The sequence below is a fragment of the Vanessa cardui genome, chromosome 3 (assembly GCF_905220365.1).
Source record: "Vanessa cardui chromosome 3, ilVanCard2.1, whole genome shotgun sequence".
In the NCBI taxonomy this organism is placed as follows: Eukaryota; Metazoa; Arthropoda; class Insecta; order Lepidoptera; family Nymphalidae; genus Vanessa; species Vanessa cardui.
Genome location: NC_061125.1, coordinates 15,052,282 through 15,172,171, shown reverse-complemented (window position 1 = coordinate 15,172,171; position 119,890 = coordinate 15,052,282). Strand labels below are relative to the sequence as shown.

At 35.1% G+C, this 119,890-nt stretch overlaps 4 protein-coding genes across 6 annotated transcripts; 1 reads left to right on the top strand and 3 right to left on the bottom strand.

The window, feature by feature from the left end:
- Positions 1-24,062: 24,062 nt before the first annotated feature.
- On the bottom strand, positions 24,063-29,814 carry LOC124543762 (PRADC1-like protein). Of its 2 annotated transcripts, none has more exons than XM_047122061.1 (5): positions 29,656-29,814; positions 29,160-29,296; positions 28,351-28,466; positions 27,270-27,395; positions 24,063-24,599 (listed from the first exon to the last, which is right to left on the bottom strand). In XM_047122061.1, the coding sequence occupies exons 1-5, from the start codon at positions 29,687-29,689 to the stop codon at positions 24,428-24,430; spliced, it is 585 nt and encodes a 194-aa protein (XP_046978017.1). In that variant the 5' UTR covers positions 29,690-29,814; the 3' UTR covers positions 24,063-24,427. The 2 variants fall into 2 exon arrangements, with proteins under 2 accessions (XP_046978017.1, XP_046978016.1); XM_047122060.1 differs by lacking the exon at positions 29,656-29,814 and adding an exon at positions 29,369-29,620.
- A 2,260-nt stretch (positions 29,815-32,074) lies between these two features.
- Positions 32,075-98,857, top strand: LOC124543659 (endoribonuclease Dicer). The gene is made up of 33 exons (XM_047121918.1): positions 32,075-32,385; positions 32,454-32,581; positions 33,997-34,107; positions 34,580-34,757; positions 41,712-41,835; positions 44,847-45,039; positions 48,409-48,587; positions 49,412-49,548; positions 50,648-50,888; positions 51,627-51,745; positions 53,847-53,959; positions 54,657-54,762; positions 55,932-56,113; positions 57,381-57,496; positions 61,359-61,485; positions 62,500-62,783; positions 63,363-63,543; positions 64,339-64,424; positions 64,754-64,892; positions 66,918-67,132; positions 67,667-67,749; positions 68,626-68,722; positions 69,632-69,743; positions 70,311-70,489; positions 70,930-71,160; positions 74,628-74,763; positions 91,005-91,196; positions 91,728-91,832; positions 92,528-92,683; positions 94,215-94,426; positions 95,630-95,783; positions 97,459-97,643; positions 98,678-98,857. Exons 1-33 carry the CDS (start codon positions 32,277-32,279, stop codon positions 98,832-98,834), a joined length of 5,067 nt encoding a protein of 1,688 aa, XP_046977874.1. The 5' UTR covers positions 32,075-32,276; the 3' UTR covers positions 98,835-98,857.
- LOC124543658 (juvenile hormone epoxide hydrolase-like) lies at positions 79,321-88,964 on the bottom strand. Its single transcript, XM_047121917.1, has 7 exons — positions 88,776-88,964; positions 86,467-86,649; positions 85,003-85,392; positions 83,952-84,109; positions 80,960-81,150; positions 80,211-80,439; positions 79,321-79,619 (listed from the first exon to the last, which is right to left on the bottom strand). The coding sequence occupies exons 2-7, from the start codon at positions 86,647-86,649 to the stop codon at positions 79,400-79,402; spliced, it is 1,371 nt and encodes a 456-aa protein (XP_046977873.1). The 5' UTR covers positions 88,776-88,964; the 3' UTR covers positions 79,321-79,399.
- Positions 98,858-105,065: 6,208 nt separating the features above from the next.
- On the bottom strand, positions 105,066-114,995 carry LOC124543548 (juvenile hormone epoxide hydrolase-like). Of its 2 annotated transcripts, none has more exons than XM_047121781.1 (7): positions 114,743-114,995; positions 111,365-111,547; positions 110,792-111,181; positions 109,777-109,934; positions 109,099-109,289; positions 107,555-107,783; positions 105,066-106,188 (listed from the first exon to the last, which is right to left on the bottom strand). In XM_047121781.1, the coding sequence occupies exons 2-7, from the start codon at positions 111,545-111,547 to the stop codon at positions 105,972-105,974; spliced, it is 1,368 nt and encodes a 455-aa protein (XP_046977737.1). In that variant the 5' UTR covers positions 114,743-114,995; the 3' UTR covers positions 105,066-105,971. The 2 variants fall into 2 exon arrangements, with proteins under 2 accessions (XP_046977737.1, XP_046977736.1); XM_047121780.1 differs by lacking the exon at positions 114,743-114,995 and adding an exon at positions 112,067-112,747.
- Between the last annotated feature and the right edge of the window lie 4,895 nt (positions 114,996-119,890).

The following is a 119,890-nucleotide window of genomic DNA, read 5'->3' as shown; positions in this document are numbered from 1 at the left end:
CACCAGGAACTAAGATGTTATGTCCCTTGTGCCTGTAGTTACACTGGCTCACTCACCCTTCAAACCGGAACACAACAATAATGTTGTTTGGCGGTAGAATATCTATTAATTGTTTGTGTGTGTGTGTTCTTTTACTTTACTAGTTACTTGTCACGTCGTTATCTGTATCTGACAAATAATTAGAGTTTTGAGTTCGAGTATTAAATAATGACAGCTCAACAGAACCGAAATGTAAGTTTAATAACGAACATACCATACAACTAAACTCTTTCTTTATCTTCTTGAATAATTAACTATACCTACACGAGTACGAATTAAAAATTAAAAAGGAACTAACGAGTTCAAGATACTTTAATATGCTAATCTAGTTAAACGTGTGATCTCAGCTCGGCGCTGTGTATAAAATGTCCATACATAAATGTCCATACAATGCACGAGTTGTTTTAGGTATAATAATTTGACAATGCGAATAATTAAGTGGCAACTATTGTAATCAGTGTATATTATGAGTTTAAAAATGTTTATTTATTAACGAGAGTTGAAAAAAAAATGAATTTATTCAGAATTCCATAAATAAAAATGCATTTTTTTAAACGTTTGTCATGACACAAAACGCTCCTGATTTGTCTGGTTTATGGTGACGTCACTTGCTTGTTAACCTCGTTTGCCTACAGCTGTATGAGTATTATATGTATATACCACAGATTACAGGCAAGTGACGTCACCTACCCCATTGCAGCGTCATATTGTCCAAGTACCGTTCTCGCGTGCCATTTAAATATGGAATTTTTAGTTTGACGTTTCTCGGCAAATATATATTAAAAAAAATAAAAAAGAAAACAACTTTTACTGGGTTCCTTAACCTCTACTAAATAATATAAAATGGAATTTAAAAACCACTCAAATAGCCTACAACGTACCATTTCAAGTGACGCTTGCTTGTAAATTCACTATTGAGCCAAAAATAAGCATACGTTTAATATTTATGTTTGTAAAAATTTCAAATTACACATAATTCGAATGCATTAAAAATATAATCTTTGTTTCTTTTTTATTAAATCACATTGGTTTCATTAGCAGCAAAGGTCGTACGTGTAAATTGAGTTCCAAACTAAAAATTTAATAATTATGTTGCTTTATTTCTGATTCGAATGCGAAAGAAACTATCTGTCTGTTTATCTGATATTCTTTCAAAGCCAAACCACCAGTCTGATGAAATTGGGTAAGCAAGCTTGAAGTCCAATTAAGGACACAAGCTATTTCTCCCAACACCCGCCGACCAATTCCTGAAATGCGAGTCAAGCTGCTTGCAACAACTAGCAAATAAGCTCTTAGCTTTTAATCTCATCTCCCTTATATACATTACTTGCAAACATCATTTCTTATTCTGATAAGAAAGCTAAAGAAATAAATTATTAAAACTATTACACAGACCATACACACACATAGACAATAAAAATTATGTAAAGATAATATCGAACGAGAGATAATATTACTCTGCTTATGTTTATTTATTTTTTATGACATAGGTGACGAACGAGCAGGAGGCTCACCTGATGGAAAGTAACTACCTCCGCCCATAGACATCTACAACACCAAGGGGCTTGCAAGTGCGTTGCCGGCCTTTAAGAAAGGAGTACGCTCTTTTCTTGAAGGTTCCCATGTCGTATCGGTTCGGAAAAACCGCCGGCGGAAGCTGGTTTCACAAAGTGTGCAAGTGTGTTGTAACAATATATATTTTATAGTAAAATTATAATATGTAATATGTAAAGGAGGTACTCTGCCAGTTATCCATTTTTAAAAATGTTATCACTAGTACAAAGCCCATTATACCTAGGTTATATTGGATATCAATTATATTGATATCATATAATGTTCTTCACTACTATGTATATTGCACCGTGCAAAGTTTCCTGTAATATTACAAAACTGAAGAATTTTTCTATTTAATACGTTGATGCGTTAAATAGTAAATTTATTGACTTATATAAAACAAGAATAAAATATACTTTATTTAAGTAGGCTTTTATAAGAACTTTTCAATTGTCATCTAGCACATTATATTACCTGAAGTTAACACCGGTAGTATCGTAGCATCACCTACGAGTATCAGAGCGTATAGCTCTAGTTACTGAAAACTCTAGTAACTGCGTGGTTCAGTTAGTATATGTTGTTTAGTTGGTATAGTGTCAAATTCAAACTCCTATAAGTGTTCAGATATTCTTACACCAAATGACAATCACTATTGTGGTCAGGCTAAAAGGTGGATAAAGTATAAAGTAGAAGACAGGAACAGATGACATACATTTTCACTTTCAAGGTTTGTGACGGAATCCCAAAGGGATGATGATTATTACTTAAAATGCAAACACCTATGGCCAGTGGTGAAAGATTTGATTTGATTTTTGAAAACATCATGAAGAAACCTATCATGTGTGTAATTTCAATTTCTAATTGAACTTAGACACGTATATCCACCAAGCCACACACTGGAGCAGCGTGGCAAAATATACTTCAAAATCTCTTTAAAGGGAGAGGAGGCTGTATTTACGGTATAGTACCTTATTTGGTAAGCGTGACGTACTAGACGCAGCAGGAGTCAAGTCAGTTTAATTGAGTATCTATTACAACACTGAATAATAAAATTATGTGACATAGTATTTATAGTAGGCACAAGGCCGTAGCCCAGCAATGGGAAATTTACAGGCTGTTACTGTACTGTCTATTTGATCGAGTTTCACAATCGGAATCTTTGAGAAACAATAAATGATACTCATTCAATATCTACACACGCAAATTAAATATTAACAACTTTAGTCGTAGCTGAAAGCAAAACGATGATGTAGACTTGTCAAGCATTCTAACACTGCTGAGATCAATCCTGCCGCGTTAACAATTATTAATCGAAATAGGTACAAATGCGTGCAACACGAATATTAAAACGTTTCATACTGTCACATCGGCCACGCAACGAAAATAACATGCGACTATATTTATGAAGATATTACTTTTCAAAAGAAAACATGTACCGACCATGTATTTATAAGCTTTCCGTGACTTTCTTTCTTTACCTCGCCCTAAAACGAAAATAATAAAAGTGTACAATGTAAAAAAATACAAAAAGTAATGTTTGAACTTTATTGTAGTTACGTTTTTAATCGGATAACGCATGATTTAGTATTATAATAAGTACGTCCAGTAAATAAAAATTATTTATTAATCTGATATTACGAGGTTACATTTTATTGTTATATATAAAAATAGAATGGATCGATTTATGTTTCTGCATTTTTATTTATTCTTTGTTATGATATACTATCGAACCGCCCCGGCTTCGCACGGGTGCAATACCGATACTAAATATACTACAGAATTTGTTTTTTTACGTCACCAACCTTGGGAGTTAAGACGTTATGTGCCTGGAGTTTCACTGGCTTACTCATCCTTTAAGCCGTAGTAGCCGTAGCCGTAGTGTCTGTAGCTCTTTCACAACCAAACCAATTAACCGTATTTGATGAAATTTGTTGTGAAGCATTTCACTAACATATGATAACCATTTTACTAAGATATGATAACCAACCCCTAAAACGCGAACGAAGCACCGGGCAATAACTAGTACTAAGTATTGCTGTATGGCGGTTGAATATATGTATGATGGAATGCACATGTGGCAGAATTTCGATGAAATTAGACACCTCCACATAGGTTTCCTCACGATGTTTTCCTTCACCGCCGAGTACGAGATGAATTATAAACACAAATTAAGCACATATATATAGTGGTGCTTGACTTGATCTCAGCTCTATGGGTGGGTGCCGGGTGGTATCTACACAGTTGGGTTGACACAAAACCGTACCACAAAGTTAATTAAAATAACATATATCTTTACGATCAGTCCCTTGCTAACGGTATGCAACAATCGGTGGCAAAAATCTCTAAACCACCGTCAACGGAAATTGGTCCACGGGTCAGCGCGCGCGCATAGAGGAAATGAAATCGCGTCCGACACACATTGATCTATTGTACTGGGTGCGGACGCGCTGAATTATATTGTGATTGGCAGTTCACATTGGGAGCTCATATTTTTATTTATACCTTAAATTGTGTTTTTTTTTTTTAATACCGTTACATACATTGTGATATCTTCAGTGAATTAAAAACTAAAATTTAATTAAAATAACTTAACAAAAAAAATCAACAACAGTTTTCAAGGACTATGATGAAAAAGAGTAACTACTGAGTTTCATGTCGGTTCTTCTCGGTAGAATCTACTTTCCGACCGGTGGTAGCTTCACTTAATTGTAAAATGACGATTCAAAAGTGCTTGTAAAAGCTTACTTGAATAAAGTTTATTTTGGTTTGATTTAATGACATGAATGCAACATCACTTATAAAATAAAAGTATAACAAAAAAATGTTAATTCAAAATGTCTGCACAAAACAAATGAAATGCTCTTCCAAATTATAAAATGCACAGATGGGTTAAGTATACCATCTTGGAAAGAAGACTCGTAGATTATACCACCAAATTAGAATAACCGATTACGAAATGAATTTGTTTGAAAAATACTTCCATCTGAAAATTTCGGTTAAGTTAATATCTTCAAAGGTTTTATCTTGATTACTAAATCATGTAATAATAGGAAATTACGTAAGTGATCCGATTAATAGCTGTTTCTGTTTGTTTGAAATTTAAACAAAAAACCTAAAAGTATAGCTGTCCGGTCGTTGAGTTCTGTTACGGTATTGCATTTAGCGAATTCGAAATCGCAACCGGTGCATTGGGTCAGCTCACGTTGCGTCGCGGACCGCTGGCCGCGCGTCCGCTCTTAGCACATTTAACTGTTTTGTTGTAAACGAAAACAATAAACAACACCTATAGCTATGGAATAGATTAAGACTTCAATTTTAACCAAAAATACTGCTTGGTAAGCCTTTGTGCAAGCCCGTCTGGGTAGACACCACCCACTCATCAATAGGCTATTTGATTGGTTTTTAAAATAAATTTTATATTATTTAGTAGAGGTTAAGGAACCCAGTTAGAGTTGATTTTTTTATTTCTAGTACATATTTGCCGAAAAATATCAAATTAAAAATTCCATAATTAAATAGTGCACAAAAACGCTACTTGGACAATATGGCGCTGCAATAGGGTCGGTGACGTCACTTTCCTGTATTTTAATCTGTGGTACAAATAGTAGAAAAGCATAGTTTACAAGAAAGTGACTTCATCATAAGCCCGGCCTATCAGGAGCGTTTTGTGTCACGTGTCACGACAAACGTTTGAAAAAATGCATTTTTATTTATGGATTTTTATTTGTGTTCCGGTTAGGAGGACAGAACCTTCGATGGGAATAGTGAACATCCATTTCCCCTACAGCAAGTTAAGCAGTATACCTGACTGTTATACGAAGTTTGCTAGTATACCGTAAGTTTTCCGATCACTGGTTCTTAAACTATATCGTTTAAAAAAAATCGTAACTTTACGTGTAAAATATTAAGCGTGGACTTTGTATTTATTGACTTCTAAACAGGATATATGAAAGAACAAATATTGTTTACGGACCCACTCTGTAATTGGAACATGTTGGAAAAAAGTAACTACTGATTTTCTTGGTGATTCGTCTAGGTAGAATCTACTTTCCGGCGATAGCTTTACATTCAATTCAACACTTTTACATAACGATTCAAATTTGCTTTTATGAGCCAATTTGAATAAAGAACATTTCGATTTTGATTTTAACACTTTATAATTCAAAGAGCCCTTTTTCATTTTAGGTTATATATTTATGTAAGGCTTTGCGTTAATTGTTTTCAAACAGCCTTATTTCAGGAGACGGATTAAAAGATTTGTGGACAAATTTGCTCGGTGGGCTTTGCCGTGTAAAGGTCACAGTACGGATTCATTGTTTGTGTTTACCACAAAGAGATCGGCCATTGTTTTCTTTCTTTGTTTTATATTGTGTACACCAAAGAATTTGAAACAAAATAATTGAAAATTTCCATTCATTAAAAACATGAAAACATATGTATATAAGTATTTGATGCTATAATACTGTACGGTAGTTTACTGTACTGTATTGTACAGTATTGTGTTGTACTGTATGCTATAGTAATGCAAATAAATGCTGTTTTTTTATACCGAATCGCAGTAACAATATGAGCAAAAAAGTGAATTGCTATGAAGCACGCGAACCGCGCCCTATTACTCCATTCCGAGCGAGTTTCATTGGAGACTTAACTGACATTACAGCCAGCCTTGTTTGCTTTCTAAGTGATCGATCAAACATTAAAACGCGGCCTAATATTCGGTACACATTGACTGATAAATAATTTAATTACTTACAATATTCAAGGTAAAATAATATTATTTGATAATGTTTCATTACAAGTAATGTAGTTTCACTAATTTAAATAACAATTATATTAGATAAAGACGAGTTATTTACACTGTTAAGTCAAATATTTAAAATATCAGTTCTATTAAAACTATCGATTGAATCAATGTTTATAATATATTATTATTTATATTTATGGGTATATAATGTATAGTCATGATGACATTATGCTATTTACGTGGCGGAAGTGCGTGATAGGGTGATTGTTTAAAGTCATATACTTATCTACTTTTATACCTACTTAAGCCTGTTTTCAATCGTAGGTAGATGTACCTACAATTAAAAACAGGCAAAATCAGGCAACACAAGTAATAGAAATAATTTTAATGTACACAATTTGATAATAATGACATCGAAAACATCGTGACTAAAACAAGTTTTAATGCATTTTCGGAAGAGTGATTTAATACTGTCACGGAAAAAAGTCGTTTGTGTTGATCCAACAAACGTTTGTTTGGCTTCCTGTCAGTTTGTTCAAGTTATCACTTTGTCATGGAAATGTGTCGGCAAATACGTGCTAATGTATTTCATTATTGGTTACCTAGCCATAAAATTAATGTTACTCATACAATTATTTATTTAGAAATTACTCAGTCAAAATAAATACAGATTCACATCCGAACGTTTGTACATTAATTAATTAACTTTAAAAATAAACTTAACAAATATAAATTAATGTATATTTTAGCTGTATTTACTCTTAATATCACGCACACTAAGACATCTTATAAACACGAGCCACACTCACACATACTAACGCTCGCCGATTATAGGAGGGGCGCGCCTTCGTGTGTTAGATCTAATGAAAAATATAAATGTCTTAATGTTATGAAAGCAAATCGTCATAACAAATTATTTGTATCACGACAAAATAGTGTTGGAAACATTTGTATATCACAAACACAGTATACAATATCTTATAGATAAATATAAGTAAATAATTAAATAACTTACCAATATTTCTGTTCCCCGTTGTACTCGCTTGTATTTATAATAACTTCTATAATACTTTATTTCTCGTATAATAAATGACACTAATATATTTATTATAAAACGTTATCGTATATTCGTAATATTTAAAAGTAAATACGATGTAAAAGGGCTTTAATTCTACAGGCACAGTAATGATATGTATCGTAACTTGATTTTTATTTAAATTCTAAACCATTGTTAGTTTTAAACACGGTTTTGTTGCGCGTAGGTTATACGCAACGCGATGTCATAATAAGGATATTATTTATAATATATTTGTTTACATTTCTAGTTGATATTCTCGTTCATTCAGTCTTGTCAGGTTCAAAATATATATTTCACAACACAACGTCGATATATATCAAAAATCACTTATTATTACGTTTATTTAGTCCAAATTATGGCGGCTGTTTCGGTTCAACGATGAAACAGATTCCGAACACTGCGAAATTATGATGGAAAGCAAGAATATCGGTATTATTTCTGGAACAACACCACGAATAGTTCATCTAAGGACTTTAGCTATGCTTACAGAAAGATTGCTTTTCAGTTTTGGTGTAGGGTTAGACAGTATAAATCCATGTTTCGTTGTTACAGATGTCAAATTTCGCGCACATGCGCACTCCTTGTGTTTTGACAGGCAGGGGAAGGAACGGTCGATAAAACAGTGTTTTGATAACGTTCGATGGAAATTATCTGTTTCGAAAATGATTATAAAATATTTATAACATAAATAAGTATAATTATATGAAGTTTTAACTTACTTTAATATTACTTTCAAATTAATTAAAAAATTAAATTAAATATTACAGTACTACTTATAACACTATTTTATTCCTAGTAGAGAATATAAATGTTTTTAATCAACAGTTAATCAGTTGCAGCAAAACCCAGAATCTAATATTCTGGGTTTTTTACGTGAGGAAATCCTGATAGATATCCTTGATCTCGGAGATCATGAAAGTTATGTTGACCTCGACTTTCAACTGTATTTGTTTACTCCATCAGATCAGTGGGTTGACTATTGAGCAACCCGGTAGCCCGTAGTATGTGAAAGTGATCTCAAGAAATCGCTGGTTTGGAGGTAGTTTTCGCGTATTTGGTGCTGACGAGTCGCACATATTGAATTGATTGGAATAAAGTATAAGTAGAATGAGATTTATTTGAATTTATTGTACTGAAGTTCCTATTGTCTCGTCACGGTAGCATGCGCAAGCGATCCCGTGACGCCCTTCGAAGAGACGGATAGACTACCGTTGGATATTTAGTGGTACTTCCGGTATACTAGGGTGCGGTCAAGGCGTCCTGGGCATTAACGAGCTCCACATAAACCTCTTTTTATACACACACGAAACACGTAATGCGTTATTAATTTAACTATGGTGTCTTCAGTTATTTATCATAAATTGCAAACGCCCGCGCAGCATCACTTTATATTTCATTAATGTACTTGGATAATGATATCTAAACAACTTTTTCATACATTATTAGTAAAAAAAAATGCGCTGTAACTGTTTATGTTTACAAGACTGAATTTTGATGATTAATTCTCGTATATAATCGCGGTTCCGGCGGTCAAGGAAATAATCGTTAGAAACCTGCATAAATTATATCAAAATACTATTTATAGAAGTAGGTTCAAAAAGCATTTATGATGTTACAGTGTTGAACTAAATCGAAAGCTGAAAACCACTGTTTCGGAAAGTATATTCTATCGAGTAGAACCGGGAAGAAAATGATTTTTAGTTACTTTTTTCGCCATTCATTACAGAGTATACCAATGAAGATCAATTATATTCTTTATATTATGCTGAATGAAATTCTGTCACAATTCCATATCGTTATTACCACAATGTGGTGAAAAGTGCTTGCTAAGTCAGATTAAAAAACAATGTTTCAATCATTTGAGGACTCCAACTAAAGCTAGACTGGTTCGAGGTGATCATAAATTCGCTTCGTTGAATTACAGAATCGTCGACGGCTTCAATAGACCGCAGAAATAGAACTTATTCCCCTTGGATCTATATTTGGCTATTATGATACGATGACAATGAGCCCTCTCATACAATTAAGAAAAGTCATTGTTGCAAATTAATCATGGCTTTTACGTGTATTTATTTAACCACTCAGGATATATTACAGTACAAAAATGTACTCACTTATGCATGTATTTTAAGGTATATCTTGTAAGGTCGATTTACAAATAAAATAAAGTATATTATATTTATGGCGTGACGACTTACGCAAGACGGCTGGCAGGAGCTGTATGCGAGTAGCCCAAGAATGACCTCAGTGGCGTGCAATTGAAGAGGCCTATGTCCAGCAGTGGACGGAAATGGGCTGATGGATGGATGGATGATAATATATTTGAAAGTAGGGACCCGCCCCGTCTTAGCACGAGTGCAATGCTGATGCTTGATATACATTGCAATTTAAGCGCACAAATTTGTTTACTTACGACACTTCAGAAACCTCTAAAATAACAATGTTTCTCTACTATACTGTGTATGTATTATACATATGAACCTTCCCCTTAAATCAATCTATCAATTAAAAAACCGCGAACAAAGGGAAAGACACTGGCGAGTTTGCTTTATACTATGTATTGATGATATCGAAGTATGAATAAATACAAACAAACCACGTTTAAGTGTTTCATGCGATTAGCTAATAACTCAGCAATATTGTTGACTAATGAGAGTTTATGATTACAATAACAGCCTGTCAGTTCCCACTGCTGGGCTAAGGCCTCTCCATTTGAGGAGAAAGTTTTGGAAATCTATGAAATTACTATAGGACTTCTATGAAATTAGACACATGCAGATTTCCTCACGATGTTTTCCTTCACCGCCGAGCACGAGATCAATTATAAACACATATTAAGCACATGAAAATTCAGCGGTGCTCGCCTGGGTTTGAACCCGCAATCATCGGTTAACATGCACGCATTCTAACCACTGGACCATCTCGGCTCTCATGATTAATATATCTCTATTTATTATACAAACCTATTCCACTTAATTATTTATTTTCTCTTTAATTTTCCTTCCAAAATTCCGATAACAATTTCGTCGCCTTTCTTAAAGGCATTTTTCACAAATCCATCGTGAATATCATAGATTAATCACGCTCTAGACCAATGGTATCGCGTCAATTTGCTGTCAATTGTTGTTTATTTGGCCTTTCTCCTCTTATGGTAGTATATCGATGTTCCATTTTCCCGCGCTCCGCGATGTCACTCTAAATGACAGATGGATAAATACACAGATAATATATATTCATCAAAATATTAATAAATAAGTTACTATAGATCTGTGAACGAGTAGAAATCCCACTAAACCGAAATCAGGATTCGTGTACCTTCCGAGGCAAGGAACACTACCAGTTTCCTCGTTGCGGTTGGTTCTTTTAATAAAATGTCATGTTTTCTAACCAAACTTGTCAAAAGCATTAATTTTATTCTTGTTTACAATTGTGTTTGTACTCTTTCGGTTAACAATAAAGCATATTCTATTATATTCTATATGTGGATGCATTACGTAACTACGTATCTGATCATATTCATATCATATTCTATTCATCAAATGAATAGGTATCATAATGATGGCGATAAGGCGGCTTATAAAATCTCGTATAACTAATCATAGTTTTCATAAGGCGTCGCACGGTACCGGTACTTATTCATTGTTTGATACACGCAATAAACTGTCTTTAAAGTAATGGTTTATTGTTCTTTGTGAATCTCCAGTGGTTCGGAACGCACTCGGCTTTGTTACGACACCCATGATAACTTGCTACCGAACTAGGTCCTAGTAATACTTTAGTGTATACTGTATACATATTTGTTACAGAGTAACCCTAGCCTCCAATACGGTCTTATTTAATTTGATTCTATATCATTATATGACATTATGATTAAATTTTACGAATATAACAGATTTTTTCGCGGGGAATGTACCGAGGAATTGTTCGGATTAATCCGGGCTGCTGAATTTCACCTTCGGACATCTCGTCACAATTCGAAATTTCACCCGCACCACCTTGATATCCGAAAATCCACAACAGCGCGATTTCTTAGACATTTTCTGCCTCGCACAATCACTTTGTGGAACCAACTTTCGACGGCGGTTTTTCCAAACCGATACGACATGGAAACCTTCAAGAAAAGAGCGTATTTCTTCCTTAAAGGCCGGCAACGCACCCGCAAGCCCCTTGGTGTTGCAGATGTCCATAGGTGGTGGTAGTCACTTTCCAGCAGGTGAGCCTCCTGCTCGTTTGCCACAGAAACTATTAAATTTTCTTTTATACAAGAGTCGTATTGGTATAAGTTCTAAACATTATTCTTAGGACGAGAGTCACTTCCCATCAGTGGGACGTCAACGGGATGTTATATTACTTTAATTTTAATTAATTATCGTTAAGATTTTATTATATATTTGTAATGAATTTTATATACATTATTCAGTGACATAAATTATTGACACAATAATTATACACTATAGTTATTTCCTATATATTTATAACGCCCAAGTTGTGCTCCGATGAGAATGGCCTCCGTAACCGATATCGATCGGGAATAAAACGTCGTCATCTTCATTATTATCCAATAGTCTAATAGTCAAAAGGACAATAAATACTCAATAAAACTTTGCTTAGGAACTAACACCAAAATTATAAACGCTACGATATTAAAATGTTTACTTGCTAGTAAATGTGCGAACTCGTCTGTGTAGGTTACCATTGTATATTCCACCGTGTATCAAAACTATTTAACATTATTGTGTTCCAATTTGAAGGGAGTAAGCCAGTCGCATCAAAAATCAAATCAAATCAAAATAAACTTTATTCAAGTAGGCTTTTACAAGCACTTTTGAATCGTCGTTTTACAATTAAGTGAAGCTACCACCATTTCAGAAAGTAGATTCTACTGAGAAGAACCGGAAAGAAACTCAGTAGTTACTCTTTTTTAACATGTAAAAAATACAAATTAATGTTAGTTAAATACAATTATTTTAATTATATCCTGTTTGGAAGTTTACAGGTATTAACTCCAAGCTTTTTTATCTTTTAAATCTTGTGTCCAATAATATGATTTTTCTACCAATGTATTTTTTACAAACGATTTGAATATACGAAATGGATAAGTTGAAAATGTCCAGTGTAACAGGCACAAGAGATATAGGGTCTCAGTTCCCAAGGTTGCTGACGCTTTGACGATGTAGGAAATGTCTACGAGCAGTGTTGTCTATTCAGGACATCTGCCTATTAATGCTATGAAAAAAAAAAATGAAAAAACTGAAGAGTATTTTTAGCTTCATTTTTTACATTTATAAATACGAACTAAAGTTAAATAAAAAAACTTTATTCTCTCAATTTAAAACTGGCTGAAATTTATTTGCAATTTAATTGAAAATGTTTTTTTTTTTTTTTCGAAACAATACAAAAGAACGTAAACAAAGTTCTATAGAGTTTATACGAGACAAAAGGCCTTCAATGTTCGCAGTCGCTAAATGAAACAATTAGAAATATAGCTCAAATATGGTGACGTACCTAACATGCTACCGAAAACAATTAGACCTTCAATATAGGCTTTATTGAGGCCAGGATCCACTTACTAGGATTATCGCTTTCCGTCTAACAAATAAATACATCTATAAATATTTGTTTGTTACTCCGTATGTATTAGTACGAAATTGTGTAATTTCTGTTTTAAAATTATTATTAAGAAATATGTTCGAATTCAAAGAGTTCTTGTGATTAGCATTTTATCATCTCATCATATCGATTTGACAAATATGAGATGTAAGTATATATCTGTATTAATAATCAAATAAAATCAAAATCAAAATAAACTTTATTCAAGTAGGCTTTTACAAGCATTTTTGAATCGTCATTTTACAATTAAGTGAAGCTACCACCGGTTCGGAAAGTAGATTCTACCGAGAAGAACCGGCAAGAAACTCAGTAGTTACTCTTTTTTAACATTTAAAAAATACAAAGTCATGTTAATTAAATACTATTATTTAAATTAATATATCCTACTTGGAAAACTATAAATACAATGAATATGAAAGTATCTGTCTCTAACTCTCAAGACCAAAAAAAAATGAACCGATTTTGAGAATATTTTGATATAAAGCAGGCTTGAACTTCAAGGAAAAACATAGGATTTTTATGACTAAAATCTGTCAATCACACTATAAGAAATGAGAGACATCTCGGGAGACGACTAGTTAACAATAAATAACAAAGCTACAATTTTCTTAATAAAACAATAAACCAACAATAATTACATTTTTATGTTACATGAAGAACTACATTAATTATATATATATAATGTATATGATGTAATCGTATTATTATGTTCTAATTCGAAGTGTAAGTCAATGAAACTACAAGTGAAAGACATTTGGGTTATGATAAAGGATTAATATTTCTTACATTTCTAATGCCTAGGGGCTGTGGTAACCATCTAGCATTAGTCCAAAATCCATAACACGACATATAGAGAAGAGCCACTTTGTTTTTTTAGAACAAAAGTATTATAGTTAATTTTTGTTAGTAGATTGTTTTTAAATACGTCATTGGTACTAACTCAATCACTAAGAATAAAACTAAGTGATTTGTCAGATCTGTATGACTATTGGAACGCGATAAGCTCAACTAACTTTCCACTAATTAATGGAATAAGACATGAGCAACGTTTTATTTAAATTGGCCAAAATATAACGATAATTAAGTTAAAAATCATGCAAACTGCTTGCGTGTGCGCATTAGCCAATAGTTTTTTTTTATGGTATAGGTTGGCGGACGAGCAGATGGGCCACCTGATGGTAAGTGTTCACCATCACCCATTGACAATGACGCTGTAGGAAATATTAACTATTTCTTACATCGTCAATGTGCCACCAACATTGGGAACAAGATGTTATGTCCCTTGTGCCTGTAGTTACACTGGCTCACTCACCCTTCAAACCGGAACACAACAATACCGAGTACTGTTATTTGGCGGTAGGATAACTGATGAGTGGGTGGTACCCACCCAGACGAGCTTGTACAAAGCCCTACCACCAAGTATATTATAAGATTAATGTAGATCTTTATTTTACATATGCGAAGCAGGTAAGCTAGTTAATTCAATATTGAACATAAAAGTAAAACATTTATATGTCAAATGAAATGCGACGCAAAAAGGATCGATATGTCATAACTTATTAAATATGACTGCAACGGCGGCTTAGGTCACGTGGAAGGTTTGTAAACAGCGAGCTCACTGTCGCATAATTGTCGATGGGCAGGTACATAATACATTTTAAATCACATAAATTTTATTTAGGTTTTTACAAGCATCTTTCTCCTTATTTATTTAAGACCATTCTAACATTGCGCTTTTTAAACATCTATTAAAAGATTTGCTTTACTTAGCACAAGGCTGGGCCGAAGATTTTTAAACTAAATGGTAACTTAATTAGCATTCTCTACCTCTGAAGGAATAAAGGAACACTTTAAAGATCGTCTTCATCATCATCGTTATACTGTTCGATAGTCTGTTCGTCAAGAAACTTTTTCTTAGAAATCTGTGAAGGTTTAAAGTTGAAATTAATACTAATTACTAATATCAAGCGTCCACGACTACAAAATACTAATATATGGTCGTTTACGTTGCGTTAAACGTTCGCTTTTGACAATAAACAATATCTTGTAACCAAAGTATAAGAAGAGTTTCGAAAACCGACAATTTGCGGTTACATAAGTGTCTATCCGTCTGTCCGTCTGGTGGTCAGTACTCGAGGCCGACTCATAATTTTTTGGGATTTCATTTGTTTTATAATTTCATAAAATTAATAAACTAAGATGCTATGTCCCTTTAGTCTGTAGTTACAATGGATCATCCTTCAAATCGAACACACATACTTACAGAGTAGATACTGCTGTTTGGCGGTAGGATATCTGAAGAGTAGGTGGTACCTTCACAGACGAGCTTGCCCAAACCCCTACCACCAAGTATGAATGGAAAAAGTGAATGTAAGCTGTCCATTTTACCGTCATTCAATTTCCAGCAATACCGTATTAAATCATAATCTGAATTCTAACTCTCAATAAGATCACTCACATATATTTACTTTATAATATTCACATTTCCACTTTGAGTTCCATATTTTAGTACCTTTTGTCAGTTTAATTATAATAAAACAATTTATACAGAGTTTAAAAATATAATAATATACATTTGTTGCACAAAAAAATCTTAAAAAAATTACGTAATAAAAGTTTTTATCGACGTAATTTAAATTTTTGCTAACGAATCAAAACGATAGTCATCGGCTTTTATTTTTTAAGTTAAAATGAAGTTCTTTTTCATTCTTTATACTGTTGTTAGTGAAATTCATTCCAAATAGTTTACATTAATTATGTTATTACATTAACAAAAGAAAATGAGCCGTATGGATTAATAAACTCATTATTTTCATTTGTGGACTTCTTTTTAATTAAATATTATAATATATATATGACTGTCCTTAAATTGGTGTGGAAAAAACTATAATAAAGATATGATTTTGTGAAATGCCACTTTCCAAAATTATATCTACTTTTACCTACGTGAATAAAGCTGGTTAAATATGCCCTGGGCTAAGGCCTCTTCACCTTTTGGGGATACTTTACACCGTTGGAGCAACCTCAAATTTCATCCAATTCTGATATCCATTACGATTTATCTGGATTGTATTGTAAAGTTTATTTTATAAAGTATAATTAGTCGACATAGAGGCAAAAGTCGTGGCGCCCGCCGTCAGTGAAAGATTTTGTTTTACAAGACTTTCACCCGTTTCAATTGCTGGAAAATGATTACGAACTCGGTAATCACCAAACCAGGAGTATTATTTTTTTAAACGAAATTTCCCATTGCCAGAGTATTTCGTCAAAAATCATTAAGAGGATTACAAATTTGAAACAAAAAATTTGACGAAATACTATTTCTGTGTGACTCGAAGCTCATAATTGTAATCTTCATCTTCTACATTGAAGTCTTACAACTTAACAATAAACGTTAGAAACGAATAACAAAAACCCGGAACCGTTTTGTTACATTTGACTTGCGATTTAAGTACAAGAGAAATAACTGGGCAACTAAATGTATTCATAAATATACATATAATGTGATCTGAAACAACGCGTGCGCAACCCAATCCGCGCATCCAAGATGGCGTGCATAGAGCACAGCGCACACGCCGTGTCCGTTACGCTTGACCGGCCAAGCGTGAGCCGTTTTTTTCTACATAAACATTGTTCGCAGTAGAGAAATCGACGGCCGTAACTGTGGCTATTGTTGTACGCTTTTAAAACGAGAATATCAGAGCGTGATGAAGTAAAATAATGGTCTTCCATGCTCTTGCATACAGTAAATTTACTTTATAAAATGTTAATCCTAAATTATACAAATGTTTACATACATCAGTATATTGTTATAATATTCGAAAGTTGTATTTATTTCAACAGTTTATCGAATAGAAATGACGTCACGGCATTGGTTTATTTTTTTATTAAACAAAGTCCTTTTTTACGTAAACTATTTACCTATCAACAAAACGTAACACACACTAAACGCACGAATAGTTTTAGTATAACGTAGTTAATTGTTACACATTATGTTTAACTGTAAACTATATGTATCTATACTGTTTCCAGTTCATTACAATTCTTAAATATCCCTTGTTCAAACTTATCCAAGCGTAATATTAAAATGGCGTCATATCTATGCGCATACGCAATGAACCCGCATTTAGTGAACTTCTTTGAGACACGGAGATTATTATCGGTTTTATAGTGTCACCATATATTTCTTACAAGAAGATAAAACGAACGCTTGTATCATATATAGAATAGTACCAAAAAACAAACAAAGTCGCTTCCCACTGTATGTCTGTCTCCATATATGCTTAGAACTTTAAAACTATGCAACGGATTTTGATGCAGTTTTCCGTATTAGATAGATTGATTCACGAGAAAAGTTTATACGTATAATACATACATTGTGAACATTGTGTATAAAGACATTCTGTAGTATATTTAGTATCAGCATTGCACCTGTGCGAAGCCGGGACCGCTAGGACCGGGATTATGCTAGTTATACGAGTATACAAACCATTCCTTACAAAACTCCATCCTCCATACCAGAACACAACATTACAGAGTAATATTATTTGGCGGTAATATAGGTGATGAGTACCTATTACACTGGTTTCCACAAAGCCCTATCACCAAATATTATAAATAAAGAGAGGGTAAAATTACGAAGCGAATTACTTATATACTAAAATCCTCTCTGAATCATCATGTGGTATTCAAATATATAATGTATTGATTTAGTGATATTTTCATGTAGGCGTAAATATACTTAAATTTTATCAGTATAAATTATGAGGCGAAATTACAATGTATATATATATATATATATATATATATATATATATATATATATATATATATATATATATATATATATATATATATATATATTATACTATTTATAGACTCATTGCTAAGCATCAAGGCCGAACTGCGAAATTTAGAGGCATGTAGGCAATGTGATTCACAAGTTAGTATTCGTTTGGTATGACTAGTTTTGCGTAAATAGTATTTAAGTCTATACCTGTAGTAGGTATATATAAAAATAAACCTAATTTGATTTTCGAAAGGAGATAATATAACACTAAACTATTCCAATTTTCACTTTCACAATAGAAGTAGACTTTACTCATACTTTAAATATATTTTCAAAATTCCAGCAAAAACTTCACCGGTATAAAACGCCAGTTTTTCGAATCGATAATGAATTTACCATATTATTCAAAATCTACAGTTATAATGCATCAATCAAATATCAAAGTTGTTTTTTTGTATTTGGGATAGGCTATATAACTAAAACAACATGATTTTTATTACATTGTATACCTGCCCTTATCACCACTTTTGACACACAATTAATAATAACATACCTATTACTTTAAACCATAGTAAAGTTTATAAATCATTCAAGATCTTTCTAACTACGTCGTCAATGTCTGAATTGTGTTTTCATTTTTATTTACTCCACTTATGGTCGGAATGGCCTATAGAATGGATTAAAATAACGTATTCATTTATCATATGTCACGATTCCCATGGCGGCATTAGGTACGGTCAATTTAAATATTTCATTATTCTACCCTACTTTCTTAATAGAGTCTTTGTTGCTACGAGTAAATAAATTATTGGTTCTATACTGCCTACTCCTGTGGTTCACCAATATAATTATTTAATTTTCAATATTCATAATCTTATATACTTACTTAATTATGATAAGTTAGGAATGTGTCAAACTAGTAAAAAGTTGTAAAATTGCTTATGTCTAAATTTCAATGTCTTTGATTAGTAAATAACATTTGATAGTAAATTGACGCGATACCATTGGTCGAGAACTTAATTATGATCTATGATATTCACTATGGATTTCCAAAAAATGACGTTTTGAACATTGACGAAACTGCTGAAAATCAAAATTTAGGAAATAAAAATGAAATAAGTAGTTAAGTGTAATAGTTTTGTATTATAAATAAATATGTATATTAATCATAAAGTAAATAGTGCAATATAGACGAGTTATTAGCGTATCGCATGAAATAGGTAAATCTTTTTTAGGTTTGTTTATCATTTTTCCTACTTATATTAGAAAAGGCTATAATAAGACTATAAGTAGTCATAATATCCACATGAATATAGTGATGTTAGGCCATTCTAGTAGTAATTAAATGTTAAAGAGTATCTACTCTACTAATTTGTAACGGTTACAATATCTTTGCTATACTTTTACGATTCAACTATGACTAAAACGCAACAGGATCTTGCGTTGTTTACGTTTTATTTTAGTAGAATACTTTGTTAGTAGTATTGAGCAACATTTGTAAGTCTATGTTACTTCGAAGTTGAAATATTAACTTAAATGTAACATCAAAAACCAATAAATACAATTATAATTACTTCGAAAAGACTATGGATTTATTTTATATATGTTCAATCGGTTTTAATATTTTAATAGTTTAGGTATTAATGAGATTCAACTGGACAGAAAAGGGGTTTAAATTAAGCGAGTATTCGTTTATTTATTTTTTAAACGGTTGGTAGACTGCTCATAGGTATACATTGCTACGTAAAAATTGTAAGAAACAATTATAATTCCTCATAATACTAATACACCAATAATCTTGAGAAATATGATGTTATATGGCTTTGGTTTTGGTACAAAATAATACCAAGTATTTATTGGAATATGTATGTATATTGAGATAATGTTTAATATTGTATTGATAATTAATTGTTATAAGTGATATTAATTATTATAATGTATTTTAAACAAATATCGCTATCTAATAAACTGAAAAAATATTTATATGTTCAATTAATAATTTTCTTATCGCGCAGTAATAAATGGTTTTTTTGTTAACCTACTTTGACTTCCTTTAAATTATGCGTATATAAAATAATTAACGGGGTTGATGACAGTTGTAATTATTTTACGCTGAACTATCATTTGGTGATAAAAAAATCGTAAATTGTACGTCAACTAAACGTACATACGCCTCATTCTGAGCGCTTCCTTTCAGCCTTTCAGCCGACCAACGTCATAAGTTCATAATCAAATAGTTTATTACAAAAAAAAATTGATACAAACAAAAGATACAAATTGAGCTGAGATGACCCAGTGGTTAGAACGCGAACATCAACATCAATTACCGATGATTGCGGGTTCAAACCCAGGCAAGCACCACTTTATATATATATATATATATGTGCTTAATTTGTGTTTATAATTCATCTTGTGCTCGGCGGTGAAGGAAAACATCGTGAGGAAACCTGCATGTGTTTAATTTCATGGAAATTCTGCCACATGTCATTCCACCAACCCGCATTGGAACACCGTGGTAGAATATGTTCCAAACCCTCTCCTTAATGGAAGAGGAGGCCTTATCCTAGCAGTGGGAAATATACAGGCTGTAACTTTCCTTTTTTACTTTAACTTTATTACAAAAAAAGTCATCAGTGACATTTCAAAAATAGTCTAGAAACATGCATCTAAAGTAAATATTGTTTGAACATAAGAAAACATCATTTAAAAATCTCAAGATTACACGAGGTATCGGTAACACGCAAAACGCTCATTCACTTCGCTTCGAAAACTATTTATCTACGTATAATAAACAATCCTATATTATATTTTTTAATTGTTTTAATATCTTTACGCGGCGAAATGGCTCAGTGGTTAGAACGTGTGCATCTTAACCGATAATGGCGGGTTCAATCGCAGGCAATCACCACTGAATAATCATTTTCTTAATTTGTGTGCATAATTCATCTCGTGCTCGGTGGTGAAGGAAAACGTCGTGAGGAAATTCTAAATTCTGAAAAATTCTGCCATACATGTATTCCACTAGAATACGTTGTAGAATATGTTCCAAGCCTTCCCCTCAAAGGGAGCGGAGGCCTAAGTTCAGCAGTGGGAAATTTACATGCTATTGATGTTGTTGTTTAGTTCACTAGTTCGTTTAGTTATGCTATATGCATGCAGATTATTTCACCGACGGTTTGGTAAGTATTAGTTAGCAATGTAGAACGCTGGGCAAAGAATTTCATTTGTCATTACATATTCAATGTTCCACTGGATTTAATTGATATACACGTATCAAACTTTTCAGCTGATACCTTCCGATGTTTTCTATTGCTGCCAAGCATGAAATGTTTTACAAATAAATCTGTATTTTTTTTCTAACTGTACCAATGTTCATTTGTTGACGCAGTGTCGTCTGTAGATTAAAAACGACAATTCAATTGTTTTATGTAATGGGAAAAAATAAAAGTCATACCATGAATGGTGTCAACTTTAATTCTTTAAAGAGGATCAAATGACAAGAAACCAACAACAACTTAAACAATTATGACAATCCTATATTTAAATACACAAATAAATATATTAATTCACATCAGACATCAGATTGATACACGAACACAAAACCTTACAAATGAATACAATATAGGATTTGACAGTGAAAATCTTTGGTCACTTACAAGATAATTTCAAGGTTGCAAACGTTTCTATATATAACGTTGGAGAAAAACGTTTTAGACCCAAAAAATAATTCACTTTTTGGGTACCATTTTAATTCAATAAGTATGAATAAATGAGGTATGCGTTTTTTTATTTATAAAAATGTGTCTGGTGTATTTATTTGATACATAGTACATTTCGCTATTTTATTTATCTCGTAAGATATTCTTGATAGACATATACATATTAGTACGGATAATTAAGACTGATTTTCCAAATATATATAGTATAAACGAGAAAATCTTAAAAGTAAGATATACATTCATAGTAACGTCGAAAAGATTGACAACTAAATATGAGTATTGTATTAATTATAGACCACTTCGAAATGTACACAAGCGATGTCACGATAACTTAAATTGATTTTTATTTAGGTAATTCTTTTATTGTTATTTGAAAAGGCAATACACATTGGCAATGTATAAATAGTAGGTTTCCTTGCATGGTAAATGTGGTACTTTAATACCAATCTAAGATAAATCCATTTCATCTATATTGATATGCCCTAGTGACCTCCCCCCCCCAAACTCAGCTTCCCCCACAAATGTTTGAAAGTATATAAAATATAATAAATAATATTATAAAATAGCTAATGGATGGGCCGGGCCTACACAGGGTAGCCTATACTTTTAATGTAATAGGGATAATATAAATCTGTAATGAACCGAATATAAAGAAGATTAGATAGACCAAGCATATATAGTCCATTATTAGCAAAAGCTAAAAGTAATGTCAAATGTACTGTAATCATTTTCCAAACAAAAGGGCGTTTAACGAGGTTAAGGAATAATATGAATCTGTATTTAAAATATCAATATGAAACCTTTATTATAATAATAGTATTATAACGTCTTGTACAGAAAATGGCTTTATACAGTTTTTTAATTAACTGATTATATTTGCTTGTTAACTAAATAAAAATATATTAAATGCAAAAAAAAAACATAGACAATGTTGATCACAAAAGTACATAAGATTAATAATATTTATTCAAGTTCACCAAGACAAATTCTGTAAAGACCGTTATTTTAGATTGCCAAATTGCCAGTGGAAAAATCATGAACCGTGCATATTGTTTCTAAAATATCGACCTATCTTTCTTAACGACCTTGTTGAAACCTTTTGAACACGCCATTTTGGCCTACATAGGACTCAAGAAAATCACTACAACGACCGTCTTAGGCTGCATTAGAGAAGCTGAGGGATTGCGTCAAGATAGCGTATTCGTGACCCCTCTCGCGGCGCTCTCAGGGAGACACACTAATCTAACCGATTAGCTATCAATTTTTTTAGATTTAAATTTACACTATAACGCATATTGTACATTAAAAGCTCACAAGGCCGGTCACAGTGTCGGCACCTAAATATTATCAGTCTAGATTCAAACTAACGGTACTCATAATATAGTAACACGAATAAAATTACAGCACATTGTCAAATTTCCCATTTAAATAAATAAAAAGGAAACAATATGACGAGGGAGGTCAGCTGCACTGGTTTAAAATATAATAAAACTAAAATACCATTTGTATTGCTTGTTTAATAAATAAATAAATATGAGACAACATCACATACATTACTCTGATCCCAATGTAAGTAGCTAAAGCACTTGTGTTGTGGAAGATCAGAAGCAACGACGGCACCACAAACACCCAGACCCGAGACAACATAGAAAACTAATGATACATCGACTCAGCCGGGAATCGAACCCAGGACCTCGGAGTGGCATACTTATGAAAACCGGTGACACACCACTCGACCACGGAGGTCGTCAAATGTTTAATTACTCATGATTAATAACGTGCCTACTTCTAGGTCAAGGGCAGTAGTGTGTAGTATTTGGCGACTATTGGAGTTTAGTGATGAACTTTGATAAGCCGGGCTAGAAAAATCGTTTTATCCACTTTGGACGACACTAAATCCAACAATAATGAAAATCATCGTTACAGACTAAATACAATTCTCTCAAACCCATTGACATTTCATTAACAAAAAATAGATATAATTTTATATAATAGGTACGTACCTAATGTCTGCGGCTAAATAATAAATCAAGAAAATATTACGCAATAATCTCAGCTCACTACTCAGTATAATATATTGGAATGTTTTTGAATAGCATGTGTATAGCAACTTGTATGTCAATGATTCTTACTATTTACGACTGGAAGCTAAAGTTAAAGGGATAGACAATATTATGGAATTAAAAAAGGTTTCTTATGAAAATTAAAAAAAAAAATTCATCGCGTTTACCATCATTGTATTGTTTGGTGTTGCCAGTCAGCTGAGACGCGGCTGGCACCTGGATACTTTACAGTGAATAAATAAAAAAAAAATCGTATTCCGCTCTACGGAACTGAACTAATTGTGTAACAAATTTGTTCTCGCTGTCCAACAGCTGAGCTTATAACTACTTTCTATCACGATTTCATTGCTTGCATTTGAAGTTACTTTTACTCCTTTACGATTTACGTGGACTCTTGATTTAAACGCCGGTACAAATTATATAAGAATCAAACAATATGTGTTGTAACTTGTATCATTCGTTTTCAAAACGTGAGAAGGGGATGGAAGATCTCCCCCCAAAAAAAACCGCTAAATAAATTAGTTCTGAATTGATAACCTATTATTTGAAGTCTATTAAAAGTACAGGCACTTATATCATTTGTATACAACATGGTACACCAGTTATAAAGCAAAAGAAACAGTCTATTGATATCCCAGTGCTGGGCAATATCTCCAATAGTAAAGGTCAACAACCTATAACAGTATAAATACTAGCAGCTATTTATCTACCAAATATTACCGGTAACTAATGACTTAATAAAATGCAATTAAAATTTTCAAGGTTATTTGTTAAAGTATCAAGACTTGTTATCATAGTCTCAAAACAAAACAGTCAGGCTATGTCGTTCCTCTACCATGATATCCAGGGCGGCTGATTCATTTTACCTAATGGTACATGGGTCATGTTAATTGGTAAATTTACAAGGGCATATCTTTTATGCAGCCTCTTCAAAGTCCTCAGTATCGTTGCCCCGCTGCGACCCAGGAGGAAAGCTGCCGGTATGTTCACATCCAACTCCATCCTGAAATAGAGTTAAACATCAACAATATCAACAACAACAACAGCCTGTAAATTCTTACTGCTGGGCTAAAGGCCTCCTCTCCCATAGAGGAGAAGGTTTGGAACATATTCCACCACGCTGTTCCTATGCGGGTTGGTGGAATAAAACATCAAGATATAGTAATACAACTAAGTCGCTTAACGCTGTCTGTCCCTATATATGCTTAGATCTTTCAAATCACGCAACGGATTTCTATGCGGTTTTTATTTATATAATACATAGACAAAATATAGTAAGCAAACACTGAAAATTTTAGAAGTTTCTGATGTGATGTCGTAAAAAAACAAATTTTGTAGTACCTATATTTAGTATCAGCATTGCATCCGTGCGAAGCCAGAGCGTGTCATTTGTGTTATGGTATTTGTCAACAACACTGGGAAATATTCTTATCAATTACGGTCTATATCTACCCTTTTTTTTCGTTTACCTGAGCTATAGCTTTGTCCAATAGCCTAATCTATCTATCTATCTATCCAATTTTATTGCAGATATATTTTTTCCAATTAGATCTGAAGCTACAAAGAAGAAATACTTTCAAACAAATATACAAAAACTGCTCAACTTTATTAAATTCTAGATATATATTTATTTGAATGTTTTATAAAAGAAGTGGAGCTTATTTGACCATGCCATTTTGGTAGAAATGCAGTTAGATTTCTTATTGATTACTTGGACAGTCGGAGACTAGCCAGTGGTATTTTCACACAGACGAGCCTTCTGATACTTCTTTAGTTTATTGATTAACTTATAATCCAATTCAAAACTGAGGCCAGGCCCATTAAAAAAATTTTGACTTGATAATCAGAATAGGTCTTTCATACTAATTATCCAATCAATGTCTTTTGAATAGTAATAATCAAAGATTTCAATCGTTAGATGCGCCCCTGCCATAGTATAACCGCTATAAAATGTGTCAATCCTCAAATGAGTGAGCTCACTCATTCGCTATCAGTGTTCATTTATACGCAGTGACAGTCAGACGTCAACCATCGTAATTAATGCGCTAATTATAATCCATAAAGATTCGCAAAATGCCGTCATGTGCCTTTCGTAAGTGCAATCACAACTCAAGAAATACTAATAAAGCCCAGGGTGTAACGGTTCACACGTAAGTATTTATATTTATTTTTTATATTGAATTTTATTCCGATGTCAGACAATACCACGAAATGAAAGAAATTGTGCGACAGAGAAAGTAGTATTGCATAATTTATGTAATTAACAGAGATGAAACTATTGTCTCAGTACCTTTCTATTAACTAGTATAACTAGATACATGGAAGTACTACGGAAGTGGTTTGGAAAGGATCATCTATAAATGGACATTAACAGCGGCAATCCTGTGGTAGCGTCGGCATATTGTTTTTTAAATTTTATTATATTAAAAAAATTGTTTTAAATTGCATTGCTGAGATGGCCCAGTGGTTAGAACGCGTGCATCTTAACCGATGATTGCGGGTTCAAACCCAGGCAAGCACCACTATATATATGTGCTTAATTGTGTTTATAATTCATCTCGTGCTCGGCGGTGAAGGAAAACATCGTGAGGAAACCTGCATGTGTCTAATTTCATCGAAATTCTGCCACATGTGCATTCCACCAACCCGCATTGGAACAGCGTGGTGGAATATGTTCCAAACCCTCTCCTTAATGGAAGAGGAGGCCTTATCTCAGCAGTGGGAAATGTACAGGCTGTTACTTTACTTTACTTTACTTTAAATTGCATTGTAATATTTTTGTAATATTAGTCCGTCAAAATATATTTTTGCTCTTAGAAATATAGTTTTATTAAAAATGGTCCAGAGGTTCAGTCAAGAGTAACTTATTTAGTGTTGAAATAAAATTTAAATAATTAAAAATACCTTTCTTAAATTACGTTTTTATTATTTAGATTTACGCAAGACACACGTTGGAAAGAATAGTGGATAAAGGTAATACAACGAGACCAGGGAGATGAGGGGTTACCTACGAAATTAGGTCGAGTTTGTTCTGCCTAAAACAACTAGCAACTTGGAACCATAAAATACAATTAATTAAGTTCGTTATTAAATGCTACGCTGATGTACGCCTTCATCATATTCATAAAAATGTTAAGAGAACAAACAGGCAAAAGTATAATAAATTGTTTTTATTTCATGGAGGATAAATATTATGTAACAACGTGTATGTAATGACAAAAAATATATAATACAATTTTTTAAGTACAATTATATTTTTTTTTTGTTAAAATTAAAATTGTTTATTAATAACGTGTTTTATTTTTTGCATTTTTTACAAATTATTTCCTTTAAAAATCTAATTTCTTACATTTTACAATTTGATGAATTTCTTGACCGTACTTCGCACGCATTCGTGTGAGTGCGTAAGGCATCGTAAGCGATTTGTCAACTCACGCATTGTAAAAAATATTCCACAGTTTTTCAATGTGAGGGCGCACTAACGTTTTAAATCTTTGGTAATAATATAAGTACAGTACAATTCAAAAAACAATAATGAAAATTTATGTATATTTCCATTAGATTCTTATACCTAGCAAAGAATGCTTTAATACATATTTTATATATTCAATAATAATATTTCATGACATTTTTAGTGAAGAAATAAGTTAATAATAATATAAAAATATCTTACTTATCGTCAACCATTTCAATGAGATGATCCAAAGCGTCATCCCATTTGTCTACAGATTCTGTGATGATAATTGCTTGAGCGCCCGCTTGCTGTGCTTTCATTGTCTTAAACACGAATGAGCACTCCCTGAAAAATCCGCAAGATAAAACAATTACCAAACATTAATGAAGAAATAGTTTATGAGCCGCTAAGTAACATAAAGTGTTACACTATCTTGACTCTTGGGCTAATTATAAAATAAATTAGTTTATATATATTTGGTGGCACCACATGTCACTTGCATTATTGTGCTTTAACTATTCAAGTTACCAATGTTTTAACATTATTTAATATTGGCAAAAACAAAACATCAATAATCATTAGGAACAATATATTGATATTCACAGATATATATTAATGTAGTTCCAGGCGAATTGGTCATTCAAATATGGCGGCGCCATTTTTTATTTCATAAAAAAGTTTTATTTGCAAACATTACAACATAAAAATAAGATGCAACAAGCCAAGCTAACTAAAAGCACAGTAACATATGACATAAAAATATCTTTCTCAATAATTTAAAGTGTTAAACACTAAGATGTTCTTTTCATAAGTCATATCTCAGTCCTCTTGAGAAAATATTAGATCTCTCGAATTTGGTAACACAGATAAAAAAAATACAGTACTATGTATAAAGTTAATTAATGAAAGAAGTATATACATATAAGATAAAATTTATAGATTTTCACATAACATTTTAAATAATCCTCTCTAATATATTCTCGTTATATATTTATATGTAATATAGAGTATTATATACCTCTCTATCTACATTTGAGAGAGAGAGGCTACAGGACTCTCTCAATAGTAGGCTATCTAACACAAAAAAAAAAAAACTTATTTGCTCTACAACATATCAAAAATTCATAACATAATCAAACTAGTATAGACAGAATTTTTAAAATATTTAATTAAATCTGTCTGATATCCCAACCCATGGTATATTTAATTTTATAATTGGCCAGATTAAACTAAGGAGTTATTCCCTCGCTACAATGTGTAAAGCTTTGCAATGTATGAAAAAAAAAATGTATACACTCACCCCCTCTCTGACAAGGCTATATTGCCAAATATTTCATCTGGATTCATAACATCAGCGCAGCTATGCAATGGAACTGTTGGAACTAATTTTGCCTTTTCAAAATGAATGCTGCCATTCTGAAAATTATTACCTATTCATATTACATAAGAAAAAAAAAACAAAACAATTTTAAAAAGTTTAATTATATTAATGTATAGGGTATCTAAGAATTAGTTTAAAACTGTAATTAAAATTGTGTTACGCAAAGCGAGTAGACTATAAATTCCATAAATTAGTAAATATTTATAATAGAAAGTTGAGAGATAAGTGAATGAAAGGATAAATAAATTAGACGTAGAAAAATGTTAAAGTTTCATAAATCCTGACAAGCACAACATTTAAAGATGCTTGATTCTATAGTTCACCTCAACCAGTCAATTAATCAAAATATTCTGCATCAAGTAGGCTTTTACGAGCTCTAACGAATTACCCGCAAGAAATTCAGCAGTTACTCTTTTTATTATTTAAAATACAAAGTTATGTGAATGAATTAAAACTATATATGTATATAATATATCCTGCCTGGAAGTCAACAATTATTAGGTCCAAGCTTCGTAATAAGGAGAATTATCGTAGAGTATCATAGTATTGAATCAAATTCTGACAATTGTGCATTCAACTTGTACTGGACAAGTAGTTTAATGTGAACCAAAAGAGGAGAGGACTATTAGAAGTTTATCCAGAAGTATAACATTATTCTAAGTTTAATTTATTAACTCAATAAAAAACTAAATAAAACATAATTCCAATAATAAAGAAATTATACATACAAAAGGAGTACCAAAATCTTTAGCCGGTCGAATGCGATAAGAATATCTTAGCTCTGGTGGGTCCAAGATTTCGAAAAATATATCTCCTGCAATAATATCAGCTGTAGATGCGCCGTCATAGAAGTGTAAGTCGTTTGCTGTAATATTAAATTTAAATTAATCAATTTTTTTATTATTTTGAATTATTTATATAAATTTAAATTATTTACCTCCCGACGAAACTTTTGGCATTAAAAATGAGAATAATATACAAATAAATAAATGAATACATTTTTTAACATTTAAAAAAATTGTGGAGGGCATAGTAATATATTGAATGTCAAATCTACTATGAAAATAATGTCAATGTCATCACAAAATGCAGATCGAACAATTTAAAGTCTAGCAGTCATATCACATGAATACTGAATAAATTCTTTCGTTTGTTTTTTTCTTTACTAAAAGAAAGTTAAGTTATTCAAAATTTAACTAGAAGGATCGACAAGAAATATCGTACCTAGGTCTTGTTTATCAATAATCGTAATCAACATTTAACAAGCGATTAGTGAAATAAGAATCATATGCTTTCATTTTTTATTTCTATATAATAGGTTTAGGTACTGAAAGTATGCAAACTTGGCTGTATAGTGTTTCACTCGAGCTAACCTATTATGTATTATCTGAAGTAAAAAACTTTTTATGGTGACGTGTTGAATTTTGGTTGACTGAGGAATAAAATATACCGATTTGGTCATATTCTCTTTGGTGGGGAATAACTTAAACATAATTCATAAATGTATATGAGTATAAAGTATAAAGTGTACGATACAGTGATTAAAGAGTAATATATCAAATGTCCCTGAAATAAAAGAAATTAACGTCTGGATATTATAAATTTTATTGTTATAAGTAAAATGAAAAAAATATTTGTTTGACGTAAATCATCACTAAAAACTTACTAATAATTTACTTGGTAGTAGGGTTTTGTGCGAGCCCATCTGGGTAGGTACCACCCACTCATCAGTTATTCTACCGTCAAATAACAGTACTCAGTATTGTTGTGTTCCGGTTTGAAGGGTGAGTGAGCCAGTGCAACTACAGGCACAAGGGACATCACATCTTAGTTCCCAAGGTTGATGGCACATTGACGATTTAAGGAATAGTTAATACAGTAGTTCTTACAGCGTCATTGTCTATGGGCGATGGTGACCACTCACCATCAGGTGGCCTATACGCTCGTCCGCCAAACTATACCATAAAAAAAAACAATAACACTTTCTTTTCTGGATGCGGTATCAAAATCTTTTACCCACGGCTCGCGTTGAATTGTTATTATTTCTTACAGCGTCATTGTCTATGGGCGATGGTGACCACTTACCATCAGGTGCCCCATATGCTCGTCCGCCATACCTTAAAAAAATCATAATAAAAAATTAATAGTAACCAGTGCAAAAGGAAAACTATCCATACAAAAAAAAACAAACGGTATATTACTAGGCTATTTTAATTATTACAATTATTAAATTACGGGAAAAAAATAAAAAAACATGTAAATATATCGTAATTAATAACTGTAATAATAATAAAAAAAATAACCATGCTAATTTAAAATCTTATATTTTAATTATTAAGAGAGAGATTTTTTAAGAGATCGGATGCACCAAAGCAGTCTTCTAGGAGTTTGGGACGACGCCTAATGCCGTAGGATTGCCGGAAAAGACGCGTTAAGACCGGTGCCAACTCAGCACATGTCCGTAGCACGATTGGAGGTATGCCATCGGGTCCACTTGACTTGTGAATGTCCAAGGAAAGAAGTTCTTTCCGAACTCCACTTTGCTGAAATTTAACCTCTGGCATCGTCGTAGCCGCAGAGGTGAGCTCAGTCACGACGTCACAAACGATCTCATGACGCCTCCCGAAAAGACGGAGTGGGAGGATATCGATGATTTTTTAATGGGTATACCCCCCGCCCCCCACCTCATATGGAGGAATGGCGTTATACGTTTGCAGCAAAAAAAAGGTGGCATAATAAGTATTGCACGCGGGCGACAAAACAGCTAGCGGCGGGCCTGTATCAAGTAGATAAATTATTTTTATTTTAAATAAAACAGTGTAAACTCTAAAGCATTTTTAAAGTCAGGAGTTAATCTATTTGCTCGAAGTTATCAAATTCTCTCATTTTCTGTAATTTGAAGAAATAAATTTCACGCGCAGCATTTTATATGCCTAATTTACCATGTGACGCGGTAATATTCTTAGTAATTGCAGCACTAGGCATTATCATAATCGTATAACTTCAACAATAAACGGGGCAATCCCGGCTGACAGACTATAAAGGATATTGACATTTGCTGTCAAAATTTCTGTATAAATTCTGCAAATTAAAATCGAAAAGTACACGACATGCAGAAAGTATCTGTTCTAAGTGCATTTAAATGATTGTTGCATCAGTTTAGTGCTGTGGTAATTGTTTTATTCAGTGTAGTTAGTACATCAAAATTACTTTTGTGTATAACCGGTAAATAGTATATAAAACAAGAACACAATACCGATATTTTTATGAGTAAACAAAAGTATTGAATGCAATATGAAGTTATTAAGAAAGGTGTAAATAATATTTATAAATCTGGTATACTAGTTTAAAGTAAATATAATTTTACCTAGGCTTAAATGGAACAAAAAAAAAAATTCCATCGGTGAATTAATAACTTTCATTATTATTAACGAAAAAATGATTGTATATATATAAAATTTGTTTAATTTCTCGTTACTATTTATTACTTTATGTAAATTGTAAATGTTTTTATCAAATAACGTAAATATTACTTCTTTCGTTTCGGCATAAAAAATAAATACTTAGCTATATTTATACCAATATTTATTTCATCAATCAAGGAGACTTTAATATTCCTATATATAATTTGTTTTTTTAACAGTTTTATTTCTCATGTCATTAAAATTTGCATCCAAATATAAATTTATCAGTTTTAGTCGGAATTTGATATGATAGTATACATGAACTAGATGGAATTGAAAATAAATTGGAATAAGTTCGGAACCGTTTCCTTCAAGAGCAGAAGAGTCTTTGCCCAGCTGTGGGCAATTTAATGGGCTATTACTTTATAAAAGAATTTCAACATGAATACAAGTGACACAAAAGATCAAAAAGAATTTATAGCAAGGTTTTATCAAACCCAATTAGAAGAGATTGCAGTTAGAAAAAATACTATAATATTTTTGCCTACAGGTAACTTGAACGGAATGTTTTGTAATCCTCATTCTTTAATACTTTGTAAAACAATACATTGTTTCCAGGTTCGGGTAAAACTTTTATTGCTATTAGACTGATAAAAAGATTACGAGAAACATTGAAGAAACCATGGGGAGAGGGAGGGAAAAGATGTTTTTTTTTAGTCAACACAGTACCACTGGTGATGCAACAGGTATTCAACGGTTAATGATTTGATTTAACACAAAATTTACAAGCAAAATAATATATAATAAAAGTTAACCCACAAACAATCAATATACAGTGCAACCTTAATATAACGTACCTCAATATAACAAATTCTTTGATTCAACAAAATCTTCATAATCCTCTTGAATTATCCATAAGAGTCAATGTAAAATATTCCTTTACATTGCGAACATTTTTTGCGAAAAACCTCTTTATAACGAAATTTCAACCATCAAGAAAAAGTATAAATGCCTATAATTATCGAATATTGTCAATCCAAAACCTTTATATGAAGTATGTATATGTATGTATGTTTTTAAACAGAAAATACATAAAGTAATATGATAAAAATGTGTAATCATTTTTTAGTAGAAGTTGTTCACTAAAACAACATGAGTACATATTGTTGATGTGTATAAAACTATTTATTTACCTCTTTATAACAAATTTTAGACCAACCCAACCTTAACATAACAAACCTCAGTTCATCGAATTTCTTGATATAACGAATATTTACTTGTTCCGAGGTTGCACTCTATTTATTTTTTCTTTCCAAACTTTCAACACAAAGAAGAACTCATAAATGTCCTTCAAAAATTTTCAATAATAGTTATGGGTGAATGTTACACAAGTGGACATAATACAAAACCAAGCTTGGTCTCTGTTTTTAAATGTCCTAACCTAAAGTTTGAAAGAAATTCCTTATAATCATTTGGGCCTTTTGTGCCCAACATATAATTCTGATTTTTACAAATGAAATTGTGGTGTGCAATAGATAGTTTAAATAGATACCAATGAGTCAGCTTTCACTGCATATGTATAGTATATGAATTACCAAAGTAATACGCAACATTAATATTTCATAGCCTCTTGGAAAAAGCTTTGTATGTCTTATCGATAAGTCAAATCCTAACACTGTGTTATGCTCAAGTTATCTGTTAAATATTACCATCACTTTCCAAAATTACTCTCACAGATTACACGAAAGCAATTATATTCATGTAATTATATACATATCTTGGAGCTGAGATGGCCCAGTGGTTAGAATGTGTGCATCTTAACCAATGATTGCGGGTTCAAACCCAGACAAGCACCACTATATATATATGTGCTTAATTTGTGTTTATAATTCATCTCGTGCTCGGCGATAAAGGAAAACATCGTGAGGAAACCTGCAATTTCATCGAAATTCTGCCACATGTGCATTCCACCAACCTGCATTGGAACAGCGTGGTGGAATATGTTCCTAACCCTCTCCTTAAGGACGAGGCCTTATCCCAGCAGTGGCAAATTTACAGGCTGTTAATTTAATTTAATTTGATCTTAATTTTTATATTATAATCAGCAGTTACTTTTGCAAATATATGTACAAGTATGTTTTTTCATGAATATTTCTTTCAGATGAATATGATTAAGCTATTATGTCCAGTTGATGTTATCGGATACAGCAGCGAGGACAATGTGGATTACTGGGATAAGGGTAAATGGGACCTTGAGTTAACCAAGTATCAGGTAGGAAAAAGTATTATGGTGCCATTTTCAAGTTTTAGTCAACTTTCTGTTAGAACAGTGATGTTCTACAATTTTTTTTGTTTCAAAAAGTTTTATTCAAATAAGGTTTTAGCTGTATAATTTTAATCTTAGTCTATTTTACAAATATTTATCTTATTTTAAAAAGTTTTTCATATAGAGTTGCGATGTGAAAGTTTTAGAAGACAAAATTGTCAGATTTGAACTTACAATTTTCACATCTACATGGCAAATAGAGGCAGGCAGAAAATATGGCAAACTGATGGTAAGTGGTTTACCGCCCATAGATATCAGTGCCATAAGAAATATTAACCGTTTCTTACATTTACAATGAGGGGCTGGTACCTACCCAAACCAGTGGCACAAAATCTTGCCACCAAGTAAATTATTTATCATGTCAACAAATATAAATTTAACTAATTTTCTAGTGCATTAGATTTGCTTTTGTTTTTAGGTAATTGTAATGACAAGTCAGATCCTCAGTGACATGCTCACTCACAAATATATATCAGTGGGTGATATAAGTCTGCTCATATTCGATGAGTGTCATCATGCCGTTGATGATCACCCGATGAGGTCGGTGATGAAACATTTTGAAGTCGTTCCAAAAGATAAACATCCAAGGGTACTCGGTATGATATTATTTATAAATACTTTATTTACACTTTCCTTTTTATGGTATTGGGTTGCGGACGAGCATATAGGCCACCTGATGGTGAGTGGTCACCATCACCCATAGACAATGACGCTGTAAGAAATAATAACTATTTCTTACATCGTCAATGTGCCACCAACCTTGGGAACTAAGATGTTATGTCCCTTGTGCCTGTAGTTACACTGGCTCACTCACCCTTCAAACCGGAACACAACAATACTGAGTACTGTTACTTGGCGTTAAAATAACTGATGAGTGGGTGGTACCTACCTAGACGAGCTAGCACAAAGCCCTATCACCAAGTGACACTAATCCTTTATATAACAGCTATAATTAAACTCATTTATAATTGGAGAAATTATGATGTAACAATCATCAAGTTTTGATTCCTGAAAGTTCTGGAAAGGGCATTGATAAGGTCAGAATTGTAACGTGCAATTTATAATTACTTAGATTATTTATACAGGCTGTTAGTAATTCGACGTATTTCCGTAAGATTGGTGGGGATATTTGCGATAATTTTAACTCTATTACTTTTTTTTAGCATGTTATAAAATATGCAATGTAAGTTCAAATATAAGATTTTAAATTAAGGTGGTTATTTTTATCATTAAAGTTATAAGCAGCACCGAACAAAAATAAAAAATATATAAGTAAATGTCCCGAAATTTATAACTATAACAAAAGTTCAAATATATTTTTACTAGCTGACAACCGCGGCGTCACACGCGTTTTAGGAAGTTGTTTGTTATGTGTTAGCCAAAACAAAGTACCCTATGTTCTTTCTTAGAGTTTAAATTTGCTTCATACCAAATTTCGGTTCATTGGTTTGGTCGTAAAAGACAGACAGACAGAGATACTTTCAAATTTGTGATATTAGTATAAATTCAACATTATAAAAACGATTATATACTGGTTATTTACCAAAAATCAAAATCAATATAAACTCTATTCAAGTAGGCTTTTACAAGCACTTTTGAATCGTCATTTTACAATTAAGCGAAGCTACCGGTTCGGAAAGTAGATTCTACCGAGAAGAACCGGCGAGAAAATCAGTAGTTATTATTTTTTAACATTTAAAAAATACAGTCATGTTAGTTGAATACAATTATTAAAATTAATATATCCTGCTTGGAAGGCAACAGGTATTAACTCCACGCTTTTTTGTAATCTATAAAATCTTGTATCGAATAATAGGCCTTTTCTACCAATTACTAAAGTTATTAATTTCCGGATACCAATGTATTTTTTACAAACGATTTGAATTTACGAAACGGCAAAGTTAAAAATATCAATATCAAAGCAACGATTCTTAGTCGAAAAATACATGACAAATAAAAAATGTATTACTTCTGCATAATCCATGTAGGTTAGGAGTTAAGAGTGCGATTCCAACTGTAATAACATGACATATTATTATCAATGGTTAATATGTAAATTTTCTATTATATATACAATAAATAAATATGAGACAACATCACATACATTACTCTGATCCCAGTGTAAGTAGCTAAAGCACTTGTGTTGTGGAAAATCAGAAGTAACGACGGTACCACAAACATACAGACCCAAGACAACATAGAAAACTAATGATAATCTACATTGACTCGGCCGGGAATCGAACCCAAGGACCTCGGAGTGGCGTACCCATGAAATCCTGTGTACACACCACTCGACCACGGAGATCTTTTGTTAGTTAAAATTTGCTTAATTTAATCAAATTTGGTTCATTGGTTTGGTCGTGAAAGACAGACAGACAGAGTTACTATCACATTTGTAATATTAGTATAGATTCAACATTATAAAGGCGATTATACACTTCTTATGAATATTAAAGCAAACAATTCTTAGTCAGAAAACATTAGATAAATTAAAAATGTTTCACTTCCGCGTAATATATATAGGAGTTTTTTAACATGACATATTATTATTATCAATGGTTTATTACGTATATTTTCTATTATGTATACAAAGTAATAATAATGTTAGGTTTAAAGATAAATAAATAGCGATGACCTTGAATGTACAAACAAACTGAGGTATAAAGTTGTTATCGGACTTTAGTCAACTGTAATAGTGTTGTATTGAAAACAAAGATATATTTATCAAGAACTAACGTGAGCGAAACATTGTTCATTGCTCTTGTCATCGATATATAGTATTTATATATAAGTATTGAAAATTATCTTAGTCACTACTTATAATTATTATCATTATTACATAGTAAAAAAGTCGCTTTCTCTGTCCCTATGTCAATTTGTATGCTTAAATCTTTTTGAGTTTAATAGATACAGTGATTCGAGAGGAAGGTTTTTAATACTAATGATAATAAGTAAAAATATAGTAATTATTATAGTTATAGCAGTATGCAGTCTCCTTAATACACACACTGGCTACCGAGATCAAAAGGCAATGGTAAGTAGGTAACGTAAAAAATCTTGCCCATTGTAATATCTAAGAAGTTTGAAGTGATGTTGTAAATAAACAAATTCTGTAGTATATTTAGTATCAGTATTGCACCCGTGCGATGCCGGTGCGGGTCGGTAGTACAGTATAAAACAAAGTCGCTCACTGCGATCTGTCCCTATGAATGCTTAGATCTTTAAAATTGCGCAACGGATTTTGATGCCGTTTTTATTAATAGAAAGAGTGATTTGAGAGCAAGGTTTTTGTATATAATACATGGGCAATATAGTAAAGAAACTCTGTTAATTTTAGAAGTTTCTAATGTGATGTCAGGTAAACAAATTCTGTAGCATATTTATTATCAGCATTGCACCCGCGTGAAGCCGGGTCGGTTCGTTAGTACATTATATCACTGTGAGAACTCTTGTGCCTTGCTGATAAGAATTATATATTTATGGAATTATTTGTCATAAATTAAAATTGCTATGTTACGGTCAAGTCTGTAAGGTTAACCAGCTAAAAGTAAAAAGTTATAATTCTAATTTTAAAACCTTTGCCAAGAATTCATACACAGATTATTATAGAGAGATAGAGAATAGTATAATTGTTGAATATAAAACCTCCTTGTTTAATATTTTGAGAAGAATGACATTGACGAGATACGTATAGTACGACACAAATTAGATTAGCATCGGAAAATGCAATGGAATGAAAATAAAACCGATTACTGCCGATTTACACAACCAATAGAAATAGCTCCCTATCGCGCCATTCGACGCTATTCGTCGCTATAGATTCACGCGTCAGAGAAAGCAAATCTATGTAAATCCCCGCGTCAAATTGACGAATATATTAGGTCATATGATATTACAAGTTATTACGTTTGTGCAAAGATCATATTCGGATGAGAATTAAATATTGATAAACATTACAAATATTGATAAACATTCACGAACCCACAAGAATAACTAATCACAGTTCTACGTGCTTAGACTTAATATTTACAAACTTTAAAAATCCCAAATTTGAATCATTAGTACATGATTTCGGTTTCTCAGACCATAAGAGTGTGATTTTAAAATTAAATTACATAAATAAAAGCAAAACGAAAAAAATATATGAAGTAAAAAAAAGAATATACAATGACAAAAATATAAATAAATTTAAATTAGAATTAAAAAACGTAGAATGGGAAAACATAATTAAATTAGATGAATCTGTAAACAAAAATTACACATTATTTACTACAATATTAAAAAATAGTATAAATCGTTGTATGCCTCTAAAAACTATAAAATTAAAAACACAAAAACCAAATGTATGGTTAAGCAAAGGATTAAAAATCTCATGTAAAAATAAACGTTTGCTCAAAATCTTAGCCAGTTATTCAAATAATAGCATATTAAAAACACATTATAAACATTACAGTAAAACACTAAAAAAACTTGTGAATAAAGCAATCAAATTACATAATAGTAAAAAAATAAAAAAATCAATAAATATTACTAAATGTATGTGGAGCATTATAAAAGAACGCTCAAATAAAACAAATTATAAAGAAAATAATAATATAGAATTAATGATCCATAATAAACTAACGTCAAATCCAAGCGTAGTAGCAAATACATTCAATAGTTTTTTTGCATCAGTAGGGCGCTCGACCAGCGACAACGATGCACGCGCGGGTCGGCCAGTGATAAACCCTACGACCAACTCAATGTATTTACGCCCAGTCGATCTCAAGGAAATTAGAACCATAATAAAAAATTTAAAGAATAAAACTAGCTGTGGCATCGACGATTTGCCCACAAATATTCTAAAGAAATGCGCCGACGAACTAATAGTACCATTAACACTATTAATAAATCAATCCTTTGAACAAGGAGTTTTCCCGGACTTACTCAAAATTTCTATAGTTAAGCCCATCTTTAAAAAAAATGACAGACATAATCCAAACAATTATCGACCTATAGCACTACTTCCTGCAATATCTAAAGTTTTCGAGAAGGCAATGCATAATCGGTTTTATAGTTTTTGCGAAAAATATAATATTTTTAGTGACAGACAAAATGGGTTTCGTAAAAATAAATCAACGATTTTAGCGACCTATAAATATGTACACGAAATTTTAAACACACTCAACAATAAACAATATGCCATTGGAATACTACTAGACATGTCAAAGGCCTATGACAAAGTACAATACAATATACTATTAAACAAATTATATGATATAGGAGCACGTGGAAATACACATAACTGGTTTGCGTCATATTTAAAGAACAGAAAACAACTAGTAGAAATTGAGTATTGCGACCATAAAACTGGCCAAATAACCAAAGCGAGATCTGAACTTTTACAAATCCAAAATTCAATTCCTCAAGGCAGTGTCCTCGGATGCATTTTATTTCTCATATATATAAACGATTTACCAACAACCTTAAGTGAACCCAGTGAATTATTTGCTGATGACATATCAATCTTAACTTCTTATACACCAAACCAAAATTTAAATATAAAACTACACACAATTATAAATAATGTACTTAAATGGTTAGAAGACCATAATTTAGAAATAAATTTTTCAAAAACAAAAATAATGCAGTTTAGGCCATATCAAAAAACGCCACTAGAAATAAACTTTTCGTACCAGGGACATCATATAGAATGCGTAGAAAATTTTACGTTACTCGGAATCAACATAGACTCTAACATAAATTGGAAATCGCACATAGCCCTAGTCAAATCAAAGCTTTCTAAATTTATATATGCCCTACATGAATTAAAACGTACTACTGACCAGATGGCATCCTTAAGCGCCTACTATGCGTACCCACGCGTGGTTGAGCTACGGGGTCATATTGTGGGGAAACAGTACTGATGCAAAGGATTTATTTGTATTACAGAAAAAATGTATTAGAATTTTAGCTAAAATTACCTCAAAAGAAAGCTGCAAACCGCATTTCAAAACATTAAAAATATTAACCTTACCCTGTATTTACATATTAGAAATTTACAAATTCGTTAAAAACAATAAAAAAATGTTCAACCAAATATCTGAAAACCCGAGGCGCTTTGAATCACGATATAAATATAATTTTGAAATTACAACATCAAAACTGAAACTTCACCAATCGGGCACACATGCTATGTGCATAAAAATTTTCAATAAATTGCCGGACGTATTTAAGCAAAATATAAATGAACCAAGCTACCCAAATAAGTTAAAAGACATTCTTAAAAAAAAATGCTATTACACCCTCGAGGAATATCTGACAGATAAAATTGTGATATAACGTCCGTCTCTCTAACATTTGCTACGCCCTAGCAGGGTTTATTTCATGTAAACTAAAGTTTAATTGTATGTGTGAGCATGAAACCGCAAATAAATAAATAAATAAATAATTTGGGATAGCGTACTCAATTCGGATGTGATCGGTTTTACGAATTTTGCCGATGCGACATCTAAGTTGTGTCGTACTATACACGTAAATAAATTTGTGTGTGTCGGCAAATATCGGAAGCTATCGTATTGTCTTGTAACAAAATAGATTCACAAAAAAAAAAACTTATTTCCTCCAAAAACACGAAATATACTTTATCACAAACTAATAAGTGTATAATTATTATTATATATATTTTGCAAATACTTCTAAATATGGAATTTCATATATATCATCATAATTATTTTTTTAAGTCGGTAAAAAACAACGATATAATATTTCGCTCATGTTCGTATATACGACGTTATCCGATGTCAGAGTAACAAAACCTTCGTCAGGTTTCAAATTAATTCCTTTATCAAGACTTTAACTCTTAGTACCTTTTGAATCTAAACATCGAATCAAACCTACAGTACCTTTTGAATCTAAACATCGAACAGATTATCGCTCATACCGAGCACGCGAAAATAGATCTTAAGGTGACGAACCTTTTCTTAGAGTTTTTTACGCTACCATTGCCAAATTCTGTAACACGAAACATCATCCTCCTCCTCCTCCTCCTCCTCCTCTTCTCCTTCCATACCTCTCTGTCAGACGTCATCTCACAAGTAACATTCTTTCTAACCATATCGTCTTTCACACAGTCCATCCATCATTTCCTTGGTCGTCCTCCACCCCTAAATCCGTCCATATCCATGCTCAATGTAACGTTTGTAACACGAAACGTTATCTATAAATGAATAAATAAATAAATCTTTAATATTACCTATAAATGTGAGAGTAACTCTGTCTGTCTATATGTCTTTCACGAACAAACCGCTGGACCGAATTTGATGAAATTTGTTATGAAGCAAACTTAAACTCCAAGAAAGGACATAGGCTACTTTTTTGCCTAACAAATGACAACCAACACCCTAAAATATATTGCGACTTCTAGTAGGTTATAAAAATCATAAAATTTATAAGATACACGTATCAAAATTGCTTATTGTCGTAAGCCGGATTTCAACATCATCACTCATGAGTGATATTTAAATTCTTATAGATTCCCACTGTGTTAACTAATTGTATAATAATTTTAGGTTTAACAGCAACGCTTCTCAATTCAAACGTGAAATTAAATAAAGTCGAAGAAACACTGCGCAAATTGGAAGCAACGTTCCAAGCCACGATCGCTACAGTCAACGATATGGGAGAAGTCGCTATGTAAGATATATTCATTAATTATTAAGTTATATTTCATCAATATGAGTCGAGATGGCCCAGTGGTTAGAACGCGTGCATCTTAACCGATGATTGCGGGTTCAAATCCAGGGAAGCATCGTTGTATATCTACGTGTTTATATTTCATATCGAGCTCAGTGTTAAAGGAGAATATGGGATAATCTACATGTGTCTAAATTTCATAGAAATTCTGCGAAATAGCGTGGTGGAATATGGGAAATTTACAGGCTTTAATTGTTATATTATGACCATAATATTCACAATGACTTGACTTTTACAAACGCTAACAAAATCTCATTTAAAATTGCTGGAAGTGAGTCACATACCGCTTCTATAACGTCGCAAGTGCCATGTTTACAAATATTGTGTAAGCTTCCGATAACCTTCTGAGTCATGTAACTGTTTTTCGTACAGCATAATTCATTCGGAATATTTGAATTCGCTATATGCCTTCTTGGAAAATCGATTGCTATCAATATTTAAATATGCTTTATTCTGTCATTCTATATGATTATAATAAACGTAAACGTTACGGAATATAGGTATACCGAGAACCGGCAAGTAACTTACTAGTTTGTACCAGTCGATCGTGATAAACTCATACCCACAACAATAACAAAAACAACAGCCTGTAAATTCCCACAGCTGGGCTAAAGGCCTCCTCTCCCTTTGAGGAGAAGGTTTTGGAACAAATTCCACCACGCTGTTCCAATGCGGGTTGTTGGAATACACATGTGGCAGAATTTTTATGAAATTTGTCACATGCAGGTTTCCTCATGATGTTTTCCTTCACCTCTGAGCACGAGATGAATTATAAAGACAAATTAAGCACATGAATCAGCGGTGCTTGACTGGGTTTGAACCCGCAATCATCGGTTAAGATGCACGCGTTCCAACCGCTGGGCCATCTCGACTCGACCCGCACTAGAAGACTTATAAATTAAGTAGGCACGTTTAAACAATTAAAATTACACAAATACTGTACATTAAAAAATATTTCTTCTTCTATATCAACACGCCAGTCGCCACTTCTCGCGGCTGACTTCTTATTATTTTTTTACTTTAACTGTATAAAATATACAATAGGCTATTTGACAATGCGAAAAATAAATTGTGAATTATTGTAATCAGTGTATATTATGAGTTTAAAAATGGTTACTTACTAACGAAACTTGAAAATAATACTTAATTTACTCAAAAATCAATAAATAAAAACTCATTTTTTCAAACGTTTGTCACGTGACACAAAACGCTCCTGATTGGCCGGGCTTATGATGAAGTCACTTTCTTGTAAACCTTGCTTTTCTACTATATGCACCACTGATTAAAATACAGCAAAGTGACGTCACCGACCCCATTGCAGCGCCATATTGTCCAAGTAGCGATTTCGCGCGTTATTTAAATATGGATTTTTTAATATGATATTTTTCGGCAAATATGTACTAGAAATAAAAAAAACAACTTTTACTGGGTTCCTTAACTTCTACTAAATAATATAAAATGGATTTTAAAAACCAGTCAAATAGCTTAATCTTTTGTGCTTTTTTATGATGACTAAAATATCAATGAAGTAAATGTGTAAGCCATTTCATTATCTGAAATAAAGTCTTTGTTATTTATCCTTTGAAGCAAAATATTAATAATAATTATAAAAAAAAAGCTTCATCAAAAGTATAACACCTCGCATCATTGCCTCCACTGGTGACAGGAGGGCTGGTTCGTTTTTTGCCCAGAGGATCGGAATTGCGATTCAACGGGGAAATGCTGCTAGCATTCTTGCCACCATTCCACGCGGTCAAGATTTATACAGTAACTAGTTTTAGTTCATATTTGTATATATATATTTAAGCATTTAATGTTGTTAATTCTTATGTTAATAATAAATAAAAAAAAATAATAATTGGAATATTTAAAAAAACAGCTCGAAGATCACGCGCCTGCTTAACTCTTCTAATCCTAGTCATGTCAGTTGAATACAATTCAATTTATATGGTATACAAGTATCATCTATATAAACCTATGTTCAACAGTACATCTTATTTCAAATTTATAATGTAACTAGCTGTGCCCACTTATACACATTTTAAATTAAACAAAAAAAATATGTTATTGTAGTCTAAGTTACTCCTTATTATATCAGTTACCTGCCAGTGAAAGTCCCGTCAAAATCGGTCCAGCCGTTCCAGAGATTAGCCGGAACAAACAGACAGACAGACAAAAATTGTAAAACATGTTATTTTGGTATATGTATCGTGTATACACACAAATATGTATTGAGTAAAAAAGGGCTATTTTAATATGACAAACAGACACTACAATTTTATTATATGTATAGATTATACAACATATTGGGTTGGCAACTAAGTGATTGCCGATTTTGTGGATAGGTGGACTTTAGGCTTTTTTTCTTTTGTAAAAATGGTCAAAACACCTAACCTATATTTTTTTCTAATTGTTTAGACTTCTCACTTTAATTTAGTAAAAAAATATATATCGATTAGTGCCTTAGTTCTGTTTTTATCCCAAATTATATATTATATATTTATTCAAACATTTTATTGTATTACTTCCGAAGAGGCAAGAACGCCTCGCAAGCACAAAAGAAGTTATATGCCGTATACGGAAATGGAGCCTTGAAAGAAAGGCAGTGTCGAAATTGGTTTGCCAGACTTCGTTCTGGTGATTTTTCATCGGAAAATGCTTAACGATCTGGCTGCCCAGTCGAAGTCGATGGTACCCATATCAGGGCCATTATCGATTCAGATTGCACAACACGTCGTGATATTGCACAGAAACTATGTACAATGTATTGCACACATGCATTAAAAATGTTTGAATATATCAAAAACTCGTTTTATGGAAAAATTTCAAATTTTCCTTCTTGTTTGAAATCGGCAATCACTTAGTTGCCAACCCTATATTTATGAGTGTTTAATTTTAGCCTTAATACGTATTGTAAAAGAAAAGTTAGATGGATGTCGTTATATTTTCAGCTATTCAACAAATCCTCACGAATCCGTACAGTACTACAGAATGCCGAGCCTAACGGATGCCGCCCAGGAAGCTATAATACTCCTCACGGAACTCCAATCGATCGTCATGGCGATAAAACTGCCTTCGAAGGATCTGAAAGCGGATTTGAAATTAAAACCTTGGCAAACGGATATATCTAGTAATCCGACGAAGGTTAGTAGTTCGATTTTGTAAAATTTAAATTTGGAATGCGTTCGATTTTGTAACATTTAAATTTGGAATACGTTCGATTTTGTAACATTTAAATTTGGAATATGTTCGATTTTGTAAAATTTAAATTTAGAATATTATGTAGTTCCAAAAATTGTGATTTCGTTGATTGTTTGATCGATGTTCGCACGTTTTTTAGTATTGCGAACTGACTCGGCTTTATGTCTGTGACACACGTGGTGATTGCTCTCTGCATTGTGATGTCGTAGACCGAAAAACCTTTGTGTTGTTTATGAATTATATCATATTAATTTTTTTAAATTGAAAAAAAAAATACATTAAAAAGTTTGGTAAGGCTCTAGCTAGAAGCTCTTTAATACCGGTTCGTTGATTTCCGTGTTAATGTTAAAGTCTTAGGGTGACTTGCGTCTTACGTCTATTACCCTCTTTAGAAATACTAGAATACAAACACTAGGAATATACCGTTTTAACCACGCTTAACAATAACATTAGACGTTAGCAATGGTGTTCCTATTTGAAATGGAATTATAAATTATTTTTATGTCCTTAAACTGTGTATTTATAAAAGTATCGAATGTATTTTCTTAGTAATAGAATGTCTTCTATTACTAAGAAAATACATACAATAGGCTTCTTGGTGGTAAACGGTAACCTGTGGTGACCTTAAATACGTCAAAGACCCACCTTCGGAATTAAGAAACACATATCCATCCTTGTGCCTTTAGTTGCACATAATTGTATTCATCAGCTGCAATTATATTATATGTAACAAATTAGACAAAAAGTTTAACTTCGTCAGATTACAATATAGTGAAAATAATGCATTAAATTGCAATCATATTTCACGGTACACAATAATTCGACAGATTACAATCTCACTCATATCTCGATAGATTGTAATCTAACGAATTCTGTAATCTTACATATATAATTCCCGACAAATTTCAATGTCATAAATATTCTTGTTGTTTCTTCGTTAATTGCAAATATTTTGATTTTATGTCATAAAATTATATTTATATTCATATAGTAACTAAGTTACATTAGTGTCACAATAAATATATATGAATATATATAAAATGTGTCAATGTCGATCATCATAAAATGTAACAATCATATTCTACAAATATATAAGGGGTAAACGGTTAAATAAATCTGTCTTTTTCTTGCAAAGGTTGACAGAAAGAGAGAGAACAGAGTGTATTTCAAAAGTCTCAACGAAATCAACATTTAAAAGTGTTTATAAGTAAGGCTATAATTTTTTTGAACGCTAGCTTAACTAATTGTTTCCTAAAACACGCTAGACTAAAACACTTGAAGGTTTAAGTGTGAATTTTAATTATTTAACATAAGAAAACAGCTGGCGTTATTTAATATTTTTAACATGCTTCAATTATTATAAACTAAGCGATACGCCCGGCTTCGAACGGGTGCAATGCTGATACTAAATATTCTACAGAATTTTTCTTGTTTCTTTACTATATTGTCCATGCATTATATAAAAAAAAAACCTTCATCTTAAATCACTATCTATTTAAAAAAACTGCATAATTTTAAATATCTAAACATACAATGGGACAGACAGCCATAAGCGACTTTGTTTTATACTATGTAATGATGATAATCCACATTTTCCTATATATGCTTTGAATCATTTACCATGCTGGTATTTTTCTTTACTCTACCAGAGTATTGTGCATTGATCATAATGGTAGATCGTCTTGACCCGTACATTCTACAGCCAACCAACAGTTTCAAATCAATTTTATTCAAATAAACTTCACAATGAAGCGTTTTAGAACCATCGATAAAATAAATACTTCTACGTTTCGAAAAGTACCCTCTAGCGAGAAGAAACGGCAAGAAACTCGCATAGTTGTTCTTTTCAAATAAACAGATTTACAATGCGTATTTTTTTTCTAAAAAGTACTATTTTGATTAATTTATTTATTTATTATTAGCTTTAATGATCTTTTTAATTTTGTAAATGGTAAATTGATTATATTATTGTGTTTGAAGAAATATAACAGTTTAGTTCCCATGACGGGTGGCGAATTGGTGATTAGATTGCTTCCAAAGTTCCGATCTGTTCCGAGGTTTGCCAACATTCAAAACCATAATTTTGTTCTTGAATCCATGATAAATATCATATTCAACATTAATCAACCAATCATATCGCACAATTAAGTGTCAAAATTGTTTATTTTGTCTTACTCCTCCTGTGATTGGACGATTAAGATTTGAACTGAAAAATGAGTCCTCCGATTCGTTAAAGCGTTTGTGTGCTAAATTATAACAACACTAATGACTTTCTAATTCATAGCACATCTGTTGACGACCTCCGTGGTCGAGTGGTGTGTACACTGGTTTTCATGGGTACGTCACTCTGAGGTCCCGGGTTCGATTCCCGGCCGAGTCAATGTAGATTACCATAAGTTTTCTATGTTGTCTTGGGTCTGGGTGTTTGTGGTACCTTCGTTACTTCTGATTTCCATAACACAAGTGCCTCAGCTGTTTACATTGGGATCAGAGTAATGTATGTGATGTTGTCCCATATTTATTATTTATTATCTTATGAATACAACAATTGTAATTTATGACATTAAAAAAATCCGCTCAGCTTATCCGGTTCTTCACAAGTCCGAGGTTTTTATTTCCGAACTGTAAATTTTTAACAATCAATAAGCATGTATCTTTATTTGAATAAAGATTTTTGTCTACGACGAAATTTTTTGTCATACATAAGAATATACGACTGATCAGCTAAATATGAAATAATATGTTTGATACTTTTAACTAATACTCATATTATTCCACTAAATGTACACTGCATACACAAATGGTTAAAATTATTTTTTATTGCTTAGGAAATTGTAGTTTTCGTCGTCATATTAGGTTAGGTTAGGTTATAAAGTTTGTAATGTTATGCTTGCCTATGTTCGTTCTTAGGGTTGATGCTTGCAAAATTCATCAAATTATGTTCTGCAGTATAAACGTGATATACAGACAGATAAACATAATACTTTCGCATATATTATGTATATTATCTATCATGGTATGGGCATGTAATTCGGAGGAATGAGGAACACATTGTGAGGAAGGCCTTGAGCATGGATGTGGATGGATATAGAGGTAGAGGACGACCAAGGAAACGATGGATGGATTGTGTGAAAGACGATATGGCTAGAAAGAATGTTACTTGTGAGATGACGTCTGACAGAGAAGTATGGAAGGAGAAGACATGCTGTGCCGACCGCAAATAAAATTGGGATAAGGGCAGGGGGATGATGAATGATGATATTATGTTTATTTTGTTGTAAGACTTGATCGTTTCTTTGTTGTCATGCACAGATAACGAAGACGATAAAGAACATGATTGAATCAATGATATTGACGATCCAAGAGATGGGCGTGTACGGAGGCGCGTTGGGCATACTCGCGTACATCATTACTCTGGAGCGGAGCAAGCGTCGCGCGATCACTGAGGAAGAAGAACTGCTGTACACCATAGCCGTCACGCACTCCGTTGAGTATGTCATGTTTATTCTTACATGAGTCGTGATGGCCCAGTGGTTAGAACGCGTGCATCTTAACCGATGATTGCGGGTTCGAACCCAGGCAAGCACCGCTGATTCATGTGCTTAATTTGTCTTTATAATTCATCTCGTGCTCAGCGGTGAAGGTAAACATCGTGAGGTTTCGTCATGTGTATAATTTCATAGAAATTCTGCCACATGTGTATTCCGCCAACCCGCATTGGAACAGCGTGGTGGAATATGTTCCAAACCTTCTCCTTAAAGGGAGAGGAGGCCTTTAGCCCAGCAGTGGGAAATGTACAGGCTGTTACTTTACTTTATTCTTACAAGTGAGAAGTACAGCAACAGCCTGTAATCCCACTGCTGGGCTCAAACCTCCTCTCCCATTAAGGAGAGATTTTTGGAACACTTTACACCACGCTGCGCCAATCCGGGTTGATGGAATCCACATGTGCCAGAATTTCTATGAAATTATACACATGGTTTCCTCACCATGTTTTCCTTTACCGTCGAGTAAATTAAGCTCTTATGTATAGTGGTGCTTGCCACCGTTTGATCTCGCATTGGTCAAGATACACGCGTGCTAACCACTGAGCCATCTCAGCTCAAGTGTGGCTCGGGAAAGTTTCTATAGTAAAGTAAAACATTAATTTTCGTCAGTTTCCTCTTAAGTAGATACTAAAGTCTATTAAGAGGTTTAAATAGACTTTAGAGAAAGCATATCTGTACTAGATATTTCAAATTTTTCAGACGACTTTATATATAATTTGATAAAGAATTAAAGATATTTTGTTTTTTTTTTCTTTTGCATTTTTCAGAGCAAGGGCTGTTTTATTACAATCGATGGCAAACGATTCCGGCTTTAGTAAAATTGTTCGTCATTCATCAGAGAAAGTGTTGCAACTTTTGAATATATTAAAAGAATACAACCCGAAAACCTGTTTAACTGATGGTGGTAAGTTTTATTCATTAAACTCAATGAGTTAGGTAAACTGGCAAGTGTCACTTGATGGTAAGTGGTGACGACGATCCGCCATTGACACTGAAAGAAATATAAGTCGTCCTTGCATCCCATCAACTTTGGGCACTGAGATGTTATGTCTCTTATGCTTGTAGTTACAGTGATATTAAAATCTGAAAACAGTAATATAAAGTATTGTTTAACTATTATCCAGTACTGAAACGATAATATATAATTTAAATTAAACATTAATGTATAGTACGACACAACTTAGATGTAGCATTGGAAAATTCAATAAAATTGATTATTGCCGATTCACACAACCACTAGAAATAGCTTCAATAGGGAGCTATAGAGCTAATTAATTTTAATAATTGAAATTTATTTAAATTTAAGTAAGTGAGTAAGTAAGATTTTTGTACATTGGCCATTATTTTTAAGTAATTTTGTGGGAACTTAAAAAGAGCGACCTTTAATGCAAACTCGTTTATGTTCTAATACGAATTCCCGTCAGTGTACTTTCTTTTCATTTTATTTCGGCTGCTTTGAAATAAATTCCTACTTTTTATACATTTTTGTAAAACTAAGAAAACAGTTATGTTTTTAAAATAATCTGCAGAACAAGTTTTATAACGATTTTTTTTACTTTTTAAGGCATTTTTGAGGAAAAATTTTTAAAAAATTTTGAAATAAAATCGTTTTCCGCCTCGCATTTTAAAAATTTGGGCCGATAATTATTGTTTAACTATTGACAAATATCTAGTGTTTATTCGTTTCTATAAATTAGAAGAAAAAAATGGATTTTTCTTGATATTTTTATCTAAATAAATTTTTGAAATTGCATTTTTGACAAACTTTGAATAAAAGCTTAAAAAACGTGATAACTCAAAAATGGTTCACTTTTGGATCATGCATATGGGGGTTAAAATTATTGCAAATAGTCACCCCTATCACATCTTAACGGATATACGTCGAATTACCAATAACCCTGTATAAACTAATGTAACAATAACAAACATATTATGTAATGCTATGTTGAAAAAATTAAACTCATGAACTTGTTATGAATAATAGACAACCTATTTTTTTCCAGTGACGTATAAAGTAAATCTCAAGCGAGGTGCACTTTGCGGAATTATTTTAACCCAAAAAAGATATACGTGCAAAGTACTCTACAATCTTCTAAAGGATGTGAAGGAAACTAATCCTACTGAATTTGGTTTTCTGAAACACGACTACATCGTTGGGTTCAATATAAATCCTCTCACTAATACAAGGGAACAGCATTACACCAAAAAGCTGAGCCAACAAGCGCTTCTGAAATTCAAGAATGGGTAAGATAACAGATATTACTTGACGAATTTAGATTGGAATTTTCTTTCGAACAATTTCTATAATAAATATGAGACAATATTACATACATTACTGTGATCCCAATGTAAGTAACTAAAGCACTTGTGTTATGGAAATCAGAAGTAACGACGGTACCACAAACACCCAGACTTAAGACAACATAGAAAACTAATGGTAATCTACATCGACTCGGCCAGGAATCAAACCCGGGACCTCAGAGTGGCGTGCCCATGAAAACCGGTGCACACACCACACGACCATGGAGGTCGTCGTTAATTGCGTACGAAATATCGCGCTTTAGTGTGTTCACTTCAGTGGTCGGTCGTACAGGCCTCCTTGTGGTAAGAGGATACCACAATATTACCACCACCACAGTCATATATACATTTGTGGTATGATTTACTTGGTGGTAGGTAGGTAGGTACCACCCACTCATCAGAAATTCTACCGCCAAATAACAGTACTCAGTATTGTTGTGTTCCGGTTTGAAGGGTGAGTGAGCCAGTGTAACTACAGGCACAAGGGACATAACATCATAGTTCCCAAGGTTAGTGGCGCAGTGACGATGTAAGGAATAGTTAATATTTCTCACAGCGTCATTGTCTATGGGTGATGGTGACCACTTACCATCAGGTGGCCCATATGCTCGTCCGCCAACCTATACCATAAAAAAAAAGAACCCAACGCTGATTTTCAATGGTACCCTGGTGTCCTTGCAGCGACTTGAACTGCCTGATCTCGACGAGCGTGTTGGAGGAGGGCATGGATGTGCCGCAGTGCTCTTTGGTGCTGAAGTTCGATGTGCCGCTCGAGTACCGCTCCTACATACAGAGCAAGGGTAACTGCCGCTGCTACAAACCATTCGACACGGGTTTCACTCTAATTAAAATTTTATTTATTTATTTATTTATACTTCATTGTACACCACATGTTACACATTATAATATGTTACAATATTATATATAATATTGTAGAGTACAACGGGCGGTCTTATGGCTAAGTAGCCATTTCTTCCAGACAACCCAATAAGGAGAGAGGTTGTATGAAAGTTGGGTAGGTGGTGCTAAGTCGGTAATATACATATATTGCATACAAATATCTACATGTAAATACTCATACAATGTACATATAATATATATATACATACACATACATACACATACACACACACATATACATATGTAAACATATACATATCAATATTATAGACTAATAAATAATTATAACTAAAATAATAAATAAGCACTAATATAAATCGTCTCTAATTTTCCTCTAATTGGGAGGGTTCAATTATGACGTAATGTAATTTTTGAAGATTTTTGACCTCCTATCCTACCCTTGTAACTCACCATAACATTTTCCTGTTCTCACCTCCACCTCTACAACAACAACAACAACAGCCTGTAAATTCCCAATGCTGGGCTAAAAGCCTCCTCTCACTTTGAGGAGAAGGTTTGGAACATATTCCACCGCGCTGTTCCAATTGGTGGAATACACATGTGGCGGAATTTCTATGAAATTTGACACATGCAGGTGACGTCACGATGTTTTCCTTCACCGCTGAGCACGAGATGAATTATAAAGACAAATTAAGCACATGTATCAGCGGTGCTTGCCTGAGTTTGAACCCGCTATCATCGGTTATGATTCACGCGTTCCACTGGGCCATCTCGACTCCATCTCTAAACGTTACGTAAAACTTAAGTCATCATTTTTACCCTAAAGTCGCTAAATTATGTTATAGTTATTATCTTCGGTATAGTTTTAATCAACTTAGCGTTAATAATACTAAATAGAAAAATATATTTAGACTTATACAATCGAGGGATTCCTCGTAATGCGTATAAACGTATAGTTGCCAATTTCGGAGTGTTGCTAGGCTTATTAGCGAGAGGCTATTAACGAGATGGTACAATTATACGGACTGTGACGCACTTGATAGACACTCTGTTTTACATATGCAATGTTTCGGCTTTTATACACGATATATGCCAAAGAATATGAGATATACAAATGTGAAATATTTTAGTCATAGAATATGTAACTTTACTGACTGTTTACTTAATACCTATGTGCATGTACGGCACAGGAGCTTTGATTCCCTATTTTTTTATTAAAAAAAAACAACAAATCACGTCACTAATCGTAACGTTTTACGAGACACCATCTCTTCCTAAATTGCGTGACGTAATACTTCAACGCCTCTTATGCCGTATGTCTTTCGCTTCCAAAATTCGATTCTAATTAGTCGAGTCACGTAAAATTTGATTTGAAAAAAGTTGATTTATCATATATCAATTGACTTGGTGGTAGGGCTTTCTGCGAGCCCGACTTGGTGGGTACCACCCAGTCATCAGACATTTCATTGCCAAACAGCAATTCTTAGCGTGGTTTTGTATCCCTTTCGCCCATCTACTCCATACTAAACTCGAAATTAATTTACACGTTTCCTTGACATATGACATATTTTTCAATACAAGACGATAAAAAACTGTGGAAATAGTACGTGTTAACTTTCAGACAGGATATATTACACACATATTTATTTATACTACTGACTTTTTTGCCGGAAATGACGCTTCAAAAGTACTTCTTAAAACCTAATTGAATAAAGTATATTTTGATTTGATTTGATCGCCGAAATTCCCAATTGCGTTACCCAATCCATCTCTTCGGGAAAGTAAAGTAACCAACAAAATGTGATACAAAAATAATGTTTCCTTTAAATAAAACTAGTTATTACGGATTTTAATCGCGTATATAAATTATTTTGGACATCCCGACGTTTCGAGCACTTTACAGCGTTCGTGGTCAGACTATAGACAGACAGACAGTCTACTAATATACGCGGTTAAATTCCGTAATAACTAATTTTATTTAAATGTGTAATAATCGCGAAAATTTAAGACAACATATAATGTTTCCTTTTTTCATTTTAGGACGCGCTAGAAGCAAGGATTCCAGTTTCGTGCTGTTTGTGGACGAAGCGAACAGAATTAAATTTCAACAACAATATTTAGAGTTTCAAAAGATTGAACAGTATATCGTCGATGTAAGTCGATTTCTGTTTAAGTCTAGCTATATACAGCGTACTGCGTCTAATATTAGCTACGTCGATTTAAAATATGAATCTATACCTCTTTTTGTGTCTACGAGTTACAATATTTATATAAACGAATTACTCTACAAGTCAAGACCTGCGTGCTCTGTTTGTAGAGATTATTAAAAACGAGATATTTATCATGTTTTTATTTTTATTGGTGGAGTTCAATATTTCGACATTATCTCCGAATGTCTCGTTCACGAGACTGAAGTTTGCGGGTAGATGTCGATAATATTAGAAGTGTCCGTATCGGACTACCGTCGTTCTAACAATGTGCCACCAACCTTGGGAACTAAGATGTTATGTCCCTTGTGCCTGTAGTTACACTGGCTCACTCACCCTTCAAACCGGAACACAACAATACTGAGTACTGTTATTTGGCGGTAGAATAACTGATGAGTGGTGGTATCTATCCAGACGGGCTTGCACAAAGCCCTTCCACCAAGTAAAGTAAGCTCAATCAATTAAAATATATATATATGGTAAATATCCCGTTCTTAATAACTGAAATAATAATAATAATAACCATGCTAATTTAAAATCCTATTTGTAGAAGTTGTATAGAGTTGGGACACAGCTAATCTTGAGACTTGGAGCATGGATCAGTTACTGGGTTATTACTTGATGATATGACATACTATTGCAGATGCTTTACGGAAAATCATCAATCAGAAGCGCTCCCACCGAGGACGACATTCAAGAGAATCTCTACGATGTCGACGACGTGCCGCCGTTCATCACTAAACACGGAGGTGAGTCGATTCCACTGGCAACTCACTGGCATCTCACAAAGGCAATCTCATTTCCAATGGGAGTTGTCGGCACAACAATGCCAAAGTAAAGTAGCAGCCTGTAAGTTACCCACTGCTGAGCTAAGGCCACCTTCTATTAAGGAGAGAGTTCGGAATTAATTCCACCACGCTGTTCCAATGCGGGTTGGTGGAATACACATGTGGCAGAACTTCTATGAAATTTGTCACATGCAGGTTTCCTCACGATGTTTTCCTTCATCGCCGAGCACGAGATGAATTATAAACACAAATTAAGCACATATATATAGTGGTTCTTGCTTGGGTTTCAACCCGCAATTATCGGTTAAGATGCAGGCGTTCTGACCACTGGGTCATCTCGGCTCCTCCAGCAATGCCTCACACTGCCAATTCCCAGGCTCAAAACCAACCCAGGGACCCCATACCTAAGCCACGGAAGTATCGGTGTCTAGTATAACGTTTTTTTTCTAAAATACTATGACACATTTTTTATAATAGCACTAGACTACAGTATTGATAACTCTATCGATCTATAGCTTTCGTAACATATTTCCCGTCGACAAGAATACTCGATACACTTTAATTGGTGACTTCACTTCTGGCTCACACGAGCAGTAGGCAGTAGGCTAATTAGTTGACAGGAAAAATGTTCCTTTTTTATTCTGTTTTTTTTTTAAATAAATAGTTTAAGATATAGAACGTTTTATTTGCGCCTCTCGGGCACGCTCATTATAATCACTACATAGTATAAAACAAAGTCGCATTCTCTGTTCCCTTAGTGTGCTTAAATCTTTAAAACTACGCAACGAATTCTTATGCGTTTTTTTTTTTAAATAGATAGTGTGATTGAAGGGGATAGTTTTTATATATAATACTTGGATAATATAGTAAAAAAACAATGATAATTTTAGAAGATTCTAATGTGATGTCAGATAATCAAATTCTGTATATTAGGTATCAGTATTGCACCCGTGCGAAGACGATTCGGGTCGCTAGTTCATTATAAAATAAAAATAAACACAACGGAATATGTTCCAAACCTTCTCCTCAAAGGGAGAGGAGGCCTTTAGCCCGGCAGTGGGAGTTTACAGGCTGTTGTTGTTATTGTTGTTGTTGTTGAAAAACAACGGATATGTTTCGTGATGCTCCAGCGCGCCTGTCGGGGGCGTCGGCGATAAGCCTGCTGGGACGTTACTGCTCCAGCCTGCCCAGCGACCACTTCACGGTTCTCTCGCCGCTGTGGATCCTCGAGAAGGTGCCCGCCGGCGGCTCCGAGCTGCCTCTCGTCACCGTCATCATGCCCATATCGTGCCCGCTCAAGGACCCCATACAGGTGTGACGACTTGACTCGTGTTGGCCTCAGTCGCTCTGTCTCTTTCTAACACGACATGTCAGAGGATAGCGTATCGCTCTGTCTCTTTCTAACACGACACGTCAGAGGATAGCGTATCGCTCTGTCTCTTTCTAACACGACACGTCAGAGGATAGCGTATCGCTCTGTCTCTTTCTAACACGACACGTCAGAGGGTAGCGTATCGCTCTGTCTCTTTCTAACACGACACGTCAGAGGATAGCGTATCGCTCTGTCTCTTTCTAACACGACACGTCAGAGGATAGCGTATCGCTCTGTCTCTTTCTAACACGACACGTCAGAGGATAGCGTATCGCTCTGTCTCTTTCTAACACGACACGTCAGAGGATAGCGTATCGCTCTGTCTCTTTCTAACACGACACGTCAGCGTCTATGAATTTTCTCGTGACTGATGTTTACTATAATAGTCCAAGATTTTTAGATATCCGCTCTGCATAAAATCCTTCTACGTGAGTTTTAGATTGGACTATGTCGGAGGGTGCCCCCCGAGTATAAATCCGAGTTTCTGTCGCCCGAAACCGCGAGCGTTAGTTAATTTTTTGTATAAAATTAGTAAAAAAAGTTTGTGCAAAAAGTTTTATATAAAATGTGTAGAAAATTTCATGCTCTCAACTTTAATTGAAACTTTTTTTTTCGTATCTCCAAAAATGATTGAGTTACTTTACAAAAACAAAAAAAATATTTATTTTTTTTACTTAAATATATCGGAAAGTATCAACAATAGGGGGAAACGTTTGGTATAAAAAGGTGGGAAATTTTGTTCTCTACAAAAAATATTTCTTCGGTTTTTAAGGTAAAACTTACCGTTTCCGAGATGTATGCAAAAAATCGTTTTCCAAGATGGCGGCTAACGCTCGCGGTTTCGGACGACAGAAACTCGGTTTTATACTTGGGGGGCATCCAATCGAAAAATCACGTAGAAGGATTTTATGCAGAGCGGACCGATTTTTGGTGCTAAAATTCCTGGACTATAACTCATATACACGGGCAAGGCTAAATTATCAACCATTCCTCACATTATAAACAAATCACCAACATAAAAAACTAAAATGTAATGTTCTTTGCATATAAATATCATTCGCTCATTCACCGGTCAAACCGGAACACAACAATACTATCATCCATTATCCTGATTATGAATAAATGAATTATACTTTATTGCAGACCACAAACAAAAAAAAAACAAGTAACATACCTAAGTTACGAAATAAAGCGTTTACTGTTATAGGGAAAGCCTTCAGCGAGTCTGCGTTCGGCCAAGCGCTCAGCGGCGCTGGCCGCGTGCGTCAAGCTGTACGAAGCGGGCGAACTGGACGAGTTCACTTTGCTGCCGCGACAGCACGGGTACGTACATACTGTTTTAAACGTATAGTAAGACACAAATTAGATGTAGCATCGGAAAATGCAATGGAATGAAAATAAAACCGATTACTGCCGATTTACACAACCAATAGAAATAGCTTCCTATCGCGCCATTCGACGCTATTCGTCGCTATAGGTTCACGCGTCAGAGAAAGCAAGTGCATGTAAATCGACGCGTCAAATTGACGAGTATATTAGGTCATATGATATTACAAGTTATTACGTTTGTGCAAAGATCATATTCGCATGAGAAATAAATATTGATAATTTGGAATGGCGTACTCAATTCGGATGTGATCGGTTTTACGAATTTTGCCGATGCGACATCTAAGTTGTGTCGTACTATACGTACATACTGTTTTAAACGTACCTTACATTCCACTATAGTCTGTTCGCGTTAAGAATGCAGTGAGTTGTCATTGTTTACCGCCCTGACTCCGCCCCCTTTGACCAATCAAATATTTTCAAATTACAAAGTCAAGTTCACATTTAATAAATTTTTAACTGATATTTTTATAATTTATATTTAATTTATTCAATCTGTACACGTAATAATTAATGTAACCAATAGCTACTAGATGACGTTATGGCAAAATATGTAAATTTCTACATCGCGATGGCAAGATTCAAAAACGATTGTATATAGTGTTAAGAATTTTGTTGATTAAACACACCCATTCGATTTTTTACTTTAAAGTGTATTTTTTAAATTTAATTATACCTAGTCTTTAAAACAAATATAATTTGTTGAAATTTTAACACAAATATGCATACATCTTTACCCTGCTGTTAAAAAACATTTGATTGGTCAGGGGGCGGAGTAAAGCCGGTAAACAATGACAACTCACTGCATTCTTAACGCGAACAGATTATAGTCTAGTTTTACTTGTCATAAAGTAAGTAGAAAAGTAACAGCCTGTACATTTCCCACTGCTGAGATAACGCCTCCTCTTCCATTAAGGAGAGGCTTTGGAACATATTCCACCACGCTGTTCCAATGCGGGTTGGTGGAATGCACATGTGGCAGAATTTCGATGACATTATACACATGCAGGTTTCCTCGCGATGTTTTCCTTCACCGCCGAGCACGAGATGAATTATAAACACAAATTAAGCACATATATATAGTGGTGCTTGCCTGGGTTTGAACCCGCAATCATCGGTTGAGATGCACGCGTTCTAACCACTGGGCCATCTCAGCTCCTTACTTGTCATGTTTTCGACAAACAAAGAAGACTATGTCCTTGTAGTATTTCAGTCGAAATTGTTTTCTATTTTATCCCCTTAAGATTGGAATTTATCAATATCTTAGCGGATGCCTACGTCATAACACCTACCTGCGTGCCAAGTTTCAGCCCCATCCGTCCAGCGGTATGGGCTGTGTTGATAGATCACTATGTCAGTCAGTCAGTCACCTTTAAGTTATTTACATTTTTTTTTTATTTACAACAAGCACACTTACAACATACATATTGAACATTTACAGTTAAAGTGACTATATTAAAACATCAGATATGTACGTCAATGACAAGTGTACATAACATTTACTAACTATAAACAGTGCACAATTAAAAGTTTACATATTAATTTAAAGATAAAATAAAAATATTACGTAAAAATCACAAAATAAAATAAAAAATATTACTATATAAACTTAGGAAAACTTTAACTTAGAAAAAAAATAGTCAATAATTTTTTGTTAAAATACATAAAATGAATCACTAAATAGGTCTAGACTTGGTAATTTTTGGAAGTGTCATTATAAAATTTTGCTAATTGCACTACGGGAGACTGGGATCCAAGATTAGTTTTAACGCGCGGGATGTGAAATGTGTTCGGGATAGAATTCCTTGGGCATTTATAAGGAACATTTAGAAGGAAGCGTTCGACTAGTTCGTCACTGTACTGTAATATCACCATTAAGTATTTTATGTAAGAAGCAGAGACCCTGCACGCATCGTCTGTCACGAAGAGACAGCATTTTGAAATGCAGAAGCCTTCGAACATATGGTTGTCTATGCGAGAACTCATTTGAATGGAATGCAAGATGCCTAGTGAAGTTGCGCTGAATACTCTCAACAATAATAGTATAAATGGGATTCCACACACTACAAGCATATTCCAATTGACTACGCACAAAAGCATTGTACAGCAAGATCTTGGTAGTTACGGAAAACCCTTTTGTGTTACGTTTTATAAAACCTAATGTTTTAGCTGCTTTACCAATAATACTAGTAATATTAGAAACAAACTTTAATTGGCTATCCACCATGACACCAAGATCTCTAATCTCAGTTATTTTTTACAATTTTGCGTCGCCAATAGAATAACCTGACACAAGTGGTTTTTTTTTTCGAGAAAATCTGACATGAAAACATTTATTGATGTTGAGAGTCATAAAATTTGTTTTGCACCATTTATAAATTCTATCTACATCGTCCTAAATTATCTTAACATCTGACTGACTACCAACCCTTCTATATATCTTTAAATCATCAGCAAATAAAGAGATTTTACATGATTTTACGTGGCTTGTGACATCATTAATAAATAATAAAAACAAAAGAGGACCCAAGTGAGAACCTTGTGGTACACCCGATGTGGTAAAATAAGCATCAGAATGAAAACCATTGACCGCTACCACCTGTGATCTATAAGACAGATACGACATGAACCATTTTAGGAGAGAGCCCGAAACACCACACCGACTTAGTTTTTCAAGAAGTAACGGATGACTAACCTTGCTAGGTCTGAGACAAAATTTACAAGATTGGTTTGAACCGAAAAACCGTTTCTAAACCCATGTTGGTCATTTGATATAAATTTATTTAGATGATTATAGATTATGGGGTAAAGAAGACTTTCAAAGAGCTTAGAAAAACAAGACAGAATAGATATTGGTCGATAATTTTTAATATTTGTTAAATCACCCTTTTTATACACCTTACAACTTCGGTCTGCTACTGAAAACTTTTTGACTGGAAACGCAACAATATTGACTTTAGTTGAGCGGGTCCAGAGTCTCGGGTTCTGAAGCCTTATTTTCCACTAGACTTCTAATACTGGAATTATTTCCGGTCGTGTCGAATATCCCATCGATTGATAACCAGACCAGACTAATTAATTGGCTGGTCTCACCTGAGATCGGCTGCCATGATAGAAAACGGTCTATCGAGGCAGTTACGACGAACTAGATTACATCTTAAATTACCAAGTGCTTTAACTATTGCTATTGATTTCAATTAATTATCTGTTGTTCTTGTTCTTCTTCTATATGTTCTCACTTAGCTTCAGTTTGTTTGGGGATATGTGTTATGACAAATAATGGTATGCGTTATTTAAGTTGGTCAATTTGAAGTTAGGCTATCTACTAGGATATATACTAGGATAGTCTTACGCAGTCGTATATCATAGTAGTTACTTGATGGTAGAGCTTTGTGCAAGCCCGTCTGGGTAGGTACCACCCACAAATCAGATATTCTACCGCCAAATAACAGTACTCAGTATTTTTGTGTTCCGATTTGAAAGGGGGGTGAGCCAGTGTAACTACAGGCACAAGGGACATGACATCTTAGTTCCCAAGGTTGGTGGCACATAGGCGATGTAAGGAATTGTTATATTTCTTACAGCGTCATTGTCTATGGGTGATGGTGATCACTTACCATTAGGTGGCCCATATGCTCGTCCGCCAGACTATATCATAATAAAAACGTAAATTCACTTATATACCGGACTTATACACCCAGAGTCCCTCGAGACTATTTTCCAACTGGCCAATTTGTTATATATAAGTTAACTGGAATTGTATATCTTAATATAATTCACCCTGTGTATCATTTGACAGAAAAACCGATTTTAACTCGAATGAAGTTAAAGTATGTTTCCCTAATTGGCGCGATGAGAAGGATGAGGACTCGAATGACATACCGAAGCCAGGAACCAAGAGCAGAGTACGGAAACATAAAAAAATGGTGAGTATCCATACATAAATATATAATTTAACAACTATAATAAATAAAGCTGCCAGCGGTTCGGAAAGTAGATTCTATCGACAAGTACCGGCAAGAAACTCAGTAGTTACTCTTTTTAAACATTTAAAAGTACAAACTTATGTTAGTTATTATTATTTATATTCCACGCTTATTTATCCTCTGTATAATCTTTTATTGAATAATATGGCTTCTTTACCAATGTATTTTTTTACAAATGATTTGAGTTTATGAAATGGAAAAGTTAAATGTCTGTGGAATTTTATTATAGAAACGTATGCTTTGCCCAAAGAAGGATTTATGGGCTTTGTGCAGTTAGAAGCCGTTATAAGCTTGTATACATACAATGAATACAATATGATTTAGGTTTTCGTCGTGATGTTTTTATCAAATTGGGTACACTTGCAGTTTCGTCATAACATGCTTACAACAATAGGCTATTTGACTGTTTTTTAAAATCAATTTTGTACTATTTAGTAGAGGTTAAGGAACCCAGTTAAATTTGTTTTTTTTATTACTAGTACTTATTTGCCGAAAAATTCCATATTTAAATAGCGCGTGAAAACGCTACTTGGACAATATGGCGCTGCAATGGGGTCGGTGACGTCACTTGCCTGTATTTTAATCTGTGACACATACAGTAGGCAAGTAAGGTTAACAAGCAACAAAACAAGTGACTTCATCATAAGCCCGACCAAACAGGAGCGTTTTGTGTCACGTGACAAACCTTTAAAAAATGCACTTTTATTTATGGATTTTTGAAAAAAATAAGTATTATTTTCAACTTTTGTTAATAAATGACCATTTTTAATATATACTGATTACAATAATTGATACTTTATTTTTCGAATTGTCAAATAGCCTATTGATTTACGATGATGGAATTAGCCCAATATCACAGATAGTATTTTAACTCGACCGATTAAAGCCATATCAGCTGTTGGTTTAATCTACCACGTGAGCCGGCTATAGTAATCTAAATCGTTTTTGTTACAGTATCCCAAGTGCCTAAACGGTCCCGTATCGTTGAAGTGTAAGCAGACGTTCTACTTACACGTTATAAATCTGAAAACAGCCTTCGAGGAGCCGAAGGACTCTCGCGACCGCGCTCTGTACAGACTGCTGCAGACTAGGGACGGCTACGGGTTCCTAACGCTGCAGCCGCTGCCGTCCCTGTGCGCCTTCCCGATGTACCTCACCGTTGGCGAGGTCAGCACGAAGCTCGACGTCAATTATGCGAAGATCGTCCTGGATTCCACGCTATTCGCACTCGTCAAACAGTGAGTTTGATATATATATGTATAGTACGACACAACTTAGATGTGGCATCGGCATTTCAATAAAACCGATTACTGACGATTTATGCAACCAACAGAAATAGCTCCCTATCGCGACATTCGACGCTATAGATTCTCGCGTCAGTTCAACCCGAGAAAGTATGTAAATCGACGTGTCAAATTGACGAGTATATTTGGTCATGTGATATTACAAGTTTTTACGTTTGTGTAACGGTAATATTCACATAAGAAATAGATATTGATAAATTAGGAGAGCGTACTTAACTCGGATGTGATCGGTTTTACGAATTTTGCCGATGCTACATCTAAGTTGTGTCGTATATCCTATAAACTTAGTGTTAACACTTGAGTGTTCGCATTCGAGTCGTAACAGGGCGCCTCAGTAAACGTCCAAACGCAAGATAATTTTTTAATGACAGAAATTTCAGTTGATTTCAGTTGTAGTTTAAATGTCATTTTATGAAACGTCTACTAGATGAGTCATAAAATGATGAGGGATGTCATAAAAAAACTGCCCACTTCAGTTTTAATAGTAATCATAATTTTTTTTTATATTTTCAGATTTCATCTGTTCGTTTTCGACCAAGTCCTAGAAGTTGCGAAGAAATTCGTCATATTTGATGGAAAAATTAACAATCTGTATGTTGTACCGATAACAGACAAAGGGGAGGGCTACGACATAGACTGGACGGTGATGCAGACTTACAACGAGATACGCCCGGTCGCGGTGCCGACCGTGAAGGTGAGATACGTTTCGAGAATCTACACGAATACTATATCTGAATTAAATGTTAAAAAAGAGTAACTACTGAGTTTCTTGCCGGTTCTTCTCGGAAGAATCTACTTTCCGAACCGGTGGTAGCTTCACTTAATTGTAAAATGACGATTCAAAAGTGCTTATAAAAGCCTACTTGAATAAAGTTTATTTTGATTTTGATTTTGAATAGAGAGTATTCTTATATAGTTTAGTACACTTCATGATACAAATTTTCGTTATGACAATCTCCCACGACTGCAAAAAATCCTGTGCCAGTATATTTAAACTGCTGACATTATTTAAATCATTATCATGACATGGTATAAGAAAAGTGGCTTGCCGCTATCTCCCTATGTATGCTTAGATCTTTAACATTACGCTACGGATTTTGAAGCGATCTTGTTCAATAGGTATAGCGATTCAAAAGGAAGGTATTATACATACGTATAATACACGCACAGTATATTATTATGAAAAACTGTGAACATTGTAAGACAGTCTAGTATGTATCGCTAGTAAATAATATTGGAACGATACGGGATTTCAAGCCAGTCCTTACGACGTCGACCTTAAATGTATTCATTATACATTGTCTAAGTTTGTCTCTTAAACATAAGTAAGTTAACTACACCAAACACGCAATGCGCGGTTCATCATTAGTGTTTAGATCATGTTAACTATGCGAGATATTTGACAATGCTGATGCTGATATTTGTGGGCAGAGGGAATCTGCTAAGAGGTTTGTACGAGCGCGGCATGAGGGTTGATTTTCATTTACAGGAAAGAATGTCTCTGAATGTCACGAGAGAGACCTACCTCAATTCAGTCGTTACCCCTTGGTACAGAGGAAGCATTCTACCCGACAGGTATGATGTTTATTATTTACTTTGTCGTTTATTCAAAGAGGTATTATTAAAGTTTTAGCCAATCATACTATCTAAATTTTTCTAAAGACACTCTTTGTGTTTCTTTGCTCGTAATAATAGTATTTTATGTAGTGTGATTGCAAGCAAAGCTGCACACTATTCTTTCTGAAAGTCACTCTACTTGTTAATTCCCTACGATGTAATTTAATCGCGCATGAAAAATCGTTGCTCCATCACACTAATACCATTCGGTGTAAATTGGGTGTTCTCTGCTTACATAGCTCCTAATATAATAATGTATAATTAATCATATCCCCGCCGTCTCGCAGGTACATAGTGTCCGACGTACTGGAGTACATGACGCCGCGGTCTCGCTTCGACTGCGACACCTTTGAAACATTCGAAGACTACTACCTGATCAAGTACAACCTGGAACTCTTCGGGAGCAAAGACCAGCCCCTACTCGAGGTAACCGAGAGCCGCTCGCCTTGTGAGGAACATTTTTAATTGGGGCACTCATACGTGCAACACATATGCGAAGTCATGATCTCCTTTACAACGACAAAGTCTCAGGAGCCCCCCTCTTCAATATTTGAGTGTGCGCATGGCGTGCCTGCTGCGCGCTGAGGGTGTGTGTGTGTGTGTGCGCAGGTGCGCAACATCAGCTCGCGCATGGCGTGCCTGCTGCGCGCTGAGGGTGTGTGTGTGTGTGTGTGTGCGCAGGTGCGCAACATCAGCTCGCGCATGGCGTGCCTGCTGCGCGCTGAGGGTGTGTGTGTGTGTGTGTGCGCAGGTGCGCAACATCAGCTCGCGCATGGCGTGCCTGCTGCGCGCTGAGGGTGTGTGTGTGTGTGTGTGTGCGCAGGTGCGCAACATCAGCTCGCGCATGGCGTGCCTGCTGCGCGCTGAGGGTGTGTGTGTGTGTGTGTGTGCGCAGGTGCGCAACATCAGCTCGCGCATGGCGTGCCTGCTGCGCGCTGAGGGTGTGTGTGTGTGTGTGTGCGCAGGTGCGCAACATCAGCTCGCGCATGGCGTGCCTGCTGCGCGCTGAGGGTGTGTGTGTGTGTGTGCGTAGGTGCGCAACATCAGCTCGCGCATGGCGTGCCTGCTGCGCGCTGAGGGTGTGTGTGTGTGTGTGTGTGCGCAGGTGCGCAACATCAGCTCGCGCATGGCGTGCCTGCTGCGCGCTGAGGGTGTGTGTGTGTGTGTGTGCGCAGGTGCGCAACATCAGCTCGCGCATGGCGTGCCTGCTGCGCGCTGAGGGTGTGTGTGTGTGTGTGCGTAGGTGCGCAACATCAGCTCGCGCATGGCGTGCCTGCTGCGCGCTGAGGGTGTGTGTGTGTGTGTGTGTGCGCAGGTGCGCAACATCAGCTCGCGCATGGCGTGCCTGCTGCGCGCTGAGGGTGTGTGTGTGTGTGTGTAGGTGCGCAACATCAGCTCGCGCATGGCGTGCCTGCTGCGCGCTGAGGGTGTGTGTGTGTGTGTGTAGGTGCGCAACATCAGCTCGCGCATGGCGTGCCTGCTGCGCGCTGAGGGTGTGTGTGTGTGTGTGTGTGCGCAGGTGCGCAACATCAGCTCGCGCATGGCGTGCCTGCTGCGCGCTGAGGGTGTGTGTGTGTGTGTGTGCGCAGGTGCGCAACATCAGCTCGCGCATGGCGTGCCTGCTGCGCGCTGAGGGTGTGTGTGTGTGTGTGTGCGCAGGTGCGCAACATCAGCTCGCGCATGGCGTGCCTGCTGCGCGCTGAGGGTGTGTGTGTGTGTGTGTAGGTGCGCAACATCAGCTCGCGCATGGCGTGCCTGCTGCGCGCTGAGGGTGTGTGTGTGTGTGTGTAGGTGCGCAACATCAGCTCGCGCATGGCGTGCCTGCTGCGCGCTGAGGGTGTGTGTGTGTGTGTGTAGGTGCGCAACATCAGCTCGCGCATGGCGTGCCTGCTGCGCGCTGAGGGTGTGTGTGTGTGTGTGTAGGTGCGCAACATCAGCTCGCGCATGGCGTGCCTGCTGCGCGCTGAGGGTGTGTGTGTGTGTGTGTAGGTGCGCAACATCAGCTCGCGCATGGCGTGCCTGCTGCGCGCTGAGGGTGTGTGTGTGTGTGTGTAGGTGCGCAACATCAGCTCGCGCATGGCGTGCCTGCTGCGCGCTGAGGGTGTGTGTGTGTGTGTGTAGGTGCGCAACATCAGCTCGCGCATGGCGTGCCTGCTGCGCGCTGAGGGTGTGTGTGTGTGTGTGTAGGTGCGCAACATCAGCTCGCGCATGGCGTGCCTGCTGCGCGCTGAGGGTGTGTGTGTGTGTGTGTAGGTGCGCAACATCAGCTCGCGCATGGCGTGCCTGCTGCGCGCTGAGGGTGTGTGTGTGTGTGTGTAGGTGCGCAACATCAGCTCGCGCATGGCGTGCCTGCTGCGCGCTGAGGGTGTGTGTGTGTGTGTGTAGGTGCGCAACATCAGCTCGCGCATGGCGTGCCTGCTGCGCGCTGAGGGTGTGTGTGTGTGTGTGTAGGTGCGCAACATCAGCTCGCGCATGGCGTGCCTGCTGCCGCGCGCGGCGTCGCTGGGCGCGCTGTCGGACAAGCAGCGCAAGCTGGCGGCGCAGGCGCAGGGCGACGACCGGCCGCGCGGGTTCGCCGAGGTGTTCGTGCCCGAGCTGTGCGTGCAGTACGACTACCCCGGCCACCTGTGGTACAAGGCCGTGCTACTGCCCAGCCTCGTGCACAGGTACGGGTTGACGCGGACTTCGTAACGAAAATGTTTTGTAGATTTGTGTTTTAAAATGTAAAAATTATATTAAATGTTCGTGATATACATTTGTATGACGAGGCTGGCTTCCGAATTGCACTAGTGTTAGGTATGCCCTAATTTATAAATATTGACACACTAAAATTTTGACAGTTTTTTAAAACTTGTACTTGCAAATGCCACGTGGCATTATTTTCCAAGTTGATATTGAAAACTTTAGGATATCGATAGTATCGGTAGCTTTCTGCAAGCGATACTATCGATGGTTTCAATAGCCTACCATGAGCATTTGAAAACAGCGATAGTATCGATAATTTTTAACTAACGATAACCACAGAGTTTATGATAATATTTCTTTTTTAAATCAGAAAAAAAGAAAACGGAAATAATGTTATTGTTTCACTGTACTCGTAACAGATTGTAACTTCGTTTGCACAGAATTTTTAATTCTTGTAATCTTTAGGGCCTATTATATTTAAATACAGTGACTACTACTACTACATTTTTTTTCAGGGTGACCATGCTCTTGACCGCTGATGAACTTCGGACTGAAATCGCTACCTACATGAAGATTGGACAGAAAACTTTACTGAAAGGTGAGTTAATTTTATTTATTAAGTGTATTATTAGCAGTGTGGGTAGGGGCCCCTACAAGGTGAACCGACGACATGGTGAAAGTCTCGGGAAGCCACTGGTTGCGAGCCCGCGAGCGTGCAGCCGCACAAGACCGGTCGTTGTGGCGATCTCTGGGGGAGGCCTATGTCATATTTGACGACCTCCGTGGTCGAGTGGTGTGTACACCGGTTCTCATGGGTACGCCACTCTGAGGTCCCGGGTTCGATTCCCGGCCGAGTCGATGTAGATTACCAAAAGTTTTCTATGTTGTCGTGCGTCTGGGTGTTTGTGCTACCGTCGTTACTTCTGATTTCCATAACACAAGTGCTTCAGCTACTTACATTGGGATCAGAGTAATGTATGTGATGTTGTCTTATATTTATATTTATTGTAATCTATGGAACACTCCACATACAGTAGGCAAACGAGGGTAACGAGCAAGTGACGTCATCACAAACCCGACCAATCGGGCGTTTTGTGTCACGAGATAAACGTTTAAAAAAATGATTTTTTATTGATGGATTTTTGAATAGATTAATTATTATTATCACCTTTCGTTAATAAATAACCATTATTAAACTCATAATATATAATGTTTACAATAATTGACACTTTATTTTTCGTATTGTCAAATAGCCTATTACGAGAGATGTTCCACTTAGGGGGTCGGGGCCTTATCGACAGGATGTCACATTTTAAAAATTTTGGAACTTGTTAGTCGATTGAAGTAATCGATTTTGTTTAAAACAAAAATAAACACCATTTCAAGAAGTTGTATTTAAAAATAATGGATTATAAGTAGTATTTTCTTAAACAGAACGATGTATGTATTTATAATAGTGATTGTCTATTGACAGGGGAAGAATGGCTGCCGATACAAGTGGATCTCCCAATCGCTATAAAGTCGTTACTGTCGAATATAGACGAGCCCGCAGCTATACCCAGTATTGACAGGTTTGTATCATATTCATCCCCCTGCCCTTATCCCAATTTTATTTGGTGTCAGCGCAGCGTGTCTTCTCCTTCCATACTTCTCTGTCAGACGTCATCTCACAAGTAACATTCTTTCTAGCCATATCGTCTTTCACACAATCCATCCATCGTTTCCTTGATCGTCCTCTACTTATATATCCATCTACATCCATGCTCAAGGCCTTCCTCCCAATATGTTCCTCCGGCGGGCAAAGACTAGTAGTCGTATGTTTTAATTATAATAATATATAGGTCGCAAATGGGTCATTTGATGGTATCATAAATAATAGCGCTGTAAGGAATATCATCAATTACTTATATTGCCAATGCGCCACCAATCTTGATGACTAAGATGTTATGTCCTGTGTGTTTTTGGTTATACTGGCTCACTTACCCTTCAAATCAGAACACAACGATACCGTGCCGTATATGCACATATATAGGTATTAAAGTAAACGGTCAGTAAAGTTACATATTCTATGACTAAAATATTTCACATCTGTGTATCTCATATTCTTTGGCATATATCGTGTATAAAAGTCGAAGCATTGCATATGTAAAACAGAGTGTCTATCAAGTGCGTCACAGTCCGTATAATTGTACCGTCTCGTTAATAAATCGTGAACCATTTAGCGACCTTCATTATCCTCAACATCATCCCAGCAACAATACTAACGTGGTATCTACCCGAACTTGTACTAAGTATTCCCACTGACTACCACCTCTCTTGTAAAGGAAAATTTCATCTACCCGTGACCACGAACGCTGTAAAGTGCTAAACGTCGGGATGTTCGTTTAGTTTATTTCAATGTGTAATCGCGAAAATTTAAGACAACATTATGAAAATTTCATAATTACAGTGATATATAATAAATTTTGTTCTTTTAACAGAATTAATAATCCAATCGATGAAACTGTCCAGAAGCCGGTCAATATAATGTCCGTAAAGGAAAGCGTCTACCAGCTTCAAAAGAAGAAGATCAGTAAAGAGTATCCATGGGATGTAAGTTGTGCCTGATATTTTTTCCAAATTTTTGTCTTAATGTTTTGAGTCAAACAAGCTAGACCGACCTTTGAGTCGAGATGGCCCAGTGGTTAGAACGCGTGCATCTTAACCGATGGTTGCGGGTTCAAACCCAGGCAAGCACCTCTGCTTCATGTGCTTAATTTGTTTTTATAATTCATCTCGTGCTCAGCGGTGAAGGAAAACATCGTGAGGAAACCTGCATGTGATAAATTTCATAGAAATTCTGCCACATGTGTATTTCACCAACCCGCATTGGAACAGCGTGGTGGAAAATGTTCCAAACCTTCTCCTCAAAGGGAGAGGAGGCCTTTAGCCCAGCAGTGGGAATTTACAGGCTGTTGTTGTTGTTGTTTTTTAAGCTAGACCGGTTGGCTTTTATTTGTTTTTAATAGTATAAATCGGTTCGAAATTCTAAGCGTCGTTTGTTAGAAGCTAGTGAACAAACCGACATAACATAGAAAACGAATGTGAAAGAAAGATAGAATCTTGTGCCCAAGCACATAAATGGGGATCAGGGAATATTGAATGTTTATTTTATTCCAGGAAAGCAAGGAGCCGATCGACATTGACCGCAATCTGTCCACGGTCACGGTCATGGACGTCGAATGCTACGACACGTTCGTCACGGCGCCGCTGTTCACGGTGGGCGCGGCCGATCCGGCACCGGCTCCGGCACCGGCCCGGCCGCTACCGGCCGCCGCCATCTTGCCGCCGCCTCACAAGTACGTCGCCTAAGTACCACGAAGATCTAGGAGTTAGATTCAAGGTCCGACCCGCGCTCCCGGTTCGGTCAATCATCGGGTTTGACATAATCCAGAACCTAGAAGTAGTGCCTTGGCATGAGTAGTGTCGTATGAGTAGTCTCTTGGTGGTAGGGCTTTGTGCAAGTCCGTCTGGGTAGGTACCACCCACTCATCAGTTATTCTACCGCCAAATAACAGTACTCAGTACTAACTACAGGCACAAGGGACATAACATCTTAGTTCCCAAGGTTGGTGGCGCATTGACGATGTAAGGAATGGTTAATATTTCTTACATCGTCATTGTCTTTGGGTTATGGTGACCACTTACCATCACGTGGCCCATATGCTCGTCTGCCAACCTATACCATAAAATAAAAAAAAAAAAAATAAAAAAAAATAGTGTGTGTGTGTGTGTGCAGGTTCGAGGAGCGACTAAGGCTTTTGCGCGGGGGGGCGGGGGGCCCGCAGCTGCGCAGCGTGCTGGGCGCTCTGACCACAATCGGCTCGCACGACAGCTTCAACCTGGAGCGAGCCGAGACGCTGGGCGACTCGTTCCTCAAGTTCGGCGCCACGCTCTACCTCTTCCACAAGTTCCCCGCGCTGGACGAGGGGCAGCTCACCAACATCAAGGGCCGCCTCATCGGGAACAGGTACCGCCGTGGCGCTCCATATGTTTGCATACACGACGACCTCCGTGGTCGAGTGGTGTGTACACCGGTTTTCAAGGGTACGCCATTCCGAGGTCCCGGGTTCGATTCCCGGCCGAGTCGATATAGATTATCATTAGTTTTCTATGTTGTCTTGGGTCTGGGTGTTTGTGGTACCTTCGTTACTTTTGATTTTCCATAACACAAGTGCTTTAGCTACTTACATTGGGATCAGAGTAATGTATGTGATGTTGTCTCAAATTTATTTATATTTATTTATTTTAAAAAAATACACTACAGACCCCGACGAGTGACCCGTCGTGAGTGGCTGAATAGGTTTATAGATAGTTATTCTCAAAGAAGACAAAAGTCGCTTACATGAGAATAGACATAAAGAGTAAAGTAAAATTGTGCTCGTCCTAAAATAACCCATTCAACGCATTGGTTTGTTATTGTTTTAATAATCATTTGAAATAACAATAATAATACAATATCAAATTATACTATTATTATTTTTTTTAAATGATTGTGCTTTAATGTAATTAGCCAGTTTGGTCTTTAATGCGTTGAATGATTTTACCTTTTTTTATGTGAGCAGGAATTTTATTATAAAGTTGTGCTCCTTCATATGTAACGGTTTTTTTACTGCGTGCTGTTCTAGTTTTTGGTAATACAAGAAAGCTAGCTCGTCGGGTGCTACGTTTAATATGTTCCTTTACTTTGGTAAATTTTATGTTATAATTTTTTTTATGTGATTGTTGGAAAACGAGTAGAAGGCTCACCTGATGGAAAGTGACTACCACCGCCCATGGACATCCGCAGCACTAGGGGGCTTGCAGGTGCGTTGCCGGCCTTTGAGGAAGGAGTACACTCTTTTCTTGAAGGTTCCCATGTCGTATCCGTTCGGAAAAACCGCCGGCGAAATCTGGCTCCACAAAATGGTTGTTCGAGGAAGAAAATGTCTAAGAAATCGCGCTGTTGTGGATTTTCGGACATCTAGGTGGTGCGGGTGAAACTTACGAGATGTCCGAAGGTGAAATTCAGCAGCTGGGATTAATTCCGACAATTCTTCGGAACATTCCCCGTGAAAAATTCGGTAAAAGATGCAGAGTGATCCAACATCTCTACGCAAAGCCAAAGGATCAAGGAGATCGGAAAGGGCTTAATTGGACGTTGGATGCGGTCAAATGGAAGGAGTTGGTACTGGGGAGCATCTGCCCAGAGGTGAAAGCAGTACTCCATGTGAGGCCGAATTTGCGCCTTGTAAAGTTTTAGTCGATGGGTCGACGTGAAATATTGTCTGACCTTGCTGAGCACAAGGAGCTTTTTTGAAGCCAATTTGACTTTGCCTTCCAATTGACCGCGGAACTGAACCTGTAGTGGCTATCGGAATGTTCTCAAATCGTGGAGATACGACAAATGGTGTTTTTTTAGCGGTTAACGCGCAAACTTGCGTCTTTTTGGGGTTGAAATGGACTAGAATTAGCCGGCCGCAATTCGAGACTTCGTTTAACGAAGACTCAATTTCAGTCATAAGTATGTTCCGGTTTTCTTCGACATTTTCCCGATAAATATTAGCGCGGCCGGTGTATAAGGTGTCAACGGTACTGTCGTCTGCATAGCAGTAAATGTTCCTGTTTTGCAACAAATCATTGATATGCAGAAGAAATAGAGTGGATGATGGAACGTCCACAACGACCTTGATGCTCCGCTCTGCTAAAAAGCTGGTAATCCAATTGCATAATTTCCCGGGAAGCCCATAGGAAGGAAGCTTCGAAAGAAGCGCTTTGTGCCATACGCGATTGAATTCCTTCGGTGTGTCCAAGTTGGCTGCTAATGCCTTACCCTTGCTCTCAACTGCTTTCGCCCATCTATGAGTAAGGTAAACTAGAAGATCACCGGCCGACCGACCCCGACGGAAACCGTACTGGCGGTCGCTAATCAGCTGGTTCTCCTCTAGATATGGCAGGAGCCTGCAGTACATAATGGACTCCATTATCTTGGAGAACAAGTAGATGATGTGATAGGTCTATAATTGGACGGGTCTGAGCGGTTGCCTTTTTTAGGGATCGGATGCACTAAAGCAGTTTTCCAGGAGTTCGGGACGACGTCTAATGCGTAGGATTCAAATTAAATCAAAATAAACTTTAATCAAGTAGGCTTTTACAAGCACCTTCGAATCGTCATTTTACAACCAAGTGAAGCTACCACCGGTTCGGAAAGTAGATTCTACCGAGAAGAACCGGGCAAGAAACTCAGCAGTTACTCTTTTTTAACATTTAAAAAACACAAAGTCATGTTAGTTAAATACAATTATTTAAATGAATATATCCGACGAACCCCTCTGGGCTCGTCGGAATCTCATAGCCATCCGGTGTATGATCCTCCACGTCCGGTATTCGCGTTGGCGAGAATTGATCTATCCGCATGATCAGTGCTGTGTGATCCAAGCCACTCTATGTATGATGGGCATTTAAATCGCCCAGAATAATTATCCCTGTGGATGGAGTCTATGCTATAGTATGGAATCTGTAGCCATTTGGACGTGCTCAACCATTCGGTCGGTTTCGTCATTACCGCTATGGGACCTATAAAGGCACGCATAGATTCACGGATGGTCGTCGCAGTCTACGCGCAGCCAGATAATTGATAGGTCCTGCCCTTCAAGGTTGCCGAGGCGTCGAGAGCAGATATCATCTGTGACGTAAACGCACACCCCAGCTCGTGGTACAAAAGTTTGGTCCAATTTGTTCTCGGGGAAAGAAAGTAAAGACGTATCGGCAGGAGAAGATATCTGAGTCTCGGTAATAAAGAGAAGGGCCGGCTTCGCCGGCATTCAAGTTGGAGTTGAGTCCCCTTATGTGGCAGAAGTCAAAGCCTACCACACTCACTGTGAGTGTGGTAGGGTTTGCCTTATGATGCCTGCTCCGCTTGCCCCGAACAGTGGCGAGCGCAAAATTGCATGACCGACGAGCAAGAACACGGAGGGCAGCCTGGGCATCCCAGCTCGGTTGGTGTACGTCCTGAGCATGGATGCCCAGACAGGGATTCCCCACCGCAGTCGCTGGTGGTACCCTCCTCGTGTAATGTCACCAAATTCTTTACAACCATGTTTTGGGGGGGGGGAGAGGAATCGGGTCTAGGGAACTCTCACTTACCGGACGAAACACGGTAGCATAGCTACCACTTTACGCCGATTTTAAGTGAGATAGTGCCGGCCCATTCGACTGCAACTGAGAGGTATGCAGTGTGGCACTACCACTATAAAACAACTGTTCAACTGTGGCCGGCCTTAGGATGTAAGATGTTACGTTCCTTGAACGTGCTACTGGTTTGACTGCCTTTCCCTTCCAACCAGAACACAATACTCACCCCGGTTAGCCAAAATGAAGTCGTGTGATAAGGCCATAGACACAACCTATAAGGCTATCAGTGATACATTTATACATGTACAATGATGTGATGGGCAGGAACCTGTATTACGCGGGCGAGCGTGTGGGGCTGGCGGGCCGCATGAAAGTGGAGCAACTGAGTCCTCGCAGCGACTTCGTTGTGCCCGGCTTTTCCGCGCCGCAGGAAGTCGCGGACTTCATTGAGGAACACCAAGTGAGTTAAATTCTTTCATTCTTTATATTGCATATTACCTCGCGTTATATAACTTTCCAGGGATTTTAAAATTGTGCCGTCAGTCCTCAATGAAGTAAGGAAAATAACAACAAAAACAATTTTCTTTTATGTTTATTATAATGATTGACTTGTTTAGTTAAGGCCGCTAAATCTATTAAAATTGCGTGCAGTCCGTAACCATGTTATAACGGCTTTTATGCGCGATTAATGTTATTTCAAATAAAATGTCAGTAAGGTAAAATATGTTTGGACCTTAAGTGTGACAAGAAAGTTAGTCCAGTGTTTAATCGTTTTTAAAAGAAAAAAATAGATTTTAATTAAAACATTTTAAGTAAATAAATTTTTAAGTTGCATTTTTGACAAATTTTGAAAAAAACTAAAAAACGTAATAACTAAAAAATGGTTCTTTTTTTGATTATGCATATGGGGGTTAAAATTATTGCATTACATTATTATATTAAATAGTCACCTCCTAACGGATATACGTCGAGTTACCTATAACCCTGTATATATATATTGTTGTATCCTTTCTTCAAGAAGTCTTTTACAAGCACTTTCGAATCGTCATGTAACAACTATATTAAGTGAAGCTACTGTAAAAATGCTGTCAATGTAAATATTAATGTAAGATATAATGACGTTGTGAGTTAGACTCTATTCGTGTTCACTTAAATAGTGTAGAGATATTGACATTAAATAATTTAAGACAGTATCACTTAGTTGCGAATGATTAATTTTTAAAATGGGTTCTAAATACGCTGTAATGAAATAGCTTCCAATTTTATGAAGAGATAATTAAAACTCAATTCCTCTTCCAATTTCAAACCAACCAAAGATTTTATTTACAACTAGCTATACCCGCCCGCTGCGCTGGGCATTAGTCGTAGAAAAATATTTTTTTAAATTTTAATTTTGTAATTAATTACTGATAGAATGTACAAATAATCAAGAAACATGCGAGCTCTAATCAAATACTTAAAAATTATTTCATTTAATATTCGTCAATGATGTTCTCGATAGGCTGCAGATTGGTCATAACACCCATAAACTTATTTATCAAGATCATATCTTCTTTTTTTGAATCCGGAAACAGATATGATTTATGAGAATGTTTTTGTTGGTGTAATCTCGATGTAAAGTTGGTACGATGAAAATTTTAATTAAATTTCTATAGTCTAGAAAAGTTTGTATCACACAAAAACGTCCTCTATTATCCGATTCTATCAAATATCGATGTTTTTACATTTACAACCTTGTCATCTGTATGTATCACGTAAATATATGTACCCTTTGGCTTGAAGTTTTGATTGGTTGCATCAAATGTAATTTAATCGTTCGTTCTCGACCAAAGCGTACATGTCAACAATGAATTGTTAAAACAGTTGACAATACTTCAGAATATGGTTAGATTAATTATCTCTAATAATACGATACGCATAAAAATCAATCTCTTCGATGTCATAGAGCCAGTCGTGAGATTATTTTGATACAGTCCGAGATGATATCCATCTTCTGCTCGCATTATCATAATTGGACAATCGTAATAATTGTCATACGATTGATATTTTTCAGCGACACCTTGATTGTTTTTGTGTCGCTTAGTGATAACAATACGTCGTTATATAATTTCTGTACCGACAATTACAGCTGTGACTTCAGGAGCTTTAATACGCCTTTTATGCTCTGCGTTCTATCTGCATTAATAATTACTTTGAATCATTTGTTTTTTCACTTTCTAGAGCAGTTTTAGGCATAATCCTAAATTTAGCGATTATTTCTCGATTAGTTGTGGTACTGTACATGCATCGAAGACCAATTTTTTTCTACGTTGTCCGTGAAATAAATGTCCAGAGATTGGGGATTTTATTTAGATACTGGAAGAAGTGAACCAATCATATGATACACTTTAAGCGTAGACGCGAAATTATTGAATTGTACAATATTTGTTGCTCCAAAAGATGTCATTTAAAAGCATGCATTGTAATTTCTAATATACCGAAGGGAATATTTAGACTCCTTAATAGTTCCCGTCACGTAGGTAAGAAGAGGTTCTGGTGATTCAACCAGTTTTGGTAAATACATTTTACCAGTGGAGTAGCATATACCATCAGTTTATTTAGCGTGACAATATGGGCATACTATATTCATTGAACCAATGATCACATCGGGATTCATCTTGTTATCATAACCTATATAGTAATTGAAGGCTGATTTATTGATCTGGAACTTGATCATTTCGTTGACTACTGACTGTTTTGGCAGCTCTTAAAGTAGAAATTCGGATTCTATTTGTTTCTAAACGTATTTCTCGTTGGTGTGTTGTTTCCGTAGCTCTTTTGGATGACGCTACGCATATATTGTTGATATTACGATCTTCTATTTCTTCAATGGCATGGTGGTTTCAATTTATATAAATAAGTTGTTTTTTTTTGGTTATGTGTCTTACGTTTACATTTTATACTAAAGATTCATTGTTATTGGAGTTATGAGTATACTTACCAATAACGATTATTGTTTACTTTCTTATAATCAGAACAGCTAATCACTTCTTCCCATATATGTAATTTATAAAAATGATCTCATTTTAAAATGACAATTATTATTGTTGTGATTATTTTATGTTTATTGGCATATGACGGAAATTAAGTTAGTTGTTACGCTTTTTGAATAGATTTTCATTTTTTATTTCATATTTTATAATTATCGGTTGATCGGAATATAAGTGCATCGTGATGACACGTAAGGGCCATCTGTTGGTTATTTTTAATGATACGGATGAAATAATTACTTTCTCCATAACACAATAGATAAACATACCAATTTTCGTAATGATCGATCAAATAGTTTCTGAGTTTATCGAGGACACACATACAAAAACATCCTTTTATCTATCTATATATACTTTTGTATGTATAGATCGCCTATGATTTGCGCAAGTACGTGTTTTTCCTGTATGCCAATTTTTATAAAGATACAGACACACAAAAATTTCAAAAATGGTAAAAATTAAGTCAGTCAAAGAACACAGTTATGACGAATTACGACAAAATAAGTGTACAGACAGACTCTAGAGATTTATATAATAGTATAGATTTAGTACTGACGTGCGATAGCTTTATTATTAGCGTATTTTATGTATAACTTTGGTGTTTCTATACCGATTTCTATGATTTTTTTTTATGAAATAGTTAATACTGTTAACTTTTGTAATTTGGGATGATTGAGAGTGTTATAATCGTAGGAATAGACAAATATAATCAGAAAGCTTCGAACTACTGCGCTATTGGGAGTGACACGTGTTATTGTGAGTCAACCATAAAAGATAGACATAGGCTGTCATGGGATATTTTTTGTATAATTTTAAGGAGAACATTTTCGTAGTACATGATTTCTGTGTAGCTTTAACCATTAAGGCTAAACACGCGACGGAAGCTCAAAATATGGGGTAACTTCTCCCATTTTTCAGACTTTTCCCTTCACTGCTCTGCTCCTATGGACTTTAACGTGATGAAAAGTATACTATAACCAGCTCAGGAGTATGAAAAATAATTGCACCAAGTTTCGTTAAAATCCGTCAAGTAGTTTTTGTTTCTATAACGGTTATATGGACAGACAGACAGACAGACAAAAATTTTACTGATTGCATTTTTGCCATCAGTATCGATCCCTGATCACCCCCTGATAGTTATTTTGTAAAAATATTTCATGTACAGAATTGACATCTCTACAGATTTATTATAAGTATAGATATTTCTCGTTCTTGATAAATCCATTTATAGACTATCTATATAAGTTGCAAAATAATACTTAGTGCTTTGCTATGATATCTTATTTACTTTTCTTTCAAGACATCGACTTATAAGAACACAGTGAAATTTATAAAACTAACAATCTTTTTTTTCATTTTAAGAAAAAAATTATAAATTAGCCTTCGTTTGCCCTGTTTGTCTGTATTTACATCGGATCATTTTAAATTGGGCAACACCAATGTTTTTATATTTAGCGGAGAAATAACTATTGGGTTGAAGTTTTAAACATCTTGGTGTCCTGGGTTCACTTCGAATCGGGTCTAATAAATATTTGTTTTTATTGTTAAGATATTTTCCGTCACCAATATATTCCGTTTGGTTGTCAACACTGACGATGTTAACACGTAATTTGCCCCTCTTTTGAATCCTCTCCTGCCGTCAGATATAGTCAGTGATAGACTAGAAAGTTCACACTCAAATATAATAAAAATAATATATCTTCATAGTTGGTAACTCTCCGTTAAAAATGTCCGCTATGACATAACTGGAATAAGGCATGTACCCATTCAAAGATGTTAAACCCATGAATTTTTTTTTTCTAATATTATGCTACCTAATGACTTTAATATATAGTACTAGTTGTCGCCCGCGGCATCACTTGCGTTTTAGTTGTCAAGTATTAGGCAAAAAAGTAGCCTATGTCCTTGGATTTTAAGTTTGCTTCACACCAATTTTCATCAAATTCAGTTTAGCGGTTTGGTCGTGAAATAACGACATACAGACAGAGTTACTTTCACATTTATAATTTAATATTTAGTATAAATAGTCCGTATTAAATAAATTAACAGTAAATTTTGAATCCAGAGTTATTTGTCGTATTTCTCGTGAAATTTGATGAATTCGACAACAGATTCGAACACGTCGTCGGCTAGTTCCCTGGGCGTATGCATGCCGGCGAAGTGTCCGCCGACGTCCAACGTGGTAGAATGCACGAGGTTCGTGAATTTGTCCCTGAGTATCCAGTCCGGCTGATACACGATCTCGTGTAGGAATTTTATGGCAGCCGTTGGTACTTTTGTTGGGATCCTGTAAAAATGAAATGACAATTAACTCATTGAATAGTGGACATAAGTCTTTTTTTGACCCACCACTTTTGACCCCTTCATAACTCAACTCGTGTCAAATTTGGCTAATATATTAAGACTTGCGAGATACGTATGTGCTCCAAATTTTACCCATTGGTTAGCACTTGCGAAGGAATATAATTCGAATATGAGAACTAGCCAAGTCAGACCTTAGTCAAATACATTATTCTAAGTTATAAGGAGAAATATTATTTTATGTAGTATTACATGAATTTCAGGAAGGGTAATTGAACTTGGCACCTATTTAGATATTTCTCACTTATTTTGTTGTTGAAGTCAACAACCAAGGTATATTTCATAATACTGAACTTGGCCCTCATTTTACGTTTATGTTTTTGATGGAATATAAAATTACAGCAAAGAAAAGTTGTAACAATAAACTGTTATCATTCCATACACCGCTTTCCTCTCACTCATTAGGTGTTGTCGTATCACCAACTTTATAATTTACCGTCTGTGTGTAATGTGGAAATTATTTTTTCTTACTGGCAACCTCATTAATATTCAAGATGATGTATACATATAAACTCACTCATGAACGATAAATATTTCCGAAGGTGCAAAAGCTTCCGCGTATAATCTCATCGAAGTTGTGATTCGTTCGTTCGCCCATAGTATAGTGGCCGTGTCCAGTAAGTCGTCCAAGGCTATGCTCTCTAAGCCGCCGTGTGGAGTGTCTAACTGATTCTTGTTGCTAGCCATAGCGATCTTTTCAAATATATAAGCGGCCATCCCAGCTGGTGTGTCTGTTAATGCGGCTCCTATAACATTAAGTTTCAAAATTACCTGGTTAATTTTATGTTCTTTATTGCGTCTACTTGGATATCTTAGACTTATATACAATAATAATTAGTGCTGTTCTATTTTGATTTTATTGGTGAATGTAATTATGGACGATAGGTATAAAATATCTTGGTTACAACTTGTTCTAACAAGACAATCGTAGATAATGTCGAAATATCGAGCTCCACCGAATAAAAATAAAAACATACTTAATATCCCTATTTCATATCTGCAATAATAAAAATAAACATGTTAATTTAAAATATTATATAAAATTTTTAGATCCCAATTTTGGCGATTCGTTTAGATTATATGTACGCCCATTCGTCTTTCATATGACATACAAAATAAATTGAAAAACAAATGTAAGTTTGTTAAGGTATTACATTATATAGTTAGACTAGGTAGGTATGCTGTGTGGTCTTGAGTTCAAATCCGGAGTCAGATAATTTATCCATTGACACATTAATAAAAGTAGAAGATACACATGTAACCTACCTATTGTATCAGGTTTGGTTGCCTGTAAATGAAAATAGCCTCCTTCTCTCATCAGGTACGAAAATGTATCACTCAGAGGATACATTCGATGCCTGTATTTGTCTTCAACGGCCAAACTAGGAAACAGTGATCCGAATAAGGTTTTCATATTGCTTATTCGTCGAATTGATACTGGCATGTTTGTGTGAAATCTGTGTAAAAAAAGAAACAAACTTATGATGTGTCCAATTTTTTTTTGAACGATTTATAAGTGCCTTTTATTTATTACGTAATACGATGGGGGGGGGGTGTTAGAGTTCGATCATGTCTTATGTTTTTCACGAGGGGATGGGAAGGAGTTTCGATAGTTCTAACGTAAGATCAAAAATATGCACAAATTTAAAATTATTCGAAAAAGTGCGGGAAACCGTGCGAGCTCGGATGTGAACCTTAAGAACCTTTGAAATTACAAATAAACATTTAAAAAAAATTATTAGCTTAAAATAAACCAAACGTGTATTCCTTTTTGTCCTTTACATTCTTATGTGATAAATTTAAAACAGGGGAGGCCTATTCTTATTTTTTCTTATAGTATTAGGGGGTGGAAACTAGCGAAAAATGTCTTACGTAATAATTGAATGGTTTCTACATTAATTTTGCCAGACGTGTGATTTACCCTCAAAAAAAGAATACGTAAAATAACACAGTTACAGGTTTAAACGATTCGCTTCGTATCTCATGAAATGTTGGCAACCAATATACGTTGATGCGTTGATAAGCCATTTTGATACCTACGCGTATCTCATAAGCTATCATATCGCATAACACATTTTGGCCTTCCATGTTCGTGTTCTGTGATGAGTTTCTATTTTGTTCTTACAGAATACCATTGCTGTTAATTTAAATGAAAACATTTCCTTGCATTCTTCTTAAATGCCTGATCTTTTTAAAGGTTCAATTGTGCGACTCGTATTATTGAAATGTACTCTTCGAACCATTATAGCTTTGAAACACAATTGGACACAAGTAAGTAACGCTTTCGTTTTACATTTTTTACTAGCGACCCAACTCGGCTTAGCACGGGTGCAATGCTTTTTCAACCGACTTCCAAAAGGAGGAGGTTATCAATTCGTCTGTATTTTTTTTTTGTTTGTTACCTCATAACTTTTCACTGGGTGGACCGATTTTGATAATTTTTTTTTTGTTTGAAAGGTAGTGCTTCCCGTGGGGTCCCATTTTTTTTTTATTTTTTTCCGAAGATGGTATCCATATGAAAACGACATAAGTCTTAAATTTGCATTATGTATATGCGCGACAAATAGGTGAATAACTGAAAATCACGTTAACCAATTTTGATAATTCTTTTTTTATTATGAAATATATACTTCAAGGGTAATTTGGTGAAAGTTTGGTAAGGTTCTGAGCACAGGATCCATGACAAAGTAATGGAACGGAAGGGAACGGGACAATTCTGAGGAGCACGTTGGCGATACTCGGTAGAATCTTTTATTTGTAGGTTATTTGGATATTTGAGTCACCTTCCGTAATGTGGTTATGTTTATGTAATTATCATAGTCGAATATTATAATCAACTAGCTACCCACCCCGGCTTCGCACGGGTGCAATACTGATACTAAATATACTACAGAATTTGTTTATATACGACATCACATCGCAAACTTCAAAAATTATCAGTGTTTCTTTACTATATTGTTCATTTATTATATACACAAACGTTCCCCTTGAATCACACTATCTTTTAAAAAAAACCGCATCAAAATCCGTTGCGTAGATTTAAAGATATAGGGACAGAGAAAGCGACTTTGTTTTATACTATGTAGTGATGGAACTCCTATACGGCTCGCAGTTAGGGTGCGATATGGGGCAGAATTTCTTACTATCTTTAATCAAATTTTGTGTATGTGATGTTATGTCATATGATGTACGAAATATAGTTGGTCTTTTTCAAAGTTTTTTTTGCTGAGTTCGATTACAGCTCTTTCGAGGGATCCTTGTAGTTTACGCCGCGTGACGTATTAAATCCGCATTTTCGAAAGTCTATTTTTGCTTTATTCGCAAGTTTCCTTTGAAATTGTCCTCGAAGTAGTTTTTGACTCATGTAAACGGAACGCTTAATCTATCCATATTAAAAAAAATTACTTAGTCAACATCAGCTTCACTTAAAATCAAAAAATAAATAAAAATTTTAACAAAAAGAAAAACCGACTTCAAACAAAACACTATTTTAAAACAAATGAATTTGCACGAAAAAGTAATAAAAATAATTGCGTATTCAACATATTTTTTAGAGTCATCCTAAGTTAAGTGAAATGAAAAATATTAGACTACTTAAAAGTCGATTTACGATTATATAATGTAGTTATAGTTATTGGTATATTTGGAGTCGGTGTCGGTTTTCTTTTTGTTAAAATTTTTATTTTTTTATGGTATAGATTGGCGGACGAGCATGTTTAAGAAATATTAACTATTCCTTACTTCGTCAATGTGCCACCAACCTTGGGAACTAAGATGTTATGTCCCTTGTGCCTGTAGTTACACTGGCTCACTCACCCTTCAAACCGGAATACAACAGTACTGTACTGTTATTTGGCGGTAGAATAACTGATGAGTGGGTAGTACCTACCCATACGGGCTTGCAGAAAGCCCTACCACCAAGTAAATGCTGATACTAAGTATACTAAAAAATGTGTTTATTTATAAAATCACTTTTAAACCTCTAAAATCATCAGTGTTTCTACTATATTGTGCATGTGTTATACACATAAACCTTCCTCTTGAATCAAACTATGTTAAAAGAACCGCATCAAAATCCGTTGTGTAATTTTAAAGATCTAAGCGTACATAGGGACAGGTAGCGTAAAGGTAAGCGACTTTGTTTTATACTACGTAACTACATAAATTTTATCAGCCCAAACGAAGGTGAAAATCCGTGACGTCATGATCAAATTAGCTATGATTAGTCCGTAATATTTTTTCACATATTACTACTAACCCGAGTATGTCGTCAGGGAACACGGTACACATATGTGTCGCAGCTTGCGAGCCCCAATCGCCGGCCTGAATGTAGAATTTGTCGAAACCTAGCCTTTTCATAAGGTTTTTCATTAGGATGCCGATTTGGAGAGGATCCAATCCAGGTTTATTTGTACCCTGTAAAAAGATTTTTTAATTATTTAATAATAATCTATTTACTCTTTAAATATCCCATATACGAATCTTATACATGGTGTATATGGTCCAGTGCTTAGAATACCTGAAGGACTGTAAAAGCGGACTTTGTGTCTTGGAGGATGCAAAAATAACTTGGGTTAAAGTTACCACCGCCCAAACTTTAAATATCTTCCTATATCCGATGACTTGCGATGTGCGGTACATAAAACATCGTGTGGAATATGTCTGTCGGATGAATTTCTACACCATTTGTATCCATTAACCCCCATTTCCTTTCCTTAAGTGGAAAGGTAAAGTTTGCCGAACATACGTCATTGTCGTACAGTGTTACCGTCATCAATGAAATTGGCGTAGAAGCGTTAACAGCGCAATAATTTACGTACTGCCAAGCGATGTGAAAAATCGCCATTTGGGCTATTATAGTACAATCCTAACACAAGTAAAAGGAAAAGTAAACATGAATATTAATAATTCTTTACTTAATTTGGGGCATTGCCCCAATTCTTTAAGAAAATATTTGTTTAAAAAACTTGTAATATGCCATATACAAATATAATATTTATGAAAATTTGTCTATTAAAATGTTAAAAAAATATAAAAGAAGGGCCACTGCAAGGTTTATAATTGATATAATTTTGCTTTTTAACAATAATTGCGAATTAAAGTAACGTGAAACGGAACGTACTTCAAAATCACTAATAAGCGTGCAATGACGTCACTCCTGTTAGGACTACTTATTTGAGTTTATAATAATTCTCAATTAATTTGAGGCATTGTCACAATTTTTATGTTGTATGAAGGCATGTTACATAAATTAAGGGATGTCCAAGTAATGTTGGTAGTTATGGGAAAGTTACTTAATTATGAATTACCTCAGAAAAACCGAAGCCAGGTAGATCGACAGCAATCACTTCAAAGATGAAGTCGTATCCATTTCTAGGCGTTGTGAGCATCGGAATTACTTGATCGAACTCCTTAGACGAACTCGGCCAGCCGTGCATGAGCAGTATCGGAAGGACCTGCTTGCCCTTCGCTTCAGGCTTCACTCTCATGTAATGTATGTCGAGACCTTGCACCCTCGTCTTGTAATGAGGATATCTATTCAGCAGATCAGCCCTCCCCTTGAAATCGTACTCGTCCTGCCAATACTTCAAAAGTTTTTCCAAATATATCGTGTTCATTCCATATTCAGACTGCATGCCCTCCAGAGGCCGGGTGTAAGGTCGCCTGTTTCGTAATCTCATCTTTAAATCATCGATCATCTGTAAGAGTTTACACATTAAATTGTAGACATAATATGTTATTAACCTTTTGCCTATCCTCTGTATAATAGATGGTTAATCTATGCATATAATAAAATTGGAGTGTCTGTTTGTAATATTAAGATAGCACTTTTTTTACTTAATGCATATGTGTGTAAACACGGTACACATACCAAAATAACATTTTTTAAAATTTTTGTCTGTATGTTTGTTCCGCCTAATCTCTGGAATGGCTCGACCGATTTTGACGGGACTTTCACTGGCAGATAACTGATATAATAAGGAGTATCTTAGGCTACTTTTTTTTGTTAAATTTAAACGCGTACAAGGTCGCGGGCACGGCTAGTATATCATATAATTGCTTAATTACTCCTTCGGTTAATGGACAGGGAATATTGTAATTAATAAAGTATCTTTATGTCAGTATCATATACGTAATGCCTTTAAAGTTTATAAACTATTTTAGGCAAAACGAAGTACGGGAGATTTGTTCTATCTAGACACGCGGTAGCGTGTTAGCCAAGTTCAGGTAACAGAACTGGCGAGAAGCACCGTGTGTAGCATTACACACGAACCATTGTGCGCCACTTTTCATCCCCTCATAACTCAAAACTATTTGACATAAACGTGTCAAATTTGGCTCACATATTGAGACATATTCATGAAATTTGCACATATGCTCCAAATTTCATGAACACATATCTTTTACCGAGGTTGGTGGTGCATGAGCGAAGTAGGTAATTGTTAAAATTTCTCATGGTGCTAATGTCAAAGGGAATTCGTGACCCCTTACCACTAACTGACCACATTTGCCGTCCGCCTATGTTATAATTAAAATAAATACAAAAAGAACAAAACATTGATGTACTTTTAATTATAGTTATTTTTTATTGTTACGTTTATTTTTATAAGATATTAAAATTATTATCTGATCTGATCAAAAGCAATAATTGAATGGTTTAATTTGCATACAATAATTTATTATTTGTATGAATCTTAATTTTAAACCAACACAAAAGGCATTTCACATAAAAATGTAATTGCACTTAATTTATTTAAAAAAAATGTACATACCGTTTCATTAAATACAATTTTAAACGGTCGTATTGTGACGTCTTCTTGATTTGGTCTGTTGCCGTCTCCCCACCATCGATTTAAATCAAGTTTCGGCATATCAGGAGCCCTTTGGAGGTAGTAATGCGTAAAAACTCCCAAGCCAACAATTACTACTGCGAATATTGAAAACGATGTGAACATCTGAAATAATTAGTAGATTGAGTATGTAATCAAAATGTAGATATAATTATATTTAATTCACATATGGTATAATTACATGTAATTATGTTAAATACGAAATATAGTTGATACCGCTTGTATAATAACATAAAATTAACTTTGTAATAATGTATATGACGTTGGAATATATTGCTCTAATTAGGGCATATAAAAACTGTTTGTAAGTAAAACGGGTTATCTGGTCGTGAAGGGAAAACAATTAAAAAGTTTTGTTGACAGTACTTCTCGATTGATACAAACTATATTATTAACTATATTTTACTTGGTAGTAGGGCTTTGTGTAAGCCCGTCTGGGCAGGTACCACCCACTCATCAGATATTCAACCGCTAATTAACAGTTCGCAGTATTGTTGTGTTCCGGTTTGAAGGGTGAGTGAGCCAGTGTAACTACAGGCACAAGGGACATAACATCTTAGTTCCCAAGGTTGGTGGCACATTGACGATGTAAGGAATAGTTGATATTTCTTACAGCGTCATTGTCTATAGGTGATGGTGGCCATCAGGTGGCCTATATGCTCGTCCACCAAACTATAACATAAAAAAAAACATTAATATTGATTTTCATGTAATGTGTGATATATGTTTCTACGAATGACGAAGATGGATTTTACAATTGAGAAGTCATAAGTTACTTTGGTCGTAAATATGTTTTACTCTCGAAGAGAATGAATAAAGGTAATTACACAAAATCAAACTAAACTTTTTTAAGTGGGCTTTTACAAACACTTTTGAATCATCATTTAACAACTAAAATAGTTGTATTCTACTAAGTTTTGGAAAGTACCCTCTAGCGAGAAGAAACGGCAAGAAACTCGCATAGTTGTTCTTTTCAAATAAAGTTGTTATTTCAAACTGTGCTTGTAAAAGTAGGCTTTAAGCACTTTTGAATCGTCATTTAACAATTAAGTGAAGCTACCACCGGTTCGGAAAGTAGATTGTACCGAGAAGAACCCGCGAGAAACTCAGTAGTTACTCTTTTTCAACATTTAAAAAATACAATCATATTAGTTAAATACAATGTATGTATGCAATATATCCTGCCTGGAAGTCCACAGGTATTAATTGCAGGCTTTTTTATCATCTACAAAATCTTGTATCGAATAATATGCCTTTTTTACCAATGATTTTTTTATAAACAATTTGAATTTACGAAACGGCAACGTTAAAAATGTCTGCACACTGTCACATTAAAAAATAACTGGAGTAAAAACACTGTACTATATTAACAATATCCTCCACTCTTAATTATAATCGTGCATGAGTAAGAGTGACTGACGCTCGTGCGTCAATTCATTTTTAATAAAGTCTTAACTATTAATGTTATAGACATCTCTCAATGTTTTATTATACACCAACGGTTATAAAGAGATACGCATACAAACGCTGCCACGAATGCTAGTGGTTTCACAAACATACACGAACGTTGAAACAGATGTATGAATTTATAAATCCAGCGTTTGCACAGCGGTCGACATTCAAACATAATCTATTGAAGACTTGTGTTAAACATTTTTCGAACGTTTTTTCCACAATTATAGCGATATTCCAATTTTATTTAGATGTCACTGTTTCTCAAAATCGAGAAGTTAATACGAAAACTTAAAGAATAATTAGTTTAGAACATACAACACAAAACATAATTAGTATCGAACCCGGGACCTCGGAGAGGCGTACCCATGAAAACCAGTGTACACACTAGTCGATCGGTCTATTACCTCAGTAGTCGTCTAAATCTAACATCTGGAATTAAGATGTTATCTCCGGTAGTTACACCGGCTTACTCTTGAAACTGGAATACAACAGTACGAAAATATTGCTGGTTGGTGGTACCTTGGCAGTCGGACGGGCACAATACCCTACCATTAATAAAGTAAATTCCAAAAACAATTTTACCGACTCAAAACGGTATTTTTACATCAAAAATTATTCAAGACATCTACTTATATCGCGTCTATTGATAATACATAATGTATATTTTTGTCTATGTCTGTGTTCGAATAGACTACACAAAGTAGGTCTAAAAACTTTCACTAGAAATATCTCCGCATAAATCACGTTTCAACAACATATAAAAAATATAACAGTACCTTTAATTATTGGACCAAAACGATACCACAAAATAATTTTGTGTCACAGAAAATTTAAAATATATCACACAACCGGTCGGCACGTCTGTCTTCTTCGATGTTCGTGAATGAATGAATGAATAAAAAAAAAAAACGTCTCGCGATGCGTTTTTGTTTTGCGAATAAACTCGGCTTTCCACCGTGGAATATAATCTACATACATAGTATGTTTATATTGTTGAACGCACTTATGATAGGTAGGTTGATAGATATATTTGGGTAATTTGTAATTATTTTTAAGAGATAGGATGAACGGTATAGATTTGATTTGAGAATTAATAGTATTACTGGTTTTATTGTTTTTGCGTAAATTAAAAAAGCGAATATAACAGCTGCATATCATCTTATATGGAAACGGTTTATTTATACATAACTAAACGAGCCTGCCTATCGAGCCGTAGTAGTCATCTCGGCGTGATATGAATGTTATGACGTCGACGCGGGCCAATCGAGAGAAAGCCCACTTTCGTTAGGTAAGTTTTAATGTACTTGTTTACTGGTCAAAGCAGGCTTTTTACTAAGTTATTATGTTCCTGAGTCACGGTACAAAGGTTTTTATGGTTATTTTTTATGTAATCGATACACATAATGAAATTGGAGTACCTATCTGTTTTTAGTATTAAAATATCAGCTTTATACTAAATGCATTTGTATACACGGTCATATATCTCTGGAACGACTGGACCGATTTTGATGGGGCTAACACTGGCAGATAGCTGATGAAATGAGGAGTAACTTGGGTCACTTTTATTTTAGAATTAGACATAAAATAATAATAATGTCACGCAGTGCTCGCGCATACCAACACTGCCGTTACCTGGAATAATATTCAAACGCGCACAAGTCGCAAGCACAGCTTTAGTTCGATTGGATTGGTTGATGCCTATAGTTAGATCTATTTAGAATGAAATTAAATAAAAGCAAAATATACTTTATTCAACTAGCTTCATATGGTCGCTATTCGATCAGCATTTTATCCAATTAATTTACACGTAAACCTACTACCGTTTGGTAGTAAGCTGGTCACAGTAAAGTAAATTCGAACGAAAGGAAGCTCGAAATGATTTACTCATCTTTTAATAGCTTTTAGCAAAAATTAAGTTAGTTAAGTGTTAATTAGTTATAATTAATTTGATCATATATGTACATGAGGATAAACGTGAATAGTTATATGTTTTCTTGGGTACGGAAATGAAATTGGTTATTAGATATACTATGTTTGAAAAAGTACTTCATAATATTGCTTTTCTTAATAAAAAAGCGATTTATAAATTTCGGTATAATAAGCAAGCAATTAAATTAAATTATAAACCTTATTTATTCCAAAACATTATCAGACATAGTGATGACGTCACATTGATAAAACAACAGTTGTGTATGTAAATTGTGTATAAATATTTGGTCTTTGTTGGAAAAATGATGAATTATGATCGCTGTTCTTGTTGTGTTATGTACAAACACTACCATTAAAACTCTAAAAAAGTTATCAAGACTATATTGAAATGACACCACGTTTTAGGTCACGCGATACGGATTAATAGTTACGACTGTTAATTTCAATATAATTATTAATTAATAAACTTTTGTTACTCAAAATATATAAGTATATTTCTACATGTATTTTAATTGTTAGGAAATTTCGTAATTTATTTTTCGCTCGTATTATGTCTATATTAAACTATTATCAAGACTGAGGTAAACCGACGATGGAGAGATGAGATCTAAGGCTCTTTTATTAGGAATATTTTTTATTAATTACATTAGATATATAATAAAAAACTAGTTATCAAATAGTTTTTTCCACTTTTTAGGGTAAGGGATAGGTTTGATTTAGATTTGATGAACTTTTATATGAAGCAAGCTTTATCCGCAATAAATAATGTAGTATACTGTTAATACTATTAATAGTTAACTTACCAAATCATCTCGTTCGATTCAATGGTTTATCCGTGAAATCGTAAACACTGACAAAGAATACTTTAATTTTATAATATTATTATAGATAAATTTACTCTATTTTTCTCTTCTTCTTCGAGTTCTTAGCTTATCACGTTGGATTTGGAATGTGTTATTACGTATAAATTGATTGTTTAAAATAAGTATGTCCTCTTCTGTTAGAATAATAACAAAAAAAATAATTCGTAGGTAAGTAAGTATTAAAAAAAAATGCTTCAATGATTTCGTTCGCAGATCCGGCCGACTTTTATGATCGGCATGCAGTTTCCTCAAGCGGACGCTCTGAGCGGGAAACTGTCGCCTGAAAGTAGATCGGTGATGGAGCAGCGCTTCGCAGACTGTGACAGGACATCTGAGCACGAGCCCCTTGGGCGAGCACAGAATGCGATGCAGTGCTATATAAACAAACAGGCCGTTTCGGACAAGGTCAGTTGCCTTCATTGCACAACAATTACCTGTAAATTTCCCTCTGCTAAGTTAAGGCCTCCTCTCCCTTTGAGGAGAAGGTTTGGAACATATTCACATGTGGCAGAGTTTCTATTAAATTAGATACATGGAAGATTCCTCACTATGTTTTCCTTCACCGCCGATAAATTAAGCATATGAATATACATTGGTGCCGGCCTGGGTTTAAACCTGTGATCAGGTTAAGATGCACGCGTTCTACCCACTGGGCCATCTCGGCTCTTCTTCTTCTTTGGCCTTCATTGCTTTGAATATCATTTGTTAATAAATAAATAAATACTTGACAACATCACATACTCACTCATTACTCTGATCCCAATGCAAGTAGCTAAAGCATACCTAACCCAGACCCAAGACAACATAGAAAACTAATGATTTAATTCTGCATCGAATCGGCCGAGAATCGAACCCATGAAAACCGGCGTACACGCAACTCGACCACTGAGTTCGTCAAACGTATTGTTTTTTTTTTTAATGTATGTTTATTTTTAGTCTGTGGCGGACTGCGTGGAGGCTCTGATAGGTACCTACCTATTGAGTGGAGGGATATCAGCGGCGATTGACTTCCTGGAATGGACGAGGGTGTTGCCTCCAGAGGTATTCATTAACTTATTATTTGGCTAATTGAATTCACATAATATATGGTTTATTTGTTTAAATGTGTTTTAGAATGGTTTGATATGCGTTTATATGGCCAAAAAATAAATGACTCTCTGTCTCTCGGTTTTATAGCAAGTTTCACTCAATTGAAGCGTCATGTATAAGGTTTTACAACAGGATCCCAGGAAGCATAGAAAATGCCACTGTTGACGATGAAAAAAGGGTTGCATATTACCTTTTTTATGTGTTCATATAGATATAAAATTAGTGAGTAATATAAAAAATTAGTTAGTTCATATTTCATAGCACAGCTTGAGAATGAAAGTATCATCTCCTGGCTATATATTCTTTGTGATATTGAATCTATGAAAACAATCATAAAGAGCCAAAAAACCCACTACCCGATTCTTTCGCCGGTTCTTCTCCGATTAGGGTATTTTATCGGAACCCGTGATAGTGTTTAATTTTTCAATTATTTAAATAAATCTTGTATAATGATTTAAGAAATTTGATTTCTTTTAAATTTTAACCCAAGTATAATAAACTATAACGGCCTTTGGACGGGTGGACTAAGTTTTTTTTTAAATTATATATATAAATTTTATACATAAACCTTTCTTATAAATCTCTCTGTCCAAAATAGAATGAAGAAAATTAAGAATGAAGGATTAATTATAATATATTATTTCCAGGACAACGTGAAACAGTTTCTCCATAAGAAAGTGAGCACGGTGATAACGGAGAAAAAGGCCACAGAGCAGGAGATCGACTGGCTGCTGAATAACTGCCGGAGTGACATCGAAAGTATTATCGGCTACAAGTTTAAGGACCCGGCATTTTTACTGGAGGTAAATTGTTACTAAAATTATATAAATCATTATATATATGTCGGCGCGAAACCACGAATTTAAACGTGTTCAGAAATGATTATTTTAATAATTTAAAACTGATTGATTGTTACATTAATAATTTTTAGTGAATATTTGAAATGTTAAATTAGTCTGAAATATTTTAGTGTTTGTAAACAGCTGTTATGTTGAATGAATAAGTCTACCCACCTATTTTGATATAAAAGATCAAGCGCCCGCCGGTATCGATAGGCTTGGTAGAACCGTCGGAGCGATCGAACCGCCTCATATTGGAATAAATCAGAGAAGAATATTCCCTGAGTTTAATTTCATACCACCGAGAATGGTTAAAGATCGAAACCCTGACTGAACTATGCTGACGTCATGTTTTTTAAAAACGGGCTCGGACGTGCTGCCGTTATAAACATTATATCAACAGCCTTTAAATCTCCCACTCCTTTCCCTTTGAGGACAAGGATTGGAGCACATTTCACCACGCTGCTCCAATCCGTAGGTTGGTGGATTATATAAATAGGCGAAAGATCGCTCAGTACCTACAGTACAGTACAGTCTCTACAGTATGTTGATTGGGGTATAGTACGACACAACATAGATGTAGCATCGGCAAATTCAATAAAACCGATTGCTGCCGATTTACACAACCAATATAAAAACTTCCTATACTGTTTACCAGGTTTAGTGTTATCAATGTAAGAAATTTGGGCATACGAGTTACAAAAACACGCATTAGTAATATCCCGTTCATTTCTTTAAAAGTCCTAAATCCAAAAGATAATGCTTTTTAACAAAACAATTTCAGTAATAATGCTGTAGGTGTTCAACTTATAATCCAAAATAAACTATACAACAACATTAACAACAGCCTGTAAATTTCCACTGCTGGGCTAAAGGCCTCCTCTCCCTTTGAGGAGAAGGTTGGTGGAATACACATGTGGCAGAATTTCTATGAAATTTGTCACATGCAGGTTTCCTCATCTGTTTTCCTTCATCGCTGAGCACGAGATGAATTATAAAGACAAATTAAGCACATGAAACAGCAGTGCTTGCCTGGGTTTGAACCCGCAATCATCGTTTAAGATTCACGCGTTCTAACCACTGGACCATCTCATCATCATTATAATAAATGAAACTATAAGCAATATGTAAATGATAATAATCGTCCCGGTAGCATGCGTAAGCGATCCCGTAGCACCCGCCGAAAGACGGAGAGGGTACCGCAGATTTTTTAATGGGTAAACCCGGTGTGCTTGGGCGTCCCACACACCGTCGGGTCGTTCCATCACAATATTGTCCATGTAAATATATAGTGTAACTACAGGCACAAGGGACATAGCATCTTAGTTCCCAAGGTTGGTGGTACATTGATGATGTAAGGAATAGTTAATATTTCTTACAGCGTCATTGTCTATGGGTGATGGTGACCAACCCCACTTTCCATCACGTGGGGGAAGCGCGTAATGCGTTTTTCCAGCGAGAAAAAAAAATGATAATAATGTGTAATTGTTTCCAGGCTCTGTCCCACGCGTCGTACATACGCAACCGTCTGACGAATTCCTACGAGCGTCTGGAGTTCCTCGGCGACGCCATACTGGACTTCCTGATCACGGCGCACATCTTCGAGAACTTCGGCGAGCTGACGCCCGGCGAACTGACCGACCTGCGCTCGGCCCTCGTCAACAACGTCACCTTCGCCTCATACGTCGTCAAGCTGGGCTTGCACAAGTAAGAAAACAGTATTTAGGTGTCCTGTAGTATCAAACATCACGACACAACAACAGCCTGTAAATTCCCACTGTTGGGCTGAAACCTCCTCTCCCTTTGAGGAGAAGGTTTGGAACATATTTCACCACGCTGTTCCAATGCGGGTTGGTGGAATGCACATGTGGTAGAATTTCTATGAAATTCGTCACATGCAGGTTTCCTCACGATGTTTTCCTTCACCGCCGAGCACGAGATGAATTATAAACACAATTAAGCACATATATATAGCGGTGCTTGCCTGGGTTTGAACCCGCAATCATCGGTTAATATGCACGCGTTCTAACCTCTAGGCCATCTCGACTCCTACAGTATCAAACAATTATTATTAACTACCGACCCACCCTTCGCATGGCTTTGCACGAGCAATGCTGATACTAAATATAACTACTATAGATTTATTTACAATTTTGTCCATGTAAATACATAGTGTAACTACAGGCACAAGGGACGTAACATCTTAGTTCCCAAGGTTGGTGGCGCATTGACGATGTAAGGAATAGTTATTATTTCTTACAGCGTCATTGTCTATGGGGGATGGTGACCACTTACCATCAGGGGGACCATATGCTCGTCCGCCAACCTACATCATAACATAAAAAAAATGTATATACAAAAACCTTCCTCTCGAATCTCTATCTATTAAAAAAACTGCATCAAAATCCGTTGTGTAATTTTTAAGATCTAAGTATAAATAGAGACAGACAGCACTGAGCGACTTTGGCCATGGTCTCGCATTGGAACAGCGTGGTGAAATATATTCCAAACCTCCTTAAATGGAGACGAACCTCAGCCCAGCTGTGGGAAATTTACAGGCCGTTGTTGTTCGTTAAAAGCTGAGATGGCCCAGTGGTTAGAACGCGTGCATCTTAACCGATGATTGCGGGTTCAAACCCAGGCAAGCACCACTATATATAAGTGCTTAATTCTCTTTATAATTCATCTCGTGCTCAGCGGTGAAGGAAAACATCGTGAGGAAACCTGCATGTGGCGAATTTCATAGAAATTCTGCCACATGTGCATTCCGCCAGCCCTCATTGGAACAGCGTGGTGGAATATGTTCCAAACCCTCTCCTTAATGGAAGAGGAGGCCTTTAGCCCAGCACTGGGAATTTACAGGCTGTTGTTATTGCTGATGACGATGATGTCGTTATCTGGTGTTTTCAGGTTCCTGTGTTTCCAAATGAATCCAGTGCTGGAAACGTCGATCAAGACGTTCGTCGAGCACCAAGCGGAACGCGACCACGAGATCGTTGAGGACGTGCTCTACCTCATCGACGAGGAGGACTCCAACGTCGCGCAGTACATCGACGTGCCCAAGGTACGGTGAGACACACATGTAGCATCTGAAAACGCAATGGAATGAAAATAAAACCGATTACTAACGATTTACACGCAGTACATCGACGTGCCCAAGGTAAGGCACGACACAGATGTAGCATCGGAAAACGCAATGGAATGAAAATAAAACCGATTACTAACGATTTACACGCAGTACATCGACGTGCCCAAGGTAAGGCACGACACAGATGTAGCATCGGAAAACGCAATGGAATGAAAATAAAACCGATTACTAACGATTTACACGCAGTACATCGACGTGTCCAAGGTACGGTGAGACACAGATGTAGCATCGGAAAACGCAATGGAATGAAAATAAAACCGATTACTGAAGATTCTCACAACCAATAGAAATAGCTCGCTATAGATTCACGCGTCAAATTGACGAATATATTAGGTCATGTGATATTTTATTATAGTACGACACAAATTAGATGTAGCATCGGAAAATGCAATGGAATGAAAATAAAACCGATTACTGAAGATTCACACAACCAATAGAAATAGCTCGCTATAGATTCACGCGTCAAATTGACGAATATATTAGATCATATGATATTACAAGTTATTATAGTACGACACAAATTAGATGTAGCATCGGAAAATGCAATGGAATGAAAATAAAACCGATTATTGTCGATTAACACAACCAATAGAAATAGCTCCCTATCGCGCCATTCGACGCCATTCGTTGCTATAATTCTCGCGTCAGAGAAAGCAAGTGCATGTAAATCGACGCGTCAAATTGACGAATATATTAGGTCATATGATATTACAAGTTATTACGTTTGTGTAAAGATCATATTCGCGTGAGAAAAAGTATTAATAATTTGGGATGGCGTACTCAATTCGGATGTGATCGGTTTTACGAATTTTGCCGATGCGACATCTAAGTTGTGTCGTACTATACGCCCGCCTGCCTCGCCACCGTGACATCTGACTCAGAACTGGTTATCCGATACAAATAAAATATCTGGTACAAAGTTTCGTTATTCCAACGTAAATTATATTCATATAATATTAACAAATAAATAACGACCATATGTATTTTTTATCAATTTATAGGTGATAGGAAATTACATTATACGTAATACAGGTATCATTGATGGGGATTAGGAGTAAAAGAAAAAGTATATAAACAACTCACTGTTGGGTTAAAGGATCTTATTTAGACAGTTTTCCAGTTCCAGTTAGTAGATGGGTATAGTAGAATTCCATATAGTATGGGCATGTACCCTTAGAATCAGTGTCGTAAATAGCCTTTTCTGCGCCCTGTGCGAGCTTCTATAACTGCGCCCTATTTAAGCAGACCCTTAAATTAAACTTAAACGCAGGTTCACTACTGCAAATGCGTTGCCCATTTACACACACTAAACACAGATACGCTCGTGGGCTGCCAAAAAATGAGCGCGATGTATGTTTTTAATGATACTAGCATCTAAGTACGTTTGTCCTGCCCAGTCTGCCTATTCTTGCGTCCCCGAGAGTCTACGCCCTGTGCCTGTGCACCGGTGGTACCGCCCTATTAACGCCACTGCTTAGAATTACCTTCGCTCTATAATTCGATAGATATTACAATCAAAAATCAAACACGTTCACATTTGGCTACATTTTTATGGTGACTCGTGATTATAGTTTTGTGATGGTTCCGTCAGGTCCTCAGCGATATATTCGAGGCGCTCGTCGGGGCGATGTACTTGGACAGCGCCGGCGACCTTGACACGGTGTGGTCGACGGTGTACAGGATCATGTACAAGGAGATCAACAACTTCTCCATGTGCATCCCGAAACAGCCGGTGCGAGTACTGATGGAGATGATCCACGCCTGTCCGAGTTTCGGGTGAGTCATTGTTAGCTATACTAGCAAGACACGATGGCCGTTTTGACACATTAAAAAAGTGATGTGAAATGTAAATTTATTATCGATATAATATATTCAAATCTTTGTTTTTTTTTTTGCAAGTAATTTAATTCAAGTTTTTGTTGCAAGTAGTATCTGATTAAAAAGGTTTAATAAAAAATATATAAAATAAGTTTAAGTAATATATTCGAACGAAATAAATTTAAATCAAAAATTGGAATTAGAATGAATAACTTTATATACACATTACATACAAGAAATAAATTGATACAAAAAAGAAACCAAAAACACTAGTGGTTATATTTAATCGGAGTTGTCCATACTGCTGCTTTCACTCTCACTGTTATCGTCACTTACATTAACTATAAGTTCATTTTCTAAAATATTATTTATTTTCACATTTATTTCATAATCGTCCTTTATTAATATTTGTAGTTTAGAAATCACATTCGATAAATTTTATGACTAACTAACTACACGTCACTATTGACAATAAAGAACAACAATTTGCTCCTTTGATGTAATTATTTATTAAATACGAAACTTCATGAGCAAACGTCAAAACGGCCATCATAGCGTGCCGCTACTATAGTTGTAGAACGCGACTTCGCTCACCCTTAAAAGATTGATTGGCAGCTGTTAGGCAAAAAATTGGCTATGTCCTACCTTGGAGTTCACGGTTGCGTCTGTGTGCTATTACAAATGTAATCTATCGCTAATACATGTTTAAAGAAGAAACAAATCATCATCATTTTAAAAAAGGCTGGTGCCTCTTCTTTTTGTGGAGCTTTAGAGCAAATTCCACTATGCTGCTCCAATAGAAGTTGCTGGATACGCATGTGGTCGAATTTCATCGAAATTAGACTAATGCAGGTTTCCTCACGATGTTTTCCTTCACCGTCGAGCACCAGATGAACTATGCAAATGAAATTCAGTGGTTCTTGCCTGGGTTAGAACCCGCTATCATCGGTAAAGATGCACGCGCTATAACCACGGGGTTGCGATGTTTTCAGCAAGGCGAAGGAGAGCACGACGTCGACGCGCATGATGATGGTGCCCGTGAACTTCTCCAAGGAGGGCAAGCAGCACACGGCCTACGGCGTCGGCAGCAGCACCGCGCACGCCAAGCGCGCCGCCGCCAAGCTCGCGCTCAAGATCCTCGCCGCCTAGACGCCCAGCCACCTAACCGCCTAGACGCCGCCTAGACGCCGCCTAGACGCCGCGCCGACTAGACGCCGCCCAGACGCCGCCTAGACGCCGCGCCGACTAGACGCCTAGGCGCCGCGCCGACTAGACGCCTAGACGAGTAGCCGACTAGACGCCTAGACGCCTAGCCGCCTAGACGCCGCGCCGACTAGACGCCTAGACGCCTAGACGCCGCGCCGACTAGACGCCTAGGCGCCGTGCCGACTAGACGCCTAGACGAGTAGCCGACTAGACGCCTAGACGCCTAGCCGCCTAGACGCCGCCTAGACGCCGCGCCGACTAGACACCTAGACGCCTAGACGCCGCCTAGACGCCGCGCCGCCTAGACGCCTAGCCGCCTAGACGACGCCTAGACGCCGCGCCGACTAGACGCCTAGCCGCCGCGACGCCTAGACGCGGCGCCGACTAGCCGCCTAGCCGCTGCCCCGTCGCCGCCTAGGCATCGCCCATTATACATACTTACTCCCCCCCACTCGTGTAACTCCCGAACATCGAGGGTGATCACGTCGGTTTACTAATGGAATCCATTCCATGGATGCTTCGTGGAGTGCATCGATCTCGATTTGTAGTAATAAGTATGAATTCGAGAATAAACTTTCTGAACGTGCAAACTGGATGTCAGTAGCTAAGTGGAATAGTGTTGTGCTGTAACTAAATGTATGTTAATCGGGAGCTGTGTGTAGTGCGTGGCTAAGTGTTATAATGAGATGTTTCTATGAAATAAGGCCTTTTTTATCAGTCCAGATATCAATTGACAAATTTAAATAAAAAAAGGGTTAAAAAATTTTTTAATTATCATTAACAGTTCGCAAGGAATATGTTGTTTTTTTTATAAGTTGGCAGCCTGGCTAGTGGGTAATCTTGTGAAAAGTGGTCATCACTGTCCATAGTATATCCCATAGTGTATGAAATCTACTCATTTCTTACATAACCAATGCGCCACTGACCTTGAAAACAGAGTCGTTACGTCCCTTGTGCCTGTTGTTATACTGACTCAATTACTCTTATACCTTATACTCTCATAACTGTTTGGTGGCAGAATATAATGAGTGGGTTGGACATGCCCAAACATGTTTGCACAAAGACTAACTATAACAGTAACAGCCTGTTAATTTCCCACTGCTGGCCTCTTCTCCCTTTGAAGGGAAGGTTACGATCATATTCCATCACGCTGCTCTGATGCTCTGATATTAGACACATGCAGGTTTCCTCACAATGTAAAAACTAACTACCAAAGTGAATTACTTGTAGTCGTTTAATAAAGTAGCTATTTTGCAATTTTATTTGATCTCACTGATATTGCAAAATACCAGCTATATAACAAAAGTAAGGCTGTGGTTACATGATGCGATTTGGAGGATTTGATCGTCATTATCAATTAAGATTAATTCACTTTTGTCCGTAACGAAACGCTTTTCTCATTGTGTAAATAGAGCCTAATAGTTACACAAAAACATTTGTTTTCTGTTGCTACTGTACCCCTGTTAGTCGATCTGAGGTTCTGAGAAATGTACTTTATTTTAAAGACAAAACTTTTGTATTATAAGTAGACATTGATTAAAAGAAGGATATATTTATTTAGAATAAGTTTCATAATGATTTTACTATTATAAGACTAAGCATGAAATGTACTTGCAAAATTTATTACGAGACTAAAATAAATCTGAGTAATCAAAAATACATTTGTAGTTCACAGCTGAAGAAATACTTGCATAGAATATTGATCCGTAATGAGATATAAATAAGAAGCATAATCGTATTGCCGACAAACATATGGTAATTAGTGTGTTTAATTTCGTAGATACGATTGTATTCTTTATTTATATGTGGATATGGATCGATTTCCGTTACAAGCAAAGCGATGTTCTGAGTTAAAACGTCTCATCACTAACATCAGCATGTCTTCTTACATAAGTATGGAAATACTTCCCTATCTGACGTCATCTCACAAGTAACATTCTTACCAGCCATATTATATATCGCACAATCCATCCATTGTTTCATAGGTCATGCCTATCCTATATATCCACTTCTATGCTCAAGATCTTCTCAGCAATATATTCCTCAGTTCTCCTCATATATGCCCATACCATGATAGCAGCCTTCCACATAACTTCTCGGCTATCGGTGTCACTTTCAAACTTCCTCTTATATACTCATCCCTTACTCTATCCATTCGCGTAACACCATATATTCCTCTCAACATTATCATCTCCGCTAAATGCAGTTTCATTCATTCATTCATTTCATTCATTCAGTCTTTCATTCATCCTTCAACAACAACCTAATAAGTTCCCACTGCTGGGCTAAGGCCTCCTCTCCCTTTGAAGAGAAGGTTTGGAACGTATTCCACCACGCTGTTCCAATGCACATGTGACAGAAATTCTATGAAATTCGACACAAGCAGGTTTTCCTTCACCGCCGAGCACGAGATGAATTATAAACACAAATTAAGCACATGAATATTCAGTGGTTGAACCCGCGATCATCGGTTAAGATGAACGCGTTCTAACCACGCGACCAACTCGGATCTCTTTCATCCTTCTTTTTGTCTCAAATATGGCGAAATCCTTCCTCGTCACAGGTCACAAGGCAGTAAATATTGTATTTATTTGTAACGTCTAAATCTATTGAGTATATTTGAATTTGTTTAATTAGTGAAATATTATTTGAATTTTGTTATAAATTGTATACATATTGTAGCACATATTTTTCTATTCTAATACAAATAAGACTTATTAAAGTATACTACTGATTTTTATTTCACTTACTTTTCATCGTAGATGATTTGATGAATTTGGAGATGACTTATCGTCAGGTGTGGCTACACCCTTGAATTTTCTAATAAAATACATATTTTATTACTGGGTAAGTTCATTTTATTTTAAGACTATCGACCCGAACCGTCTTTTCACGGGTGCCATTTACTAATAAAAGAAAAAGGAGGTGCAGAGAAATTAACAGATAATAAGTTTTTGTTTATCTATGTATGTGTCATGAGTAATAATTCTCTAAATAATAAAAGTTACCTGTGAAACATAGACCTGTTTTTCAAACTTAAGAAACGATGACAATACAACAATCTTCTAAAGTGAATTCTTTTTTATGTAATAGGTAGGTATACCGACACATGAGTCAACTGAAGCTGAGTGGTCACTGCCCATAGACGTCAGAAAAGACCATTTCTAACATCGTCAATGCGCTGCCAACCTTGGGAACTAAGATTTGTCCCCTATGCCTGTAGTGACACTGGCTCACTATTTCAAACTGCAATACAACAATACTCCCCTTTGCAAGTAATGTTCCCACCCAGTAGATACAAATACAGTGTAAAAGATAATTTTAATATATATTTACGCCCAACGTACATGTACAATCTGTAAATGATACATTCCGTTATAAGACCTGGAAATTGTAGGTCTGAATATGCTCTACATGTGCATCTTAAATGTTTTTCGATAATTCTGACCAAAATGAAAAATTAAAACAAAAATTGTGTGCTATGTTTTTGACCTTTCGATCAATATCTTGATAACGATGCATACATACGCCAAAAATGGTTAAGACTTAATAGTAGAGCACAAAAAAAACTACTAAAAAGGTTCTCGTAAAAATGTTCTCATCGGGTAGCCGAGTTATTGCCGGGAACAAATTTTACCCCTTTTTTCAAGATGGCGGCTCTAGCGCCCTGGAAATGTTGGTCGAAAAACTCAAGTTAAGCTTTTCTAGGTATCTTTAAAAACATATCAAAACATGAGGTTGTTAATTTCATTTTTGAATATAATGAAGACTTAACTTACACGTAAAAAAAGACCGATTTTCATTTGCACCAATGTAAACTACATTCAAATCGGAAAAAACTATCCGATGGAATGTCCACGTCAAACTTAAAAAGTAAAGTACGACACAACTTAGATGTCGCATCCGTAAAATTCGTAAAACCGATCACATCCGAATTGAGTAAGCTATCCCAAATTATCAATATTTATTTCTCACGCGAATATGATCTTTGCACAAACGTAATAACTTGTAATATCATATGATCTAATAAATTCGTCAATTTTACATGCACTTTCTTTGACGCGTGAATTTATAGCGACGACTAGCGTCCAATAACGCGATAGGAAGCTATTTCTATTGGTTGTGTAAATCGGCAGTAATCGTTTTTATTTTCATTCCATTGCATTTTCTGATGCTACATCCAATTTAACAAACAAACAAACAACAACAGCCTGTAAATTCCCACTGCTGGGCTAAAGGCCTCCTCTCCCTTTGAGGAGAAGGTTTGGAACATATTCCACCACGCTGTTCCAATGAGGGTTGGTGGAATACACATGTGGCAGAATTTCTATGAAATTTGTCACATGCAGGTTTCCTCACGATGTTTTCCTTCACCGCTGAACACGAGATGAATTATAAAGACAAATTAAGCACATGAATCAGCGGTGCTTGCCTGGGTTTGAACCCGCAATCATCGATTAAGATGCACGCGTTCTAACCACTGGGCCATCTCAATTCACATCTTGTGTCGTACTAAATATTTGTACTGAAAATTATGTACGCAAACTAGTGACATCTATCGCCTACTTACCATTTAGTCTTTATTGAGTCGACTTATTCTTTTCTCAAGATGGCGCTACGGTGTCGACCTTATTAAAAATATATTAAAATGCAGTCTCATTGTGTATCCAAATAAAGATTTATTCTGTTCTATTTTAATATAACATACTTCTAAATACTTATATTATGTACTTTTAACTAGTAGCATGAGAATAAATATAAAAACAAACTTATATAAAAACAATTTCTGAGATCATGGTAGCAAGTATAGCTAAAAATAGATTTCGTTCAAATTATATAAAATCGGCCTTAAACGCCACTAAGGCAACTAACTTCCTTTTATATGTGTGTCTTATTATCTTATAGTGTATTGAATTTTAATAAAAACGTGAGAAAATACATTCACAAGACAACAATATTTGATCATTAAAATTAAAAGTCCGCACACAGACGTGGTTCGAGAGGAAAATCATAGGAGTCATAAAAAATGTAGGTATATATGTACATGTCATTTGACTGTTTATCCGTTTTTTAGTTAGTACGAAAATTTAAATTGTAGTCGATTAGTTAGTAAACACACTATATATAGACTGTAAGCGTGACTAGTCTGATTTGACGAAAATTACCTTCGAAAAGTAGATTTTATTTTTAGGAAATGAAAAAAGGTCGTCAGTAACCATGACAAGTCTGATTTGACGAAATTTACCTTCGAAAATTAGATTTTATTTTTATGAATTAAAAAAAAAAAACATACAATAACATGATTTTTTTCCTTTATTTTTGTGTGGGGAACCAATTGGAACCAATTTGGGGAACTTTGCTAAGATTTTTGGGGTCTAAGGTGAATAGGCATTGGCAACCCTATTAAAAACCTTTATCTAACCTTGTCTCAAATAAAATCAATGGAATAAAATCAATGATATTATAGTAAACAGATATGTTATTGACGCGCAAGACTAGAAAGCGTCCTAATTGGGACGTTTGCCTTTAGTCGTTTTACGTAGTAATACGTTATAATACATCATAATTACGTAATAATACGTTTTGCGTTATTAAAACATCTAGTTATCCCTTTTACTTATTGTTTTTATCAAGCTATCTTTTTTACTTTTAACGAAATGTAAAAATAAATTAAAATAAACGGCGCCCGGCGCGGCACACTTTTCTGTTGTTTCGTATGGATATAACATATCTGTTTATTAGAATATCATTGAATAAAAAGAATAGAATATGACCCGAAAAATCTGTAGCTGCCATTACACTTGCGCATGTTTTCCTAAATATTTGGGTTGAAAGCCTCATCTCCGCTTATGGAGAAGGTTAGAGATCATAACACAACTTTGATCCATAACAGGTTGACGGATATACCGACACACGATACGATACACGTGGCATAACTCTATCCGACACATGCAGGCTTACTCACTATGTTTTCCTTCAGCGCCGAACACGATATAATTATAAACACAAATAATGCTGATTAACAATTATAAACAAAATTATGCAGGTGATTATTTTTTTGTAAAAGGCGTTAGTCCGAATTCGAACATATTACTTCCGTTTAAAATTCACGAGTCTAACTAATAATATACATATAATCCAGTGGAAGAGAAAATGTATAAGAAATACAAGGTATTAATTTGGCATAATTTTAATGATTTTTTTTATCACATTGACAACAATGTAATACTTGTGACACATATACACTTATTGAATGGATATGGTATTTCTAAATCGTTTTACACTTTGACTCATATTTTTTTATATCCAACTATATGAGCCAGATTAGGACGAAACCAAAAAGGCATAAATACCTTAATTACAATTATTATCTAGTCTTTAAAGCGGCCATGTAGTTTAATACATTCTTTTATTTTACACAAATTAAACTATCAATGATAATAATGTAAAGCCGTCCGATTTTTTCCTTTGACAATGTAACCATGAATTAAATTAAAAAAAAAAAGTTGTTACGTCAATAATTTGTTTACAAAATAAATATGTATAATAATTTGTTTGTTTTGAGTTGATTTACACACAGTTTAATTACATTCATTACTTTGTTCTCAGTGTAGATTCACGTCTGCAAAATATTCATAAACAAGAAACAGTTGAAAGCGTAGGTAATTATAATTCGTACTTGTTTCTTGTTCATAAATATTTAGCTGAAATGTGTAGTTACTATGCGTTTAAAATCAAGGCCGATGGTCCCTTATACCTAATTATCCAAAGACAAGATTATACATAGAGATCAGTCCACAAAATTGTTTCACAGTCATTATCATACAATTATCAATACTGTTCCACGCTCTGAATTAATTTACTTCTAAGTTCTAACCTAATAAACCGAACTTAGAGCTAAACCAAGTGACTTAGGCTAACATCTATATTCCGAATTTAAACTAATTCGGTGGTATTATACAATAATAATAAAATTAAACGATTTTTTTTTATTATTTAAGATATTGAGCAAATTAAATATTCAATTCAAATTACAGCTTATAGATATCAGCCTGTTTTCGAAACGTTATAATGTAAGAATTATTTGTTTCGCGCGTGGAATTTAAGGAATTCAACAGTAGACTTGAAGATATCATCAACAAGTTCTTTGGGTGTTTGCATCGCTGCGAAGTGTCCGCCGAAATCTAGAGTAGTGGAATGTACTAAATTAGTAAATTTATCCCTGAGTATCCAGTCTGGTTGATAAACGACTTCGTGTAGGAAATTTATTGCAGCCGTCGGCACTTTTGTTGGGATGCTGGAAAGAAAATTGTATTTATATATACATAAAATATATCAATTTCTAAAACAAATGTAATCGATTCCAATATCTTTTTCTCTGAATTTAATCGGCCCGAATGGAATCGGTTCCATACAAATAATACAATTTAAACTTTTAAACAATAAAGACTACCAAGGTGGTCTTATTTTTTTGACGTTAGTAAGAAAAATGTTTTCAAAACAATATTTTGATTCAATTTTTTATCTATACCGTTCTCGACGTTGTTAAAGTTGTTACGTAAGAATTTATTTATAACTAGTTATGTCCGCGAATTCGCCGGCGTTAAATTAATTTTTCATAGAATAAGAATATGTTCTTAATAAAATATTCTTAAATTAAAAATAGTGACGAAAAAATATAATATCAACGGAAGTATAAAAAAAGGACCAAATTAGCACATTTATAGTTTTTGTGTAGGTAAATTTTTCTCCAACAAGTTTTAGCATTGGAATATTATGTTGCAAACCCTCTCCTTAATGGAAGAGGAGGCCTTATCTTATCACCAGTGGGAAATGTACAGGCTATTACTTTACTTTACTTTTAAGTTTTGGCCGCAGTAAATCAATAACCAACATTTGATCAAATTTACTCAAGTGGTGACAAGATGTGATAACAGATATACTAGCAGATGGAAAAAAATCATATTCATTATTGAGCCCGTGTATCGATAATAGCGGCTTTTAGCAATTACAGCTTGCGTGGTTCAATTACAGTTTTATTATACGTATAAATAATAAAGCCGACACGAGAACAATATCTATTTAATTTATTAACGTTAAGGATAATTTGCTAGTAGGTACTAAGTCCAATATCTATTTTGGTTATGAGCAAAGTCATTTAGATAAGATATAGCTTGCTAATAGATATTTCGGAATAAAACTCCACACCACGCCACCACAGATAAAATATGCAACGTTTTTTTTTTCAATTCACAAAATAGTCTATTTTCTGTTCTTGTTTAAACTATTAAACGTCTTTAAAAATGGAACTTATAAAAAGATATAAATATATCTTTAAGAAAAAAAAATCTAATATCTCCACAAAATATACCTAAATGATGATAAAAATGGATTTAATAATATCAATAACGATTAACGAAATGTACTTCTGACGACCTCCGTGATCGAGTAGTGTGTACATCGGTTTTCAGGGGTACGCCAGTCCGAGGTCCCGGGTTCGATCCCGGCCGAGTCGATGTAGAAAAAGCTCATTAGTTTTCTATGTTTCGGGTCTGGGTGTTTGGTGGTCGTTACTTCTGAATATCCATAACACAAGTGTTTTAGCTACTTATAGTGGGATCAGAGTAATGTATGTGATGTTGTCCAATATTTTATATACTTACTCCTGTATGATGAGTACTTCGGGCCACGCGAACGCCTCCGCATACAATCTCACAGAGGTAGTAATTCGCTCATTCGCCCACAATATTGTGGCCGTGTCTAACAAATCGTTTAAGTCTATGTTCTCTAATCCGCCGTGTTGTGTATGTAATTGTTTTCGATTTGTGCAAATACCGATCTTCTCGAAAATATACGCTGCCATCCCAGCTGGTGTGTCTGCTATTGCGGCGCCTATAAAAAAAGATGTCGATGTATATTTTTATTCATTTTATGTAAGCTGATAAGGATGCTACCTTCGTCCATAGACACAATAGTAAACCCTCCGGCTTCCAAATTTGAGTTTTTACATTTCCCTTCTTCAATTAAGTTAAACCCAACACGACAATATTTTTATTTTACTGTTTGTTGTTGAATTGTTAATCATGTTACCGTGCTTTGTAAATTAAGTGAATGTGTAAATCATTTTGTATTAATAAATATATTTGTTTACATGAACACTTAGTCTTAATTATATACAAAAAAAAAGTTAACTAGTGTGGAAATCATGACCGCGGATGTTGGTATACTAACAGTTCCCAGTTGAAATCTATATTAATATTATAATTTTAATAGTAACTTTCTATCTGTTGCTATTTCACGAATTTGTTGAAATTTTGTATGAAGCTAAATTGAACTTCAAGAAAGGGCATAGATTACTATTTTTGCCTAACACATGACAACTAACACCCAAAAAACGCGAGCGAACCCGCAAGGAACTACTAGTAATATTGTAAATCTTAATATGAATTAGTTACGATCACGTCGTAAAGTAATTACGTTGATTATAAATATTATCAACATATTTATCTTATCATTCCTCGTTTAGACACCGTTTCAATCAAGTGCTTTGACTTTATAAAACCTTTTCTTATTTGCAACTAAGTACGATACAAGACGAACTCGTGTAAAGTTTAACTTTCATTTGTTTAATATTAGATTACATTAATAATGACTAAAAACAAATATTAATATTTAATGTTTCAAACATTCGAATTTTATTTAATGGTTTTATTTGATGTTCTTATTAGTAGGCGGCACTCTGCTATGAGTTAATTTACCAGCAAACAGCATATATATGACATGTTATGCATTATTATTAGTATAATTTCAAAAAAACAATTGTTGGTCTAGTCACTAGCTTATTAATAACGGGGGTATTGGTAATGCGACGTAATCCGATTAGAAGGTAATGGGGTAATCTTCGATAATTTTAACCCTTAAATGCAAAAGTCGACTATTTTTGAGTTATCATTTTTTTTAGCCTTTTCAAAATAACTCTAAAATGCAAGTTCAAAAATATATTTCAATAAAAGTGTTAATATTTTTTTTCTTGTGGTTGATGATGCATTTGGGGATGGCATAGCGAAGCATGGCATGCCAGTTATCAACAACGGAGTAACAATTTCAGGGTTCCTGATATCCTTAGAATCTAACCCTCTGTTGTTTGATTTCTTTATATTCTGTCATGTATCATGATCAAGCATTATTGATAACATCGCTCACTCACCTATTGTATCAGGTTTCGTCGCCTGCAAATGGAAATAGCCGCTCTCTCTGACGAGGTACCTCATCAAATCTTTAAGGGGATACATGCGGTGTTTGTGTTTGCTCTCGACAATGAAACTAGAGAACAATGACCCGACGAGATATTTCACATTACTTATTGGTCGAGACGATAACGGCATGTTTGTGTGGAATCTGCAACAAGTACCAAGTAACTGAGATGCGTTCGCAATAAAAACATATAACTAACTATAACTAATTATATCCAGCTATTAACAATTCCATTAGAAACACCACGTGTATTGATATTTATACTTCCTGAATAAATTGAATGTCATTCATTCATTAAACGTAATCATTATTGTGCTGCAGTGATCATTTTCATTATTTTAAAACAATGCATTATTACTTAATGTTATAACATTAAGTAAAAATAAAAAAATAATAATAAAAGTATAAATATTTGCCAGGACAGCGGTGCGATTCTGTAAAAATTCACTTCGTATCTCACTGACGATATTGAGATTTTACTATCGTTTCCTGCAGTGAGATTCGAGTTTCTTGTTACAGAATAGCCCTACAGATTGCTTTGTATAGTCCGTACAGTGACTAGTATAATACGTACTAATTATAAAAAAAAAAAAACAAGTTCAATAGTTATAATGATGCATCAGTTACCGACCCGAGTATTTCATCAGGAAACATCGTACACATATGTGTGGCCGTTTGCGAACCCCAATCGCCGGCTTGGATGTAGAATTTGTTAAAACCAAGTCTTCTCATTAGATTCCTCATTATTATACCGATTTGGACCGGGTTCAGACCGGGTTTATTTGTGCCCTGAAAAATTAAGGTTTTGATAATTTATCATGGAAAGGAACGCATTTAATCCTTTATGATTTTGAAAAATGTAGATAATACTTAAGAGTTATCTTAAGATTTTTATCTTCAATCAAAATCAAAATGTTCTATTATCAATTAGACTTCTACAAACACTTTTGAATCGTCATTTAATTTTTTTTTTAAATGAAGCTACCTGTTCGGAAAGTAGATTGTACAGAGAAGAACCGGCAAGAAATTGAGTAGTTGCTATTTTTCAACATTTAAAAATACAATCATATTAGTTTATTACAATTTTATATATATGTAATTTATCCTGCCTGGAAGTCTACAAGTAAGTGATGTGCTCAAAAGATTCTAGTCACAAATCATGCAGACTGTAAAAAAATAAGTACCTTCGTATTATATTAAGACAATATAAGATCCTTTTTTATTTGAAATACGCATTCAATTTTACAAACAGAATGGTAATAGGAGCGGGCGAGACCAAAAAAATGGCACGTGTAAAATTGTTCTATTGACTCATTCACTTATAAGTATATGATATATCATAAGTATATGACCATTACTTTTGCGTGTTTTGCTCGCACTAACTTTTCGTAAATACCTGCCCAGACACACGGGATCAATGAGGATCTATGTATACTTTTCAATTAAAAAACAATATAAACAAAAAAGAATCGGCTTTTTTATAAACTATTCTGTATATCATTGTGTTATTTGAATAATCTTGAAAAGGTTGTAAAAGAATTTGGCTTAATGCTATGCTATGCTATTATGCTATGCTTTTCTATGCTATTATCTATTTGATAAAAGGCACTTTCACTATACTCGTAAGATCGAATTGTTTTAGTTACCTCAGAAAAGCCGAAACCAGGTAGGTCGACAGCCACTACTTCGAAAACAAAGTCGTATTCATCTCTAGGCGTTGTGAGCATCGGAATAATTTTATCGAACTCCTTAGACGAACTCGGCCAGCCGTGCATGAGCAGTATCGGTAGGACCTGCTTGCCCTTCGCTTCAGGCTTCACTCTCATGTAATGTATGTCGAGACCTTGCACCCTCGTCTTGTAATGAGGATATCTATTCAGCAGATCAGCCCTCCCCTTGAAATCGTACTCGTCCTGCCAATACTTCAAAAGTTTTTCCAAATATATCGTGTTCATTCCATATTCAGACTGCATGCCCTCCAGAGGCCGGGTGTAAGGTCGCCTGTTTCGTAATCTCATCTTTAAATCATCGATCATCTGCAAGAGATATTAAATAAATATTTACGTACTTATGTAAAGGAGGATTTATATTTTTATCATTACCTGCAATGAGGTTTTATTATTAAGTTGTGTATTATCTATGGATAATTATGCTTTTAAATGTACATTTAAAAAATCTAAAAGGTATAAAATATTTCATTTATAAGTACTCATTCATACCGTGTCATTAAATGTAATTTTGAACGGTCGTATTGATTCATCTTCTTGATTTGGTCTGTTGCCGTCTCCCCACCATCGGTTTAAATCAAGTTTGGGCATGTCAGGAACCCTTTGGAGGTAGTAATTCGTTCCGACTCCGATGCCTACAGCAGCTACCGCGATTATTGTGAATGGTTTGAGCATCTGAAATGGTTTTTTCATCAGAATCCGAAACCGGTATATACCGAGACATCAGCTCATATTTTTTAATTATATTTTTAGGAAACCGTGTAAAAATGGCCATACAATATTAATATATCTGCATCGGTTGTGATTTTCAGATGATAATAGGATGAATAGAATACTCTATATTACTATTATCTTAAAAAGTAAGTTGAATGAGCAGCATATAAATATTACTTTAAGTATTTTGCATGTTCAAATTAATCACAATCATTGAAAATAAAATTAAACATAATTTTACTTATCAAATGATAAAGATAAACAACAGTGAAAGTTATGCGATAAATGAAAAATTTTAGTCTCATATATCATTTAGGTAACATATCATAAGTACTTCAATTTGAAATGGCTTGATAAAGATATATCTTCAACTTAACAAATAAAAAAAACAACAGGTGTTGGCCATGCGGTATGAATACATTTGCTTTCAAAAATGAATTATGTATTAAATAACATATAACAACAAATGACAATACCTACATTGTTAAGTAAAAATCCCATGTGGAGTAAAACCTTAACAAAAAAATCCATTGAACAGTACTTCATAAAAAGAGAAAAGAGGGAACCGTGTTCTGGAAGCGGCATAACGCTTTCCTCTATAGTAAAACCGTGTAAAAGAACTTCTTCCAAAAAGTATCCGTAAAATATCCCTCTATATCGTCTAACTTTCAATATGAATACAAAAGTTATTTTTACTGCGACTTGAGCGTATTCAAAAACGATTTGTATGGCACCTTGCGTTTCATAATGGCATAGCTAAAAAAATACGCTCATATAAATGTCGCCTTAAACACTTCAACATGAAGTCCCTAGCCAATCGTAGGCATATACTGGATGTAATGTTTGCGGGTAAAATTTTTTGCCACAAAATTGACTGTACCCAGCTTCTTGGCCTATTCAAGCTGCGTGTAGCCTCTAGGCTCCCTCCCTTGCAGCTTGATCACACCACTCTGTCCACCTCTTAGAAAGACTGTGTTAGGTGCCAACTCTCCCTGTTCTAGATTATGTAAAGTGATAAATGCTTGCAGTGATCAAATCGATCTACATTATGAATCCCTCACTAAGTTGAAAGCAACTTGTACTGGCTTATCTTACATTGATAAATAAAATAACTACTTTTATAAGACACTTTTATGTATACATATTTTTGTTAAACATTTTTTTTTTCTTCTTCATGTCTATTTTTGTAATTAAGTTTTAGTTCATCTATATTTTGTGTAGTATTTGCTGTAGCTACTTTTTACTTTTTATGTGTTGTTACAAGCGGTGTTTACCTATGATTAGTTGTTACGCTATTCTATGTATATATTTTAAATGTTTTATGTGTTATATTCAGTGTAAACAACTGTTGGTAAACCTAAATAAAATTAAAAAAAAAAAACTTGTACAATGTCTACATTCGAAATTCGAATTTCATGAGAGATATATATAACTTCTCCTATCAATGATCCCATTTGGTAGGGTGCAAAGGCGACGAAGGTTGTCTCGTCGTATGCAGCCCTGCCCGACCACATTCTGTTACGGTCTAGTTATTGTAATCTTTCTAAATTAATATCTTCTCTTAAGCAATCCCTAGTCAATCAGTCTTAGGAGGCAGACACACTATTTGCATTACCGTCTTTATCATAGTAGACGGGGCATGTACTAGGGCCCCCATCCTGAGGGGGCCCCGGAACCGACAATTTCTCTCACACGTTATTTGCTACGGATATTTTCGACATTGTCATATTCGTAAGACATAATTAACTTTATCAAAAGGCTAGTGACGATACTCAAATTTAAAAGTTAATTGCTATAAACGTGTTCTTTACGATAGAAATTGACATGTTATGGCCATAAGATTGTGAGTAGACCCGAACATATTGCTAAAAAATCACTACAAAAAAATTACTTCTATTTATTTGAAACTTAAGGCTATGCAAATGATTTCTACAAGGTAAACGATTTTTATAATTAATAATATATTGCTAGACATTTAAATGTAGTAAAAGGGCCCCACATACTTGTATGACCCAAGTCATAAGCATAGCCTGAGTCGGCTTTATTTGAAAACAATAATGATTGATTGTCGATATATTAATTTAATTAAAATTGCACACGTGTAGCTACTATCAATGTGGCGATGATTTTACGATATATATATTATAAAATAAATCATATATTTAATATTATTAACATTAATTTCCTAGCAAAATTCACTATGAATTCGGAAGCCTTAATGCTAATTCGTCTTGCGCATTTGCATATATATTTGTGGCAGATTTACATCAGATATCATGCAGATAATCTCAGTGTTTCATTGGTCGTGAGTTGAGATGAATCAGAAACAAAGTTTAATGCAGTGATTGTCCCGATTTGAACCCGTAATATTTAGTTATGAATCACGTATTCTACTGGAATTTCTGTTATTATTATTGATACAAATAGTTCTTAACTGACTAGGTATCCTATCCTGTTTATTTTTCTTAATTTTAGTTACATTTCCAAATAAATATACCCTCCGATTATATAATATTAAAATAACAAATTATGACGTATTCAAATTTGTCAGTTTATGTTTTTATGTATCTATTATAGGTTTTTCCAATAATTTTACTACAATAACGTACTAAAACGTCATAACTAAAAAAAATGCTTAGCAGTAATTATATGTACATAAGAAACGCGGATGAGACACGTGAGTTAACACAATCGTCTGACAAGACTAGAGTTCCACTAGCGATTGTAAACAAACGAAGGTTTTACATTAATTTATAATTTAATATTTACTATGCTTCGAAATTGTGACATCGGAATTGATGATCATCGGGAGTGATATTCTAATAAATTCAATTTTAAATTTGGAATGTTAGCTTTTTATCATTTGAGAAGGTAGTATGCAAAAATATATTTTTCGATTAAAGCAATTTTAGTTATTCATTATTTGTTTTGAAATTATTCATAGACGATTGCTAAAACGTGGGAATATCGATCTACATTGCAAATATTTCATTAGACCGGTTTCAATTAGTTTTTATGGCGGTACTTCACAATAAAAGCTATAAAAAAAATAACCGTTAATCCGACAACGAAAGTAGGCCGCAAAAACTTTCACTCAAAACGCTCAACAATAATTCACTGAATATTTAAATCAAAAACAAAAACAGAACACTTTACCTTTTTTTTTTAAATATATCGTATAAACAGAACGTGGTAATAATTTATTATTCCTAAAAAAAACTATTCACATACGATATAAAAACGTTCTCACTTTAAATTTAAAATAACTTAAACATCGCACTTCAGTACCGCACGTATGCAAGCGCCGGCGTTCGAAGCCGAAATTGCAAATCCAAAGCGATCAGAGACAGAACGTGTTGACATCAGTACTGAACTAGCGGCGTCTACGGCCTATCTACTACTGTACAAAAATTAAACTGATTATACATTACAATTCGGCCGCGGCCTTGACTGATATCGAACATCATGCTAGAAGCGTACCTATTATATTCGTATAAACAACCTAGGTGTTACATTATTTAGTCAAATAAAATGAACAAGATAGTCATCATTGTAAATCTTTGCAATTCAAAGAGGGAATGTTGCATTTTTAACCTTTTAGTTTTTATGATCTTTGTATCTATAAAAACTATCTGTAAGTCATCATTTTGAATATTTTTTTATCGCTATGATAAATGATGAGTTGCCGATTTTAATGTAGATAAAATATGAAAGAAATATATGGTTCTAAAGTCCAATTATAATTTAATATTCTAATAATACAATATCTACAATTACATACAAAGCGTACTATAAACTACGAGAACTTATTATTATTACCTAGGTATCTAGGATATTAACCCATTAAGAGGCAAATAATAAACAACAACAGCAGCCTGTAAGTCTCCCTTTGAGGAAAAAGTTTTGGAACATATTCCAATGCGGGTTCGTGGAATACAAATGTGGCAGAATTTCATATTCTATGAAATTAGACACATGCAGCTTTCCTCACGATGTTTTCCTTCACCGCCGAGCACGAGATGTATTATAAACACAAATTAATATAATCATTAAAAAATATGTATCATGTGATCATATTCCCGCTAATAGATCAATTAATTATAATATTTTTATAAGGATAACCAATGAATGATATATTGCAGGCATTATTCACACTGGCTATTAATAAACGCAACTAATAGTTTCTTCAAATAGTGTATAATTGTTATCACGTTTCTCAAATTACATCGTTATTATTATATTTCTAATGTATCGCACGATTTCATCCGTTTCGCTTATTATCAATAATTATATATTATACAGGAGAATTTTTAAAGAATGCGCTAAATACCAAATCAATAAATATCTAAACGTATTCACATATTAAGATACGGAATTAACCTAAAACCTACGATTTGAAAAAATATTTTTGCGTTAAATAGCCCATTTATTGAGAAAGGTTATAAGCTATAAATAACACCTCGCCACCATGGGGTCGGAGCAGTAACGATGTACGCAGATGAAACCGTGCGGAAAACGTAGTACCTACACATAATATAAATATATACGACTGTATGACTTATATTTATTTATTTTAAAAAAATGCAAATTATTAGTCTTTTAATTGAAGAAGGCTTAGGCTATATAATATTATCAACCTACAAACTACAAACCTTACTACAAAACTTGTCAAATACTATGTGTTAACGGTCAATTGTGTTATAAAATCCAAATTAAACGCAGTCTAAGCTGCAGGGTAAGACTAGTATAAAAACACAATGTTCATTATATAATGTCCATAAGCAAAATAGAAAGTTCTATATAAATCGGTTTTGGTATGATCCGGGTAAACAAACATACATACTTATAATATTATGATACTGATTTCAAGAAAAAATTGACACGGCTATCCGAGCATCTGATCAAATCCAGGTTACGAAACATATATTCCTCAAAGTAAAGTGAGCATCGTAAGCGGAATTCACGGCTGTGTAAAAAAGATGCAATATGCAAACGTGTCTTAATTATAAAATAGTATTGCAGTTCTGCAGTTTAAATATTTTAAAATAGTACAATTTTATATTAGTATTTTACTTTGATAATAATTTATAAGTACCTATTCATTCAGTCCAATTTGATCTAAATGGCCTTACTGTAATTTGGGAAGAAGTTAGGTATCCTACTGATTCCAGATCATTTTACAGCTTCGATCAGGGATACAATGTATCAGTAAAGTAACAGGATTAAATTGTTTAGGAAATTAATTGATTAGATCAGTAGAATGGGAGCACATTCTTGCAACTATTAGAAGATAGCTGAAAAACTTTTCTGAACTATTTTTCTTAAGTGGAAAGAAAATTTTCGCTCACGACCACCTTAAAAATCATATGAATCATAATTTATAACGCATTTTGTGTTGGCGTTTAAAAAATGACTCTTGACATTGCTGTCAGTAGAAAATACATCATTATCAATTACAATGAAATTCATCTCATTTTAGTATGGTAAGAACTGTGTCCGCCATTGTATAGATACAAGTAGAAAAGTTAAACTAAAGTAATATAATGTAAAGGTAAATAACATCTACATAATATATCCACCCTTCCTGGGTCGCGGTATTAGTTTCTAAAATAAGATCCCACAATTATTTTTAACTTGGCCTATTAAAAATATCAGTCTAAATTCATAGCCTATAAAATTACTATATATATACTAGATTATTCTCAAAAACGCGATGAATTTATGACATATTATTTGTGGAGAGTCGAGATGGCCAAGTGGTTAGAACGCGTGCATCTTAACCGATGATTGCGGGTTCAAACCCAGGCAAGCACCGCTGATTCATGTGCTTGATTTGTCTTCATAATTCATCTCGTGCTCAGCGGTGAAAGAAAAAAACATCGTGAGGAAACCTGCATGTGACAAATTTCATAGAAATTCTGCCACGTGTGTATTCCACCAACCCGCATTGGAAAATATGTTCCAAACCTTCTCCTCAAAGGGAGAGGAGGCCTTTAGCCCAGCAGTGGGAATTTACAGGCTGTTGTTGTTGTTATTGTTGTATTTGTAAAGTAGCTTATTCGATTTAACATTACAAAATAATATCCAAACAAATATACTAAACTTGGAAGTATGAATTGTGCAAGCCCTCCTGGGTAGGTCACATCCACTTATACATTCTGCCGCACAAACGGGAATAGTACTGTAGTTTTTCGATTTGAAGGGTGAGTAAGACATTCTAAATAGTCTAGTTATAAGGTATATCAGAAATGCTTTATATTTCTTACAGTACTAATTTTTGGGGTGTCATTATTAGGGCCCCATTTGCAAGTTCGCCTACCTCTACAACAATTTAAAAGAAAACGCGTAAAAGGTAACTGGAAGATCACGCCATGCATTTACTTGGTGGTAGGGCTTTGTGCAAGCCCGTCTGGGTAGGTACCACCCACTCATCAGTTATTCTACCGCCAAATAACAGTACCTACTCAGTATTGTTGTGTTCCGGTCTGAAGGGTGAGTGAGCCAATGTAACTATAGGCACAAGAGACATAACATCTTAGTTCCAAAGGTTGGTGGCACATTGACGATGTGAGGAATAGTTAATATTTCTTACAGCATTATTGTCTATGGGCGATGGTGACCACTTACCATCAGGTGGCTCACATGCTCGTCCGCCAACCAATACCATAAAAAATGCATGGAACAGTCTACAGGAGAATAAAAAATATTTAAAAAGTAAAATTCTGTGTCGACTTAACTAGCCTAGGATCAAAAGTAATATTTAACTTCCTAATAGATATTTCTTAAGAAATATGTTTGGATCAAGTATCAGCTCAGACTGTTTGTGTTTTTGCGCGGTCACGACGAATGAACGAGATAATTGCCTACCGTCACATAATGTTATTTCATTAACGATATGTATTCAATAATATTTACAATAAATTACGTACAAATTGTATTTATTCTCGTCGCTATCTGACATCCGCCGCTATGGTCAGTGAACTTGCCCTCTTGAGAGTCTGCGTTAGAGTACCGTGATAACATCTATAGGTATATATATTTTCAATTGGTTTAGCTACCTGTACTAACTCATACAGCGTATATTTAATAATCTATATCTGTATATTTAATCACAAAAGAGATCTCATTCAGAGGCGGCGTAAGATCCGAAAACAAATTTGAAAAAGTATGGAAAATTCAAAAGGACAAGCCAGAAAGTTTTTTTATTATAATTAATACATTGGAATTGATTTGAAACTTAATGATATCCATTCTTTGGGGCACGATGTTTGCACCATCAGAGGGCCTCGCAAAATGTACCTTGCCCATATTAAGTTTAGGTCTTGCACCGCCACTGGTCTCATTCAGAGGCTAACTCCTACACTGATATAATCAACATCGCCGGTGGTTATGGCAAGTTGTCGAATTTTATGTTTGTTTCGATAAATATCTATAGGTTTACCTGCTATTGTCATACTTTTTAATTTGCTATTGAGGTCTCTAATGAACTATTCGTAGTTTGTACAAGCTCTGGCAGTTCATGGATTCATCTCGCACTAAAATCACGCAGCTTGGTTTACATCAGGGCTCTTTCATTCGGTCACACAAAAGACGAAGAGAAAAAGTAGACACCAACTCTCTTCGCTGTAGGAGAACAAAATCAAGTTTCAGGGTTTTCTCAGCAACATGTGCAGGAGCAATCTTTTGGAGCTCGCTGGTGTGGTCATAAGGGATCCCAAAACGTTCCACCATAACGGAAAATATATTGTTATTTTCGATCACATATTTTAGTAACTGGTCATACGAATACATTTGCATTTAGTTACTATTGAATTATCCAGTTTAATTTCAATCTCAATGGTAATTTGGTAACAAATTTGCTTATTTTAAATGAATCTTGCAAAAACAAATACATACCTACCTATTTTTATTTTCACCCTTCGTCTTTCGTCGACAAATGTGAGACAGAATCGAACCAGAAACATTTTTATTACTAGACGATAAACTGTAAAGTTATTCCAACTTTAATTACAATGTTTTATTTTGCTAGGATCACAGAGGTCAGACACTAATCGCTCCACAAAAACATATCTAAATATATTCATGAATAGACGAAAGGAAATCGTCTCGAAAAGTACTACTACTAATATTGGGGTTAATTAGAGCAGGATAGAAGATCTTTTTATTAGCTCGATCACGAATTCAATTCCAAAACGGTCTTAATTTTTTTTCCAGACAATAATCAACTATTGACTAGTGAACAACACAAATAATTTGGCCAATCCGGATATTTTATCATTACCATTTAATCATGGCTTTGCCGAT

Excerpts from the sequence above, each read along its gene's own strand:
- LOC124543548 (XM_047121780.1), bottom strand. The coding sequence starts at position 112,171 with ATGCCGCTTCCAGAACACGGTTCCCTCTTTTCTCTTTTTATGAAGTAC. Across the intron at positions 111,548-112,066 it reads TGGGATTTTTACTTAACAAT|ATGCTCAAACCATTCACAAT; the intron begins GTAGGTATTGTC and ends AAACCATTTCAG. Across the intron at positions 106,189-107,554 it reads GAAGTACTCATCATACAGGA|CATCCCAACAAAAGTGCCGA; the intron begins GTAAGTATATAA and ends TTTTCTTTCCAG.
- LOC124543658 (XM_047121917.1), bottom strand. The coding sequence starts at position 86,649 with ATGTTCACATCGTTTTCAATATTCGCAGTAGTAATTGTTGGCTTGGGA. Across the intron at positions 84,110-85,002 it reads CTGGCTTCGGTTTTTCTGAG|GGTACAAATAAACCTGGATT; the intron begins GTAATTCATAAT and ends ATCTTTTTACAG. Across the intron at positions 79,620-80,210 it reads GAAATATTTATCGTTCATGA|GATCCCAACAAAAGTACCAA; the intron begins GTGAGTTTATAT and ends TCATTTTTACAG.
- LOC124543762 (XM_047122060.1), bottom strand. The coding sequence starts at position 29,462 with ATGCCCTCCACAATTTTTTTAAATGTTAAAAAATGTATTCATTTATTT. Across the intron at positions 28,467-29,159 it reads AAGATTTTGGTACTCCTTTT|AATGGCAGCATTCATTTTGA; the intron begins GTATGTATAATT and ends AATAATTTTCAG. Across the intron at positions 24,600-27,269 it reads ATTGAAATGGTTGACGATAA|GATGGAGTTGGATGTGAACA; the intron begins GTAAGATATTTT and ends ACTCTATTTCAG.
- LOC124543659 (XM_047121918.1), top strand. The coding sequence starts at position 32,277 with ATGAATACAAGTGACACAAAAGATCAAAAAGAATTTATAGCAAGGTTT. Across the intron at positions 67,750-68,625 it reads ACAGAAAACTTTACTGAAAG|GGGAAGAATGGCTGCCGATA; the intron begins GTGAGTTAATTT and ends GTCTATTGACAG. Across the intron at positions 68,723-69,631 it reads GCTATACCCAGTATTGACAG|AATTAATAATCCAATCGATG; the intron begins GTTTGTATCATA and ends TTCTTTTAACAG.